General features: G+C 44.7%; 2 protein-coding genes across 3 annotated transcripts; one reads left to right on the top strand and one right to left on the bottom strand.

The window, feature by feature from the left end:
- Positions 1-20,051: 20,051 nt before the first annotated feature.
- On the bottom strand, positions 20,052-20,815 carry LOC139409619 (insoluble matrix shell protein 4-like). The gene is made up of 2 exons (XM_071155039.1): positions 20,791-20,815; positions 20,052-20,698 (listed from the first exon to the last, which is right to left on the bottom strand). The coding sequence occupies exons 1-2, from the start codon at positions 20,813-20,815 to the stop codon at positions 20,052-20,054; spliced, it is 672 nt and encodes a 223-aa protein (XP_071011140.1).
- An 11,565-nt stretch (positions 20,816-32,380) lies between these two features.
- Positions 32,381-109,570, top strand: LOC139408251 (muscle, skeletal, receptor tyrosine kinase). 2 transcript variants are annotated; one of them, XM_071151927.1, is made up of 17 exons: positions 32,381-33,011; positions 47,225-47,351; positions 48,953-49,104; positions 57,005-57,132; positions 57,828-57,969; positions 58,745-58,869; positions 61,657-61,820; positions 72,804-73,067; positions 73,536-73,717; positions 74,700-74,723; positions 76,448-76,536; positions 83,172-83,331; positions 84,878-85,055; positions 93,720-93,914; positions 104,467-104,615; positions 105,402-105,598; positions 107,552-109,570. In XM_071151927.1, exons 1-17 carry the CDS (start codon positions 32,933-32,935, stop codon positions 108,149-108,151), a joined length of 2,955 nt encoding a protein of 984 aa, XP_071008028.1. In that variant the 5' UTR covers positions 32,381-32,932; the 3' UTR covers positions 108,152-109,570. The 2 variants fall into 2 exon arrangements, with proteins under 2 accessions (XP_071008028.1, XP_071008029.1); XM_071151928.1 differs by lacking the exons at positions 32,381-33,011; positions 47,225-47,351; positions 48,953-49,104; ... (2 more) ...; positions 58,745-58,869; positions 61,657-61,820 and adding an exon at positions 62,437-62,622.
- Positions 109,571-131,716: the final 22,146 nt, after the last annotated feature.

The following is a 131,716-nucleotide window of genomic DNA, read 5'->3' on the forward strand; positions in this document are numbered from 1 at the left end:
ATCTCCTCCCCGCTGATCCTCAACACTGGGGCCCCACAAGGTTGCGTTCTGAGCCCTCTCCTGTACTCCCTGTTCACCCACGACTGCGTGGCCACGCACGCCTCCAACTCAATCATCAAGTTTGCGGACGACACAACAGTGGTAGGCTTGATTACCAACAACGATGAGACGGCCTACAGGGAGGAGGTGAGGGCCCTCGGAGTGTGGTGTCAGGAAAACAACCTCACACTCAACGTCAACAAAACTAAGGAGATGATTGTGGACTTCAGGAAACAGCAGAGGGAACACCCCCCTATCCACATCGATGGAACAGTAGTGGAGAGGGTAGCAAGTTTTAAGTTCCTCGGCATACACATCACAGACAAACTGAATTGGTCCACTCACACAGACAGCATCGTGAAGAAGGCGCAGCAGCGCCTCTTCAACCTCAGGAGGCTGAAGAAATTCGGCTTGTCACCAAAAGCACTCACAAACTTCTACAGATGCACAATCGAGAGCATCCTGGCGGGCTGTATCACCGCCTGGTATGGCAACTGCACCGCCCTCAACCGTAAGGCTCTCCAGAGGGTAGTGAGGTCTGCACAACGCATCACCGGGGGCAAACTACCTGCCCTCCAGGACACCTACACCACCCGATGTCACAGGAAGGCCATAAAGATCATCAAGGACATCAACCACCCGAGCCACTGCCTGTTCACCCCGCTATCATCCAGAAGGCGAGGTCAGTACAGGTGCATCAAAGCTGGGACCGAGAGACTGAAAAACAGCTTCTATCTCAAGGCCATCAGACTGTTAAACAGCCACCACTAACACTGAGTGGCTGCTGCCAACACACTGACACTGACTCAACTCCAGCCACTTTAATAATGGGAATTGATGGGAAATGATGTAAATATATCACTAGCCACTTTAAACAATGCTACCTTATATAAATGTTACTTACCCTACATTATTCATCTCATATGCATACGTATACACTGTACTCTATATCATCGACGGTATCCTTATGTAATACATGTATCACTAGCCACTTTATACTATACTATGCCACTTTGTTTACATACTCATCTCATTTGTACATACTGTACCCGATACCATCTACTGTATCTTGCCTATGCTGCTCTGTACCATCACTCATTCATATATCCTTATGTACATATTCTTTTTCCCCTTACACTGTGTATAAGACAGTAGTTTTGGAATTGTTAGTTAGATTACTTGTTATTACTGCATTGTCGGAACTAGAAGCACAAGCATTTCGCTACACTCGCATTAACATCTGCTAACCATGTGTATGTGACAAATAAAATTTGATTTGATTTGATTTGATTTGATTTTGATTTGGATATAGGGAAGGTAATCAGGCAGGAAGAACCAAAGAGAGTGATGGATATAGGGCAGGTAATCAGACAGAAGGAACCAAAGAGAGTGATGGATATAGGGAAGGTAATCAGGCAGGAAGAACCAAAGAGAGTGATGGATATAGGGAAGGTAATCAGGCAGGAAGAACCAAAGAGAGTGATGGATATAGGGCAGGTAATCAGACAGAAGGAACCAAAGAGAGTGATGGATTTAGGGAAGGTAATAAGGCAGGAAGAACCAAAGAGAGTGATGGATATAGGGAAGGTAATCAGGCAGGGAGAACCAAAGAGAGTAATGGATATAGGCAAGGTAATCAGGCAGGAAGAACCAAAGAGAGTGATGGATATAGGGAAGGTAATCAGGCAGGAAGAACCAAAGAGAGTGATGGATTTAGGGAAGGTTATCAGGCAGGAAGAACCAAAGAGAGTGATGGATTTAGGGAAGGTAATCAGGCAGGAAGAACCAAAGAGAGTGATGGATATAGGGAAGGTAATCAGACAGAAGGTACCAAAGAGAGTGATGGATATAGGGAAGGTAATCAGGCAGGAAGAACCAAAGAGAGTGATGGATATAGGGAAGGTAATCAGGCAGGAAGAACCAAAGAGAGTGATGGATATAGGGCAGGTAATCAGGCAGGAAGAACCAAAGAGAGTGATGGATATAGGGAAGGTAATCAGGCAGGAAGAACCAAAGAGAGTGATGGATTTAGGGAAGGTAATAAGGCAGGAAGAACCAAAGAGAGTGATGGATATAGGGAAGGTAATCAGGCAGGAAGAACCAAAGAGAGTGATGGATATAGGGTAGGTAATCAGGCAGGAAGAACCAAAGAGAGTGATGGATATAGGGAAGGTAATCAGGCAGGAAGAACCAAAGAGAGTGATGGATATAGGGCAGGTAATCAGACAGACGGAACCAAAGAGAGTGATGGATTTAGGGAAGGTAATCAGGCAGAAGGAACCAAAGAGAGTGATGGATATAGGGAAGGTAATCAGGCAGGAAGAACCAAAGAGAGTGATGGATATAGGGCAGGTAATCAGACAGAAGGAACCAAAGAGAGTGATGGATATAGGGAAGGTAATCAGGCAGGAAGAACCAAAGAGAGTGATGGATATAGGGAAGGTAATCAGGCAGGAAGAACCAAAGAGAGTGATGGATATAGGGCAGGTAATCAGACAGAAGGAACCAAAGAGAGTGATGGATTTAGGGAAGGTAATAAGGCAGGAAGAACCAAAGAGAGTGATGGATATAGGGAAGGTAATCAGGCAGGGAGAACCAAAGAGAGTAATGGATATAGGGAAGGTAATCAGGCAGGAAGAACCAAAGAGAGTGATGGATATAGGGAAGGTAATCAGGCAGGAAGAACCAAAGAGAGTGATGGATTTAGGGAAGGTAATCAGGCAGGAAGAACCAAAGAGAGTGATGGATTTAGGGAAGGTAATCAGGCAGGAAGAACCAAAGAGAGTGATGGATATAGGGAAGGTAATCAGACAGAAGGTACCAAAGAGAGTGATGGATATAGGGCAGGTAATCAGACAGAAGGAACCAAAGAGAGTGATGGATATAGGGAAGGTAATAAGGCAGGAAGAACCAAAGAGAGTGATGGATATAGGGAAGGTAATCAGGCAGGAAGAACCAAAGAGAATGATGGATATAGGGAAGGTAATCAGGCAGGAAGAACCAAAGAGAGTGATGGAATTAGGGAAGGTAATCAGGCAGGAAGAACCAAAGAGAGTGATGGATATAGGGTAGGTAATCAGGCAGGAAGAACCAAAGAGAGTGATGGATATAGTGAAGGTAATCAGGCAGGAAGAACCAAAGAGAGTGATGGATATAGGGCAGGTAATCAGACAGACGGAACCAAAGAGAGTGATGGATTTAGGGAAGGTAATCAGGCAGAAGGAACCAAAGAGAGTGATGGATATAGGGAAGGTAATCAGGCAGGAAGAACCAAAGAGAGTGATGGATATAGGGCAGGTAATCAGACAGAAGGAACCAAAGAGAGTGATGGATATAGGGAAGGTAATCAGGCAGGAAGAACCAAAGAGAGTGATGGATATAGGGAAGGTAATCAGGCAGGAAGAACCAAAGAGAGTGATGGATATAGGGCAGGTAATCAGACAGAAGGAACCAAAGAGAGTGATGGATTTAGGGAAGGTAATAAGGCAGGAAGAACCAAAGAGAGTGATGGATATAGGGAAGGTAATCAGGCAGGGAGAACCAAAGAGAGTAATGGATATAGGGAAGGTAATCAGGCAGGAAGAACCAAAGAGAGTGATGGATATAGGGAAGGTAATCAGGCAGAAAGAACCAAAGAGAGTGATGGATTTAGGGAAGGTAATCAGGCAGGAAGAACCAAAGAGAGTGATGGATTTAGGGAAGGTAATCAGGCAGGAAGAACCAAAGAGAGTGATGGATATAGGGAAGGTAATCAGACAGAAGGTACCAAAGAGAGTGATGGATATAGGGCAGGTAATCAGACAGAAGGAACCAAAGAGAGTGATGGATATAGGGAAGGTAATAAGGCAGGAAGAACCAAAGAGAGTGATGGATATAGGGAAGGTAATCAGGCAGGAAGAACCAAAGAGAATGATGGATTTAGGGAAGGTAATCAGGGAGAAGGAACCAAAGAGAGTGATGGATATAGGGAAGGTAATCAGGCAGGAAGAACCAAAGAGAGTGATGGATATAGGGAAGGTAATCAGGCAGGAAGAACCAAAGAGAGTGATGGATATAGGGAAAGTAATCAGGCAGGAAGAACCAAAGAGAGTGATGGATATAGGGAAAGTAATCAGGCAGGAAGAACCAAAGAGAGTGATGGATTTAGGGAAGGTAATCAGGCAGGAAGAACCAAAGAGAGTGATGGATATAGGGAAGGTAATAGGCAGGAAGAACCAAAGAGAGTGATGGATATAGGGAAGGTAATCAGGCAGGAAGAACCAAAGAGAGTGATGGATATAGGGCAGGTAATCAGACAGAAGGAACCAAAGAGAGTGATGGATATAGGGAAGGTAATCAGGCAGAAGGAACCAAAGAGAGTGATGGATATAGGGAAGGTAATCAGGCAGGAAGAACCAAAGAGAATGATGGATATAGGGAAGGTAATCAGGCAGGAAGAACCAAAGAGAGTGATGGATATAGGGAAGGTAATCAGGCAGGAAGAACCAAAGAGAGTGATGGATATAGGGAAGGTAATCAGGCAGAAGGAACCAAAGAGAGTGATGGATATAGGGAAGGTAATCAGGCAGGAAGAACCAAAGAGAGTGATGGATATAGGGCAGGTAATCAGACAGAAGGAACCAAAGAGAGTGATGGATATAGGGAAGGTAATCAGGCAGGAAGAACCAAAGAGAGTGATGGATATAGGGAAGGTAATCAGGCAGGAAGAACCAAAGAGAGTGATGGATATAGGGCAGGTAATCAGACAGAAGGAACCAAAGAGAGTGATGGATTTAGGGAAGGTAATAAGGCAGGAAGAACCAAAGAGAGTGATGGATATAGGGAAGGTAATCAGGCAGGGAGAACCAAAGAGAGTAATGGATATAGGGTAGGTAATCAGGCAGGAAGAACCAAAGAGAGTGATGGATATAGGGAAGGTAATCAGGCAGAAAGAACCAAAGAGAGTGATGGATTTAGGGAAGGTAATCAGGCAGGAAGAACCAAAGAGAGTGATGGATTTAGGGAAGGTAATCAGGCAGGAAGAACCAAAGAGAGTGATGGATATAGGGAAGGTAATCAGACAGAAGGTACCAAAGAGAGTGATGGATATAGGGCAGGTAATCAGACAGAAGGAACCAAAGAGAGTGATGGATATAGGGAAGGTAATAAGGCAGGAAGAACCAAAGAGAGTGATGGATATAGGGAAGGTAATCAGGCAGGAAGAACCAAAGAGAATGATGGATTTAGGGAAGGTAATCAGGCAGAAGGAACCAAAGAGAGTGATGGATATAGGGAAGGTAATCAGGCAGGAAGAACCAAAGAGAGTGATGGATATAGGGAAGGTAATCAGGCAGGAAGAACCAAAGAGAGTGATGGATATAGGGAAAGTAATCAGGCAGGAAGAACCAAAGAGAGTGATGGATATAGGGAAAGTAATCAGGCAGGAAGAACCAAAGAGAGTGATGGATTTAGGGAAGGTAATCAGGCAGGAAGAACCAAAGAGAGTGATGGATATAGGGAAGGTAATAGGCAGGAAGAACCAAAGAGAGTGATGGATATAGGGAAGGTAATCAGGCAGGAAGAACCAAAGAGAGTGATGGATATAGGGCAGGTAATCAGACAGAAGGAACCAAAGAGAGTGATGGATATAGGGAAGGTAATCAGGCAGAAGGAACCAAAGAGAGTGATGGATATAGGGAAGGTAATCAGGCAGGAAGAACCAAAGAGAATGATGGATATAGGGAAGGTAATCAGGCAGGAAGAACCAAAGAGAGTGATGGATATAGGGAAGGTAATCAGGCAGGAAGAACCAAAGAGAGTGATGGATATAGGGAAAGTAATCAGGCAGGAAGAACCAAAGAGAGTGATGGATATAGGGAAAGTAATCAGGCAGGAAGAACCAAAGAGAGTGATGGATTTAGGGAAGGTAATCAGGCAGGAAGAACCAAAGAGAGTGATTGATATAGGGCAGGTAATCAGACAGAAGGAACCAAAGAGAGTGATGGATTTAGGGAAGGTAATCAGGCAGGAAGAACCAAAGAGAGTGATGGATTTAGGGAAGGTAATCAGGCAGGAAGAACCAAAGAGAGTGATGGATTTAGGGAAGGTAATCAGGCAGGAAGAACCAAAGAGAGTGATGGATATAGGGAAGGTAATCAGACAGAAGGAACCAAAGAGAGTGATGGATATAGGGAAGGTAATCAGACAGAAGGAACCAAAGAGAGTGATGGATATAGGGAAGGTAATAAGGCAGGAAGAACCAAAGAGAGTGATGGATATAGGGAAGGTAATCAGGCAGGAAGAACCAAAGAGATTGATGGATATAGGGAAGGTAATCAGGCAGGAAGAACCAAAGAGAGTGATGGATATAGGGCAGGTAATCAGACAGAAGGAACCAAAGAGAGTGATGGATATAGGGAAGGTAATCAGGCAGAATGAACCAAAGAGAGTGATGGATATAGGGAAGGTAATCAGGCAGGAAGAACCAAAGAGAATGATGGATATAGGGAAGGTAATCAGGCAGGAAGAACCAAAGAGAGTGATGGACATAGGGCAGGTAATCAGACAGAAGGAACCAAAGAGAGTGATGGATATAGGGAAGGTAATAAGGCAGGAAGAACCAAAGAGAGTGATGGATATAGTGAAGGTAATAAGGCAGGAAGAACCAAAGAGAGTGATGGATATAGGGAAGGTAATCAGGCAGGAAGAACCAAAGAGAGTGATGGATATAGGGAAGGTAATCAGGCAGGAAGAACCAAAGAGAGTGATGGATATAGGGAAGGTAATCAGGCAGGAAGAACCAAAGAGAGTGATGGATATAGGGAAGGTAATCAGGCAGGAAGAACCAAAGAGAGTGATGGATATAGGGCAGGTAATCAGACAGAAGGAACCAAAGAGAGTGATGGATTTAGGGAAGGTAATCAGGCAGAAGGAACCAAAGAGAGTGATGGATATAGGGAAGGTAATCAGGCAGGAAGAACCAAAGAGAGTGATGGATTTAGGGAAGGTAATCAGGCAGGAAGAACCAAAGAGAGTGATGGATATAGGGAAGGTAATCAGGCAGGAAGAACCAAAGAGAGTGATGGATATAGGGAAGGTAATCAGGCAGGAAGAACCAAAGAGAGTGATGGATATAGGGAAGGTAATCAGGCAGGAAGAACCAAAGAGAGTGATGGATATAGGGCAGGTAATCAGACAGAAGGAACCAAAGAGAGTGATGGATTTAGGGAAGGTAATCAGGCAGAAGGAACCAAAGAGAGTGATGGATATAGGGAAGGTAATCAGGCAGGAAGAACCAAAGAGAGTGATGGATATAGGGAAGGTAATCAGGCAGGAAGAACCAAAGAGAGTGATGGATATAGGGCAGGTAATCAGGCAGGAAGAACCAAAGAGAGTGATGGATATAGGGCAGGTAATAAGACAGAAGGAACCAAAGAGAGTGATGGATTTAGGGAAGGTAATAAGGCAGGAAGATCCAAAGAGAGTGATGGATATAGGAAAGGTAATCAGGCAGGAAGAACCAAAGAGAGTAATGGATATAGGGAAGGTAATCAGACAGAAGGAACCAAAGAGTGTGATGGATATAGGGAAGGTAATCAGGCAGGAAGAACCAAAGAGAGTGATGGATATAGGGAAGGTAATCAGGCAGGAAGAACCAAAGAGAGTGATGGATATAGGGCAGGTAATAAGACAGAAGGAACCAAAGAGAGTGATGGATTTAGGGAAGGTAATAAGGCAGGAAGATCCAAAGAGAGTGATGGATATAGGAAAGGTAATCAGGCAGGAAGAACCAAAGAGAGTAATGGATATAGGGAAGGTAATCAGGCAGGAAGAACCAAAGAGAGTGATGGATATAGGGAAGGTAATCAGGCAGGAAGAACCAAAGAGAGTGATGGATATAGGGAAGGTAATCAGGCAGGAAGAACCAAAGAGAGTGATGGATTTAGGGAAGGTAATAAGGCAGGAAGATCCAAAGAGAGTGATGGATATAGGAAAGGTAATCAGGCAGGAAGAACCAAAGAGAGTAATGGATATAGGGAAGGTAATCAGGCAGGAAGAACCAAAGAGAGTGATGGATATAGGGAAGGTAATCAGGCAGGAAGAACCAAAGAGAGTGATGGATATAGGGAAGGTAATCAGGCAGGAAGAACCAAAGAGAGTGATGGATATAGGGAAGGTAATCAGGCAGGAAGAACCAAAGAGAGTGATGGATATAGGGAAGGTAATCAGGCAGGAAGAACCAAAGAGAGTGATGGATATAGGGAAGGTAATCAGGCAGGAAGAACCAAAGAGAGTGATGGATATAGGGAGGTAATCAGACAGAAGGAACCAAAGAGAGTGATGGATATAGGGAAGGTAATCAGGCAGGAAGAACCAAAGAGAGTGATGGATATAGGGAAGGTAATCAGGCAGGAAGAACCAAAGAGAGTGATGGATATAGGGAAGGTAATCAGGCAGGAAGAACCAAAGAGATTGATGGATATAGGGAAGGTAATCAGGCAGGAAGAACCAAAGAGAGTGATGGATATAGGGCAGGTAATCAGGCAGGAAGAACCAAAGAGAGTGATGGATATAGGGAAGGTAATCAGGCAGGAAGAACCAAAGAGAGTGATGGAATTAGGGAAGGTAATCAGGCAGGAAGAACCAAAGAGAGTGATGGATATAGGGAAGGTAATCAGGCAGGAAGAACCAAAGAGAGTGATGGATATAGGGAAGGTAATCAGGCAGGAAGAACCAAAGAGAGTGATGGATATAGGGAAGGTAATCAGGCAGGAAGAACCAAAGAGAGTGATGGATATAGGGAAGGTAATCAGGCAGGAAGAACCAAAGAGAGTGATGGATATAGGGCAGGTAATCAGGCAGGAAGAACCAAAGAGAGTGATGGATATAGGGAAGGTAATCAGGCAGGAAGAACCAAAGAGAGTGATGGAATTAGGGAAGGTAATCAGGCAGGAAGAACCAAAGAGAGTGATGGATATAGGGTAGGTAATCAGGCAGGAAGAACCAAAGAGAGTGATGGATATAGGGAAGGTAATCAGGCAGGAAGAACCAAAGAGAGTGATGGATATAGGGCAGGTAATCAGACAGACGGAACCAAAGAGAGTGATGGATTTAGGGAAGGTAATCAGGCAGAAGGAACCAAAGAGAGTGATGGATATAGGGAAGGTAATCAGGCAGGAAGAACCAAAGAGAGTGATGGATATAGGGCAGGTAATCAGACAGAAGGAACCAAAGAGAGTGATGGATATAGGGAAGGTAATCAGGCAGGAAGAACCAAAGAGAGTGATGGATATAGGGAAGGTAATCAGGCAGGAAGAACCAAAGAGAGTGATGGATATAGGGCAGGTAATCAGACAGAAGGAACCAAAGAGAGTGATGGATTTAGGGAAGGTAATAAGGCAGGAAGAACCAAAGAGAGTGATGGATATAGGGAAGGTAATCAGGCAGGGAGAACCAAAGAGAGTAATGGATATAGGGAAGGTAATCAGACAGGAAGAACCAAAGAGAGTGATGGATATAGGGAAGGTAATCAGGCAGGAAAAACCAAAGAGAGTGATGGATTTAGGGAAGGTAATCAGGCAGGAAGAACCAAAGAGAGTGATGGATTTAGGGAAGGTAATCAGGCAGGAAGAACCAAAGAGAGTGATGGATATAGGGAAGGTAATCAGACAGAAGGTACCAAAGAGAGTGATGGATATAGGGCAGGTAATCAGACAGAAGGAACCAAAGAGAGTGATGGATATAGGGAAGGTAATAAGGCAGGAAGAACCAAAGAGAGTGATGGATATAGGGAAGGTAATCAGGCAGGAAGAACCAAAGAGAATGATGGATATAGGGAAGGTAATCAGGCAGGAAGAACCAAAGAGAGTGATGGAATTAGGGAAGGTAATCAGGCAGGAAGAACCAAAGAGAGTGATGGATATAGGGTAGGTAATCAGGCAGGAAGAACCAAAGAGAGTGATGGATATAGGGAAGGTAATCAGGCAGGAAGAACCAAAGAGAGTGATGGATATAGGGAAGGTAATCAGGCAGGAAGAACCAAAGAGAGTGATGGATATAGGGCAGGTAATCAGACAGAAGGAACCAAAGAGAGTGATGGATATAGGGAAGGTAATAAGGCAGGAAGAACCAAAGAGAGTGATGGATATAGGGAAGGTAATCAGGCAGGAAGAACCAAAGAGAGTGATGGATATAGGGAAGGTAATCAGGCAGGAAGAACCAAAGAGATTGATGGATATAGGGAAGGTAATCAGGCAGGAAGAACCAAAGAGAGTGATGGATATAGGGCAGGTAATCAGGCAGGAAGAACCAAAGAGAGTGATGGATATAGGGAAGGTAATCAGGCAGGAAGAACCAAAGAGAGTGATGGAATTAGGGAAGGTAATCAGGCAGGAAGAACCAAAGAGAGTGATGGATATAGGGAAGGTAATCAGGCAGGAAGAACCAAAGAGAGTGATGGATATAGGGAAGGTAATCAGGCAGGAAGAACCAAAGAGAGTGATGGATATAGGGAAGGTAATCAGGCAGGAAGAACCAAAGAGAGTGATGGATATAGGGAAGGTAATCAGGCAGGAAGAACCAAAGAGAGTGATGGATATAGGGCAGGTAATCAGGCAGGAAGAACCAAAGAGAGTGATGGATATAGGGAAGGTAATCAGGCAGGAAGAACCAAAGAGAGTGATGGAATTAGGGAAGGTAATCAGGCAGGAAGAACCAAAGAGAGTGATGGATATAGGGTAGGTAATCAGGCAGGAAGAACCAAAGAGAGTGATGGATATAGGGAAGGTAATCAGGCAGGAAGAACCAAAGAGAGTGATGGATATAGGGCAGGTAATCAGACAGACGGAACCAAAGAGAGTGATGGATTTAGGGAAGGTAATCAGGCAGAAGGAACCAAAGAGAGTGATGGATATAGGGAAGGTAATCAGGCAGGAAGAACCAAAGAGAGTGATGGATATAGGGCAGGTAATCAGACAGAAGGAACCAAAGAGAGTGATGGATATAGGGAAGGTAATCAGGCAGGAAGAACCAAAGAGAGTGATGGATATAGGGAAGGTAATCAGGCAGGAAGAACCAAAGAGAGTGATGGATATAGGGCAGGTAATCAGACAGAAGGAACCAAAGAGAGTGATGGATTTAGGGAAGGTAATAAGGCAGGAAGAACCAAAGAGAGTGATGGATATAGGGAAGGTAATCAGGCAGGGAGAACCAAAGAGAGTAATGGATATAGGGAAGGTAATCAGGCAGGAAGAACCAAAGAGAGTGATGGATATAGGGAAGGTAATCAGGCAGGAAAAACCAAAGAGAGTGATGGATTTAGGGAAGGTAATCAGGCAGGAAGAACCAAAGAGAGTGATGGATTTAGGGAAGGTAATCAGGCAGGAAGAACCAAAGAGAGTGATGGATATAGGGAAGGTAATCAGACAGAAGGTACCAAAGAGAGTGATGGATATAGGGCAGGTAATCAGACAGAAGGAACCAAAGAGAGTGATGGATATAGGGAAGGTAATAAGGCAGGAAGAACCAAAGAGAGTGATGGATATAGGGAAGGTAATCAGGCAGGAAGAACCAAAGAGAATGATGGATATAGGGAAGGTAATCAGGCAGGAAGAACCAAAGAGAGTGATGGAATTAGGGAAGGTAATCAGGCAGGAAGAACCAAAGAGAGTGATGGATATAGGGTAGGTAATCAGGCAGGAAGAACCAAAGAGAGTGATGGATATAGGGAAGGTAATCAGGCAGGAAGAACCAAAGAGAGTGATGGATATAGGGCAGGTAATCAGACAGACGGAACCAAAGAGAGTGATGGATTTAGGGAAGGTAATCAGGCAGAAGGAACCAAAGAGAGTGATGGATATAGGGAAGGTAATCAGGCAGGAAGAACCAAAGAGAGTGATGGATATAGGGCAGGTAATCAGACAGAAGGAACCAAAGAGAGTGATGGATATAGGGAAGGTAATCAGGCAGGAAGAACCAAAGAGAGTGATGGATATAGGGAAGGTAATCAGGCAGGAAGAACCAAAGAGAGTGATGGATATAGGGCAGGTAATCAGACAGAAGGAACCAAAGAGAGTGATGGATTTAGGGAAGGTAATAAGGCAGGAAGAACCAAAGAGAGTGATGGATATAGGGAAGGTAATCAGGCAGGGAGAACCAAAGAGAGTAATGGATATAGGGAAGGTAATCAGGCAGGAAGAACCAAAGAGAGTGATGGATATAGGGAAGGTAATCAGGCAGGAAGAACCAAAGAGAGTGATGGATTTAGGGAAGGTAATCAGGCAGGAAGAACCAAAGAGAGTGATGGATTTAGGGAAGGTAATCAGGCAGGAAGAACCAAAGAGAGTGATGGATATAGGGAAGGTAATCAGACAGAAGGTACCAAAGAGAGTGATGGATATAGGGCAGGTAATCAGACAGAAGGAACCAAAGAGAGTGATGGATATAGGGAAGGTAATAAGGCAGGAAGAACCAAAGAGAGTGATGGATATAGGGAAGGTAATCAGGCAGGAAGAACCAAAGAGAATGATGGATATAGGGAAGGTAATCAGGCAGGAAGAACCAAAGAGAGTGATGGATATAGGGCAGGTAATCAGACAGAAGGAACCAAAGAGAGTGATGGATTTAGGGAAGGTAATCAGGCAGAAGGAACCAAAGAGAGTGATGGATATAGGGAAGGTAATCAGGCAGGAAGAACCAAAGAGAGTGATGGATATAGGGAAGGTAATCAGGCAGGAAGAACCAAAGAGAGTGATGGATATAGGGAAGGTAATCAGGCAGGAAGAACCAAAGAGAGTGATGGATATAGGGAAAGTAATCAGGCAGGAAGAACCAAAGAGAGTGATGGATTTAGGGAAGGTAATCAGGCAGGAAGAACCAAAGAGAGTGATGGATATAGGGAAGGTAATCAGGCAGGAAGAACCAAAGAGAGTGATGGATATAGGGAAGGTAATCAGGCAGGAAGAACCAAAGAGAGTGATGGATATAGGGCAGGTAATCAGACAGAAGGAACCAAAGAGAGTGATGGATATAGGGAAGGTAATCAGGCAGGAAGAACCAAAGAGAGTGATGGATATAGGGAAGGTAATCAGGCAGTAAGAACCAAAGAGAGTGATGGATATAGGGCAGGTGATCAGACAGAAGGAACCAAAGAGAGTGATGGATTTAGGGAAGGTAATAAGGCAGGAAGAACCAAAGAGAGTGATGGATATAGGGAAGGTAATCAGGCAGGAAGAACCAAAGAGAGTGATTGATATAGGGCAGGTAATCAGACAGAAGGAACCAAAGAGAGTGATGGATTTAGGGAAGGTAATCAGGCAGGAAGAACCAAAGAGAGTGATGGATTTAGGGAAGGTAATCAGGCAGGAAGAACCAAAGAGAGTGATGGATTTAGGGAAGGTAATCAGGCAGGAAGAACCAAAGAGAGTGATGGATATAGGGAAGGTAATCAGACAGAAGGAACAAAAGAGAGTGATGGATATAGGGCAGGTAATCAGACAGAAGGAACCAAAGAGAGTGATGGATATAGGGAAGGTAATAAGGCAGGAAGAACCAAAGAGAGTGATGGATATAGGGAAGGTAATCAGGCAGGAAGAACCAAAGAGATTGATGGATATAGGGAAGGTAATCAGGCAGGAAGAACCAAAGAGAGTGATGGATATAGGGCAGGTAATCAGACAGAAGGAACCAAAGAGAGTGATGGATATAGGGAAGGTAATCAGGCAGAAGGAACCAAAGAGAGTGATGGATATAGGGAAGGTAATCAGGCAGGAAGAACCAAAGAGAATGATGGATATAGGGAAGGTAATCAGGCAGGAAGAACCAAAGAGAGTGATGGACATAGGGCAGTTAATCAGACAGAAGGAACCAAAGAGAGTGATGGATATAGGGAAGGTAATAAGGCAGGAAGAACCAAAGAGAGTGATGGATATAGTGAAGGTAATAAGGCAGGAAGAACCAAAGAGAGTGATGGATATAGGGAAGGTAATCAGGCAGGAAGAACCAAAGAGAGTGATGGATATAGGGAAGGTAATCAGGCAGGAAGAACCAAAGAGAGTGATGGATATAGGGAAGGTAATCAGGCAGGAAGAACCAAAGAGAGTGATGGATATAGGGAAGGTAATCAGGCAGGAAGAACCAAAGAGAGTGATGGATATAGGGCAGGTAATCAGACAGAAGGAACCAAAGAGAGTGATGGATTTAGGGAAGGTAATCAGGCAGAAGGAACCAAAGAGAGTGATGGATATAGGGAAGGTAATCAGGCAGGAAGAACCAAAGAGAGTGATGGATTTAGGGAAGGTAATCAGGCAGGAAGAACCAAAGAGAGTGATGGATATAGGGAAGGTAATCAGGCAGGAAGAACCAAAGAGAGTGATGGATATAGGGAAGGTAATCAGGCAGGAAGAACCAAAGAGAGTGATGAATATAGGGCAGGTAATCAGACAGAAGGAACCAAAGAGAGTGATGCATTTAGGGAAGGTAATCAGGCAGAAGGAACCAAAGAGAGTGATGGATATAGGGAAGGTAATCAGGCAGGAAGAACCAAAGAGAGTGATGGATATAGGGCAGGTAATCAGACAGAAGGGACCAAAGAGAGTGATGGATATAGGGAAGGTAATCAGGCAGGAAGAACCAAAGAGAGTGATGGATATAGGGAAGGTAATCAGGCAGGAAGAACCAAAGAGAGTGATGGATATAGGGCAGGTAATCAGACAGAAGGAACCAAAGAGAGTGATGGATTTAGGGAAGGTAATAAGGCAGGAAGAACCAAAGAGAGTGATGGATTTAGGGAAGGTAATCAGGCAGGAAGAACCAAAGAGATTGATGGATATAGGGAAGGTAATCAGGCAGGAAGAACCAAAGAGAGTGATGGATATAGGGAAGGTAATCAGACAGAAGGAACAAAAGAGAGTGATGGATATAGGGCAGGTAATCAGACAGAAGGAACCAAAGAGAGTGATGGATATAGGGAAGGTAATAAGGCAGGAAGAACCAAAGAGAGTGATGGATATAGGGAAGGTAATCAGGCAGGAAGAACCAAAGAGAATGATGGATATAGGGAAGGTAATCAGGCAGGAAGAACCAAAGAGAGTGATGGATATAGGGAAGGTAATCAGGCAGGAAGAACCAAAGAGAGTGATGGATATAGGGAAGGTAATCAGGCAGGAAGAACCAAAGAGAGTGATGGATATAGGGCAGGTAATCAGACAGAAGGAACCAAAGAGAGTGATGGATTTAGGGAATGTAATCAGGCAGAAGGAACCAAAGAGAGTGATGGATATAGGGAAGGTAATCAGGCAGGAAGAACCAAAGAGAGTGATGGATATAGGGCAGGTAATCAGACAGAAGGAACCAAAGAGAGTGATGGATATAGGGAAGGTAATCAGGCAGAAGGAACCAAAGAGAGTGATGGATATAGGGAAGGTAATCAGGCAGGAAGAACCAAAGAGAATGATGGATATAGGGAAGGTAATCAGGCAGGAAGAACCAAAGAGAGTGATGGATATAGGGCAGGTAATCAGACAGAAGGAACCAAAGAGAGTGATGGATATAGGGAAGGTAATCAGGCAGGAAGAACCAAAGAGAGTGATGGATATAGGGAAGGTAATCAGGCAGGAAGAACCAAAGAGAATGATGGATATAGGGAAGGTAATCAGGCAGGAAGAACCAAAGAGAGTGATGGATATAGGGCAGGTAATCAGACAGAAGGAACCAAAGAGAGTGATGGATATAGGGAAGGTAATCAGGCAGAAGGAACCAAAGAGAGTGATGGATATAGGGAAGGTAATCAGGCAGGAAGAACCAAAGAGAATGATGGATATAGGGAAGGTAATCAGGCAGGAAGAACCAAAGAGAGTGATGGATATAGGGCAGGTAATCAGACAGAAGGAACCAAAGAGAGTGATGGATATAGGGCAGGTAATCAGACAGAAGGAACCAAAGAGAGTGATGGATATAGGGAAGGTAATAAGGCAGGAAGAACCAAAGAGAGTGATGGATATAGGGAAGGTAATCAGGCAGGAAGAACCAAAGAGATTGATGGATATAGGGAAGGTAATCAGGCAGGAAGAACCAAAGAGAGTGATGGATATAGGGCAGGTAATCAGACAGAAGGAACCAAAGAGAGTGATGGATATAGGGAAGGTAATCAGGCAGAAGGAACCAAAGAGAGTGATGGATATAGGGAAGGTAATCAGGCAGGAAGAACCAAAGAGAATGATGGATATAGGGAAGGTAATCAGGCAGGAAGAACCAAAGAGAGTGATGGACATAGGGCAGGTAATCAGACAGAAGGAACCAAAGAGAGTGATGGATATAGGGAAGGTAATAAGGCAGGAAGAACCAAAGAGAGTGATGGATATAGTGAAGGTAATAAGGCAGGAAGAACCAAAGAGAGTGATGGATATAGGGAAGGTAATCAGGCAGGAAGAACCAAAGAGAGTGATGGATATAGGGAAGGTAATCAGGCAGGAAGAACCAAAGAGAGTGATGGATATAGGGAAGGTAATCAGGCAGGAAGAACCAAAGAGAGTGATGGATATAGGGAAGGTAATCAGGCAGGAAGAACCAAAGAGAGTGATGGATATAGGGCAGGTAATCAGACAGAAGGAACCAAAGAGAGTGATGGATTTAGGGAAGGTAATCAGGCAGAAGGAACCAAAGAGAGTGATGGATATAGGGAAGGTAATCAGGCAGGAAGAACCAAAGAGAGTGATGGATTTAGGGAAGGTAATCAGGCAGGAAGAACCAAAGAGAGTGATGGATATAGGGAAGGTAATCAGGCAGGAAGAACCAAAGAGAGTGATGGATATAGGGAAGGTAATCAGGCAGGAAGAACCAAAGAGAGTGATGAATATAGGGCAGGTAATCAGACAGAAGGAACCAAAGAGAGTGATGCATTTAGGGAAGGTAATCAGGCAGAAGGAACCAAAGAGAGTGATGGATATAGGGAAGGTAATCAGGCAGGAAGAACCAAAGAGAGTGATGGATATAGGGCAGGTAATCAGACAGAAGGGACCAAAGAGAGTGATGGATATAGGGAAGGTAATCAGGCAGGAAGAACCAAAGAGAGTGATGGATATAGGGAAGGTAATCAGGCAGGAAGAACCAAAGAGAGTGATGGATATAGGGAAGGTAATCAGGCAGGAAGAACCAAAGAGAGTGATGGATATAGGGAAGGTAATCAGGCAGGAAGAACCAAAGAGAGTGATGGATATAGGGCAGGTAATCAGACAGAAGGAACCAAAGAGAGTGATGGATTTAGGGAAGGTAATCAGGCAGAAGGAACCAAAGAGAGTGATGGATATAGGGAAGGTAATCAGGCAGGAAGAACCAAAGAGAGTGATGGATTTAGGGAAGGTAATCAGGCAGGAAGAACCAAAGAGAGTGATGGATATAGGGAAGGTAATCAGGCAGGAAGAACCAAAGAGAGTGATGGATATAGGGAAGGTAATCAGGCAGGAAGAACCAAAGAGAGTGATGGATATAGGGCAGGTAATCAGACAGAAGGAACCAAAGAGAGTGATGGATTTAGGGAAGGTAATAAGGCAGGAAGAACCAAAGAGAGTGATGGATTTAGGGAAGGTAATCAGGCAGGAAGAACCAAAGAGATTGATGGATATAGGGAAGGTAATCAGGCAGGAAGAACCAAAGAGAGTGATGGATATAGGGAAGGTAATCAGACAGAAGGAACAAAAGAGAGTGATGGATATAGGGCAGGTAATCAGACAGAAGGAACCAAAGAGAGTGATGGATATAGGGAAGGTAATAAGGCAGGAAGAACCAAAGAGAGTGATGGATATAGGGAAGGTAATCAGGCAGGAAGAACCAAAGAGAAAGATGGATATAGGGAAGGTAATCAGGCAGGAAGAACCAAAGAGAGTGATGGATATAGGGAAGGTAATCAGGCAGGAAGAACCAAAGAGAGTGATGGATATAGGGAAGGTAATCAGGCAGGAAGAACCAAAGAGAGTGATGGATATAGGGCAGGTAATCAGACAGAAGGAACCAAAGAGAGTGATGGATTTAGGGAATGTAATCAGGCAGAAGGAACCAAAGAGAGTGATGGATATAGGGAAGGTAATCAGGCAGGAAGAACCAAAGAGAGTGATGGATATAGGGCAGGTAATCAGACAGAAGGAACCAAAGAGAGTGATGGATATAGGGAAGGTAATCAGGCAGAAGGAACCAAAGAGAGTGATGGATATAGGGAAGGTAATCAGGCAGGAAGAACCAAAGAGAATGATGGATATAGGGAAGGTAATCAGGCAGGAAGAACCAAAGAGAGTGATGGATATAGGGCAGGTAATCAGACAGAAGGAACCAAAGAGAGTGATGGATATAGGGAAGGTAATCAGGCAGGAAGAACCAAAGAGAGTGATGGATATAGGGAAGGTAATCAGGCAGGAAGAACCAAAGAGAATGATGGATATAGGGAAGGTAATCAGGCAGGAAGAACCAAAGAGAGTGATGGATATAGGGCAGGTAATCAGACAGAAGGAACCAAAGAGAGTGATGGATATAGGGAAGGTAATAAGGCAGGAAGAACCAAAGAGAGTGATGGATATAGGGAAGGTAATCAGGCAGGAAGAACCAAAGAGAGTGATGGATATAGGGAAGGTAATCAGGCAGGAAGAACCAAAGAGAGTGATGGATATAAGGAAGGTAATCAGGCAGGAAGAACCAAAGAGAGTGATGGATATAGGGAAGGTAATCAGGCAGGAAGAACCAAAGAGAGTGATGGATATAGGGAAGGTAATCAGACAGGGGTGTACGTGAGAGTGATGGATATAGGGAAGATAATCAGACAGGGGTGTACGTGAGAGTGATGGATATAGGGAAGATAATCAGAAAGGGGTGTACGTGAGAGTGATGGATATAAGGAAGGTAAACAGACAGGGGTGTACGTGAGAGTGATGGATATAGGGAAGATAATCAGACAGGGGTGTACGTGAGAGTGATGGATATAGGGAAGGTAATCAGACAGGGGTGTACGTGAGAGTGATGGATATAGGGAAGGTAATCAGACAGGGGTGTACGTGAGAGTGATGGATGTAGGGAAGGTAATCAGACAGGGGTGTACGTGAGAGTGATGGATATAGGGAAGGTAATCAGACAGGGGTGTACGTGACAGCCATGATATGTTTCAGTCTTCTGCATGTGTTCTCTTGTTTTTCTTCCTCTCCACCATTCCACTTTAACTTTTCATATTTATTTCCCATGGAGCTTCACATGTGGATGGAATACAGTTGTATTCGTCACATCCTGATCTGTTTCACCTGTCTTGTACTTGTCTCCACCCCCCACCTGGTGTTTCCCATTTTCCTCCATTATCCCCTGTGTATTTATATCTGTGTTTTCTGTTTGTCTGTTGCCAATTTGTCTTGTCAAGTCTTACCAGCATATTTTCCTGTTTTCCAGTATCTCTAGTTTCTGTTTTCTAGTTCTGATTATTCTGCCTGCCCTGAGCCTGCCTGCCGTTCTGTCCCTGATTGATGCTGCCTTGGATAACAGACCTCTGCCTGGCCTTGACCTGCCGTTTGCCTGCCCCCTGTTGTGTAATAAACATCTACAATTCGAACGGTCTGCTTCCTGTCTGCATCTGGGTCTTATCCTGACTTGTGATAGTATTAAGTCCCTTTAGAGCTATCTATGCCACTTTAGTTGCGATACAAATGTTGGGCTATATGTTTTGATTTTTAATACATTCTACGGCTGCATGATGCAACTCTAACGATGATTTTGAAAAAAGTTGCATGCTTTGTTTTTTGCGCAGGATGTACACACTTTATCAGTCTCTCTCATTCACAATTTGACAAGCACTTGATAATGCCTCCAAATTGTCCTGGTGACATCCCCTTTGTGTGTTTGTAATGTCCACTAAAAAAATCCAGGCCTTTTGCAGCCAGTGGCCATTGTGATGAATATAAGAATTATAATTTCCTTCTCCCTGAGTGCTGCTGTTGTTCCCTTCTCCCTGAGTGCTGTTGTTGTTCCCTTCACCCTGAGTGCTGCTGTTGTTCCCTTCTCCCTGAGTGCTACTGTTGTTCCCTTCGCCCTGCTGTTGTTCCCTTCTCCCTGAGTGCTACTGTTGTTCCCTTCGCCCTGCTGTTGTTCCCTTCTCCCTGAGTGCTGCTGTTGTTCCCTTCTCCCTGAGTGTTGCTGTTTTTCCCTTCTCCCTGAGTGTTGCTGTTGTTCCCTTCTCCCTGAGTGTTGCTGTTGTTCCCTTCTCCCTGAGTGTTGCTTTTGTTCCCTTCTCCCTGAGTGTTGCTGTTGTTCCCTTCTCCCTGAGTGCTGCTGTTGTTCCCTTCTCCCTGAGTGCTGCTGTTGTTCCCTTCGCCCTGAGTGCTACTGTTGTTCCCTTCTCCCTGAGTGCTACTGTTGTTCCCTTCGCCCTGAGTGCTACTGTTGTTCCCTTCTCCCTGAGTGCTGCTGTTGTTCCCTTCTCCCTGAGTGCTGCTGTTGTTCCCTTCTCCCTGAGAGCTGCTGTTGTTCCCTTCGCCCTGAGTGCTACTGTTGTTCCCTTCTCCCTGAGTGCTGCTGTTGTTCCCTTCTCCCTGAGTGCTGCTGTTGTTCCCTTCTTCCTGAGTGCTGCTGTTGTTCCCTTCTCCCTGAGTGCTGCTGTTGTTCCCTTCTCCCTGAGTGCTGCTGTTGTTCCCTTCGCCCTGAGTGCTGCTGTTGTTCCCTTCTCTCACTCACATGGCTCTCCATCACGTGATCTTGTCTTTCTCACACTCTACAAGTAAAGACAGACACATCTGGGATGCAACTGCTCACATTCATATCCAATTCCGTGGCGCATATTGAAGATATTGGAAGAATTTACCTATCGTCAGCCAACAAGATGACTAGGTTTAACGAACAGCAAAAGCACAAGACTATGTCAATCTATTATCCCCCATAGTCCAAAAGTTGACCTTATTCTATTCTGTTCGAATAATGAATATTCAAACATAGTCTGGGGCAGTTGTGGGATGCGATACATCCCAAATTAATACAACCACTAGCGTTAAAAAAACTGTTTTAAGCAATGAGCAACAGATTAGAACATTTATCTAAAAATGCTGATAAACTATTCAACTATTTCTTCACATTATAAGTGCAGCAATGCAGTAGGCTATAAGTGCAAATGTTCCATTAGCAGAAAAACACCATTATCAAAGGTGACCGCAATTGCGATTATGCAGGTAATGCTTTTATTAAAATGATGCATTTTTAAGGGGAAATTGATTTCCCCAAACTTGAAACTCACATGCAGCTTATGTATGCCAGTTAGACTCTACACCCGTTGTAAAGCAGGTTAATCTGCTTAATTTTAAGAAGTTATTTCAGCACTTAAGTTCTGATACAAACCTCATCAAAACATGTAGGCCTATAGGCTGGGCTACATGTGTGACTATGATTTTTTTTTATCACAAAGAAAAGGCATTGTTTCTTATGCTGGGCATCATTCACAAGTGATAATACAGTATATCATTCACAATTTATAGGCTAATATTGTCACCCATCAGACTATTCTTGATTTAATCTTGTCTTTACATATACAAAATAATATATGTGTGAAATTTGTTTGATTTAGAATGGACCATTATCATGCACCTGTATCAAAACAGGAGAAAGTCATCTATAAACTTAAATAGCAAACGGAGGACACTTTTCCCTGATGTTTATTTTCATGCCAGCCAGGTACGCTATTCTCCTGTTGTAAAGAGAAGCAACATGCTTAATATTAGGAAAGTTGAGAAATAAATATAGAAGGCATATATAAAGCTGACGGGATCCTCCTCTTTTTAAGAGAGGCCATCACTGTTTCATCACACAATTGCATAGCCTATGGAAATGTTGCGCAACATGAGCTCATGGGTTCTCATGAAGTGTTTGATTAGATTTTCCATTACATTTGCATTGATGTCAGAGTGATTAGCGAGAGAATAGAGTGCTGAGTACCAGGCAGTTAGCATGTTTGGTAGGATACTAATGACCATCAGCAGCATCAAAGCTTGGAGAAGCCTAATTACGGTGACTAAACGGTCATGTGGCATTGGACTGCAGTCCTGACTCGTGACCGCCGGTGTGGCAGTAATACAGTCACCATAACAGCCCTACTCTGTTCACAACGTTGACATCAGCAAACTGCTCACCCACACAACGCAATACACGCACTCTGCCATCTGCTCCGTACAGTTGAAACAGGGATTCATCCGTGAACGAGAATGGTGCCGCTGGAGATGGCTACGTTTTTACGATCCTGTAACCAATTGTGCTATTGTGTATGTTTTTTTGCGTAATTTGTAAGTTATTTTGTACATAATGTTTCTGCCACCGTGTCTCATGACCGAAAAGAGATTCTAGATATCAGGACAGTGATTACTCACCACATACTGGAGGAATACTTTTTCTTCAACGAGTCGGATGGGATTTACTTCCAACGTCCGACAAGGCCCTCACCCCTGTCATTTGCAGCAGAAAGAGATGGAGGTATCGTGGACGAAGATCCGGGTGCCTTGTTAGGATCCGTCGCCGAGAGTGTAATCTACCTTCACCATCGGTCCTATTAGTCGTTGGCTCTGAACGAACTTTATTTGACTCTTTGCAAACTGGAATCCATATATCCTGTGGCTGCATTCATTGTAGCTGGGGATTTTAACAAGGCTAATCTGAAAACAAGACTCCCTAAATTGTATCAGCATATCGATTGCGCAACCAGGGCTGGAAAAAACCTTGGATCATTGCTATTCTAACTTCCGCGACGCATATAAGGCCCTGCCCCGCTCTCCTTTCGGAAAAGCTGACCACGACTCCATTTTGTAGATCCCTGCCTACAGACAGAAACTAAAACAAGAAGCTCCTGCGCTGAGGTCTGTTCAACGCTGGTCCGACCAATCTGATTCCACACTCCAAGACTGCTTCCATCACGTGGACTGGGATATGTTTCGTATTGCATCAAACAACAACATTGACGAATACGCTGATTCGGTGAGCGAGTTCATTAGAACGTGCGTTGAAGATGTCGTTCCCATAGCAATGATTAAAACATTCCCAAACCAGAAACCGTGGATTGATGGCAGCATTCGCGTGAAACTGAAAGCGCGAACCACTGCTTTTAATCAGAGCAAGGTGACCGGAAATATGACCGAATACAAACAGTGTAGCTATTCCCTCCGCAAGGCAATCAAACAAGCTAAGCGTCAGTATAGAGACAAAGTAGAATCTCAATTCAACGGCTCAGACACAAGAGGTATATGGCAGGGTCTACAGTCAATCACAGACTACAGGAAGAAATCCAGCCCAGTCACGGACCAGGATGTCTTGCTCCCTGGCAGACTAAATAACTTTTTGCCCGCTTTGAGGACAATACAGTGCCACTGACACAGCCTGCAACCAAAACATGCGGACTCTCCTTCACTGCAGCCGACGTGAGGAAAACATTTAAACGTGTTAACCCTCGCAAGGCTGCAGGCCCAGACGGCATCCCTAGCCGCGCCCTCAGAGCATGCGCAGACCAGCTGGCTGGTGTGTTTACGGACATATTCAATCAATCCCTATCCCAGTCTGTTGTTCCCACATGCTTCAAGAGGGCCACCATTGTTCCTGTTCCCAAGAAAGCTAAGGTAACTGAGCTAAACGACTACCGCCCCGTAGCACTCACTTCCGTCATCATGAAGTGCTTTGAGAGACTAGTCAAGGACCATATCACCTCCACCCTACCTGACACCCTAGACCCACTCCAGGAAAATAACCTCACACTCAACGTCAACAAAACTAAGGAGATGATTGTGGACTTCAGAAAACAGCAGAGGAAACACCCCCCTATCCACATCGATGGAACAGTAGTGGAGAGGGTAGTAAGTTTTAAGTTCCTCGGCGTACACATCACAGACAAACTGAATTGGTCCACCCACACAGACAGCATCGTGAAGAAAGCGCAGCAGCGCCTCTTCAACCTCAGGTTTGCTGAAGAAATTTGGCTTGTCACCAAAAGCACTCACAAACTTCTACAGATGCACAATCGAGAGCATCCTGTCGGGCTGTATCACCGCCTGGTACGGCAACTGCTCCGCCCACAACCGTAAGGCTCTCCAGAGGGTAGTGAGGTCTGCACAACGCATCACCGGGGGCAAGCTACCTGCCCTTCAGGACACCTACACCACCCGATGTCACAGGAAGGCCATAAAGATCATCAAGGACAACAACCACCCGAGCCACTGCCTGTTCACCCCGCTATCATCCAGAAGGCGAGGTCAGTACAGGTGCATCAAAGCTGGGACCGAGAGACTGAAAAACAGCTTCTATCTCAAGGCCATCAGACTGTTAAACAGCCACCACTAACATTGAGCTGCTGCTGCCAACACACTGACTCAACTCCAGCCACTTTAATAATAGGAATTGATGGGAAATGATGTAAAATATATCACTAGCCACTTTAAACAATGCTACCTAATATAATGTTTACATACCCTACATTATTCATCTCATATGTATACGTACATACTGTACTCTATATCATCTACTGCATCTTTATGTAATACATGTATCACTAGCCACTTTAACTATGCCACTTTGTTTACATACTCATCTCATATGTATATACTGTACTCAATACCATCTACTGAATCTTGACTATGCCGCTCTGTACCATCACTCATTCATATATCTTTATGTACATATTCTTTATCCCCTTACACTTGTGTCTATAAGGTAGTAGTTTTGGAATTGTTAGCTAGATTACTTGTTGGTTATTACTGCACTGTCGGAACTAGAAGCACAAGCATTTCGCTACACTCGCATTAACATCTGCTAACCATGTGTATGTGACAAATAAAATTTGATTTGATTTGATTTGATTTAGTCAACTTATAATCAATCTATTGTAAAACTGACTAACTACGAGAACGTATATCCTACCAATGGGACATTAAAAACTGTAATATCTTATGTTTCACAGAGTCGTGGCTGAACAACGACATGATTAACACACAGCTGGTGGGTTTTAAACTTTTTCTGCAGGATAGAACAGCGGCCTCTCGTTAGACAAGGGGTGGAGGTCTATGTATATTTGTAAACAACAGCTGGTTTTCGAAATCTAAGGAAGTCTCGAGGTTTTGCCTGTCTGAGGTAGAGTATCTCATGATAAGATGTAGACCACATTATTTACCAAGAGTTTCATCTTTTCGTAAATGTCTACATACCACCACAAACCGATGCTGATACTTAGACCGCACTCAATGAGCTGTAAACGGCCATAAGTAAACAGGAAAACATTCATCAAAAGGTGACGCTCATAAGCAAATAAGAAAACGCCCACCCAGAGGCAGAGCTCTTAGTAGCCTGGAATTTTAATGCAAGGAAACTCAAATCCTTTTTACCTCATTTCTACCAGCATGTTAAATGTGACCAGAGGGGGAAAAACTATAGACCACCTTTACTCCAAACACAGAGACGCATATAAAGCTCTTCCTCGCCCTCCAGTTGGCAAATCTAACCATAATTATATCCTCCTGATTCCTGCTTAAAAACAAAAATTAAAGCAGGAACACCAGTGACTCGGTCAATAAGAAATTGGTCAGATGAAGCAGATGCTAAGCTACAGGACTGTTTTGCTAGCACAGACTGGAATATGTTCCGGGATTCTTCCAATGGCATTGAGGAGTACACCACATCAGTGACTTCATCAATAACTGCATCGATGACGGCGTCCCCACAGTGACCGCATATGTACATACCTCAACCAGAAGCAGTGGATTACAGGCAACATTCGCACTAAGCTAAATGGTAGAGCTGCCGCTTTCACTGAGCAGGACATAGCCCGGAATCCCTCTATGCCCTGTGACGAACCATCAAACAGGCAAAGCTTCAGTACAGGAATAAGATTGAATCGTACTACATCGGCTCTGTCGTTCGTCGGATGTGGCAGGGCGTGGAAACTACTACAGACTACAAAGGGAAGCACAGCTGAAAGCTACAAGAGAGCCTACAAGACAAGCTAAATTACTTCTATGCTCACCTCAAGGTAAGTAACACTGAAGCATGCATGAGAGCATCAGCTGTTACGGACAACTGTGTGATCACACTTTCTATATCCAATGTGAGTAAGACCTTTAAACAGGTCATCATTCACATGGCTGCAGGGCCAGACGAATCACCAGGACGTGTACTCCATGCATGCGCTAACCAACTGGGTTCCCGAGTGGTACAGTGGTCTAAGGCACTGCATTTCAGTGCAAGAGGTATCTCTACAGTTCCTGGTTCAAATCCAGGCTGAATCACATCCGGCTGTGATTGAGAGTCCCATAGGGCGGCTCACAATTGGCTGGGGTAGGCCGTCATTGTAAATAATAATCTGTTCTTTAACTGACTTGCCTAGTTAAATTAAAACATTTTTAAAAAGTGTCTTCATTTTCAACCTGACCCTGACTGAGTCTGTAATACCAACATGTTTCAAGCAGACCACCATAGTCGCTGTGCTCAAGAACACTAAGGCAACCTGCCTAAATGGCTACCGACCCGTAGCACTCACGTCTGTAGCCATAAAGTGCTTTGAAAGGCTGGTCATGGCTTACATCAACACCATTATCCCAGAAACCCTAGACCCACTCCAATTTGCATACCGCCCCAACAGATCCACAGATGATGCAATCTCTATTGCACTCCACACAGATGGTAAGGGTAGGTAACAACACATCCGCCACACTGATCCTCAACACAGGGGCCACTCAGGGGTGAGTGCTCAGTCCCCTCCTATACTCTCTGTTCACTCATGACTGCACGACCAGGCACGACTCCAACATCATCAAGTTTGCCGATGACACAGCAGTGGTAGGCCTGATCACCAACAGCGATGAGATAGCCTATAGGGAGGAGGTCAAAACCTGGCTGTGTGGTGCTAGGACATCAACCTCTCCCTCAACCTGATCTATAGTCACTTTAATAACTCTACCTACATGTACATATTACCTCAATTACCTTGTCTAACTGGTGCCCCCGCACATTGACTCTGTACCGGTACACCCTGTATATACAGTTGAAGTTGGAAGTTTACATACACCTTAGGCAAATACATTTAAACTCAGTAATTTAAAATTCGTTACATTTAATCCTAGTAAAAATTCAATGTCTTAGGTCAGTTAGGATCACCAATGTATTTTAAGAATGTGAAATGTCAGAATAATAGTAGAGAATTTTATTATTATTTATTATTAAAATTATTTATTTCAGCTTTTATTTCTTTCATCACATTCCCAGTGGGTCAAAAGTTTACATACACTCAAATTAGTATTTGGTAGCATTGCCTTTAAATTGTTTAACTTGGGTCAAATGTTTCGGGTAGCCTTCCACAAGCTTTCCACAATAAGTTGGGTGAATTTAGGCCCATTCCTCCTGACAGAGCTGGTATAACTGAGTCAGGTTTGTAGGCCTCCTGGATCGCACGCGCTTTTTCAGTTCTGCACACACATTTTCTATAGGATTGAGGTCAGGGCTTTGTGATGGACACTCCAATGCCTTGACTTTGTTGTCCTTAAGCCATTTGCCACAATTTTGGAAGTATACTTGGGGTCATTGTCCATTTGGAAGACCCATTTGTGACCAAGATTTAAGTTTCTGACTGATGTCTTGAGATGTTGCTTCAATATATCCACGTAATTTTCCCGCCTCATGATGTCATCCATTTTGTTAAGTGCATCAGTTCCTCATGCAGCAAAGCACCCCCACAACATGATGCTGCCACCCCCTTGCTTCACAGTTGGGATGGTGTTCTTCGGCTTGCAAGCCTCCCTCTTTTTCCTCCAAACATAACGATAGTCATTATGGCCAAACAGTTGTATTTTTGTTTCATCAGACCAGAGGACATTTCTCTAAAAAGTATGATTGTTGTTGCATGTGCAATTGCAAACCGTAGTCAGACTTTTTATGCGATTTTGGAGCAGTGGCTTCTTCTTCTTCTTTAACACTAGAGGGCAGTGCAGGGTGTAGTTACCTTCCCTAACACTAGAGGGCTGTGCAGGGTGTAGTTACCTTCCCTAACACTAGAAGGCAGTGCAGGGTGTTGTTACCTTCTATAACACTAGAGGGCAGTGCAGGGTGTAGTTACCTTCTATAACACTAGAGGGCAGTGCAGGGTGTAGTTACCTTCTATAACACTAGAGGGCAGTGCAGGGTGTAGGTACCTTCTATAACACTAGAGGGCAGTGCAGGGTGTAGTTACCTTCTGTAACACTAGGAGGGCAGTGCAGGGTGTAGTTACCTTCCCTAACACTAGAGGGCAGTGCAGGGTGTAGTTACCTTCTATAACACTAGAGGGCAGTGCAGGGTGTAGTTACCTTCTATAACACTAGAGGGCAGTGCAGGGTGTAGTTACCTTCTATAACACTAGAGGGCTGTGCAGGGTGAAGTTACCTTCTATAACACTAGAGGGCAGTGCAGGGTGTAGTTACCTTCTATAACACTAGAGGGCAGTGCAGGGTGTAGTTACCTTCCATAACACTAGAGGGCAGTGCAGGGTGTAGTTACCTTCCATAACACTAGAGGGCAGTGCAGGGTGTAGTTACCTTCTATAACACTAGAGGGCAGTGCAGAATTTCTGTACATTTATCAATCCAGCTAGCCAGCTAACTAGCGATTAGCATTATTGGCTAACACAAATTATTTTAGCAAGAAAATAAACTAACAGACAACAAAATACACAAACTAAGTGTAATTATAGAGCGCTTCTGGAAAGCAGCGTGTCACCAACACTTGATGTATATGACCAAATAGAGTGAATGACATGAAAGTGCTCATGACTCTCTGGTCGAGACACTGTTCTCTCCTTGAGTACCAGGGGGCAGGGCTTGGTGTGGTTAGTCGCATGCAGCAGCAGGAGGAGAGACTCAAGTAACAAATGTAGTAAACTATAAAAATTGACATTATACCAGCCAGAGTTGTGTATTACATTTAACAAATCAAACAGTGAGATACCGTCATAAAATGCGAAGCGGTACTTGCATCAATACCGGTATATAGTCAAACCCGATATACCGCCCAGCCCTAGATCTCACACACTACCAGAGCACTATACGTATAGAAGACTGGCCAGTGCTGGACTGTGTGGCTGTAGCAGGCTGTATATTGCTGGACTGTGTGGCTGTAGCAGGGTGTATATTGCTGGGATGCGTGGCTGTAACAGGGTGTATATTGCTGGGATGCGTGGCTGTAGCAGGCTGTATACTGTTGGGATGCGTTGCTGTAACAGGGTGTATATTGCTGGGATGCGTGGCTGTAGCAGGGTGTATACTGCTGGGATGCGTGGCTGTAGCAGGGTGTATATTGCTGGGATGCGTGGCTGTAGCAGGGTGTATACTGCTGGGATGCGTGGCTATAGCAGGGTATATACTGCTGGGATGCGTGGCTGTAACAGGCTGTATACTGCTGGGATGCGTGGCTGTAACAGGCTGTATAGTGCTGGGATGCGTGGCTGTAGCAGGGTGTATACTGCTGGGATGCGTGGCTGTAGCAGGGTGTATATTGCTGGGATGCGTGGCTGTAGCAGGGTGTATATTGCTGGGATGCGTGGCTGTAACAGGCTGTATACTGCTGGGCTGTAGCAAGGTGTATACTGCTGGGATGCGTGGCTGTAGCAGGGTGTATATTGCTGGGATGCGTGGCTGTAACAGGCTGTATACTGCTGGCCTGTAGCAGGGTGTATACTGCTGGGATGCGTGGCTGTAGCAGGGTGTATACTGCTGGGATGCGTGGCTGTAGCAGGGTGTATATTGCTGGGATGCGTGGCTGTAGCAGGGTGTATATTGCTGGGATGCGTGGCTATAGCAGGGTATATACTGCTGGGATGCGTGGCTGTAACAGGCTGTATACTGCTGGGATGCGTGGCTGTAACAGGCTGTATAATGCTGGGATGCGTGGCTGTAGCAGGGTGTATACTGCTGGGATGCGTGGCTGTAGCAGGGTGTATATTGCTGGGATGCGTGGCTGTAGCAGGGTGTATATTGCTGGGATGCGTGGCTGTAACAGGCTGTATACTGCTGGCCTGTAGCAGGGTGTATACTGCTGGGATGCGTGGCTGTAGCAGGGTGTATATTGCTGGGATGCGTGGCTGTAGCAGGGTGTATATTGCTGGGATGCGTGGCTGTAGCAGGGTGTATATTGCTGGGATGCGTGGCTGTAGCAGGCTGTATAGTGCTGGGCTGTTGCAGGGTGTATAATGCTGGGATGTAGCAGGGCTGGGCTGTAGCAGGGCTGGGCTGTAGCAGGGCGTATTGTGCTGGGCTGTATCAGGGCGTATAGTGCTGGGCTGTATCAGGGCGTATAGTGCTGGGCTGTAGCAGGGCGTATAGTGCTGGGCTGTGTGGATGAGAATCTTTCTGAAATGTAATTTCCTCCCAGCTTAAAATAAATCAGAGCCGTGCCAGAAGGCAACAGGTGGACAGACACACAAAGGCTGGACAGGTGTGTGCCTCAGTCACATTATTTGTGTGTGTGTGTGTGTGTGTGTGTGTGTGTATTTATGTGTGTGTGTGTGTGTGTGTGTGTGTGTGTGTGTGTGTGTGTGTGTGTGTGTGTGTGTGTGTGTGTATATCTGTGTGTGTGTGTGGGTTTTTGTGCTTGCTTGTTTTTATTTGGGGTCTGTACTTTAATGACATGCTCAGGCGACTGCTCAGTATTGCTTAAACCTCCCACTTTGGGCTGTATGTGTCAATGTGTAGTTCAAACATGCAGAATCTATGAGAATCATTTATGTTTTACCACAATTAGCCCTAAAATCCCTAGTTTGAAAGCACCTGTTTTTCTGGAAGCTGTGCCATTTCCTTCCACGTGAGCCAGCCCTCTAGCAGTTCGAGTTCCAACCAATGAGCTTCAACCCCTCGCCATTTGAGTGACAGCTAGCAAGATGCGCACACACAGCGAGCGCAGTGACATAGTATGCAATTTCAGGGACCCCTTTTGTCTCATGAGCGCTACTTTCAAAACTATTGGCTAAAAAGTATACAAAAGTACTGGAGAATCTCTTTAAAAACAACACTACATACACCATCAAAAGTACTTGAGAATCTCTTTAAAAACAACACTACACAGACCATCAAAAGTACTGGAGAATCTCTTTAAAAACAACACTACACAGACCATCAAAAGTACTGGAGAATCTCTTTAAAAACAACACTACACAGACCATCAAAAGTACTGGAGAATCTATTTAAAAACAACACTACATACACCATCAAAAGTACTGGATAATCTCTTTAAAAACAACACTACATAGACCATCAAAAGTACTGGAGAATCTATTTAAAAACAATTACATAGACCATCAAAAGTACCAGAGAATCTCTTTAAAAACAACACTACATAGACCAACTACATAGAATACCCTACATAGACCACCTACATAGACCACCTACATAGACCAACTACATAGACCACCCGACATAGACCACCTACATAGACCACCTACATAGGCCACCTACATAGACCACCTTCGTAGACCACCTACATAGACCAACCTACATAGACCACCTACATGGACCACCGACATAGACCACCTTTGTAGACCATCTTCATAGACCACCTACATAGACCACCCTACATAGACAACCTACATGGACCACCTACATAGACCACCTACATAGACCACCTACATAGACCACCCTACATAGACCACCTACATAGACTACCTTCGTAGACCACCTTTGTAGACTACCTTCGTAGACCACCTTTGTAGACAGCCTACGTAGACCTCCTACATAGACCACCTACATAGACCACCTACATGGACCGCCTACATAGACCACCTTCATAGACCACCCTACAAAGACCACCTACATAGACGACCCTACTTAGACCACCTACGTAAACCACCTACATAGACAACCCTATGTAGACCACCTACATAGACCACCTACGTAGACTACCTACATAGACCACCCTAAATTGACCACCCACATAGACCACCCTACGTAGACCACCTACATAGACCACCTCTTGGCATGTTACAACACTCAGTATCAGTCATAATGACTTGGATTGCTAGGAACTAATGGAGCTGAATGCCTGAATGAGCCATTGCCTGCCGTTGTGCCCTTGAGCAAGGCACTTAACCCCCACAACCCCAGGCGCCCAGCCCGCAGCACCTCTCCCAAACCTCTGTGTGTGTCTTTCAGAGGGGTTGGTTAAAAGCAGAAGCCACATTTCGGTTGGACCTTGTGTGTAACTGACCAATAAAGTGATCTTCATGTCTCAATCCTAACTATGTTTGTGTCTCAAATGGCACCCTATTCCCTTCAAAGTTCACTTATTCTGACCATATTGGGAATAGGGTGCCATTTGAGACTACAGAGTAGGAGTGTAATACCCAGCAGCTGCTGCTGTCCATCTCCTCACAGGGTAAATAACAGACCCATCTAACTAACGCAGCGTAGCACTGTCAGCTAGCAGGCAGACACTGAACAACAGACCAGACCTATCTAACTAACGCAGCGTAGCGCTGTCAGCTAGCAGGCAGACACTGAACAACAGACCAGACCTATCTAACTCACGCAGCGTAGTCAGCTAGCAGACAGACACTGAACAACAGACCAGACCTATCTAACTCACGCAGCGTAGTCAGCTAGCAGGCAGACACTGAACAACAGACCAAACCTATCTAACTCACGCAGCGCAGTCAGCTAGCAGACAGAGACATTAGGACTGAACAACAGACCAGACCCATCTAACTAATGCCGCGCAGCGCTGTCAGCTAGCATGGCAGGGACAGAGACTCAGCCTGATAATACCAGACAGTCAGGGGATACTACGACCTGAACAACAGACACACTTCTTATCAGGAGAAACTACAGCCTGAACAACAGACAGGCACATTAGGACTTCTTCTAAACCACACATGGGACTGTAAATACTTGATCCGGTCCAGACGAAACAGAACTGAATCAGAATGAAGCTCATCAAGCACATTCCACTGCTACAGATCCTGTTCCTTTCACAGATTGTGGCGAGTGTCGGACTGCAGAGAGGTTTGTACCTATAAACTGGCCTGCAATGCCATGTAACGCTGTAATGCGGTATGCCTCAGTATCTGAAACTAATCAGCACTGTCTGCTTGTTGTCAGGGATATCTCAAGAAAGAAAGAAAGACAGACAGACAGACAGACAGACAGACAGACAGACAGGGGCTAATTACTGTGAATAGTGGAGGAGATGGACTCAGTTAATTGGGGAATGGACTTGTGGATTAAGTTATAACCTCTGTCAGATGTTGAGTCTGTCAGTCATACAGGAAATTAATAATAGTACAGATAGACATTGGTAGAAGAACTGTGTGACTAATATTTTGGAGATTAACATTTACTCATATAGCACATTGACAAACATCTTTTGTATCTTAATTCAGTGCTTTATCTTGACAAATTTTCTCAGTCCTTTTGTTATTGTGCTTCAAAGTAACCCCGAGTCCCCTTCCTCTTAACATTTGATATATATCATAGCTACCTTATCATAGCTACCTTATCATAGCTACCTCATCATAGCTACCTTATCATAGCTACCTCATCATAGACACGTTATCATAGCTACCTTATCATAGCTACCTTATCATAGCTGCCTCATCATAGCTACCTCACCATAGCTACCTTATCATAGCTACCTCATCATAGCTACCTTATCATAGCTACCTCATCATAGCTACGTTATCATGGCTACCTTATCATAGCTACCTTATCATAGCTAACTCATCATAGCTACCTCACCTTAGCTACCTCACCATAGCTACCTCACCATAGCTACCTCATCATAGCTACCTTATCATAGCTACCTCATCATAGCTACCTCATCACAGCTACCTTATCATAGCTACCTCATCATAGCTACCTCACCATAGCTACCTCATCATAGCTACCTCGTCATAGCTACGTTATCATAGCTACCTTATCATAGCTACCTCATCACAGCTACCTCATCATAGCTACCTTATCATAGCTACCTTGTATTTATGGTAACAGTATTCTATGAATATCTGAGCGAAGTTGATAAATGGTTCACCTAATACGGATGAAAATACCCTCAAATTAAAGCTGATAGGCCTCCCGAGTGGCGTAGTGGTCCAAGGCACTGCATCGCAGTGCTAGCTGTGCCACTAGAGATTCTGGGTTCGAGTCCAGGCTCTCTCGCAGCCGGCCGCAACCGGGAGACCCATGGGGTGGCGCACAATTGGCCCAGCATCGTCCAGGGTAGGGAAGGGTTTGGCCGGCAGGGATGTCTTAGTCCCATCACGAACTAGCGACTCCTGTGGCGGGCCGGGAGCAATGCACGCTAACGCTGTCGCCAGGTGTAAGGTGTTTCCTCCGACACATTGGTGCGGCTGGCTTCCGGGGTTAAGCAGGCACTGTGTCAAGAAGCAGTGCGACTTGGCTGGGTCATGTTTCAAAGGACGCACGGCTCTCGAGCCTCGCCTCTCCCAAGTCCATACGGGAGTTGCAGCGAAGGGACAAGACTGTAACTTCCAATTGGCTCCCATAAAATTATCTTTGCCAAAATCCTGAAGCATCTCTTTAACCTTACATTTATATTGATATTTAATCGTTTAGCATACGGTCTTATTCAGAGCCACTTCGTTAGTGCATTAATCTTAAAACAGCTAGGTGCGACAACTATATATCACAGTCATAGTAAATACACTTTTCCTCAATAAAGTAGCTTTCAACAAGGTTAGAGCTAATGTGTTGGGAGATGTTATGTGATAGGATAGTCTAGTTTGTTCTCCCGCCAATAGAACGGAGGGTAGGGGTGGTTTATTTACTCGCTCGTTGGCCTCTCCTGCGCCGTCTCTTCCTCTTTCTACCCCCGGGAATTAGGGACTGTTCCGGAATGAGCAGTACATCCACAGATGCTGACTCATTGGAATAGAAATCTTCATCCAAATAGAGGTTAGTGATCACTGTTCTGATATCCAGAAACTATTTCCGGTCATAGGAAATGATGGTGGAAATGTAACGTACAAAAAAGTTCTGAGAAATATTTAAAAAATATATAATTGGGTCAGGAACCCATAAAATGGCAGCCAACCATCTCTGCAGTGTCATCTACTGTACGTATAGTGGCTGGTCACTAAGATAAGATAGTGTAGAGGCTGTAGTCACTGTAGTAGCTGGTCACTAAGATAAGATAGTTCAGAGACTATAGTTACTGTAGTGGCTGGTCACTAAGATAAGATAAGATAATGTAGAGGCTGTAGTCACTGTAGTAGCTGGTCACTAAGATAAGATAGTTCAGAGACTATAGTTACTGTAGTGGCTGGTCACTAAGATAAGATAAGATAATGTAGAGGCTGTAGTCACTGTAGTAGCTGGTCACTAAGATAAGATAGTTTAGAGGCTGTAGTCACTGTAGTAGCTGGTCACTAAGATAAGATAGTTCAGAGACTATAGTTACTGTAGTGGCTGGTCACTAAGATAAGATAAGATAATGTAGAGGCTGTAGTCACTGTAGTAGCTGGTCACTAAGATAAGATAGTTTAGAGGCTGTAGTTACTGTAGTAGCTGGTCACTAAGATAAGATAGTGTAGAGGCTGTAGTTACTGTAGTAGCTAGCTGGTCACTAAGATAAGATAGTGTAGAGGCTGTAGTCACTGTAGTAGCTGGTCACTAAGATAAGATAGTGTAGAGGCTGTAGTTACTGTAGTAGCTGGTCACTAAGATAAGATAGTTTAGAGGCTGTAGTTACTGTAGTAGCTGGTCACTAAGATAAGATAGTGTAGAGGCTGTAGTTACTGTAGTAGCTAGCTGGTCACTAAGATAAGATAGTTTAGAGGCTGTTGTCACTGTAGTAGCTGGTCACTTAGATAAGATAGTGTAGAGGCTGTAGTTACTGTAGTGGCTGGTCACTAAGATAAGATAAAATAAGATCGTTTAGAGGCTGTTGTCACTGTAGTAGCTGGTCACTAAGGTAAGATAGTGTAGAGGCTGTAGTCACTGTAGTAGCTGGTGTCTAGGAGTTGAGAGAGCTGAGAGAATCTTGGCATCTGCAGGAACAGGTGACATATCCGCTGAAACACCCAGCGGAAGCTGCCTGGTTGGGTTTCACAGTCAGAGGGCCACTACACAGTAACCACTGACGCCAGCACAGGCACACACACGCATGCAAGCACACACACACCGGCCAATGTGCTTGAATGCCAACTCAATGTACATACAGCCAGGTTATCAGTTCTGTGTTCCCTGGGGAGTCATGGTACATACAGCCAGGCTATCAGTTCTGTGTTCCCTGGAGAGTCATGGTACATACAGCTAGGTTATTAGTTCTGTGTTCCCTGGAGACTCATGGTATATACAGCCAGGCTATCAGATCTGTGTTCCCTGGAGACTCATGGTACATACGGTCAGGTTATTAGTTCTGTGTTCCCTGGAGACTCATGGTATATACAGCCAAGCTTTCAGATCTGTGTTCCCTGGAGACTCATGGTACATACAGCCAGGTTATTAGTTCTGTGTTCCCTGGAGACTCATGGTACATACAGCCAGGCTATTTGTTCTGTGTTCCCTGGAGACTCATGGTACATACAGCCAGGCTATCAGATCTGTGTTCCCTGGAGACTCATGGTACATACAGCCAGGCTATCAGTTCTGTGTTCCCTGGAGACTCATGGTACATACAGCCAGGCTATCAGTTCTGTGTTCCCTGGAGACTCATGGTACATACAGCCAGGCTATCAGTTCTGTGTTCCCTGGAGACTCATGGTACATACAGTCAGGTTATCAGTTCGGTGTTCCCTGGAGACTCATGGTACATACAGCCAGGCTATCCGTTCTATGTTCCCTGGAGACTCATGGTACATACAGTCAGGTTATCAGTTCTGTGTTCCCTGGAGACTCATGGTACATACAGTCAGGTTATCAGTTCTGTGTTCCCTGGAGACTCATGGTACATACAGCCAGGCTATCCGTTCTATGTTCCCTGGAGACTCATGGTACATACAGCCAGGTTATTAGTTCTGTGTTCCCTCGAGACTCATGGTACATACAGCCAGGCTATCAGTTCTGTGTTCCCTGGATACTCATGGTACATACAGCCAGGCTATTAGTTCTGTGTTCCCTGGAGACCCATGGTACATACAGCCAGGCTACCGTACTGATGTAGAACTGATGTAGCAGTATGTAGCATGTTGTACAGTACTGATGTAGAGCTGATGTAGTTGTAGCAGTATGTAGCATGTTGTACAGTACTGATGTAGAGCTGATGTAGCTGTAGCATGTTGTACACTACTGATGTAGAGCTGATGTAGCTGTAGCATGTTGTATAGTACTGATGTAGAGCTGATGTAGCAGTATGTAGCATGTTGTACAGTACTGATGTAGCTGTAGCAGTATGTAGCATGTTGTACAGTACTGATGTAGCTGTAGCAGTATGTAGCATGTTGAACAGTACTGATGAAGAGCTGATGTAGCTGTAGCAGTATGTAGCATGTTGTACAGTACTGATGTAGAGCTGATGTAGTTGTAGCATGTTGAACAGTGCTGATGTAGAGCTGATATAGTTGTAGCATATTGAACAGTACTGATGTAGAGCTGATGTAGTTGTAGCAGTATGTAGCATGTTGTACAGTACTGATGTAGAGCTGATGTAGTTGTAGCATGTTGTAAAGGTTCTGTTGCTTACTTGTTAATGGCGGTGTAATGCGCCGGATGATGTCAAGCCATAGCTCTCTGATTCATAGCAGCTGGTGGGTCCTTTGTTCAGGCTCTGTTGGCAGTCACATTGTTCCATTGGGTCATGCTCTCTGGCACTGAGACTATCAGATAGTCACATTCTTCTGTCTGTCTGTCTGTCTGTCTGTCTGTCTGTCTGTCTGTCTCTCTGTCTCTCTCTATGCGAGGTTATTGGGAGCATTCCTGACTGAGGTATCCCTCTCTGTCTCTCTCTATGCGAGGTTATTGGGAGCATTCCTGACTGAGGTATCCCTCTCTGTCTCTCTCTATGCGAGGTTATAGGGAGCATTCCTGACTGAGGTATCCCTCTCTGTGTCTCTCTCTGTCTCTCTCTATGCGAGGTTATTGGGAGCATTCCTGACTGAGGTATCCCTCTCTGTGTCTCTCTCTGTCTCTCTCTATGCGAGGTTATTGGGAGCATTCCTGACTGAGGTATCCCTCTGTGGGCTCTTCAGCACGTTATGTAACAATGTCATCATGTAAAAACGAGTGTCATTTTCCAGCCCTAACGCCAGGTTTGGCAACGTATCTGTCTTAACATCAGCTCCCTTGTGCTGAGGTGGGAGGGGTGGCAATATTTGAGGTGTGTCTTTAAATACAAGTGCAAAAGTGTCCATTTCATGCAGAGATAACGGGGAATATCGAATCACATTGTATTGTTTATAAGATGTTAATGGTCACATGGTTAGCAGATGTTAATGGTCACATGGTTAGCAGATGTTAATACGAGTGTAACGAAATGCTTGTGCTTCTAGTTCCGACCGTGCAGTAATATCTAACAAGTAATCTAACAATTTCACAACAACTACCTTGTACACACAAGTGTAAAGGAATGAATAAGAATATGTACATATAAATATATGGATGAGCGATGGCCGAACGGCATAGGCAAGATGCAGTAGATGGTATAGAGTGCAATATATAAAAAGCCTCAATTTCAGTCCTTCACAGCGTAGTGTTTTACCAATTGTCTTCTTGGTGACTATGGTCCCAGCTGCCTTGAGATCATTGACAAGATCCTCCCGTGTAGTTCTGGGCTGATTCTTCACCGTTCTCATGATCATTGCAACTCCACGAGGTGAGATCTTGCATGGAGCCCCAGGCCGAGGGAGATTGACAGGTCTTTTGTGTTTCTTCCATTTGCGAATAATCGCACCAACTGTTGTCACCTTCTCACCAAGCTGCTTCGCGATGGTCTTGTAGCCCATTCCAGCCTTGTGTAGGTCTACACTCTTGTCCCTGACATCCTTGGAGAGCTCTTGGGTCTTGGCCATGGTGGAGAGCTTGGAATCTGATTCATTGATTGCTTCTTTGGACAGGTGTCTTTTATACAGGTAACAAACTGAGATTAGGGGCACTCCCTTTAAAAGTGTGCTCCTAATCTCAGCTCGTTACCTGAATAAAAGATACATGGGAGCCAGAATTCTGAGGTTGTATAGACGCTGTTGCGCCTTCTTCACCACGCTGTCTGTGTGGGTGGACCATTTCAGTTTGTCCGTGATGTGTACGCCGAGGAACTAAAACTTTCCACTTTCTCCACTACTGTCCCGTCGATGTGGATAGGGGGGTGCTCCCTCTGCTGTTTCCTGAAGTCCACGATCAGCTCCTTTGTTTTGTTGACGTTGAGTGTGAGGGCCTTCACCTCCTCCCTGTAGGCCATCTTGTTGTGTCGTCTGCAAACTTGACGATTGAGTGTGCATGGCCACGCAGTCATGGGTGAACAGGGAATGCAGGAGAGGGCTGAGATCACACCCTTGTGGGGCTCCAGTGTGGAGGATCAGCGGGGTGGAGATGTTGTATCCTACCCTCACCACCTGGGGGCAGCCCGTCAGCAAGTCCAGGACCCTGTTGCACAGGGCGGGGTCGAAACCCAGGGTCTTGAGCTTGGAGGGTACTGTGATGTTAAATGCTGAGCTGTAAACGATGAACAGCATTCTGACATAGGTATTCCTCTTGTCCAGATGGGTTACGGCAGGGTGCAGTGTGGTTGTGATTGTGTCGTCTGTGGACCAAATGGGGGGGTAAGCAAATTGGAGTGGGTCTAGGGTGTCAGGTAGGGTGGAGGTGATATGATCCTTGACTAGTCTCTCAAAGCACTTCATGATGACGGAAGTGAGTGCTACGGGGCGATAGTCATTTAGCTCAGTTACCTTAGCTTTCTTGGGAACAGGAACAATGGTGGCCCTCTTGAACCTTGTGGGAACAGCAGACTGGGATAGGGATTGATTGACTATGTCTGTAAACTCACCAGCCAGCTGGTTTGCGCATGCTCTGAGGACGCGGCTAGGGATGCCAGCCTTGCGAGGGTTAACACGTTTAAATGTTTTACTCATGTTGGCTGTGGTGAAGGAGAGCCCACAGGTTTTGATAGCGGGCCGTGTCAGTGGCACTTTATTGTCCTTAATCGAGCAAAGAAGTTGTTTAGTTTGTTTGGGAGCAAGACATCGGTGTCCGCAACGGGGCTGGTTTTATTTTTGTAGTCCGTGATTGACTGTAGACCCTGCCACATACGTCTCGTGTCTGAGCCGTTGAAATGCGACTCTACTTTGCCTCTATACTGACGCTTAGCTTGTTTGATTGCCTTTCGGAGGGAATAGCTACACTGTTTGTATTCGGTCATGTTTCTGGTCGCCTTGCCATGATTAAAAGCAGTGGTTCACACTTTCAGTTTTGCACGAATGCTGCCATCAATCCATGGTTTCTGGTTAGGGAAGGATTTAATAGTCACCGTGGGTACCACAACACCGATGCACTTGTTAATAAACTTGCTCACCGAATCATCGAATCATCGTATACATCAATGTTATAGTCCGACGTTATCCGGAACATTTCCCAGTCCATGTGATCGAAGCAATCTTGAAGTGTGGAATCAGATTGGTCAGACCAGCGTTGGGCAGACCTGAGCATGGGCATTTCCTGTTTTAGTTTCTGTCTATAGGCTGCGAGCAACAAAATGGAGTCGTGGTCAGATTTGCCGAAAGGGAGGGCTTTGTATGCGTCGCGGATATTAGAGTAGCAGTGATCTAGAGTGTTGCCAGCCCGGGTCGCACATTCGATATGCTGATTCAAATTTAGGGAGCCTTGTTTTCAGATTAGCCTTGTTAAAATCCTCAACTACAATAAATGCAGCCTCAGGATATGCGGTTTCCAGTTTACATAGAGTCCAATGAAGTTCTTTCAGGGCCGTTGAGGTGTCTGCTTGGGGGGGGGGGGGGGATATACACGACTGTGATTTATAATCGAAGAGAATTCTCTTGGTAGATAATGCGGTCGGCATTTGATCGTAAGGAATTCTATGTCAGGGGAACAAGAGGACTTGAGTTCCTGTATGTTGTAATGATCAAACCATGACTCGTTAATCATAAGGCATACACCCCCACCCTTCTTCTTACCAGAGAGATGTTTGTTTCTGTTGGTGCGAGTGAGCCATCTTTCCGTGAAACAAAGAATGTTACAATCTTTGATGTCTCTCTGGAAGGCGACCCTTGATCAAATTTCATCTACCTTGTTGTCATGAGACTGGACATTGGCCAGCAGTATACTCGGAAGCGGTGGGCGGTGTGCCCGTCTACGGAGCCTGACCAGAAGACCTCTCCGTCTGCCCCTTCTGCAGCGCCATTGTTTTGGGTCGTCTACTGGGATCCGATCCATTGTCCTGGGTGGAGGTCCAAACAAAGGATCCGCTTCGGGAAAGTCGTATTCCTGGTCATAATGTTGGTAAGTTGACGTTGCTCTTATATCCAATAGTTCCTCCCGGCTGTATGTAATAAGACTTAAGATTTTCTGGGGTAACAATGTAAGAAATAATATGTAAAAAAACAAAATACTGCGCAGTTTCCTGAGAACGCGAAGCGAGGCGTCCATCTCTGTCTGCGGCAAACAAGAGGTCTTAGTGATAACGCATTTGATAATGGCATGGATTGTGAGAGTGGAAGCACACCCTATCCACCTATGACCACAGTGGCCATTGAAGAGAGATGTGCCTTTTGTGCTGGTGAATTTCATATTTAGAAACCTAAAAAACGATTGGTTTCACCCCCATTTAATTTAGTTTGATTAAAAACCTAGCATAGCCTCCCCTCCCTTAATCAAGGCTGGTTCAGCAGAACCACATAGGTGGATCTTTTATCCATTAGCCAACTTTCTGTTGAATAAAGGGCTTTTAAATGGTCTACTGAGAGTGAGTTGAAATATTTTGGTGATTTTTGCCTAATGCTTTTTCATAATTCACATATCTGCATACCTAAATTCACTTGTTCAAGTAGGCTACCCATTCCCATTTTCATTGAGCGCCACTTGTCCGATTACAATACTATTCAGTCCTTCCTATAATGCTATACCAACGCAGATTTAGAGAATCTGCCTCAAACATTGGAAATTATACAATTGACAGGAGTCTAATATTTTGTATAGACGTGCGAATGTTATGCGTCAAGACATTTCGTCCTATGTGTGCGCACAGTGCCATGGAATGAGAGAAGCGATTTGTGATATCATGCTTCTGACCCCATCCTATTTAGAAATATTGTTGTTGTTTCTATTTCACATCAAGTCCACCATAGGCTTCCCTTACCCAGACTACTAAGGCTGGATCCCCATAAGCTTTCCTTACCCAGGCTACTAAGGCTGGATCACCATAGGCTTCCCTTACCCAGGCTACTAAGGCTGGATCCCCATAAGCGTTCCTTACCCAGGCTACTAAGGCTTGATCCCCATAGGCTTCCCTTACCCAGGCTACTAAGGCTGGACACCCATAGGCTTCCCTTACCCAGGCTACTAAGGCTGGATCCCCATAGGCTTCCCTTACCCAGGCTACTAAGGCTGGATCCCCATAGGCTTCCCTTACCCAGGCTACTAAGGCTGGATCACCATAGGCTTCCCTTACCCAGGCTACTAAGGCTGGATCACCATAGGCTTCCCTTACCCAGGCTACTAAGGCTGGATCACCATAGGCTACCTGTACCCAGGCTACTAAGGCTGGATACCCATAGGCTACCCTTACCCATAGGCTACCCTTACCCAGGCTACTAAGGCTGGATACCCATAGGCTACCCTTACCCTAGGCTACCAAGGCTGGATCAACATAGGCTACCTTTACCCTAGGCTACTAAGGCTGGATCCCCATAGGCTTCCCTTACCCAGGCTACTAAGGCTGGATCCCCATAGGCTACCCTTACCCTAGGCTACAGAGCTTGGATCACCATATGCTACCAAGGCTGGATAAACATAGGCTACCTTTACCCTAGGCTACTAAGGCTGGATCCCCATAGGCTTCCCTTACCCAGGCTACTAAGGCTGGATCCCCATAGGCTACCCTTACCCTAGGCTACAGAGCTTGGATCACCATATGCTACCAAGGCTGGATCCCCATAGGCTTCCCTTACCCAGGCTACTAAGGCTGGATCCCCATAGGCTACCTGTACCCTAGGCTACAGAGCTTGGATCACCATATGCTACCAAGGCTGGATCCCCATAGGCTACCTTTACCCTAGGCTACCAAGGCTGGATCCCCATAGGCTTCCCTTACCCAGGCTACTAAGGCTGGATCCCCATAGGCTACCCTTACCCTAGGCTACAGAGCTTGGATCACCATATGCTACCAAGGCTGGATCCCCATAGGCTACCTTTACCCTAGGCTACTAAGGCTGGATCAACAGCAATGCGTCCTGTCTTTTTTATCATGTCTTTGCAAAGCAGCCTAATCCATAAAAAGTGATTGAATGGTCTATTCATCAGAGTACCTTTAAATGAAGATTTCCTGCACATCCTAAAACATACACAAATATGCCTACCTGCACAATACATTTAGTTTGTTCAAGTATACATCCCCATCCTGCAATCCAGTTACCAAAGAAAGACACTTCCTCCAAAGGTATTTAAATGATTCAGTCCAATAATGCAGCACCAATTGTAGGTCTAGGCTATACTTTGCTTATTGAGAACCGTCTGTCTTGGCAAAATGTGAACCGTCTGTGTTGGCAAAATGTGAACCGTCTGTGTTGGCCAAATGTGAATCGTCTGTGTTGGCCAAATGTGAACCGTCTGTGTTGGCCAAATGGGAACCGTCTGTGTTGGCCCAATGTGAACCGTCTGTGTTGGCCAAATGGGAACCGTCTGTGTTGGCCAAATGTGAACCGTCTGTGTTGGCCAAATGGGAACCGTCTGTGTTGGCCCAATGTGAACCGTCTGTGTTGGCCAAATGGGAACCGTCTGTGTTGGCCAAATGTGAACTGTCTGTGTTGGCCAAATGTGAACCGTCTGTGTTGGCCACATTTTAACCATCTGTGCTGGCCAAATGTGATCCGTCTGTGTTGGCCAAATGGGAATGCGTCAATGCAAGGGTAACCGATGTGAAATGACAAGCTGGTTAGCAGCGTGAGCTAATAACGTTTCAATCGGTGACGTCACTCGCTCTGATACTTTAAAGTAGTTGTGTCCCTTTCTCTGCCGCAGCTTTGTGGAGAGAAAGGTAACAATGTTTAGTGGGTGACTGTTGTCGATGTGTTCAGACGGTCCCTGGATCGAACCAAGGTTGAGGCAAGGAGAGGGACAGAAGCAACACTGTTACAAATGTTTGGGAAACATTTGGTTAGAACATTCAGCTGTGACTGTGGCTGTGTGGCTTTGTGGCATCATTGTACAGAGGAGATACACTGCATTCGGAAAGTATTCAGACTACTTGATATTTTACACATTTTGATGGTTACAGCCTTATTCTAAAATTGATTAAATCGTTTTTTCCCTCATCAATCTACACACAACACCCCATAATGACATCACAACACCCCGTTATGACATCACAACACCCCATAATGACAAAGGTAAAACTTTTTTATACGTTTTTGCTAATATATTAAAAACGAATATATTAAAAACTAAAATCTAATATATAAAAAAAATCACATTTAAATAAGTGTTTCCTCAGTACTTTGTTGAAGCACCTTTGGCAGCGATTACAGCCTCAAGTCTTCTTGGGTATGACACTACAAGCTTGGCACACCTGTATTTGGGGAGTTTCTCCCATTCTTCTATGCAGAACCTCTCAAGCTCTGTCAGATTGGATGGGGAGTGTTGCTGCACAGCTATGTTCAGGTCTCTCCAGAGATGTTTGATCGGGATCAAGTCTGGGCTCTTGCTGGGCCATTCAGAGACTTGTCCCGAAGCTCCTCCTTTGTTGTCTTGGCTTTGTACTTAGGTTCTTTGTCCTGTTGGAAGGTGAACCTTCACCCCAGTCTGCGGTCTTGAGCGCTCTGGAGCAGGTTTTCATCAAGGATCTTGCTTTGTTTCGTTCATCTTTCCCTCGATCCTGATTAGTCTCCCAGTCCCTGCCTCTGAAAAACATCCCCACAGCATGATGCTACCACCATACTTCACCATGGGGATGGTGCGAAGTTTCCTCCAGACATGACGCTTGGCATTCAGGCCAACAAGTTCAATATTTGTTTCATCAGACCAGAGGACCTTGTTTCTCATACATAGGGCGAGAGTTTTTCGGTGCCTTTTTAATTTCACCTTTATTTAACCAGGTAGGCCAGTTGAGAACAAGTTCTCATTTACAACTGCGACCTGGCCAAGATCAAACAAAGCACTGCGAGAAAAACAAGAACACAGAGTTACACATAAACAAACATACATAACACAATAGCAAACTCTATGTAACACTGGAGTGATGATGTGCAGATGATGTGCAAGTAGAGATACTGGGGTGCAAAAGAGCAAGAGGCTAAATAAAAATATGGGGATGACGTAGTTGTGTGTGCTATTTATAGATGGGCTGTGTACAGGTACAGTGATCGGTAAGCTGCTCTGATAGCTGATGCTTAGTTAGAGAGGGAAATATAAGTGTCAAACTTCAGTGATGTTTGCAATTTGTTCCAGTAATTGGCAGCAGAGATCTGGAAGGAAAGGCGGCCAAAGGAGGTGTTGGCTTTGGGGATGAACAGTGAAGTATACCTGCTGGAGCGCATGCTACGGGTGGGTGCTGCTATGGTGACCAGTGAGCTGAGACAAGGTGGGGCTTTACCTAGCGAAGACTTATAGATGACCTGGAGCCAATGGGTTTGGCAACGAATATGTAGTGAGGGCCAGCCAACGAGAGCATACAGGTCGCAGTGGTGGGTAGTGTATGGGGCTTTGGTGACAAAACGGATGGCATTGTGATAGACTACATCCAGTTTGCTGAGTAGAGTGTTAGAGGCTATTTTGTAAATGACATCGCTAAGTCAAGGATCGGTAGGATAGTCAGTTTTACGAGGGTATGTTTGGCAGCATGAGTGAAGGATGCTTTGTTTCCAAATACGAAGCCGATTCTAGATTTAATTTTGTATTGGAGATGCTTAATGTGAATCTGGAAGGTGAGTTTACAGTCTAACCAGACACCTAGGTATTTGTAGTTGTCCACATTCTTCTAAGTCAGAACCGTCCGGTTCGGCGGGCGGGTGCAGGCAACAATTGGTTGAAGAGCATGAATTTAGTTTTATTTGCATTTAAAAGCAGTTGGAGGCCACGGAAGGCCTCCAACTGTATGGCATGTATGGCATTGAAGCTAGTTTAAAGGTTAGTTAACACAGTGTGCAAAGAAGGGTCAGATGTATACAGAATGCGTAGAGGGTGATCAGAGACTCACCAGCAGCAAGAGCAAAATCATTGATATATACAGAGAAAAGAGTCAGCCCGAGAATTGAATTCTGAGGCACCCCCATAAAGACTGCCAGAGGTCCGGACAACAGGCCCTCCCATTTGACACACTGAATTTTATCTGAGAAGTAGTTGGTGAACCAGGTGAGACAATCATTTGAGAAACCAAGGCTGTTGAGTCTGCCGATAAGAATGTGGGGATTGACAGAGTCGAAAGCCTTGGCCAGGTCGAAGAAGACGGCTGCACAGTACTGTCTTTTATCAATGGCGGCTATGATATCGTTTAGGACCTTGAGCATGGCTGAGGTGCACCCATGACCAGCTCGGAAAAAACAGATTGCATAGTGGAGAAGGTACGGTGGGATTCGAAATGATCGGTGATCTGTTTGTTAACTTGGCTTTCGAAGATTTTAGAAAGGCAGGGTAGGATAGATATACAGTAGGTCTCTAACAGTTTGGGTCTAGAGTGTCTCCCCCTTTGGAGAGGGGGATGACTGCAGCAGCTTTCAAATCTTTGGTGATCTCAGACTATATGAAAGAGAGGTTGAACAGGCTAGTAATAGGGGTTGCAACAATTTCAGCGGATAATTTTAGAAAGAGAGGGTCCAGATTGTCAATCCCAGCTGAGTTGCTGCAGGGGGTGCAGAGCTGTTGTTTGGGTAGCCAGGTGGAAAGCATGGCCATACAGAGGGTACAGAGGAGAGGGTGGAGAGAGTAGGGTACAGAGGAGATATCTAGCTGCCATCATTGCAGTCATTGTAGGCTCTTCTGCCCAAGACTCCTAAACAGTAGAAGTGATATACAAATGAAATGGAATTGAACCACTCTGCTGGAGACAGAGTAATGTCATGTCATGTAATGTAACCTTATGCCATGTGTTCCGTCCCCAGCTCCTCGCATCACAACCCTGCTGGAGACCTTGGACATCCTCTTGGATCACAACGCCACGTTCATCTGTGAAGTTGACTCCCGACCAACAGCTGATGTCACGTGGACACGGAACAACCACCCAATCCCGTGAGAGCATTTAACAAAATTGGAAACATTAGACAACCTTGTCTGGTACATTTGAGTAATTTAAACATACTTTAAATTGTATGATCGGTCATTACAGATGCTTTTGGTGAGTTTTATGAAGTTTAATTCATTCAGGTCACAGCTTTATGTGTCTGTTTTATCCAAATACTATGACTATGATTAAAAACCTCTTACTTCTACCCCCTCCTTTTTTGAAAATTCTGTTAAAAATCGCGCAACTTTTCAGCGTCCTGCTACTCATGCCAGGAATATAGTATATGCATATGATTAGTATGTGTGGATAGAAAACACTCTGAAGTTTATAAAACTGGTTAAATCACAGCTGTGACTATAACAGATCGTGTGTTTCATTGAAAAACGCAAGAAAAACTGCTCTCTGAAAGCTAAAAATAATTTCCATAAGTCACTTCCACCAGTTATTAAAAGAGAACAGAATTTAATGGCAATCTGCCTGCAATTCATACAAATTCCGCACGATGGCGCCATTGTCCTAATTTTCAATTGAATTTATTGTTGGAAAATCCTTCTGTCTGACCTCCATTTTCCCAGTCTTCACCCGGATGCAGTTGAGGGAGATATCAGATGGCATTGTTTTTGCAAGTGAAGACCTATTGAAAAGACATCGCCCTGTAATCATTTTGATAGATTATAAACGTTTACTAATACCTAAAGTTGGATTACAAAAGGATTTCGAAGTGTTTTGTGAAAGTTTATCGTCGACTTTTTTAATTTTAAAAAATTACGCAGCGTTTAAAAACGATGATTTTTTCTGAATGACACAGATCCCATACAAAGCTATTTTGGGTATATATGGACCGATTTAAACGAAAAAAAGACCCAATAGTGATGTTTATGGGGCATATAGGAGTGCCAAGAAAGAAGCTCGTCAAAGGTAATGAATGTTTTATATTTTATTTCTGCGTTTTGGGTAGCGCCGGCTACCGCAAAATCTGTTGTTTACGTGTCGTGCTGGCATTTTGGGGGGTGCATGCTATCAGATAATAGCTTCTGATGCTTTCGCCGAAAAGCATTTTAAAAATCTGACTTGCTGGCTAGGTTCACAACGAGTGTAGCTTTAATTCAATACCCTGCTTGTGAATTTTGATCAAAGATTGAGTTGTAACGAGTACATTTAGCATTTAGCGTAGCGCATTTGCATTTCCAGGGGCATACTTGGGACGTCTGCGTGTCAAGTATTCTCAAGAAGTTAATGTATATTATTTCCCTAATGCTCTCCAGATACTATGATTCTGTTTCCTGTTTCATCCAGATACTAAGATTCTGTATCCTGTTTCATCCAGATACTATGATTCTGTTTCCTGTTTCATCCAGATACTATGATTCTGTTTCCTGTTTCATCCAGATACTAAGATTATGTATCCTGCTTCATCCAGATACTATGATTCTGTTTCCTGTTTCATCCAGATACTATGATTCTGTTTCCTGTTTCATTCAGATACTATGATTCTATTTCCTGTTTCATCCAGATACTATGATTCTGTTTCCTGTTTCATCCAGATACTATGATTATGTTTCCTGTTTCATTCAGATACTATGATTCTATGTCCTGTTTCATCCAGATACTATGACTCCCGCTACACGATCAGGGAGAATGGCCAGATGCTATTGATCCCCAACGTCAAAGAGTCGGATAACGGGGAGTACTGCTGTGTTGCTAACAACGGCATCGGAGAGCCGGCCAAGAGCTGCGGAGCCCTGCAGCTTAAAATGAGTATGGGAAAGGGGAAAGGGGGATACCTAGTCAGTTGTAAAGGGAAAGGGGAAAGGGGGATACCTAGTCAGTTGTAAAGGGAAAGGGGGATACCTAGTCAGTTGTAAAGGGGAAAGGGGGATACCTAGTCAGTTGTACAGGGAAAGGGGAAAGGGGGATACCTAGTCAGTTGTACAGGGAAAGGGGAAAGGGGGATACCTAGTCAGTTATAAAGGGAAAGGGGAAAGGGGGATAACTAGTCAGTTGTACAGGGAAAGGGGAAAGGGGGATACCCAGTCAGTCGGAAAGGGGAAAGGGGGATACCTAGTCAGTTGTAATGGGAAAGGAGGATACCTAGTCAGTTGTACAGGGGAAAGGGGGATATCCAGTCAGTCGGAAAGGGGAAAGGGGGATACCTAGTCAGTTGTAATGGGAAAGGGGGATATCTAGTCAGTTGTAAAGGGGGATATCTAGTCAATTGTAAAGGGAAAGGTGGATATCTAGTCAGTTGTAAAGGGTATATCTAGTCAATTTTAAAGGGAAAGGTGGATATCTAGTCAGTTGTAAAGAGAAAGGGGGATATCTAGTCAGTTGTAAAGAGAAAGGGGGATATCTAGTCAGTTGTAAAGGGAAAGGGGAAAGGGGATATCTAGTCAGTTGTAAAGGGAAAGGGGGATATCTAGTCAGTTGTAATGGGAAAGGGGGATATCTAGTCAGTTGTAAAGGGGATATCTAGTCAGTTGTAAAGGGAAAGGGGGATATCTAGTCAGTTGGAAAGAGAAAGGGGGATATCTAGTCAGTTGTAAAGGGAAAGGGGATATCTAGTCAGTTGGAAAGGGGATATCTAGTCAGTTGTAAATGAGAAAGGGGGATATCTAGTCAGTTGGAAAGAGAAAGGGGGATATCTAGTCAGTTGTAAAGGGAAAGGGGGATATCTAGTCAGTTGTAAAGGGAAAGGGGATATCTAGTCAGTTGGAAAGGGGATATCTAGTCAGTTGTAAAGGGGAAAGGGGATATCTAGTCAGTTGGAAAGGGGATATCTAGTCAGTTGTAAAGGAGAAAGGGGGATATCTAGTCAGTTGTAAAGGGGAAAGGGGGATATCTAGTCAGTTGTAAAGGGGAAAGGGGGATATCTAGTCAGTTGTAAAGGGAAAGGGGAAAGGGGAATATCCAGTCAGTTGGAAAGGGAAAGGGGAAAGGGGGATATCTAGTCAGTTGTAAGGGGGATATCTAGTCAGTTGGAAAGGGGGATACCTAGTCAGTTGGAAAGGGGAAAGGGGGATATCTAGTCAGTTGTAAGGGGGGATATCTAGTCAGTTGGAAAGGGGGATACCTAGTCAGTTGGAAAGGGGAAAGGGGGATATCTAGTCAGTTGTAATGGGAAAGGGGGATATCTAGTCACTTGTAAAGAGGGGATACCTAGTCACTTGAAAAGGGGAAAGGGGAAAGGGGGATACCCAGTCAGTTGGAAAGGGGAAAGGGGGATACCTAGTCAGTTGTAATGGGAAAGGGGGATATCTAGTCAGTTGTAAAGGGGAATATCTAGTCAATTGTAAAGGGAAAGGTGGATATCTAGTCAGTTGTAAAGGGTATATCTAGTCAATTTTAAAGGGAAATGTGGATTTTATTTTATTTATTTTTTATTTCACCTTTATTTAACCAGGTAGGCTAGTTGAGAACAAGTTCTCATTTGCAACTGCGACCTGGCCAAGATAAGGCATAGCAGTGTGAACAGACAACACAGAGTTACACATGGAGTAAACAATTAACAAGTCAATAACACAGTAGAAAAAAGGGGAGTCTATATATACATTGTGTGCAAAAGGCATGAGAAGGTAGGCAAATAATTACAATTATGCAGATTAACACTGGAGTGATAAATGATCAGATGGTTATGTAAAGGTAGAGATATTGGTGTGCAAAAGAGCAGAAAAATAAATAAATAAAAACAGTATGGGGATGAGGTAGGTGAAAATGGGTGGGCTATTTACCAATAGACTATGTACAGCTGCAGCGATCGGTTAGCTGCTCAGATAGCAGATGTTTGAAGTTGGTGAGGGAGATAAAAGTCTCCAACTTCAGCGATTTTTGCAATTCGTTCCAATCACAGGCAGCAGAGAACTGGAACGAAAGGCGGCCAAATGAGGTGTTGGCTTTAGGGATGATCAGTGAGATACACCTGCTGGAGCGCGTGCTACGGATGGGTGTTGCCATCGTAACCAGTGAACTGAGATAAGGCGGAGCTTTACCTAGCATGGACTTGTAGATGAGCTGGAGCCAGTGGGTCTGGCGACGAATATGTAGCGAGGGCCAGCCGATTAGAGCATACAAGTCGCAGTGGTGGGTGGTATAAGGTGCTTTAGTGACAAAACGGATGGCACTGTGATAAACTGCATCCAGTTTGCTGAGTAGAGTGTTGGAAGCAATTTTGTAGATGACATCGCCGAAGTCGAGGATCGGTAGGATAGTCAGTTTTACTAGGGTAAGTTTGGCGGCGTGAGTGAAGGAGGCTTTGTTGCGGAATAGAAAGCCGACTCTTGATTTGATTTTCGATTGGAGATGTTTGATATGGGTCTGGAAGGAGAGTTTAGAGTCTAGCCAGACACCTAGGTACTTATAGATGTCCACATATTCAAGGTCGGAACCATCCAGGGTGGTGATGCTGGTCAGGCGTGCGGGTGCAGGCAGCGAACGGTTGAAAAGCATGCATTTGGTTTTACTAGCGTTTAAGAGCAGTTGGAGGCCACGGAAGGAGTGCTGTATGGCATTGAAGCTCGTTTGGAGGTTAGATAGCACAGTGTCCAAGGACGGGCCGGAAGTATATAGAATGGTGTCGTCTGCGTAGAGGTGGATCAGGGAATCGCCCGCAGCATGAGAAACATCATTGATATATACAGAGAAAAGAGTCGGCCCGAGAATTGAACCCTGTGGCACCCCCATAGAGACTGCCAGAGGACCGGACAGCATGCCCTCCGATTTGACACACTGAACTCTGTCTGCAAAGTAATTGGTGAACCAGGCAAGGCAGTCATCCGAAAAACCGAGGCTACTGAGTCTGCCAATAAGAATACGGTGATTGACAGAGTCGAAAGCCTTGGCAAGGTCTATGAAGACGGCTGCACAGTACTGTCTTTTATCGATGGCGGTTATGATATCGTTTAGTACCTTGAGCGTGGCTGAGGTACACCCGTGACCAGCTCGGAAACCAGATTGCACAGCGGAGAAGGTACGGTGGGATTCAAGATGGTCAGTGATCTGTTTGTTGACTTGGCTTTCGAAGACCTTAGATAGGCAGGGCAGGATGGATATTGGTCTGTAACAGTTTGGGTCCAGGGTGTCGCCCCCTTTGAAGAGGGGGATGACTGCGGCAGCTTTCCAATCCTTGGGGATCTCAGACGATATGAAAGAGAGGTTGAACAGGCTGGTAATAGGGGTTGCGACAATGGCGGCGGATAGTTTCAGGAATAGAGGGTCCAGATTGTCAAGCCCAGCTGATTTGTACGGGTCCAGGTTTTGCAGCTCTTTCAGAACATCTGCTATCTGGATTTGGGTAAAGGAGAACCTGGAGAGGCTTGGGCGAGTAGCTGCGGGGGGGGGGGGGAGCTGTTGGACGAGGTTGGAGTAGCCAGGCGGAAGGCATGGCCAGCCGTTGAGAAATGCTTGTTGAAGTTTTCGATAATCATGGATTTATCGGTGGTGACCGTGTTACCTAGCCTCAGTGCAGTGGGCAGCTGGGAGGAGGTGCTCTTGTTCTCCATGGACTTCACAGTGTCCCAGAACTTTTTGGAGTTGGAGCTACAGGATGCAAACTTCTGCCTGAAGAAGTTGGCTTTAGCTTTCCTGACTGACTGTGTGTATTGGTTCCTGACTTCCCTGAACAGTTGCATATCGCGGGGACTGTTCGATGTTAGTGCAGTCCGCCACAGGATGTTTTTGTGCTGGTCGAGGGCAGTCAGGTCTGGAGTGAACCAGGGGCTATATCTGTTCTTAGTTCTGCATTTTTTGAACGGAGCATGCTTATCTAAAATGGTGAGGAAGTTACTTTTAAAGAAAGACCAGGCATCCTCAACTGACGGGATGAGGTCAATGTCCTTCCAGGATACCCGGGCCAGGTCGATTAGAAAGGCCTGCTCACAGAAGTGTTTTAGGGAGCGTTTGACAGTGATGAGGGGTGGTCGTTTGACTGCGGCTCCGTAGCGGATACAGGCAATGAGGCAGTGATCGCTGAGATCCTGGTTGAAGACAGCGGAGGTGTATTTGGAGGGCCAGTTGGTCAGGATGACGTCAATGAGGGTGCCCTTGTTTACAGAGTTAGGGTTGTACCTGGTGGGTTCCTTGATGATTTGAGTGAGATTGAGGGCATCTAGCTTAGATTGTAGGACTGCCGGGGTGTTAAGCATATCCCAGTTTAGGTCACCTAACAGAACAAACTCTGAAGCTAGATGGGGGGCGATCAATTCACAAATGGTGTCCAGGGCACAGCTGGGAGCTGAGGGGGGTCGGTAGCAGGCGGCAACAGTGAGAGACTTATTTCTGGAGAGAGTAATTTTCAAAATTAGTAGTTCGAACTGTTTGGGTATGGACCTGGAAAGTATGACATTACTTTGCAGGCTCTCTCTGCAGTAGACTGCAACTCCTCCTCCTTTGGCAGTTCTATCTTGACGGAAGATGTTATAGTTGGGTATGGAAATCTCCGAATTTTTGGTGGCCTTCCTGAGCCAGGATTCAGACACGGCAAGGACATCAGGGTTAGCAGAGTGTGCTAGAGCAGTGAGTAAGACAAACTTAGGGAGGAGGCTTCTGATGTTGACATGCATGAAACCAAGGCTTTTTCGATCACAGAAGTCAACAAATGAGGGTGCCTGGGGACATGCAGGGCCTGGGTTTACCTCCACATCACTAGTCAGTTGTAAAGAGAATGGGGGATATCTAGTCAGTTGTAAAGAGAAAGGGGGATATCTAGTCAGTTGTAAAGGGAAAGGGGAAAGGGGATATCTAGTCAGTTGTAAAGGGAAAGGGGGATATCTAGTCAGTTGTAAAGGGAAAGGGGGATATCTAGTCAGTTGTAATGGGAAAGGGGGATATCTAGTCAGTTGAAAATGGGATATCTAGTCAGTTGTAAAGGGAAAGGGGGATATCTAGTCAGTTGGAAAGAGAAAGGGGGATATCTAGTCAGTTGTAAAGGGAAAGGGGGATATCTAGTCAGTTGGAAAGGGGATATCTAGTCAGTTGTAAAGGAGAAAGGGGGATATCTAGTCAGTTGGAAAGAGAAAGGGGGATATCTAGTCAGTTGTAAAGGGAAAGGGGGATATCTAGTCAGTTGGAAAGGGAAAGGGGATATCTAGTCAGTTGGAAAGGGGATATCTAGTCAGTTGTAAAGGAGAAAGGGGGATATCTAGTCAGTTGTAAAGGGGAAAGGGGGATATCTAGTCAGTTGTAAAGGGAAAGGGGAAAGGGGAATATCTAGTCAGTTGTAAAGGGAAAGGGGAAAGGGGAATATCTAGTCAGTTGTAAAGGGAAAGGGGAAAGGGGGATATCTAGTCAGTTGTAAGGGGGGATATCTAGTCAGTTGGAAAGGGGATACCTAGTCAGTTGGAAAGGGGAAAGGGGGATATCTAGTCAGTTGTAAGGGGGGATATCTAGTCAGTTGGAAAGGGGGATACCTAGTCAGTTGGAAAGGGGAAAGGGGGATATCTAGTCAGTTGTAATGGGAAAGGGGGATATCTAGTCACTTGTAAAGAGGGGATACCTAGTCACTTGAAAAGGGGAAAGGGGAAAGGGGGATACCCAGTCAGTCGGAAAGGGGAAAGGGGATACCTAGTCAGTTGTAATGGGAAAGGGGAAAGGGGGATACCTAGTCAGTTGCAAAGGGAAAGGGGAAAGGGGGAGATCTAGTCAGTTGTACAGGGAAAGGGGAAAGGGGGATACCCAGTCAGTCGGAAAGGGGAAAGGGGATATCTAGTCAGTTGTAATGGGAAAGGGGATACCTAGTCAGTTGTAATGGGAAAGGGGGATACCTAGTCAGTTGTACAGGGGAAAGGGGAAAGGGGGATACCCAGTCAGTTGGAAAGGGGAAAGGGGGATACCTAGTCAGTTGTAATGGGAAAGGGGGATATCTAGTCAGTTGTAAAGGGGAATATCTAGTCAATTGTAAAGGGAAAGGTGGATATCTAGTCAGTTGTAAAGGGTATATCTAGTCAATTTTAAAGGGAAATGTGGATATCTAGTCAGTTGTAAAGAGAATGGGGGATATCTAGTCAGTTGTAAAGAGAAAGGGGGATATCTAGTCAGTTGTAAAGAGAAAGGGGGATATCTAGTCAGTTGTAAAGGGAAAGGGGAAAGGGGATATCTAGTCAGTTGTAAAGTGAAAGGGGGATATCTAGTCAGTTGTAAAGGGAAAGGGGGATATCTAGTCAGTTGTAATGGGAAAGGGGAAAGGGGATATCTAGTCAGTTGTAAAGGGGAAAGGGGAAAGGGGGATATCTAGTCAGTTGTAAAGGGGAAAGGGGAAAGGGGATATCTAGTCAGTTGTAAAGAGAAAGGGGGATATCTAGTCCGTTGTAAAGAGAAAGGGGGATATCTAGTCAGTTGTAAAGGGAAAGGGGAAAGGGGATATCTAGTCAGTTGTAAAGTGAAAGGGGGATACCTAGTCAGTTGTAAAGGGGAAAAGGGAAAGGGGGATATCTAGTCAGTTGGAAAGGGGGATACCTAGTCAGTTGTAAAGGGAAAGGGAAAAGGGGATATCTAGTCACTTGTAATGGGAAAGGGGGATATCTAGTCAGTTGTAAAGGGGAAAAGGGAAAGGGGGATATCTAGTCAGTTGGAAAGGGGGATACCTAGTCAGTTGTAAAGGGAAAGGGGAAAGGGGATATCTAGTCAGTTGTAAAGGGAAAGGGGGATACCTAGTCAGTTGTAAAGGGAAAGGGGGATACCTAGTCAGTTGGAAAGGGAAATGGGGATATCTTGTCAGTTGAACAACTGAAAGCATTCAACTGAAATGTGTCTACAGCATTTAACCCAACCCCTATAAATCAGAGAGGTATGTGGGGTTATGCCCCGTGTTCTAAGGGATCCGTACCGTGTTCAGGGCTGTGCCCCCAATGGCACTCTATTGCCTGAAATGTACACTATGTTTTACCAGGGCACATCGGGTCAAAAGTAGTACTCTGGTTAATACCTAACCCCTTGTAGTTGATGTTTGTGCCTCTGTGGAAATCTAATGAGCTTTTATTAAAAAATCCAAAATGAGAATCCATCTAAATTAGAGAAACGTTTTTTTGCATGGGCTGCGTCTCAATCCACCAGATCTTCCAATGGCGACCTTCCTCATCTGTGATGGAAGGTGTCAGAGCTAGAGCGGTGTTTGTCAGACCATGAGACATCCCAAACAATCGGTCTTCTCACGAAACGTCTGTAGCGTCCGAATGGTTTGGCCTACAAAACTAATGTGACCACTGTGTGGAAAGATGAGACTCTCATGTATACACGTTTGAAGGTACCCGGTACCAGTTCTAAAACATGGAAGAACTTTAGTGCCCACATGTTTATTCTTAGACTCTTACAAGTAGTCCTCTAAATAAGGAATAGGGTGTCATTTGAAACTCAACTGTTTCTTTGTTCCATACAGTGTTCTAGAAGATATTATTCTAGATGTCTCAGAATAGCCTGTACAGGATCTCTGAAGTCTAAACCAGGGAGTCTCAGATATTTCAACTGATCACTTTGATAGGCGAGAATCTTATTGTCCTTTGTCAATCACACTGGTGTGAACTCTACATAGTGTCAAGCTTGCTGATTTTACGCCAGTGAACTAAAGATGCCTTCAATGCTTCAGATTGTTCTCATTCAGGCAGTATTAGGGAGAAGGATAGTCTGCAAAGTTACCACATTGATTTAATCAGCAACTATGTTCTACTTCCAGAGCCTCAGATAAAAAGACACCCCACCAACATGACGCTACTGATTGAGTCCAAGGCCGTGTTGCCCTGTGTGACGCTGGGAAACCCCAAACCAGACATCTCCTGGATCAAAGATGATGCCCTTATGACGGTACCTCTTATTTTCAATCAGCACTGACGGTTTGTTGTGAGGACGGTATTCTATATCAAATCAAATCAAATCAACTTTATTTATGTAGCCCTTCGTACATCAGCTGATATCTCAAAGTGCTGTACAGAAACCCAGCCTAAAACCCCAAACAGCAAGCAATGCAGGTGTAGAAGCACGGTGGCTAGGAAAAACTCCCTAGAAAGGCCAAAATCTAGGAAGAAACCTAGAGAGGAACCAGGCTATGTGGGGTGGCCAGTCCTCTTCTGGCTGTGCCGGGTGGAGATTATAACAGAACATGGCCAAGATGTTCAAATGTTCATAAATGACCAGCATGGTCGAATAATAATAAGGCAGAACAGTTGAAACTGGAGCAGCAGCACGGGCAGGTGGACTGGGGACAGCAAGGAGTCATCATGTCAGGTAGTCCTGGGGCATGGTCCTAGGGTTCAGAGAGAAAGAAAGAGAGAAGGAGAGAATTAGATGAGCACACTACTCAAACATCGACTGTAGAATACTCTGCAGGAATTTCACATATTGATAATTGTGACAGACCACTAGGAGGTTCTAGACTACGCCACCCATTGAATTGATACAGGAATCAAGTGGACCACACAAACAGAAGCCATCAACTGAACAAAGATAACAGCATTGTTCTTAGACACTCAACTCACTTTCAGAATCAATACTCCCAACAGGTGAGTGATCGGATCACGATTCTGGATTATGGCACTCTGAAGATCCATAACATCAAGAAGGAAGACGCGGGGCAGTACCGCTGTGTGGCCAAGAACAGCTTCGGGATCGCCTTCTCCAAACCAGTCACCATAGAAGTACAGGGTAAGTCCTAGAGTCTTCTCCAAACCAGTCACCATAGAAGTACAGGGTAAGTCCTAGAGTCTTCTCCAAACCAGTCACCATAGAAGTACAGGGTAAGTCCTAGAGTCTTCTCCAAACCAGTCACCATAGAAGTACAGGGTAAGTCCTAGAGTCTTCTCCAAACCAGTCACCATAGAAGTACAGGGTAAGTCCTAGAGTCTTCTCCAAACCCGTTACCATAGAAGTACAGGGTAAGTCCTAGAGCCTTCTCCAAACCAGTCACCATAGAAGTACAGGGTAAGTCCTAGAGTCTTCTCCAAACCAGTCACCATAGAAGTACAGGGTAAGTCCTAGAGCCTTCTCCAAACCAGTCACCATAGAAGTACAGGGTAAGTCCTAGAGCCTTCTCCAAACCAGTCACCATAGAAGTACAGGGTGGGTCCTAGAGCCTTCTCCAAACCAGTCACCATAGAAGTACAGGGTAAGTCCTAGAGTCTTCTCCAAACCAGTCACCATAGAAGTACAGGGTAAGTCCTAGAGTCTTCTCCAAACCAGTCACCATAGAAGTACAGGGTAAGTCCTAGAGTCTTCTCCAAACCATTCACCATAGAAGTACAGGGTAAGTCCTAGAGTCTTCTCCAAACCAGTCACCATAGAAGTACAGGGTAAGTCCTAGTAAGGCTGGAACCACAACAGATGACTCTGAAATACTTAATAGCAGGCTAAAGTTAAAGCAGGTTAATTCAACATATAACTCATAATGTTTCTAACTGTTATGTTTTGATGTTTTCTCCAGCCCCAGCCCGGATCCTCAGGGTCCCTAAGGATAAGAGAGTGACCTTCGGTAGCGAGGTCTCTCTGGAGTGTAACGCCACTGGAAACCCTATCCCCGCCATCACATGGTTGGAGAACGGGAATACAGTGAGTACTGCTCTCCGTGGTTGGAGAACAGGGTTACCGTGAGTACTGCTCTCCGTGGTTGGAGAATGGGAATACCGTGAGTACTGCTCTAATGTTGGAGAATGGGAATAGCGTGAGTACTGCTCTAATGTTGGAGAATGGGAATAGCGTGAGTACTGCTCTAATGTTGGAGAATGGGAATACCGTGATTACTGCTCTAATGTTGGAGAATGGGAATACCGTGAGTACTGCTCTAATGTTGGAGAATGGGAATACCGTGAGTACTGCTCTAATGTTGGAGAATGGGAATACCGTGAGTACTGCTCTAATGTTGGAGAATGGGAATACCGTGAGTACTGCTCTAATGTTGGAGAATGGGAATACCGTGAGTACTGCTCTAATGTTGGAGAATTGGAATACCGTGAGTACTGCTCTAATGTTGGAGAATGGGAATACCGTGAGTACTGCTCTCCGGACATACTGCTCTTTCCACTTCTCATATGCTTCCTCTTCTTCCTCTTCCGGGGGGTTGTGGATCCATAGACTTTTTTAGGATCTAAAGGAAAAACTTATCCTAGATCAGCACTCCTACTCTGAGACGCTTTAGGAATACGGGCCAGATCTGATCAGGCACAGCCTTGGCCACCTCAAAGCTGGGGTACTCGGTAGAGTTCAGTGTAAATGTCAAACAGCACATTACTCCCATAAATGATCAGTCCTCTCTGTTACTCCAAAGCATTGTTCATTTTAAAGTGTTCTCTTTGACATCATAAAGGCCCCGTCCACACCGAGGGATACTGCAGGATTTTGGCAATGAGGTCCTTTATCTACGTCCCCAGAGTCAGATTAACTTGTGCATACCAATTTTATGTCTCTTTGGAGCACCGGAGATACTGTCGATTTGTCAGATATCCCCAGTCAGCATTAAAGTATTGACAGAACAATGTTAATTGGGAATGATAAGAGCAATGGCTAGGGCTTTGGCTAGGGCTTTGGCTAGGTCTTTGGCTAGGGCTTTGGCTTGGTCTTTGACTAGGTCTTTGTCTAGGTCCTTGACTAGGTCTTTGGCTAGGTCTTTGGCTAGGTCTTTGGCTAGGTCTTTGGCTAGGTCTTTGGCTCGGTCCTTGGCTCGGTCCTTGGCTCGGTCTGGAAAGTATTTAGTTAGAGTGATGTAGCTGTAAATGACTCTAGGAGGACATGGTGTAGTGATTTAGATGACTCTGTGGGACACCAGGCTTTTTTGGCTGCTATAAACAGTCTTTAATTTCTTGTAGCCAGATGAACCTCGAGGTCTAAAAGCAGCTGTGTGTGCGAAGGGTCAAATATAGACATTTGAACTCAGCACTTTAACTGATTGATATCACAGAGAGGGTACTGTATTTTTATCCATACCCTAGGAAGCAGAACCATTGTTTTATCCATACCATAGAAAGCAGAAAAATGGTTTTATCCACACCCTAGAAAGCAGAACCATTGTTTTATCCATACCACAGAAAGCAGAAACATTGTTTTATCCATACCATAGAAAGCAGAACCATTGTTTTATCCATACCATAGAAAGCAGAAACATTGTTTTATCCATACCCTAGAAAGCAGAACCATTGTTTTATCCATACCCTAGAAAGCAGAACCATTGTTTTATCCATACCATAGAAAGCAGAAACATTGTTTTATCCATACCCTAGAAAGCAGAACCATTGTTTTATCCATACCCTAGAAAGCAGAACCATTATTTTATCCATACCATAGAAAGCAGAACCATTGTTTTATCCATACCCTAGGAAGCAGAACCATTGTTTTATCCATACCATAGAAAGCAGAAACATTGTTTTATCCATACCCTAGAAAGCAGAAACATTGTTTTATCCATACCCTAGAAAGCAGAACCATTATTTTATCCATACCATAGAAAGCAGAACCATTGTTTTATCCATACCCTAGAAAGCAGAACCATTGTTTCATCCATACCATAGAAACACACACACTTGCACAACACAGGTTTGTGGCACCTGACTGCCTTGTTCACTAACTACTTCTCAAATATAATTCAATTCTCAGGCTGACTATTTTCTCTGTATACATCAATGATGTCGCTCTTGCTGCTGGTGAGTCTCTGATCCACCTCTATGCAGACGACACCATTCTGTATACTTCGTACCCTTCTTTGGACACTGTAAACTAACCTCCAAACAAGCTTCAATGCCATACAACACTCCTTCTGTGGCCTCCAACTGCTTTTATATGCTATTAAAACTAAATCCATGCTCTTCAATTGATTGCTGCCCGCACCCGCCCGCCCGACTAGCATCACTACTCTGGACGGTTCTATCTCTACTTGCACATCATCATCTGCACATCTATCACTCCAGTGTTAATGCTAAATTGTAATTGTTTCGCCTCTGTGGCCTATTTATTGCCTTACCTCCCTAATGCTACTACATTTGCACACATTGTATATAGACTTTACTACTGTATTATAGACTGTATGTTAGTTTATTCCAACTCTGTTGTTCGTGTTGCACTGCTTTGCTGTATCTTGGCCAGGTCGCAATTGTAAATGAGAACTTGTTCTCAACTGGCCGACCTGGTTAAATAAAGGTGAAATAAAATAATAAAATAAAAAATAATATAGCGGAGGACAGGCTCATGGGAATAGGTGGGAAGGTATCATCAACATCAACATTTGATGCCATTCCATGTGCTCCGTTCCAGACATTATGAGCCATCCTCCTCTCAGCTGCCTCCACTGACACACACACACACACACACACTCCTCTAAAGTGTATCTATCTTGTGTTGTTCCATCAGGTTCCGGGTGGCTCTGTGGAGGAGACGTTAGCAGGAGAGGTGATTCTGTCTGTGCTACACATCACGGTGACTAAACCTGCTCGCTACACATGTCTAGCCTCCAACAGACACAGCGCTGGGGCCAAGTCTGCCAAATCTTCAGCCGGAGTCACTGTCCAAGGTAGGCCCCCATCACATCCCTTGAATGTCACCCTATTGCCTGTCAGCCTCTCTATCTACTACTTTAGACCAAAGTGCTAAGGGGTAGCATTAGCAACAGCACATATCTACCTATCCTGTGTTTTAGAACAATGTGCTGTTTACCCAGTGTGCTGGTTTGAACTCTGCTGTTTTGCTAGCTGCTCTCAGTCTGTGGTGTGTGTGTGTGTGTGTGTGTGTGTGTGTGTGTGTGTGTGTGCGCGTGTGTGTGTGTGTGTGGTCTCTCTGAGTATATTCAGCTGTGTCTCCTAGTCAGCTCAGGTTTTTCTCCTCTCTCACTCCCCATTGTATCACTGTTTTACCTCATAGACCCCAAACCGAACTCTAACCTCAATCAGCAACTTACAGGCTTGTAATAGACCAGACAATGTTACCAAGCCATAGAAAACCCAGTTTAATCTGAAGAAAAGTTGCAGAAAATGCATTTGCTATGATTTTAAATAAAATACTTTGTTTTGGCTCTTCAGACCCTCAGGCCCTCTGCATGGGGTCAACAATGTGAGGCTGTAACCACACACACACCTGGCAATGGGTTGCCCATCCCCTTTTCACACCCACTGCCACACACACACACACATACATACAGGACTCCCTGGTCTCCTCACTGCTAAGATCTGGCCACAGCAGCAGCATGTTCTCCCTGTTCAGTAAAAAACAATGGGTAGCTGTCTCCTCTCCTTACAGATCAATAACCTGTGTTTATCTGATTCTCCTGGGTCCTGCTCTGCTGCTGGTCAATGGATCCTGTCCCTTCCCTGTAGAGTGGAGGTAAGACTGGCCTCTCCTATAGGGTGTTTGTTGTGTAAATACAGGTTGTATAGGATACAGGTTGTATAGGACACAGGTTGTATAGGACACAGGTTGTATAGGACACAGGTTGTATAGGACACAGATTGTATAGGACACAGGTTGTATAGGATACCGGTTGTATAGGATACAGGTTGTATAGGATACAGGTTGTATATGGTACAGGTTGTATAGGATACAGGTTGTATAGGATACAATAAAGGTTGTATAGGATACAGGTTGTATAGGACACAGGTTGTATAGGATACAGTTTGTATAGGATACAGGTTGTATAGGGTATAGGATACAGGTTGTATAGGGTACAGGTTGTATAGGGTACAGGTTGTATAGGGTACAGGTTGTATAGGGTACAGGTTGTATAGGGTATAGGATACAGGTTGTATAGGATACCGGTTGTATAGGATACAGGTTGTATAGGATACAGGTTGTATAGGATACAGGTTGAATAGGGTATAGGATACAGGTTGTATAGGATACCGGTTGTATAGGATACAGGTTGTATAGGATACAGGTTGTATAGGGTACAGGTTGTATAGGGTACAGGTTGTATAGGGTACAGGTTGTATAGGGTACAGGTTGTATAGGGTACAGGTTGTATAGGATACAGGTTGTATATGGTACAGGTTGTATAGGGTACAGGTTGTATAGGATACAGGTTGTATATGGTACAGGTTGTATAGGATACAGGTTGTATAGGGTACAGGTTGTATAGGATACAATACAGGTTGTATAGGATACAGGTTGTATAGGACACAGGTTGTATAGGATACAATACAGGTTGTATAGGATACAGGTTGTATAGGGTATAGGATACAGGTTGTATAGGATACAGGTTGTATAGGGTACAGGTTGTATAGGATACAATGCAAGTTGTATAGGATACAGGTTGTATAGGATACAGGTTGTATAGGATACAGGTTGTATAGGACACCGGTTGTATAGGGTACAGGTTGTATAGGGTACAGGTTGTATAGGGTATAGGATACAGGTTGTATAGGATACCGGTTGTATAGGATACAGGTTGTATAGGATACAGGTTGTATAGGGTACAGGTTGTATAGGATACAGGTTGTATAGGGTACAGGTTGTATAGGGTATAGGATACAGGTTGTATAGGATACCGGTTGTATAGGATACAGGTTGTATAGGATACAGGTTGTATAGGATACAATACAGGTTGTATAGGATACAGGTTGTATAGGACACAGGTTGTATAGGATACAATACAGGTTGTATAGGATACAGGTTGTATAGGACACAGGTTGTATAGGATACAGGTTGTATAGGATACAGGTTGTATAGGATACAGGTTGTATAGGATACAGGTTGTATAGGGTACAGGTTGTATAGGGTACAGGTTGTATAGGGTACAGGTTGTATAGGGTATAGGATACAGGTTGTATAGGATACCGGTTGTATAGGATACAGGTTGTATAGGATACAGGTTGTATAGGGTACAGGTTGTATAGGATACAGGTTGTATAGGGTACAGGTTGTATAGGGTATAGGATACAGGTTGTATAGGATACCGGTTGTATAGGATACAGGTTGTATAGGATACAGGTTGTATAGGATACAATACAGGTTGTATAGGATACAGGTTGTATAGGACACAGGTTGTATAGGATACAATACAGGTTGTATAGGATACAGGTTGTATAGGACACAGGTTGTATAGGATACAGGTTGTATAGGATACAGGTTGTATAGGATACAGGTTGTATAGGATACAGGTTGTATAGGGTACAGGTTGTATAGGGTACAGGTTGTATAGGGTACAGGTTGTATAGGGTATAGGATACAGGTTGTATAGGATACCGGTTGTATAGGATACAGGTTGTATTGGATACAGGTTGTATAGGATACAGGTTGTATAGGATACAGGTTGTATAGGGTACAGGTTGTATAGGATACAGGTTGAATAGGGTATAGGATACAGGTTGTATAGGATACCGGTTGTATAGGATACAGGTTGTATAGGATACAGGTTGTATAGGGTACAGGTTGTATAGGGTACAGGTTGTATAGGGTACAGGTTGTATAGGGTACAGGTTGTATAGGGTACAGGTTGTATAGGATACAGGTTGTATATGGTACAGGTTGTATAGGGTACAGGTTGTATAGGATACAGGTTGTATATGGTACAGGTTGTATAGGATACAGGTTGTATAGGGTACAGGTTGTATAGGATACAGGTTGTATAGGACACAGGTTGTATAGGATACAATACAGGTTGTATAGGATACAGGTTGTATAGGGTATAGGATACAGGTTGTATAGGATACAGGTTGTATAGGGTACAGGTTGTATAGGATACAATGCAAGTTGTATAGGATACAGGTTGTATAGGATACAGGTTGTATAGGATACAGGTTGTATAGGACACCGGTTGTATAGGACACAGGTTGTATAGGATACAATACAAGTTGTATAGGATACAGGTTGTATAGGATACAGGTTGTATAGGATACCGGTTGTATAGGATACAGGTTGTATAGGATACAGGTTGTATAGGGTATAGGATACAGGTTGTATAGGATACAGGTTGTATAGGACACAGGTTGTATAGGACACAGGTTGTATAGGACACAGGTTGTATAGGATACAGGTTGTATAGGACACAGGTTGTATAGGACACAGGTTGTATAGGATACAGGTTGTATATGGTACAGGTTGTATAGGACACAGGTTGTATAGGACACAGGTTGTATAGGATACAGGTTGTATAGGATACAGGTTGTATAGGATACAGGTTGTATAGGACACAGGTTGTATAGGATACAGGTTGTATAGGACACAGGTTGTATAGGATACAGGTTGTATATGGTACAGGTTGTATATGGTACAGGTTGTATATGGTACAGGTTGTATAGGATACAGGTTGTATAGGACACAGGTTGTATAGGACACAGGTTGTATAGGATACAATACAAGTTGTATAGGATACAGGTTGTATAGGATACAGGTTGTATAGGATACCGGTTGTATAGGATACAGGTTGTATAGGGTACAGGTTGTATAGGACACAGGTTGTATAGGACACAGGTTGTATAGGATACAGGTTGTATAGGACACAGGTTGTATATGGTACAGGTTTTATATGGTACAGGTTGTATATGGTACAGGTTTTATATGGTACAGGTTGTATATGGTACAGGTTGTATATGGTACAGGTTTTATATGGTACAGGTTTTATATGGTACAGGTTGTATATGGTACAGGTTTTATATGGTACAGGTTGTATAGGGTACAGGTTGTATAGGGTACAGGTTGTATAGGATACCGGTTGTATAGGATACAGGTTGTATAGGATACAGGTTGTATAGGGTACAGGTTGTATAGGGTACAGGTTGTATAGGATACAGGTTGTATAGGGTACAGGTTGTATAGGGTACAGGTTGTATAGGATACAGGTTGTATATGATACAGGTTGTATAGGATACAGGTTGTATATGGTACAGGTTGTATATGGTACAGGTTGTATAGGACACAGGTTGTATAGGACACAGGTTGTATAGGACACAGGTTGTATAGGATACAGGTTGTATAGGACACAGGTTGTATAGGATACAGGTTGTATAGGACACAGGTTGTATAGGACACAGGTTGTATAGGATACAGGTTGTATAGGGTACAGGTTGTATAGGATACAGGTTGTATATGATACAGGTTGTATAGGACACAGGTTGTATAGGACACAGGTTGTATAGGATACAGGTTGTATATGGTACAGGTTGTATATGGTACAGGTTTTATATGGTACAGGTTGTATAGGGTACAGGTTGTATAGGATACAGGTTGTATAGGATACAGGTTGTATATGGTACAGGTTGTATAGGATACAGGTTGTATAGGATACAGGTTGTATAGGATACAGGTTGTATAGGATACAGGTTGTATAGGATACAGGTTGTATATGGTACAGGTTGTATATGGTACAGGTTGTATAGGATACAGGTTGTATATGGTACAGGTTGTATAGGATACAGGTTGTATAGGATACAGGTTGTATATGGTACAGGTTGTATATGGTACAGGTTGTATAGGATACAGGTTGTATATGGTACAGGTTGTATAGGATACAGGTTGTATAGGGTACAGGTTGTATATGGTACAGGTTTTATATGGTACAGGTTGTATAGGGTACAGGTTGTATAGGATACAGGTTGTATAGGATACAGGTTGTATATGGTACAGGTTGTATAGGATACAGGTTGTATAGGATACAGGTTGTATATGGTACAGGTTGTATATGATACAGGTTGTATATGGTACAGGTTGTATAGGATACAGGTTGTATAGGATACAGGTTGTATATGGTACAGGTTGTATATGGTACAGGTTGTATAGGATACAGGTTGTATAGGATACAGGTTGTATATGGTACAGGTTGTATAGGATACAGGTTGTATATGGTACAGGTTTTATATGGTACAGGTTGTATATGGTACAGGTTTTATATGGTACAGGTTGTATAGGATACAGGTTGTATATGGTACAGGTTGTATATGGTACAGGTTGTATAGGATACAGGTTGTATAGGATACAGGTTGTATATGATACAGGTTGTATAGGATACAGGTTGTATATGGTACAGGTTTTATAGGATACAGGTTGTATAGGACACAGGTTGTATATGGTACAGGTTGTATAGGGTACAGGTTGTATAGGACACAGGTTGTATATGGTACAGGTTGTATAGGATACAGGTTGTATATGGTACAGGTTTTATAGGATACAGGTTGTATATGGTACAGGTTGTATAGGATACAGGTTGTATAGGGTACAGGTTGTATATGGTACAGGTTTTATAGGATACAGGTTGTATATGGTACAGGTTGTATAGGACACAGGTTGTATAGGGTACAGGTTGTATAGGATACAGGTTGTATAGGATACAGGTTGTATAGGGTACAGGTTGTATATGGTACAGGTTGTATAGGATACAGGTTGTATAGGATACAGGTTGTATAGGGTACAGGTTGTATAGGATACAGGTTGTATAGGATACAGGTTGTATAGGGTACAGGTTGTATATGGTACAGGTTGTATAGGATACAGGTTGTATAGGATACAGGTTGTATAGGGTACAGGTTGTATAGGATACAGGTTGTATAGGATACAGGTTGTATAGGATACAGGTTGTATAGGGTACAGGTTGTATAGGATACAGGTTGTATATGGTACAGGTTGTATAGGATACAGGTTGTATAGGGTATAGGATACAGGTTGTATAGGATACAGGTTGTATAGGATACAGGTTGTATAGGATACAGGTTGTATAGGGTACAGGTTGTATAGGATACAGGTTGTATAGGATACAGGTTGTATAGGATACAGGTTGTATAGGGTATAGGATACAGGTTGTATAGGATACAGGTTGTATATGGTACAGGTTGTATAGGGTACAGGTTGTATAGGGTACAGGTTGTATAGGATACAGGTTGTATATGGTACAGGTTGTATAGGATACAGGTTGTATAGGGTACAGGTTGTATAGGATACAGGTTGTATATGGTACAGGTTGTATAGGATACAGGTTGTATAGGGTACAGGTTGTATAGGGTACAGGTTGTATAGGATACAGGTTGTATAGGGTACAGGTTGTATAGGATACAGGTTGTATATGGTACAGGTTGTATAGGATACAGGTTGTATAGGGTACAGGTTGTATAGGGTACAGGTTGTATAGGATACAGGTTGTATAGGGTACAGGTTGTGTAGGATACAGGTTGTATATGGTACAGGTTGTATAGGGTACAGGTTGTATAGGATACAGGTTGTATAGGGTACAGGTTGTATAGGGTACAGGTTGTATAGGATACAGGTTGTATATGGTACAGGTTGTATAGGATACAGGTTGTATAGGATACAGGTTGTATAGGGTATAGGTTGTATAGGATACAGGTTGTATAGGATACAGGTTGTATATGGTATAGGATACAGGTTGTATAGGATACAGGTTGTATAGGATACAGGTTGTATATGGTATAGGATACAGGTTGTATATGGTACAGGTTTTATATGGTACAGGTTGTATATGGTACAGGTTTTATATGGTACAGGTTGTATAGGATACAGGTTGTATATGGTACAGGTTGTATATGGTACAGGTTGTATAGGATACAGGTTGTATAGGATACAGGTTGTATATGATACAGGTTGTATAGGATACAGGTTGTATATGGTACAGGTTTTATAGGATACAGGTTGTATAGGACACAGGTTGTATATGGTACAGGTTGTATAGGGTACAGGTTGTATAGGACACAGGTTGTATATGGTACAGGTTGTATAGGATACAGGTTGTATATGGTACAGGTTTTATAGGATACAGGTTGTATATGGTACAGGTTGTATAGGATACAGGTTGTATAGGGTACAGGTTGTATATGGTACAGGTTTTATAGGATACAGGTTGTATATGGTACAGGTTGTATAGGACACAGGTTGTATAGGGTACAGGTTGTATAGGATACAGGTTGTATAGGATACAGGTTGTATAGGGTACAGGTTGTATATGGTACAGGTTGTATAGGATACAGGTTGTATAGGATACAGGTTGTATAGGGTACAGGTTGTATAGGATACAGGTTGTATAGGATACAGGTTGTATAGGGTACAGGTTGTATATGGTACAGGTTGTATAGGATACAGGTTGTATAGGATACAGGTTGTATAGGGTACAGGTTGTATAGGATACAGGTTGTATAGGATACAGGTTGTATAGGATACAGGTTGTATAGGGTACAGGTTGTATAGGATACAGGTTGTATATGGTACAGGTTGTATAGGATACAGGTTGTATAGGGTATAGGATACAGGTTGTATAGGATACAGGTTGTATAGGATACAGGTTGTATAGGATACAGGTTGTATAGGGTACAGGTTGTATAGGATACAGGTTGTATAGGATACAGGTTGTATAGGATACAGGTTGTATAGGGTATAGGATACAGGTTGTATAGGATACAGGTTGTATATGGTACAGGTTGTATAGGGTACAGGTTGTATAGGGTACAGGTTGTATAGGATACAGGTTGTATATGGTACAGGTTGTATAGGATACAGGTTGTATAGGGTACAGGTTGTATAGGATACAGGTTGTATATGGTACAGGTTGTATAGGATACAGGTTGTATAGGGTACAGGTTGTATAGGGTACAGGTTGTATAGGATACAGGTTGTATAGGGTACAGGTTGTATAGGATACAGGTTGTATATGGTACAGGTTGTATAGGATACAGGTTGTATAGGGTACAGGTTGTATAGGGTACAGGTTGTATAGGATACAGGTTGTATAGGGTACAGGTTGTATAGGATACAGGTTGTATAGGATACAGGTTGTATAGGATACCGGTTGTATAGGATACAGGTTGTATAGGATACAGGTTGTATAGGATACAGGTTGTATAGGATACAGGTTGTATAGGATACAGGTTGTATAGGATACAGGTTGTATAGGATACAGGTTGTATAGGATACAGGTTGTATATGGTACAGGTTTTATATGGTACAGGTTGTATAGGATACAGGTTGTATAGGGTATAGGACACAGGTTGTATAGGATACAGGTTGTATATGGTACAGGTTGTATAGGATACAGGTTGTATAGGGTACAGGTTGTATAGGATACCGGTTGTATAGGACACAGGTTGTATAGGATACAGGTTGTATAGGATACAGGTTGTATAGGGTACAGGTTGTATAGGATACAGGTTGTATAGGATACAGGTTGTATAGGATACAGGTTGTATAGGGTACAGGTTGTATAGGATACAGGTTGTATATGGTACAGGTTGTATAGGATACAGGTTGTATAGGGTATAGGATACAGGTTGTATAGGATACAGGTTGTATAGGATACAGGTTGTATAGGATACAGGTTGTATAGGGTACAGGTTGTATAGGATACAGGTTGTATAGGATACAGGTTGTATAGGATACAGGTTGTATAGGGTATAGGATACAGGTTGTATAGGATACAGGTTGTATATGGTACAGGTTGTATAGGGTACAGGTTGTATAGGGTACAGGTTGTATAGGATACAGGTTGTATATGGTACAGGTTGTATAGGATACAGGTTGTATAGGGTACAGGTTGTATAGGATACAGGTTGTATATGGTACAGGTTGTATAGGATACAGGTTGTATAGGGTACAGGTTGTATAGGGTACAGGTTGTATAGGATACAGGTTGTATAGGGTACAGGTTGTATAGGATACAGGTTGTATATGGTACAGGTTGTATAGGATACAGGTTGTATAGGGTACAGGTTGTATAGGGTACAGGTTGTATAGGATACAGGTTGTATAGGGTACAGGTTGTATAGGATACAGGTTGTATAGGATACAGGTTGTATAGGATACCGGTTGTATAGGATACAGGTTGTATAGGATACAGGTTGTATAGGATACAGGTTGTATAGGATACAGGTTGTATAGGATACAGGTTGTATAGGATACAGGTTGTATAGGATACAGGTTGTATAGGATACAGGTTGTATATGGTACAGGTTTTATATGGTACAGGTTGTATAGGATACAGGTTGTATAGGGTATAGGACACAGGTTGTATAGGATACAGGTTGTATATGGTACAGGTTGTATAGGATACAGGTTGTATAGGGTACAGGTTGTATAGGATACCGGTTGTATAGGACACAGGTTGTATAGGATACAGGTTGTATATGGTACAGGTTGTATAGGATACAGGTTGTATAGGGTACAGGTTGTATAGGATACAGGTTGTATAGGGTACAGGTTGTATAGGATACCGGTTGTATAGGATACAGGTTGTATAGGATACAGGTTGTATAGGATACAGGTTGTATAGGATACAGGTTGTATAGGACACAGGTTGTATAGGATACAGGTTGTATAGGGTACAGGTTGTATAGGATACAGGTTGTATATGATACAGGTTGTATAGGACACAGGTTGTATAGGATACCGGTTGTATAGGATACAGGTTGTATAGGATACAGGTTGTATAGGATACAGGTTGTATAGGATACAGGTTGTATAGGATACAGGTTGTATATGGTACAGGTTGTATAGGATACAGGTTGTATATGGTACAGGTTGTATAGGATACAGGTTGTATAGGGTACAGGTTGTATAGGATACAGGTTGTATAGGGTACAGGTTGTATAGGATACAGGTTGTATAGGGTACAGGTTGTATAGGATACAGGTTGTATATGGTACAGGTTGTATAGGATACAGGTTGTATAGGGTACAGGTTGTATAGGGTACAGGTTGTATAGGGTACAGGTTGTATAGGATACAGGTTGTATAGGATACAGGTTGTATATGGTACAGGTTGTATAGGATACAGGTTGTATAGGGTACAGGTTGTATAGGGTACAGGTTGTATAGGGTACAGGTTGTATAGGATACAGGTTGTATAGGACACAGGTTGTATAGGATACAGGTTGTATAGGGTACAGGTTGTATAGGATACAGGTTGTATATGATACAGGTTGTATAGGACACAGGTTGTATAGGATACCGGTTGTATAGGATACAGGTTGTATAGGATACAGGTTGTATAGGATACAGGTTGTATAGGATACAGGTTGTATAGGATACAGGTTGTATATGGTACAGGTTGTATAGGATACAGGTTGTATATGGTACAGGTTGTATAGGATACAGGTTGTATAGGGTACAGGTTGTATAGGATACAGGTTGTATAGGGTACAGGTTGTATAGGATACAGGTTGTATAGGGTACAGGTTGTATAGGATACAGGTTGTATATGGTACAGGTTGTATAGGATACAGGTTGTATAGGGTACAGGTTGTATAGGGTACAGGTTGTATATGGTACAGGTTGTATATGGTACAGGTTGTATAGGGTACAGGTTGTATAGGGTACAGGTTTTATATGGTGTTCATTGTACTGATACAAATATTTTTCTAATATACATTTCAAATAATATTTTCAAAAACCTGGTTTAAATGCATGAGTGTATTTGAGTGATTGAATTTTAGGATTTCAAATATTTAACCACTTGTCTTTTGAAATGAATAATATCAAAACAATTAGTAACAAATGTCTTTGTTGAAATACCCTAAATAGTATTTGAACCCTGGTCTGATGTGATACAGTATATAATATGTTGTCTCTTTGTTCCAGGCTGTATAAAGGCAGTGGGGGTTATTGTGGTGCATACCGTGGTAATGTGTGTCGGGACATGTTAAGGAGCGATGCCCTGGTCTTCTTTAACTCCTCCCTCAACGACCCCGAGGACACACAGGAGTTCATGGTTCAGAGCGCCTGGGCGGATCTCGACAGACTGGGCATGCTCTGTAGCCCTGCCGCCCACTCCCTGCTCTGTCATCTCTCCTTCCAGGACTGCATCCCTTCTGGCCTGGGACCTGTTCCTAAACCAATCTGCAGGTAATCCTTCTGGCCTGGGACCTGTTCCTAAACCAATCTGCAGGTAATCCTTCTGGCCTGGGACCTGCACCTAAACCAATCTGCAGGTAATCTGCAGGAACCCTACACGAAGTGTACACAAATGTGTGTCATAGACAGCACGCTCATTTAATAACATTGCAGTTGAACTGCATCCCAATGTAACTGCTTCATGATCTAGGAAAGTCATCCTTGTGTATAGCACATAGCCCACATTCTGCACACAGATGGCTGTCGGCTTTGGGATCGTCTGTAACATGTTGTCACGGTTGGATACAGTGTGTTGTCTTCCAATGTTTGATTACAGTGAATATTGGATGACGTTTCTCTAGCACAGTAAAGTAAAGAAATGGTACAGTCATGGGCCTACGTAAAAAACACACATATGTGTTTTGGGTTTGGGATCTTCTGGCCACAGCCAACAGCTGTTTCTCTACTGTGTTACTCCAGGGAGCACTGTCTGGCAGTGAAGGAGCTCTACTGTCGTAAGGAGTGGCCCCTGATGGTAGGGAACTCCCATAAAGGCCAGTACTCCTCTGGCTCCTCTGGCCTCTCTATCCCCATGCCTGACTGTATGGCTCTGCCCTCACATCACACAACACCAGGAGCCTGCACACCCATCCCCTTTGTCGGTAAGATATACTGAAACATGTTGTGTCCCAAATGGAACCCTAATCCATTTAGTGCAATACTTTATCCAGAGCCCTATGGGCCTAACCGTAGCCCTAACTTACTGTACCGTAGCCCTAACTTACTGTACCGTAGCCCTAACTTACTGTACCGTAGCCCCAACTTACTGTACCGTAACCCTAACTTACTGTACCTCTAACCTTAGCCCTAACTTACTGTACTGTAGCCCTAACTTACTGTAACGTAGCCCTAACTTACTGTACCTCTAACCGTAGCCCTAACTTACTGTACCGTAGCCCTAACTTACTGTACCTTAGCCCTAACTTACTGTACTTCTAACCTTAGCACTGACTTACTGTACCTCTAACCGTAGCCCTAACTTACTGTACCTCTAACCTTAGCCCTAACTTACTGTACCTTAGCTCTAAATTACTGTCCCTCTAACCTTAGCCCTAACTTATTGTACCTCTAACATACTGTACCTCTAACCTTAGCTCTAACTTACTGTACCGAAGCCCTAACTTACTGTACCTCTAACATTAGCCCTAACTTACTGTACTGTAGCCCTAACTTACTGTACCATAGCCCTAACTTACTGTACCGTAGCCCTAACCTTAGCTCTGTCCTCAGCTTCCTAATACGAATATACTCTCTAATACTAATCTACTCTCTAATACTAATATTTTCTCTAATATTAATCTACTCTAACACTAGGGGCGGCAGGGTAGCCTAGTGGTTAGAGCATTGGACTAGTAACCGAAAGGTTGCAAGTTCAAACCCCGAGCTGACAAGGTACAAATCTGTTGTTCTGCCCCTGAACAGGCAGTTAACCCACTGTTCCTAGGCCGTCATTGAAAATAAGAATTTGTTCTTAACTGACTTGCCTAGTTAAAAAAAAAATATATATATATATACTCTAATACTTTTCTATACTCTAATACTACTCTAATATTCATGATTTTTCTCAAACACTCTGTCTTTTAGATATAAAGAAAGATCAAGTCACGAGTAAGTTTAGTTTCATGTCTTTTATCTGAGTTCTAAGAATTATACTTTGTAAATAGAATACAGTGGGGCAAAAAAGTATTTAGTCAGACAATTGTGCAAGTTCTCCTACTTAAAAAGATGAGGAGAGGCCTGTAATTTCCATCATAGGTACACTTCAACTATGACAGACAAAATGAGAAAAAAAATCCATAAAATCACATTGTAGGATTTTTAATGAATTTATTTGCAAATTACGGTGGAAAATAAGTATTTGGTCAATAACAAAAGTTTATCTCAATACTTTGTTAGATACCCTTTGTTGGCAATGACATAGGTCAAACGTTTTCTGTAAGGCACAAGGTTTTCACAAACTGTTGCTGTTATTTTGGCCCATTCCTCCATGCAGATCTTCTCTAGAGCAGTGATGTTTTGGGGCTGTTGCTGGGCAACATGGACTTTCAACTCCCTCCAAAGATTTTCTATGGGGTTGAGATCTGGAGACTGGCTAGGCCACTCCAGGACCTTGAAATGCTTCTTACGAAGCCACTCCTTCGTTACCCGGGCGGTGTGTTTAGGATCATTGTCATGCTGAAAGACCCAGCCACGTTTCATCTTCAATGCCCTTGCTGATGGAAGGAGGTTTTCACTCAAAATCTCACAATACATGGCCCCATTCATTCTTTCCTTTACACGGATCAGTCGTCCTGGTCCCTTTGCAGAAAAACAGCCCCAAAGCATGATGTTTCCACCCCCATGCTTCACAGTAGGTATGGTGTTCTTTGGATGTAACTCAGCATTCTTTGTCCTCCAAACACAACGAGTTGAGTTTTTACCTAAAAGTTATATTTTGGTTTCATCTGACCATATGACATTCTCCCAATCTTCTTCTGGATCATCCAAATGCTCTCTAGCAAACTTCAGACGGGCCTGGACATGTACTGGCTTAAGCAGGGGGACACGTCTGGCACTGCATGATTTGAGTCCCTGGCGGCGTAGTGTGTTACTGATGGTAGGCTTTGTTACTTTGGTCCCAGCTCTCTGCAGGTCATTCACCAGGTCCCCTCGTGTGGTTCTGGGATTTTTGCTCACCGTTCTTGTGATCATTTTGACCCCACGGGGTGAGATCTTGCGTGGAGCCCCAGATCGAGGGAGATTATCAGTGGTCTTGTATGTCTTCCATTTCCTAATAATTGCTCCCACAGTTGATTTCTTGAAACCAAGCTGCTTACCTATTGCAGATTCAGTCTTCCCAGCCTGGTGCAGGTCTACAATTTTGTTTCTGGTGTCTTTTGACAGCTCTTTGGTCTTGGCCATAGTGGAGTTTGGAGTGTGACTATTTGAGGTTGTGGACAAGTGTCTTTTATACTGATAACAAGTTCAAACAGGTGCCATTAATACAGGTAACGAGTGGAGGACAGGGGAGCCTCTTAAAAAAGAAGTTACAGGTCTGTGAGAGCCAGAAATCTTGCTTGTTTGTAGGTGACCAAATACTTATTTTCCACCATCATTTGCAAATCAATTCATAAAAAATCCTACAATGTGATTTTCTGGATTTTTTTCTCTGATTTTGTCTGTCATAGTTGAAGTGTACCTATGATGACAATTACAGGCATTGGTGGCTGACTAAATACTTTTTTGCCCCACTGGTATGTAAAAAAAAAAGTGTTAATGTATTTTTTTTTAAACGTTATATACAATACTACATTTCTTACTTGCAGTCTAATAATGATGATTTGTCTGAACAGCAACGTGTTACAATGACAAAGGAAGGTTCTACCAAGGACCAGTCAACATCACCGGCTCTGGTATCCCCTGTCAGAAGTGGAACCAACAGGTAAATCACTTTAATGGTTAATAAATTAAATACAAATTCTTAGGGATAGCCCCCCCTTTTTTCAATTTTCAGCTAAAATGACACCAAAATATAACTGCCTATAGCCCAGGCCCTGAAGCAAGGATATGCATATTCATGGTACCATTTGAAAAGAAACACGTTGAAGTTTGTGGAAATGTGAATTGAATGTAGGAGAATATAACACAATAGTTCTGGTAGAAGAAAATACAAAGTAAAAAACAAAAGTCATTTTTCTATCACTATTTTTGAAATGCAACAGAATGGTCCGTGTTCTAGCCATCACTCTGGTTGTAATTCCGATGGTGTCCACAAGATGGCAGCAATGCATGTGCAAAGTTTCAGACGGATAACTTGAAGTATGAGCGAACTACATGACATTTAGTGTGAAGTCACCCAGGCACATTTGGGCAAATCATTTGCATTCATGTTTAATTTTTCTGCAAGATTATCGCCAAATCTGTATACTTGGACTTTGATTTAGCTTTTACGGTATTAGTAGCCATATTATAAGTTCAACATTTGCAAAACAACCAGTTTTTAAAACTTCATAACTCTGAATATTCTTATAATTATTGTCCAAAAGGAAAAGGCATGCTGTCGCACAAGGTTAGCAGCTACAGTACCGGATATTCCCGTAAAGCCCAGCTCATTGGCTATCTAGCTAGCTTTGTTTGACCCCAATTGGTGCTTATTTGACAAAGATACAGTCGATCAAATGAAGACCGGCTGCATCATCAGCGTGCCATGAAGGCGTCGCTCTCTGATCAAATTTGGTGTCCTATAGGATATAACCCCCCCCCTCACCTAATGATATAGGGAAGTCTGGTTACGTTCTAGGATCTCTGAGGAATACATACGGACGTCATTTGACCGGTTGAAACAACGTTTAGGGTTAGAGTTTCACAGATTCCTTTCTTTGCAAATTCAACGAGTGATGATACATCAGAGCAAGATTTCAGAATGTAAGTACACATTTCACCTTCAGAGGTGAATTTATCAATATGAATTATCGCGGTGAAAAAAAAGTGTTTTGATGCTCTCCTCAAACAATAGCATGGCATTTTTTCACAGTAATAGCTACTGTAAATTGGAAAGTGCAGTTAAATTAACAATAATTTAAGCTTTCAGTCGATATAAGACACTTATATGTACCGACATTTGTTGTTTCTCTAAAATCTGCAATCGTGATACAAGGAGCTGCATGATTTACAACTGTCCCGTTGACGGGACACCTATCCCTAAGTGTCCCGAGTTAACTGGTTGCCCTTTTCTTGTGGCAACGGGTCACAAATCTTGCTGCCGTAATGGCACACTGTGGTATTCTACCCAATATATATATGGGAGTTTATTGAAATTGAGGTTGTTTTCAATTTTTTATGGGTCTGTATAATCTGAGGGAAATATTTGATTCTAATATGCTCAGACATTTGGCAGGAGGTTAGGAAATTCAGCTCAGTTTGAAGATACATTTGTGGGCATTGTGTCTACTCTTGAGAGCCAGGTCGGCCTACTGCGGCCTTTCTCAATAGCAAGGCTATGCTCACTGAATCTGTACATAGTCAAAGCTGTCCTTACGTGTGGGCCAGTCACAGTGTACTCTCTGTTTAGGGCAAAATAGCATTCTAGTTTGCTCAGTTTTTTTGTTAATTCTTTCCAATGTGTCAAATAATTATATTTTTGTTTTCTCATGATTTGGTTGGGTCTAATTTTCTTGATGTCCTTGGGATCTGTGGGGCCTGTTTGTGTTTGTGAACAGAGCCTCAGGAACAGCTTGCTTAGGGGACTCTTCTCTAGGTTAATCTCTCTGTTGGTGATGGCTTTGTTATGGAAGGTTTGGAATCGATTCCTTTTAGGTCGTTTTAGAATTTAATGGCTCTTTTCTGGATTTTGATAATTAGCGGGTATCGGCCAAATCCTGCTTTGCATGCATTATTTTCTTTAACCTTTATTTATCTAGGCAAGTCTTTTAACCTCTAGTGACACCCCATCCCGTGAACGGGACCGTTGTCATCATCTGACACTAATTTGCATAACGCAACGGACATAAATATCCCTAGAAAATATTCCTATTCATGAAATCACAAATTAAATATATTGAGACAAAGCTTAGCCTTTTGTTAATCACCCTGTCATCTCAGATTTTCAAAATATGCTTTACAGCCAAAGCTAGACAAGCATTTGTGTAAGTTTATCGATAGCCTAGCATAGCATTTTGTCCAGCTAGTAGCAGGTAACTTGGTCACGGAAATCAGAAAAGCAATCAAATTAAATAATTTACCTTTGATGAGCTTCAGATGTTTTCACTCAGGAGACTCCCAGTTAGATAGCAAATGTTCATTTTTTCAAAAAATATTATTTTTGTAGGCGAAATAGCTCCTGTTTGTTCTTCACCTTTGGCTGAGAAATCGCCCGGAAATTGCAGTCAAGAAAACAGCTAAAAATATTCAAATTTAGCTCCATAATATCGACAGAAACATGGCAAACGTTGTTTATAATCAATCCTCAGGGTGTTTTTTAAATATCTATTTGATAATATATCCATCGGGACAATTCGTTTTTCAGTAGGACCGATTGGAGTAATGGCTACCTCTGTATTTTACGTGAGAATCTCTCTGGCAGCATCAGGTGATCACTTGCGCAATGTAGCCGCTTATGGGTATTCTTCAATATAAATGCGTAAAACTATGTCACAATGCTGTAGCCCCCTCGGGAATATGGAGAAAGAGTAATCTGGTTGATAGCCCATTCACTGCTCAATAGGGACTAATTGGATATATATATATATCTATATATATATATATCTAGGCAAGACAAAACACACATGACGACAAGAAAGACAACACTACATAAAAAGAGACCTAGGACAAAAACATAGCATGGCAGCAACACATGACAACACAACATGGTAGCAGCACAACATGGCAGCAGCACAACATGGTAGCAGCACAACATGGTAGCAGCACAAAACATGGTAGCAGCACAACATGGTAGCAGCACAAAACATGGTACAAACATTATTGGGCACAGACAACAGCACAAAGGGCAAGAAGGTAGAGACAATAAAGCAGCCACAACTGCCAGGAAGATGATTGAGCCCAGACCTCACAACCATAAAAGGGCAATGGGTTCAATAACTGTTTCAAGTATTTTTAAGATCCTGATTGGTATGTCGAATTTTGTGTTCCTTTTGATTGCATAGAAGACGCTTCTTGCCTTGACTCTCAGATCGTTCACAGCCTTATGGAAATTACCTGTGGCGCTGATGTTTAGGCCGAGTTCTGTATAGTTTGTGTGCTCTAGGGCAACAGTGTCTAGATGGAATTTGTATTTGTGGTCCTGGTGACTGGACTTTTTTGGAACACCATTATTTTGGTCTTACTGAGATTTACTGTCAGGGCCCAGGTCAGACAGAATCTGTGCAGAAGATCTAGGTGCTGCTGTAGGCCCTCCTTGGTTGGTGACAGAAGCACCAGATCATCAGCAAACAGTAGACATTCGATTTCAGATTCTAGTCGGATGCTGCAGACTGTTCTAGTGATCTCATCAATGTGTTGATGTATACAGTTGAAGTACACCTTAGCCAAATACATTTAAACTCAGTTTTTCACAATTCCTGACATTTAATCCTAGTAAAAATTCCCTGTTTTAGGTTAGTTAGGATCAACACTTTATTTTAAGAATGTGAAATGTCAGAATAAGAGTAGAGTGATTTATTTCTGCTTTTATTTCTTTCATCACATTCCCAGTAGGTCAGAAGTTTACATAAACTCAATTAGTACTTGGTAGCATTGCCTTTAAATTGTTTAACTCGGGTCAAACGTTTCAGGTAGCCTTCCACAAGCTTCCCACAATAAGTTGGTTGAATTTTGGCCCATTCCTCCTGACAGAACTAGTGTGACTGAGTCAGGTTTGTAGGCCTCCTTGCTCGCACACACTTTTTCAGTTTGTCCCACATATTTTCTATGGGATTGAGGTCAGTGCTTTGTGATGGCCACTCCAATACCTTGACTTTGTTGTCCTTAAGCCATTTTGCCACAACTTTGGAAGAATGCTTGGGGTCATTGTCCATTTGGAAGACCCATTTGCGATCAAGCTTTAACTTCCTGACTGATGTCTTGAGATGTTGCTCCAAAATATCCATATAATTTTCCGCCTCATGATGCCATCTATGTGCCATCTATGTGAAGTGCACCAGTCCCTTCTGCAGCAAAGCACCCCCACAACATGATGCTGCCACCCCCGTGCTTCACATTTGGGATGGTGTTCTTCGGCTTGCAAGCATCCCCCTTTTTCCTCCAAACATAGCGATGTGCATATGTGTGACTTTCATGTTGATGCCCTCTTTGCGGGAGTGGGCGGCATGGGGTGGGCAGGAGTGGGCTAGCTGATCTGAGGGGGCCTAAATGGGGTGTGGGCATGGTTGTCCTGGGGGGGGGTGTTGATTGGGTTGGGGTGTGGATGTGGCTGGTGGGGCTGTGGTCTGGATGTAGGTCCTCTCGTCAAAACACACATGACGACAAGAAAGACAACACACATAAAGGACCCACTGTCCTCTCGTCGTGGGTCCTCTATGTGTAGGTCCGGGCGGGTGTCTGTGGCTCCCTTTAGAGTCCGGGCGAAGGTGGGCACTGCTGATTGTATAGGTGGACCTGGTCATAAAGGCTGTTCAAGTCCAGGGTGTAGTGGTGGGCCAGGTAGACATTTGATTTTGAGTCACGGGAAATACTTGCATTTAACTTATCATTCAGTCCTTATAAATTTAAATACACTGCTCAAAAAAATAAAGGGAACACTAAAATAACACATCCTAGATCCGAATGAATGAAATATTCTCATTAAATACTTTTTTCTTTACATAGTTGAATGTGCTGACAACAAAATCACACAAAAATTATCAATGGAAATCAAATTTATCAACCCATGGAGGTCTGGATTTGGAGTCACACTCAAAATTAAAGTGGAAAACCACACTACAGGCTGATCCAACTTTGATGTAATGTCCTTAAAACAAGTCAAAATGAGGCCCAGTAGTGTGTGTGGTCTCCACCTGCCTGTATGACCTCCCTACAACGCCTGGGCATGCTCCTGATGAGGTTGTGGATGGTCTCCTGAGGGATCTCCTCCCAGACCTGGACTAAAGCATCCGCCAACTCCTGGACAGTCTGTGGTGTAATGTGGCGGTGGTGGATGGAGCGAGACATGATGTCCCAGATGTGCTCAATTGGATTCAGGTCTGGGGAACGGGCGGGCCAGTCCATAGCATCAATGCCTTCCTCTTGCTGATACACTCCAGCCACATGAGGTCTAGCATTGTCTTGCATTAGGAGGAACCCAGGGCCAACCGCACCAGCATATGGTCTCACAAGGGGTCTGAGGATCTCATCTCGGTACCAAATGGCAGTCAGGCTACCTCTGGCGAGCACATGGAGGGCTGTGCGGCCCCCCAAAGAAATGCCACCCCACACCATGACTGACCCACCGCCAAACCGGTCATGCTGGAGGATGTTGCAGGCAGCAGAACGTTCTCCACGGCGTCTCCAGACTCTGTCACATCTGTCACGTGCTCAGTGTGAACCTGCTTTCATCTGTGAAGAGCACAGGGCGCCAGTGGCGAATTTGCCAATCTTGGTGTTCTCTGGCAAATGCCAAACGTCCTGCACGGTGTTGGGCTGTAAGCACAACCCCCACCTGTGGACTTCGGGCCCTCATACCACCCTCATGGAGTCTGACCATTTGAGCAGACACATGCACATTTGTGGCCTGCTGGAGGTCATTTTGCAGGGCTCTGGCAGTGCTCCTCCTGCTCCTCCTTGCACAAAGGCGGAGGTAGCGGTCCTGCTGCTGGGTTGTTGCCCTCCTACGGCCTCCTCCACGTCTCCTGATGTACTGGCCTGTCTCCTGGTAGCGCCTCCATGCTCTGGACAGTACGCTGATAGACACAGCAAACCTTCTTGCCACAGCTCGCATTGATGTGCCATCCTGGATGAGCTGCACTACCTGAGCCACTTGTGTGGGTTGTAGACTCCGTCTCATGCTACCACTAGAGTGAAAGCACCGCCAGCATTCAAAAGTGACCAAAACATCAGCCAGGAAGCATAGGAACTGAGAAGTGGTCTGTGGTTACCACCTGCAGAACCACTCCTTTATTGGGGGTGTCTTGCTAATTGCCTATAATTTCCACCTGTTGTCTATTCCATTTGCACAACAGCATGTGAAATGTATTGTCTATCAGTGTTGCTTCCTAAGTGGACAGTTTGATTTCACAGAACTGTGATTGACTTGGAGTTACATTGTGTTGTTTAAGTGTTCCCTTAATTTTTTTGAGCAGTGTATATTATTGTAATATTATTTTTTTCTTGGCTTTAAAAGTAGCTTCAGACTTAACATGACATCACTCAGTTCCAGATTGGATGGTGTTTTCAGGTTTCTGTTGTTTGTTTGCCAGAGTATATCTTGGACATAATAAACTTTGGTAGTAGGAATCCTTCCCGGTGATTTTGTCCAAAATCAGGTTGTAGGTTGAGAGTTTTGATTTGGCGTGAAGGTTATGTTGAAAAATGCGAGAGATCATCTGCTCATGTCTCTCTCTCTGTCTCTGTCTCTCTCTGTCTCAGGGTCCCCACCTGCACCGTCTCAGTGTGGATGTATTATCAGAGCTGAGGAACGCACAGAGCTCGTGCCGGAACCCCGGAGGAGAAAATGAGAAGCCCTGGTGTTATACAACCAACCCCAACATCCGCTGGGAATACTGCAACATTCCCAAATGTGGAGAAGGTACATCCTTTGAAAACAAAGGTGCTATTTAGACCCTCAAAGGGTTCTTCGGTTGTCCCCATAGGAGAACCCTTTTGGTTCCAGGTAAAACCCTATTGGGTTCCATGACGGTTCTACATGGAACCCAAAATAGTTATACCTGGAACCAAAAATGGTTCTGCCTCTAATTAAAAAAGGGTTCTCCTATGGGGACAACTGAAGAACAATTTTTGGAACCATTTTTTCTAAGAGTGTAGGGATACTGCAGCTTTCCCAATTATGACTTCCAAAAGACTTGGAGACCTGATCAGGAAGAATATGGGCCCTACCTACAGTGCATGGCTAGGGCCAAGGTGGTTTTCCTGTTCAGGTCTTGAGAAAAAGGGCAATTATTGAGCTACTAATTGAGGTAAGATCCATCTTGTGATGACAGTCTTGACTCTCTGCCCCCTCAGTGGGATTGAAGACTGTTGACTCTCTGTCCCCCCAGTGGTAGTGATGACTGTTGACTCTCTGTCCCCTCAATAGTAGTGAAGACTGTTGACTCTCTGTCCCCTCAATAGTAGTGAAGACTGTTGACTCTGTCCCCCAGTGGTAGTGAAGACTGTTGACTCTCTGTCACCCCAGTGGTAGTGAAGACTGTTGACTCTCTGTCCCCCCAGTGGTAATGATGACTGTTGACTCTCTGTCCCCCCAGTGGTAGTGATGACTGTTGACTCTCTGTCCCCCCAGTGGTAGTGATGACTGTTGACTCTGTCCCCTCAATACTAGTGAAGACTGTTGACTCTCTGTCCCCCCAGTGGTAGTGAAGACTGTTGACTCTCTGTCCCCTCAATACTAGTGAAGACTGTTGACTCTCTGTCCCCCCAGTGGTAGTGAAGACTGTTGACTCTCTGTTCCCTCAATACTAGTGAAGACTGTTGACTCTCTGTCCCCCCAGTAGTAGTGAAGTCTGTTGACTCTCTGTCCTCCCAGTGGTAGTGAAGACTGTTGACTCTCTGTCCCCTAAATAGTAGTGAAGACTGTTGACTCTCTGTCCCCTCAATACTAATGAACACTGTTGACTCTCTGTCCCCTCAATACTAGTGAAGACTGACTCTCTGTCCCCTCAATACTAATGACCACTGTTGACTCTCTGTCCCCTCAATACTAGTGAAGACTGTTGACTCTCTGTCCCCTTAATACTAGTGAAGACTGTTGACTCTCTGTCCCCCCAGTGGTAGTGAAGACTGTTGACTCTCTGTTCCCTCAATACTAGTGAAGACTGTTGACCCTCTGTCCCCCCAGTGCTAGTGAAGACTGTTGACTCTCTGTCCCCTCAGTGGTAGTGAAGACTGTTGACTCTCTGTCCCCCCAGTAGTAGTGAAGTCTGTTGACTCTCTGTCCCCCCAGTGGTAGTGAAGACTGTTGACTCTCTGTCCCCTAAATAGTAGTGAAGACTGTTGACTCTCTGTCCCCTCATTACTAATGACCACTGTTGACTCTCTGTCCCCTCAATACTACTGAAGACTGTTGACTCTCTGTCCCCTCAATACTAGTGAAGACTGTTAACTCTTTGTCCCCCCAGTGGTAGTGAAGACGGAGTCATCGTTCCCTCGCCAGAATCCTCCCCTCCTCCCTCCCTCCGTCTCGCCGGCCTACTCTATGATCATCATCATCTGTCTACTAGCAGCCTTCGCAGCCATAGCGTTCCTCATCATCATCATGTGCAAGAGGAGGAGGAAGACATGGAAGAACCACAAGACGTACGCTGGGTTATGTCAGCCAATATAGCAGAAGACATTCTGCAGACATTTCTTCAACAGTTAGTAATACACTTAGTAACACGCTTAGTAACACAGTTAGTAATACGCTTAGTAACACGCTTAGTAACACAGTTAGTAATACACTTAGTAACACGCTTAGTAACACAGTTAGTAATACACTTAGTAACACAGTTAGTAATACGCTTAGTAACATGCTTAGTAACACAGTTAGTAATACGCTAAGTAACACAGTTAGTAATACGCTTAGTAACACAGCTAGTAATACGCTTAGTAACACAGCTAGTAATACGCTTAGTAACACAGTAAGTAACACGCTTAGTAACACGGTTAGTAACACGCTTAGTAACACAGTTAGTAACACGCTTAGTAACACGCTTAGTAACACAGTTAGTAACACAATTAGTAATACGCTTAGTAACACAGTTGGTAATACGCTTAGTAATACGCTTAGTAACACAGTTAGTAACACACTTAGTAACAGTTAGTAACACAGTTAGTAATACGCTTAGTAACACAGTTAGTAATACGCTTAGTAACACAGTTAGTAATACACTTAGTAACAGTTCGTAATACACTTAGTAACACGCTTAGTAACACGCTTAGTAACACGCTTAGTAACACGCTTAGTAACACAGTTAGTAACACAGTTAGTAACACAGTTAGTAACACACTTAGTAACACGCTTAGTAACACAGTCAGTAACACGCTTAGTAACACGCTTAGTAACACAGTTAGTAATACGCTTAGTAACACAGTTAGTAACACAGTAAGTAACACGCTTAGTAACACAGTTAGTAATACGCTTAGTGACACAGTTAGTAACACAGTAAGTAACACAGTTAGTAACACAGTTAATAATACACTTAGTAACACAGTTAGTAATACGCTTAGTGAAACAGTTAGTAACACGCTTAGTAACACAGTTAGTAATACACTTAGTAACATAGTAACGCGCTTAGTAACACGCTTAGTAACACGCTTAGTAATACAGTTAGTAACATGGCTAGTAACACGGCTAGTAACAGTTAGTAACACGGCTAGTAACAGTTAGTAACACGGCTAGTAACACGCTTAGTAACGCGCTTAGTAACACGCTTAGTAATACATTTAGTAACATGGCTAGTAACATGGTTAGTAACCCGTTTAGAAATACAGTTAGCAACATGTTTAGTAACATGGTTAGTTATAGTTAGTAACGTGGTTAGTTACATAGTTAGTAACGTGGTTAGTTACATAGTTAGTAACGTGGTTAGTTATATAGTTAGTAACGTGGTTAGTTATATAGTTAGTAACGTGGTTAGTAATATAGTTAGTAACGTGGTTAGTTATATAGTTAATAACGTGGTTAGTTATATAGTTAGTAACGTGGTTAGTTATATAGTTAGTAACATGGTTAGTTATACAGTGCCTTTAGAAAGTATTCATTCCCCTTGACTTATTCCACATTTTGTTGTTACAGCCCGAATTCTGACTTGATTTAATTTAATTGATTACTCCGATTTATTTTCTCACCCATCTGCACAAAATACCTCATAAGGACAAAGTGAAAACATGTTTTTGGACATTTTTTTAATTTATTGAAAATGAAAGACTAAAAAAGTATTCCCATAAGTATTCACACCCCTGAGTCAATACTTTGTAGAAGCACCTTTGACATTGATTACAGCTTTGAGTCCTTCTGGGTAAGTCTCTAAGAGCTTTCCACACCTGGATTGCGCAACATTTGGCCTTTATTCTTTAAAAAAATATTCAAGCTCTGTCAAATTGGTTGTTAATCATTACTAGACAACCATTTTCAAGTCTTGCCATATATTTTCAAGTAGATTTAAGTCAGGAACATTCACTGTCTTCTTGGTAAGCAACTCCACTGTTCATGTGGCAATGTGTTTTAGGTTATTATCCTGCTGAAAGGTGAACTCATCTACCAGTGTCTGGTGGAAAGCAGACTGAACCAGGTTTTCCTCTGGGATTTTGCCTGTGCTTAGCTCCATTCTGTTTTTTTTTTATCCTAAAAAAACTCCCAGATTACAATAATACCCATAACATGATGCAGCCACCACCATGCTTGAAGATACTCAGTAATGTGTTGAATTGGATTTGCCCCAAACAAAAGTGAATTGCTTTGCCACATTTTTTGCAGTATTACTTTACTGCAAACAGGATGCATGTTTTGGAATATTTGGATTCTGCACAGGCTTCCTTCTTTTCACTCTGTCAGTATTGTGGAGTAACTACAATGTTGTTGATCCATTTTCATTTTTCTATCAAAGCTACTAAACTTTTGAAGTCACTATTGGCTTTATGGTGAAATTCCTAAGCGGTTTCCTTCCTCTCCGTGACGGACTATCTTTGTAGTGACTGGGTGTATTGATTCACCATCCAAAGTGTAATTAATATATTCACCATGCTCAAAGGGATATTCAATGTCTATGTTTTTATTTTTTACCCATCTCCCAATATGTTCCCTTCTTTGGCATTGGAAAACCTCCCAGGTCTTTGTGGTTTGATCTGTGTTTGAAATGCACATCCAGGACAACAACAACCACAGCAGACATCCAGGACAATAACTATCACAAAGACAACCAGGACAATAACTATCACAACAGACATCCAGGACAACAACTATCACAACAAACATCCAGGACAATAACTATCACAACAAACATCCAGGACAATAACTATCACAACAGACAACCAGGACAATAACTATCACAACAGACATCCAGGACAACAACTATCACAACAAACATCCAGGACAATAACTATCATAACAAACATCCAGGACAATAACTATCACAACAGACAACCAGGACAATAACTATGACAAAGACAACCAGGACAATAACTATCACAACAGACATCCAGGACAATAACTATCACAAAGACAACCAGGACAACAACTATCACAAAGACAACCAGGACAATAACTATCACAAAGACAACCAGGACAATAACTATCACAACAGACATCCAGGACAACAACTATCACAACAAACATCCAGGACAACAACTATCACAACAAACATCCAGGACAATAACTATCACAAAGACAACCAGGACAATAACTATGACAAAGACAACCAGGACAATAACTATCACAACAGACATCCAGGACAATAACTATCACAACAGACATCCAGGACAATAACTATCACAAAGACAACCAGGACAACAACTATCACAAAGACAACCAGGACAATAACTATCACAAAGACAACCAGGACAATAACTATCACAAAGACAACCAGGACAATAACTATCACAACAGACATCCAGGACAATAACTATCACAACAAACATCCAGGACAATAACTATCACAACAGACATCCAGGACAATAACTATCACAACATACATCCAGGACAATAACTATCACAAAGACAACCAGGACAATAACTACCACAAAGACAACAACAATCAAAACAGACATCCAGGACAACTGTATACGTTTGAGTGCATGTGTGGCACTATATAAATGTGTGTATGTGTGTGTGTCTGCGTGTGTGCACATGTGTGCGTTTGAATGCGAGTGTGTGTATATGCATACAAGCACCTGCACGGCATCAACCTCAGACAAACAGGCATTGGATGTTACAGCGTTGACCCTCAGCGTTATTCAAGCATACTTTTGTTTTGTTTATTTTTATTTATTATATGACTTGTTAAGAACATTTTTACTTCTGAACTTAATTAGACTTGCCGTAACAACGGGGTTGAATACTTATTGATTCAAGGCATTTCGGCTTATATGTTTTGATTAATCTGTAAACATTTCTATAAACATAATTCCACTTTGATATTTAGTTTAATAAATTATAAAATAAGGAAATTCTAAAAGACAGGGGACAAAATGATTAGCACCACCGTTTCCAATCCTCCAGAATCCTCCCCAAGCTAACAATTGGCTCATTCATCCCCCTACCTCGCCCCTGTAACTATTCTCCAGGTCGTTGCTGTAAATGAGAATGTGTTCTCAGTCAACTTACCTGGTAAAATAAGGGTTCAATCAAATTAATAAACATTTTAAAGTTATTGCATTCATCTTCAGATAGCTAGGTGTAACAACCACATATTGCAGGCATAGTTAGTACATTTTTCCTCAATAACATAGCTATCAGTAGAGTCCGAGCTAGAAAGGGGGGAGTCGAGGTGAGGAGGAGGATTCTTTAATATACTGTTTGAAGAGGTACAGTTTCCGATGTTTATGGAAGACGGGCAGGGACTCTGCTGTCCTAGCTTCAGGGGGCAGGGACTCTGCTGTCCTAGCTTCAGGGGGCAGGGACTCTGCTGTCCGAGCTTCAGGGGGCAGGGACTCTGCTGTCCGAGCTTCAGGGGGCAGGGACTCTGCTGTCCGAGCTTCCGGGGGCAGGGACTCTGCTGTCCGAGCTTCAGGGGGCAGGGACTCTGCTGTCCGAGCTTCCGGGGGCAGGGACTCTGCTGTCCTAGCTTCAGGGGGCAGGGACTCTGCTGTCCGAGCTTCAGGGGGCAGGGACTCTGCTGTCCTAGCTTCAGGGGGCAGGGACTCTGCTGTCCTAGCTTCAGGGGGCAGGGACTCTGCTGTCCGAGCTTCAGGGGGCAGGGACTCTGCTGTCCTAGCTTCAGGGGGCAGGGACTCTGCTGTCCTAGCTTCAGGGGGCAGGGACTCTGCTGTCCTAGCTTCAGGGGGCAGGGACTCTGCTGTCCTAGCTTCAGGGGGCAGGGACTCTGCTGTCCTAGCTTCAGGGGGCAGGGACTCTGCTGTCCTAGCCTCAGGGGGCAGGGACTCTGCTGTCCGAGCTTCAGGGGGCAGGGACTCTGCTGTCCTAGCTTCAGGGGGCAGGGACTCTGCTGTCCTAGCTTCAGGGGGCAGGGACTCTGCTGTCCTAGCTTCAGGGGGCAGGGACTCTGCTGTCCTAGCTTCAGGGGGCAGGGACTCTGCTGTCCTAGCTTCAGGGGGCAGGGACTCTGCTGTCCTAGCTTCAGGGGGCAGGGACTCTGCTGTCCTAGCTTCAGGGGGCAGGGACTCTGCTGTCCTAGCTTCAGGGGGCAGGGACTCTGCTGTCCTAGCTTCAGGGGGCAGGGACTCTGCTGTCCTAGCTTCAGGGGGCAGGGACTCTGCTGTCCGAGCTTCAGGGGGCAGGGACTCTGCTGTCCTAGCTTCAGGGGGCAGGGACTCTGCTGTCCTAGCTTCAGGGGGCAGGGACTCTGCTGTCCTAGCTTCAGGGGGCAGGGACTCTGCTGTCCTAGCTTCAGGGGGCAGGGACTCTGCTGTCCTAGCTTCAGGGGGCAGGGACTCTGCTGTCCTAGCTTCAGGGGGCAGGGACTCTGCTGTCCTAGCTTCAGGGGGCAGGGACTCTGCTGTCCTAGCTTCAGGGGGCAGGGACTCTGCTGTCCGAGCTTCAGGGGGCAGGGACTCTGCTGTCCTAGCTTCAGGGGGCAGGGACTCTGCTGTCCTAGCTTCAGGGGGCAGGGACTCTGCTGTCCGAGCTTCAGGGGGCAGGGACTCTGCTGTCCGAGCTTCAGGGGGCAGGGACTCTGCTGTCCGAGCTTCAGGGGGCAGGGACTCTGCTGTCCGAGCTTCAGGGGGCAGGGACTCTGCTGTCCTAGCTTCAGGGTGCAGGGACTCTGCAATCCTAGCTTCAGGGGGCAGGGACTCTGCTGTCCTAGCTTCAGGGGGCAGGGACTCTGCAATCCTAGCTTCAGGGGGCAGGGACTCTGCTGTCCTAGCTTCAGGGGGCAGGGACTCTGCTGTCCGAGCTTCAGGGGGCAGGGACTCTGCTGTCCTAGCTTCAGGGTGCAGGGACTCTGCAATCCTAGCTTCAGGGGGCAGGGACTCTGCTGTCCGAGCTTCAGGGGGCAGGGACTCTGCAATCCTAGCTTCCGGGGGCAGGGACTCTGCTGTCCGAGCTTCAGGGGGCAGGGACTCTGCTGTCCTAGCTTCAGGGGGCAGGGACTCTGCTGTCCTAGCTTCAGGGGGCAGGGACTCTGCTGTCCTAGCTTCAGGGGGCAGGGACTCTGCTGTCCTAGCTTCAGGGGGCAGGGACTCTGCTGTCCTAGCCTCAGGGGGCAGGGACTCTGCTGTCCTAGCTTCAGGGGGCAGGGACTCTGCTGTCCGAGCTTCAGGGGGCAGGGACTCTGCTGTCCTAGCTTCAGGGTGCAGGGACTCTGCAATCCTAGCTTCAGGGGGCAGGGACTCTGCTGTCCTAGCTTCAGGGGGCAGGGACTCTGCAATCCTAGCTTCAGGGGGCAGGGACTCTGCTGTCCTAGCTTCAGGGGGCAGGGACTCTGCTGTCCGAGCTTCAGGGGGCAGGGACTCTGCTGTCCTAGCTTCAGGGTGCAGGGACTCTGCAATCCTAGCTTCAGGGGGCAGGGACTCTGCTGTCCTAGCTTCAGGGGGCAGGGACTCTGCTGTCCTAGCTTCAGGGGGCAGGGACTCTGCAATCCTAGCTTCAGGGGGCAGGGACTCTGCTGTCCGAGCTTCAGGGGGCAGGGACTCTGCTGTCCTAGCTTCAGGGTGCAGGGACTCTGCAATCCTAGCTTCAGGGGGCAGGGACTCTGCTGTCCGAGCTTCAGGGGGCAGGGACTCTGCTGTCCGAGCTTCAGGGGGCAGGGACTCTGCTGTCCTAGCTTCAGGGGGCAGGGACTCTGCTGTCCGAGCTTCAGGGGGCAGGGACTCTGCTGTCCTAGCTTCAGGGGGCAGGGACTCTGCTGTCCTAGCTTCAGGGGGCAGGGACTCTGCTGTCCGAGCTTCAGGGGGCAGGGACTCTGCTGTCCTAGCTTCAGGGGGCAGGGACTCTGCTGTCCGAGCCTCAGGGGGCAGGGACTCTGCTGTCCTAGCTTCAGGGGGCAGGGACTCTGCTGTCCTAGCTTCCGGGGGCAGGGACTCTGCTGTCCTAGCTTCAGGGGGCAGGGACTCTGCTGTCCGAGCTTCAGGGGGCAGGGACTCTGCTGTCCTAGCTTCAGGGTGCAGGGACTCTGCAATCCTAGCTTCAGGGGGCAGGGACTCTGCTGTCCTAGCTTCAGGGGGCAGGGACTCTGCAATCCTAGCTTCAGGGGGCAGGGACTCTGCTGTCCTAGCTTCAGGGGGCAGGGACTCTGCTGTCCGAGCTTCAGGGGGCAGGGACTCTGCTGTCCTAGCTTCAGGGTGCAGGGACTCTGCAATCCTAGCTTCAGGGGGCAGGGACTCTGCTGTCCTAGCTTCAGGGGGCAGGGACTCTGCTGTCCTAGCTTCAGGGGGCAGGGACTCTGCAATCCTAGCTTCAGGGGGCAGGGACTCTGCTGTCCTAGCTTCAGGGGGCAGGGACTCTGCAATCCTAGCTTCAGGGGGCAGGGACTCTGCTGTCCTAGCTTCAGGGGGCAGGGACTCTGCAATCCTAGCTTCAGGGGGCAGGGACTCTGCTGTCCGAGCTTCAGGGGGCAGGGACTCTGCTGTCCTAGCTTCAGGGGGCAGGGACTCTGCTGTCCGAGCTTCAGGGGGCAGGGACTCTGCTGTCCTAGCTTCAGGGGGCAGGGACTCTGCTGTCCTAGCTTCAGGGGGCAGGGACTCTGCTGTCCGAGCTTCAGGGGGCAGGGACTCTGCTGTCCGAGCTTCCGGGGGCAGGGACTCTGCTGTCCGAGCTTCAGGGTGCAGGGACTCTGCAATCCTAGCTTCAGGGGGCAGGGACTCTGCTGTCCTAGCTTCAGGGGGCAGGGACTCTGCTGTCCTAGCTTCAGGGGGCAGGGACTCTGCTGTCCTAGCTTCAGGGGGCAGGGACTCTGCTGTCTGAGGTTCAGGGGGCAGGGACTCTGCTGTCTGAGGTTCAGGGGGCAGGGACTCTGCTGTCCGAGGTTCAGGGACTCTGCTGTCCGAATTTCAGGGGGCAGGGACTCTGCTGTCCGAATTTCAATGGGCAGGGACTCTGCTGTCCGAGCATAAGGGGGCTTTTTCTAAAATGTTTTATGAGATTAGAGAACACATTGGGAGGGGTCTTAGACCATTCCTCCCTACAGAATCTGATTAGAGAACACAGTGGGAGGGGTCTGAGACCATTCCCCCATACATAATCTGATTAGAGAACACAGTGGGAGGGATCTTAGACCATTGCTCCATACAGAATCCACTTGCTGCCAAGTTTCAGCCTCCTGGCAGAGGCAACCAGGTTTTGGGGCTAAAATGTCCTGGTGCTTAGTAAATTTGCCATCTTAGTCTCTGGACCCCATTGAAAACATGTGGTTTGAATTGAAGAGGGCAGTCCACAAGAGCAGGAGAGGGTGTATTGAAAACAGGGGTAACAATAATTTTGACCTCCCATCTTTTTTATATTTTATTTTATTACTTGATAAACAAAATCATAATTTCCCCATGATTTGAGCATGCAATATCGCTCAGTATTTTGTATGTTTAATTTAGACAGCCCCCCCCCCCCATCTTTTTTCAAGGGTGCCAATAATTCTGGACCTGACTGTATATGGTGTTGTCAAACATAGGAGACCATTGATCAGAGTTGACACTGGGTGCATCCCAAACGGTACCCTGTTCCCTATATGGTGCATTATTGTTGACCAGAGCCCTGTGGGTATCCCTGTGGGTAGCCCTGGTCTAAATTATTGCACTAAAAAGAGAACAAAGTGTCATTTGGGAAGCAGTCACTATAATAACCTATCTCTCTCTCTCCATCTCTCTCAGAGCCATGGAGACCCCCACCCTGACTGCCTTACCCTCTGAGAGTCTGCTGCTGGATCGCCTCCACCCCAACCCCATGTACCAGCGCCTGCCCCTACTGCTTAACTCCAAGCTGCTGGCTCTAGAGTATCCCAGGAACAACATTGAGTATGTCAGGGACATCGGAGAGGGGGCCTTCGGACGGGTCTTCCAGGCCAGGTGAGACTCTCATTAGATTATATTGTATTACACGTACCAAGCAATTCTCTGACTCTCTGTTGACTCCCAGTTAACTCTGTTGACTACCTCAAATCAAATTGTAATTGGTCACATGTTTAGCAGATGTTATTGAGGGTGTAGCGAAATGCTTGTGTTTCTAGCTCCATCAGTGCAGAAATATCTAACAATTCACAACAATACACACAATACACAAACTTAAAAGAATGGAATTAAATAATATATCAATATTTGGAGGAGAAATGTTGGAGTGGCATAGACTAAAATACAGTAGAATAGAATACAGTATATACATAGATGAGTAAGGCAGTATGTAAACATTATTAAAGTGACTAGTGTTCCATTATTAAATTGGCCAGTGATTCTATGTATGTAGGGCAGCAGCCTCTAAAGAATAGGGCTGCGTAACTGGGTGGAAGCCAGCTAGTGGTGGCTGTTTAACAGTCGGATGGTCTTGAGATAGAAGCTGTTTTTCAGTCTCTCGGTCCCAGCTTTGATGCACCTGTACTGACCTCGCCTTCTGGATGATAGCGGGGTGAACAGGGCAGTGGCAGGGCAGGGTAGGGCAGGGTGGTTGGTGTCCTTGATCTTTTTGGTCTTCCTGTGACTTCGGGGGCTGTAGGTGTCCTGGAGGGCAGGAAGTTTGCCCCCAGTGATGTGTTGGTCAGACCGCACCACCCTCAGGAGAACCCTGCGGTTGCGGGCGGTGCAGTTGCCGTACCAGGCGGTGATACAGCCCGAGAGAATGCTCTCAATTGTGCATCTGTAAACGTTTGTGAGGGTTTTAGGTGCCAAGCTGTTCTGCCTTCTTTAGTACAATGTCTGTGTGGGTGGACCATTTAAGATCGTCGGTGATGTACGCCGAAGAGCTTGGAGCTTTTCACCTGCTCCATTGCAGTCGATGTGGATAGGGGCGTGCTCCCTCTGCTGTTTCCTGAAGTCCATGATCAGCCCTCACCTCCTTCCTGTAGGTTGTTCCGTCATTGTTGATAATCAGGCCTACTACTGTTGTTACTTCTGCAAACTTGATGATTGAGTTTGAGGCGTGCATGGCCACGCAGTCATGGGTGAACAGGGAGTACAGGAGGGGGCTGACCACACATCCTTGTAGGGCCCCTGTGTTGAGGATCAGCGAAGTGGTTTCCTACCATCAACACCTGGCCAACACCTGGCCCATCAAGAAGTCCTGTTGCACAGGGTGGGGTTCAGACCCAGGGCCCCGAGTTTATTGATGAGCTATAGTCAATGAACAGCATTCTTATATCGGTATTCCTCTTGTCCAGATGGGATAGGTCAGTGTGCAGTGCATTGTCTGTGGATCTATTGGGGCGGTAAGCAAATTGAAGTGGGTCTAGGGTGTTTGGTAAGGTAGAGGTGATATAATCCTTATGTAGTCTCTCAAAACACTGTATGATTACAGAAGTGAGTGCTACTGGGGCGATTTATTTATTTAGTTCAGTTATATTTGCTTTCTCGGGTACAGGAACAATGGTGGACATCTTGAAGCAAGTGGGGACAGCAGACTGGGATAGGGAGAGATTGAATATGTCTGTAAACACTCCAGCCAGCTGGTCTGCGTATGCTGTGAGGACGCGGCTAGGGATGCCATCTGGGCCGGCAGCCTTGCGAGGGTTAACACGCTTAAAATGTCTTACGTCGGCCACGGAGAAGGAGATCCTACAGTCCTTGGTAGCAGGCTACGTCTGTGGCACTCCTCAAAGCGGGCGAAGAAGATGTTTAGCTTGTCCGGAAGCAAGACCTCAGTGTCTGCGACGTGTCTGGTTTTGTCTGTAGACCCTGCCACATACGTCTCGTGTCTGAGCCGTTCAAATGCGACTCCACTTGTCTCTATTCTGACGTTTTGCCTGTTTGATTGCCTTACGGAGGGAATAACTACACTGTTTGTATTCTGCCATATTCCCAGTCACCTTGCCATGGTTAAATGTGGTGGTTCACGCTTTCATTTATTCCACGAATAAACCTTGGTATGACCATCTTAAAACAATTCCATATGTTATCTTACTAGAACCTCTTTACCCCGGCGTAGACAGGACTTAGACTCGAGTTAAGTCTTATTAAAACATTCAGTGAAAGTGTAGTGGTAGGAAAAAAACATCAAAATGAACTACAATTTCCATTCTCAGAGCGTTAATAAAACCTCCAGGAAAACGCTCAGGAAGCAGAGTAAAATGTTCTTCGAACCTCCTTGCAACCTAAAAATACGTTCACTTCCATTATCAGAAAAAACGTTCAGTTTTACCAGTAACGAAATGTATGGCTTTATTCCCAGAACCAATGGAAAACCCAAAACTTTAGTTCCGAAAACATTCCAAGGAACCAAATAGCTGGGTAGATTACAAGAGTACCAAGATCCTCCAACAACACCTAGATCTAAAGGCTAAACAAGAACCATGGTTTCTCCCAGGTTGTTCTATCATGAGTCTGCATTGTTACGTTTATACAGGTTGTTATATCATGAGTCTGCATTTTTACATTTATACAGGTTGTTATTTTATTTTACCTTTATTTAACTAGGCAAGTCAGTTAAGAACAAATTCTTATTTTCAATGACGGCCTAGGAACTGCCTAGGTTAACTGCCAGGGGCAGAACGACAGATTTGTACCTTGTCAGCTCGGGGGTTTGAACTTGCAACCTTGCGGTTACTAGTCCAACGCTCTAACCATTAGGCTACCCTGCCGCCCCTTATATCAGAGTCTATAATTAACCAGTCTGATGTGGTGGTGGAGGAGGATGATGTGGTGGTGGTGGAGGAAGAGGATGTGGTGGTGGTGGAGGAGGAAGAGGAAGAAAAGGATGTGGTGGTGGAGGAGGAAAATAATGTGGTGGTGGATGATGTGGTGGTAGAGGATGATGTGGTGGTGGAAGAGGATGTGGTGGAGGAGGAAGAGGATGTGGTGGAGGAGGAAGAGGATGTGGTGGTGGATGAGGAAGAGGATGTGGTGGTGGAGGTGGAAGAGGATGTGGTGAAGGAGGAAGAGGATGTGGTGGAGGAGGAAGAGGATGTGGTGGTGGTGGAGGAGGATGATGTGGTGGTGGTGGAGGAAGAGAATGTGGTGGAGGAGGAGGAAGATGATGTGGTGGAGGAGGAAGAAGAGGATGTGGTGGAGGAGGAGGAAGAAGAGGATGTGGTGGAGGAGGAAGAGGATGTGGTGGTGGTGGAGGAAGAGGATGTGGTGGAGGAGGAAGAAGAGGATGTGGTGGTAGAGGATGATGTGGGGGTGGTGGTGGAGGAAGAGGATGTGGTGGTGGTGGAGGAGGATGATGTGGTGTTGGTGGAGGAAGAGGATGTGGTGGAGGATGAAGAAGAGGATGTGGTGGTAGAGGATGATGTGGGGGTGGTGGTGGAGGAAGAGGATGTGGTGGGTTTCAGGGCAGCAGAATGTGGCCTTCATCGACCTGGCCAAGGCTTTCGACTCTGTCAATCACCACATTCTTATCGGCAGACTCAACAGCCTTGGTTTCTCAAATGACTGCCTTGCCTGGTTCACCAACTACTTCTCAGATAAAGTTCAGTGTGTCAAATCGGATGGCCTGTTTTCCGGACCTCTGGCAGTCTCTATGGGGGTACCACAGGGTTCAATTCTCGGGCCGACTCTTTTCTCTGTATATATCAACGATGTCGCTCTTGCTGCTGGTGATTTCTTGATCCACCTCTACGCAGACGACACCATTCTGTATACCTCTGGCCCTTCTTTGGACACTGAGTTAACAAACCTTCGAACGAGCTTCGATGCCATACAACACTCCTTCCGTGGCCTCCAATTGCTCTTAAATGCAAGTAAAACTAAATGCATGCTTTTCAACCAATCGCTACGCACACCCGCCTGCCCGACTAGCATCTTTACTTTGGACGGTTCTGACTTAGAATATGTGGACAACTACAAATACCTAGGTGTCTGGCTAGACTGTAAACTCTCCTTCCAGACTCATATTAAACATCTCCAATCCAAAATTAAATCTAGGATTGGCTTCCTATTTCGCAACAGAGCCACCTTCACTCACGCTGCCAAACATACCCACGTAAACTCACTATCCTACCGATCCTTGACTTCGGCGATGTCATTTACAAAATAGCCTCCAACACTCTACTCAGCAAATTGGATGCAGTTTATCACAGTGCCATCCATTTTGTCAACAAAGCCCCATATACCACCCACAACTACAACCTGTATGCTCTCATCAGCTGGCCCTCGCTACATATTTGTCGCCAAACGCACTAGCTCCAGGTCATCTATAAGTCTTTGGTAGGTAAAGCTCCGCCTTATCTCAGCTCACTGGTCACCATAACAACACTCCCATAGCACGCGCTCCAGCAGGCATATCTCACACTTGTCATCCCCAAAGCCAACACCTCATTTGGCCTCCTTTCCTTCCAGTTCTCTGCTGCCAATGACTGGAACGAATTGTAAAAATCGCTGAAGTTGGAGACTTATATCTCCCTCAATAACTTTAAGCATCAGCTATCTGAACATCTTACCGATCGCTGCAGCTGTACACAGCCCATCTGTAAATAGTCCATCCCACTACCTACCTCATCCCCATATTGTTTTTATTTTCTTTGCTGCTCTTTTGCTCACCAGTATCTCTACTTGCACATCATCATCTGCACATCTATCACTCCAGTGTTAATGCTAAATTGTAATTACTTCACTACTATGGCCTATTTATTGCCTTACCTCCTTACTCCATTTGCACACACTGTATACAGATTTTTTCTATTGTGGTATTGACTGTACGTTTGTTTATTCCATGTGTAACTCTGTGTTGTTGTTTGTGTCTCACTGCATTGCTCTATCTTGGCCAGGTCGCATATTTGTTAATAAGAACTTGTTCTCAACTGGCCTACCTGGTTAAATAAAGGTGAAATACCTTGTTGACAGTGTTGTTAAGAAGGTAGAAACTAGGGCCTGTAGGACGTGCCTTGTTGACAGTCCTGTTAAGAAGGTAAAAACTACGGCCTGTAGGACCTGCCTTCTTGACAGTATTGTTAAGAAGGTAAAAACTAGGACCTGTAGAACCTGCCTTGTTGACAGTCCTGTTAAGAAGGTAAAAACTAGGGCCTGTAGGAGGTGGAGCAGTGCCTTATGGACATACTTCTCCCCATCTTAGCTGCTGTTGTACCAACATGTTTTCACCATGACAGTTTACAATGCAGGCTAACTCTGGTTTCAGGGCAGCAGAATGTGGCCTTTGGAGGTTCCAAAGCAGTATACCCAGCTAGCTCATTTGGTAATCTTAGTTTTTGGTTTCCCATTGGTTCAGGGAATGAAGCCATAGCTTCCATGACTAGTAAAACGTAAACATGTTTTAAAACGTTCTGAGAATGGAGGTGAACATTTAGCTTGTTCTGGGAACTTTAATTGTTAGATTGCAGGGCGGTTCTGAGAACGTTTTACTATGGTTCCCTGGAAATGATAAGTTAATTAAAGGTATGTTTCAATAACACTTTTAACAACACTTCTTTAGTTTGGTTTAACTATTTCAAACCCCAAGCAGAGATTGGACACAGGGAAATGAATTTGTTTAGGCATTAATCATGCAAACACATTTTGTTATTGTGGCAAAGCATCAGTAAGATTCAAACCAGTTTGTAGAACCCTTTCCTTTCCACAGAGGGTTCTACATGGTCCCAAATGGTTCTACATGGAACCAAAAAGGGTTCTCCAATGAGGACAACTGAAGAACCATTTTGGAACCCTTTTTTCTAAGAGTGTTCTTTAGAGGTTCTAGATCAGTAGAATGAGTTCTTTAGAGGTTCCAGAGCACCTTTAGCTGTGAGGATTTACAGTCTTAGAAAAAATGGTTCCAAAAGGGTTCTTTGACTGTCCCCATAGAATAACCGTTTTTGGTTCCAGATAGAATACCTATTTTGAGATCCATGGAGAACACTCTGTGGAAAGGGTTCTACATGGAACCCAAAATTGTTATACATGGAACAAAAAGGGGTTTTCAAAGGGTTCTCCTACGGGGACAGCCGAATAACCCCTTTTGGTTCTAGATAGCTCCATTTTATCCCAAGAGGGTAGCTACTTATCTCAGGTAATCCCCTGGGCAGCATAAAGCATTCCTCCTGTACATGGAGACTCCTGGGAACAACAGCTAGCCAACGACTAGCATAGTGTAGCGTGGGACAGAATTATAAATACATATATAAACCCCCTCACACCCTCATGATGACACCTCCTTCCAAAACCACTTTACAATCCCCATACCCCCCCCCTTCTCTCCTCTCCCCTCCTAACCCAGCCCAAAATAGAGCAGACAGGGACTGGGACTGGATATCAGCTGCATCAGATCATGGGTCTGATGTGACGCTTCCCTCCCTTTAGCCTCCTCAGTGGGTCAGCAGAGACTGTCAGCAGAGACTGTCAGCAGAGACTGTCAGCAGAGACTGTCAGCAGAGACTGTCAGCAGAGACAGTCAGCAGAGACAGTCAGCAGAGACAGTCAGCAGAGACAGTCAGCAGAGACTGTCAGCAGAGACTGTCAGCAGAGACTGTCAGCAGAGACTGTCAGCAGAGACTGTCAGCAGAGACAGTCAGCAGAGACAGTCAGCAGAGACAGTCAGCAGAGACAGTCAGCAGAGACAGTCAGCAGAGACAGTCAGCAGAGACAGTCAGCAGAGACAGTCAGCAGAGACTGTCAGCAGAGACTGTCAGCAGAGACTGTCAGCAGAGACAGACTGGTAAAGCAGATATTCATAACCCCTTCAAAAAGATCTTGTGTCCCAAATGACAACCTATTTCTATAGGACACTACTTTTGACCAGAGTCCTATGGGTGCCATTTGGGATACAGCCAGAGAGAGCTCTGTTGACTGTATCCAGGAACACTCAGGAGACAACAGAGGAAGTGGTGCTGAAATTAAATTGATTTATTTGGTCTAGCTCCCTGAATGGCTGCCATTACGGGTCAACTGGATACATGCACACATACTATAAAGTCATTCCCATAATGGATCCATCATGGCCGGCTGATTCGTCTGACTCCCATGTTAAACCATGCTACTGGATCCCAGGTCAGCACCTCAGACCCCCAGAGGATCCATCATGGCCGGCTGATTCGGCTGACTCCCATGTTAAACCATGCTACTGGATCCCAGGTCAGCACCTCAGACCCCCAGAGGATCCATCATGGCAGGCTGATTCGTCTGACTCCCATGTTAAACCATGCTACTGGATCCCAGGTCAGCACGCCAGACCCCTAGAGGATCCATCATGGCAACCTGGAACCACAGTTAAACGGATCAAAATCAAATCAAATCAAATGTATTTATATAGCCCTTCGTACATCAGCTGATATCTCAAAGTGCTGTACAGAAACCCAGCCTAAAACAGCAAGCAATGCAGGTGTAGAAGCACGGTGGCTAGGAAAAACTACCTAGAAAAGCCAAAATCTAGGAAGAAACCATGCTATGTGGTGTGGCCAGTCCTCTTCTGGCTGTGCCGGGTGGAGATTATAATAGAACATGGCCAAGATGTTCAAATGTTCATAAATGACCAGCATGGTCAAATAATAATAATCACAGGCAGAACAGTTGAAACTGGAGCAGCAGCACGGCCAGGTGGACTGGGGACAGCAAGGAGTCATCATGTCAGGTAGTCCTGAGGCATGGTCCTAGGGCTCAGGTCCTCTGAGAGAGAGAGAGAGAAAGAGAGAATTAGAGAGAGCATACTTAAATTCACACAGGACACCGGATAGGACAGGAGAAGTACTCCAGATATAACAAACTAACCCTAGCCCCTGACACAAACTACTGCAGCATAAATACTGGAGGCTGAGACAGGAGGGGTCAGGAGACACTGTGGCCCCATCCGATGACACCCCCGGACAGGAAGGATATAACCCCACCCACTTTGCCAAAGCACAGCCCCCACACCACTAGAGGGATATCTTCAACCACCAACTTACCATCCTGAGACAAGGCTGAGTATAGCCCACAAAGACCACAAAGACGGCATACTCTTTGTGGGCTATACTCAGCCTTGTCTCAGGATGGTAAGTTGGTGGTTGAAGATATCCCTCTAGTGGTGTGGGGGCTGTGCTTTGGCAAAGTGGGTGGGGTTATATCCTTCCTGTCCGGGGGTGTCATCGGATGGGGCCACAGTGTCTCCTGACCCCTCCTGTCTCAGCCTCCAGTATTTATGCTGCAGTAGTTTGTGTCAGGGGCTAGGGTTAGTTTGTTATATCTGGAGTACTTCTCCTGTCCTATCCGGTGTCCTGTGTGAATTTAAGTATGCTCTCTCTAATTCTCTCTTTCTCTCTCTCTCTCTCAGAGCACCTGAGCCCTAGGACCATGCCTCAGGACTACCTGACATGATGACTCCTTGCTGTCCCCAGTCCACCTGGCCGTGCTGCTGCTCCAGTTTCAACTGTTCTGCCTGTGATTATTATTATTTGACCATGCTGGTCATTTATGAACATTTGAACATCTTGGCCATGTTCTATTATAATCTCCACCCGGCACAGCCAGAAGAGGACTGGCCACACCACATAGCATGGTTTCTTCCTAGATTTTGGCTTTTCTAGGTAGTTTTTCCTAGCCACCGTGCTTCTACACCTGCATTGCTTGCTGTTTTAGGCTGGGTTTCTGTACAGCACTTTGAGATATCAGCTGATGTACGAAGGTAAAATATATAGTGAAAACAATAGTGGTCCTAAAACGGAACCTTGAGGAACACCGAAATTTACAGTTGATTTGTCAGAGGACAAACCATTCAGAGACAAACTGATATCTTTCCGACAGATAAGATCTAAACCAGGCCAGAACTTGTCCGTGTAGACCAATTTGGGTTTCCAACCTCTCCAAAAGAATGTGGTGATCGATGGTATCAAAAGCAGCACTAAGGTCCAGGAGCACGCGGACAGATGCAGAGCCTCAGTCTGATGCCGTTAAAAGGTAATTTACCACCTTGACAAGTGCAGTCTCAGTGCTATGGTGGGGTCTAAAACCAGACTGAAGCATTTCGTATATATTGTTTGTCTTCAGGAAGGCAGTGAGTTGCTGCGCAACAGCCTTTTCAAAAATTTTTTAGAGGAATTGAAGATTCGATATAGACCGATAGTTTTTTATATTTTCTGGGTCAAGGTTTGGCTTTTTCAAGAGAGGCTTTATTACTGCCACTTTTAGTGAGTTTGGTACACATCCGGTGGATAGAGAGCCGTTTATTATGTTCAACATAGGAGGGCCAAGCACAGGAAGCAGCTCTTTCAGTAGGCAGCTTGAAGGTTTAGAGGCCATGATTATTTTCATCATTGTGTCAAGAGATATAGTACTAAAACACTTGAGTGTCTCTCTTGAGCCTAGGACTTGGCAGAGTTGTGCAGACTCAGGACAACTGAGCTTTGAAGGAATACGCAGATTTAAAGAGGAGTCCGTAATTTGCTTTCTAATAATCATGATCTTTTCCTCAAAGAAGTTCATGAATGTATTACTGCTGAAGTGAAAGCCATCCTCTCTTGGGGAATGCTGCTTTTTAGTTAGATTTGCGACAGTATCAAAAAGGAATTTCGGATTGTTCTTATTTTCCTCAATTAAGTTGGAAAAATAGGATGATCGAGCAACAGTAAGTGCTCTTCGATACTGCACGGTACTGTCTTTCCAAGCTAGTCGGTAGACTTCCAGTTTGGTGTGGCGCCATTTCCGTTCCAATTTTCTGGAAGCTTGCTTCAGAGCTCGGGTATTTTCTGTATACCAGGGAGCTAGTTTATTATGAGAAATGCTTTTAGTTTTTAGTGGTGCAACTGCATCTAGGGTATTGCGCAAGGTTAAATTGAGTTCCTCAGTTAGGTGGTTAACTGATTTTTGTCCTCTGGCGTCCTTGGGTAGACGGAGGGAGTCTGGAAGGACATCAAGGAATTTTTGTGTTGGATGATAGGATGGATGATAGGTCAGCACGTAGGTGGTTCAGTATGCCAGACCCATCACGAGTCCTTCACCACATAGCAGTGATGGATTAGGTTCAGGAGTCCTTCACCACATAGCAGTGATGGATTAGGTTCAGGAGTCCTTCACCACATAGCAGTGATAAATTAGGTTCAGGAGTCCTTCACCATATAGCCGTGATGGACTAGGTTCAGGAGTCCTTCACCACGTAGCAGTGATAAATTAGGTTCAGGAGTCCTTCACCACGTAGCCGTGATGGATTAGGTTCAGGAGTCCTTCACCACATAGCCGTGATGGATTAGGTTCAGGAGTCCTTCACCACATAGCAGTGATAAATTAGGTTCAGGAGTCCTTCACCACATAGCCGTGATGGACTAGGTTCAGGAGTCCTTCACCACATAGCCGTGATGGATTAGGTTCAGGAGTCCTTCACCACATAGCAGTGATAAATTAGGTTCAGGAGTCCTTCACCATATAGCCGTGATGGACTAGGTTCAGGAGTCCTTCACCACGTAGCCGTGATGGATTAGGTTCAGGAGTCCTTCACCACATAGCAGTGATGGATTAGGTTCAGGGTCTATATGAGGTGATTACTTTGTATATCTGTTATTATTGTGTTGTTCTTCAGAGCCCCAGGTCTCCAGCCCATTAAGCCCTTCACCATGGTAGCAGTGAAGATGCTTAAGGAAGAAGCATCTGCTGACATGCAGAACGACTTTCAGAGAGAAGCCGCTCTCATGGCTGAGTTTGACCACCCCAACATCGTCAGGCTGCTAGGTGAGTTAGTTTGACCACCCCAACATAGTCAGGCTGCTCGGTGAGTTAGTTTGACCACCCCAACATAGTCAGGCTTCTAGGTGAGTTAGTTAGTTTAACCATCCCAACATTGTCAGGATACTAGGTGAGTTAGTTTGACCACCCCAACATTGTCAGGATACTAGGTGAGTTAGTTTGACCACCCCAACATAGTCAGGCTACTAGGTGAGTTAGTTTGACCATCCCAACAAAGTCAGGCTACTAGGTGAGTTAGTTAGTTTGACCACCCCAACAAAGTCAGGCTACTAGGTGAGTTAGTTAGTTTGACCACCCCAACATAGTCAGGCTACTAGGTGAGTTAGTTAGTTTGACCACCCCAACATAGTCAGGATACTAGGTGAGTTAGTTAGTTTGACCACCCCAACATAGTCAGGCTACTAGGTGAGTTAGTTAGTTTGACCACCCCAACATAGTCAGGATACTAGGTGAGTTAGTTAGTTTGACCACCCCAACATAGTCAGGATACTAGGTGAGTTAGTTAGTTTGACCATCCCAACATGGTTAGGATACTAGGTGAGTTAGGTTGGGGGTGACCCTTTGTGTGCGCTGTAGGATAGGGACAAGTCATGCATGTCATCCCGGTCCCCAGAAACCAGTGTCACCAGATTAATTCCATAGTTGCAGTGACACTGTAGTTATTATGGTAACACACTATGTTTACATCAGAAAGGACAGAGGTCACAATGTATTTGGTTTGTATGCTATGAGGCAACACTGGCGTATGTGTGTTCGTGTCCTCTCCTCCAGGTGTGTGTGCGGTGGGGAAGCCCATGTGTCTGATGTTTGAGTACATGTCTTACGGAGACCTGAACGAGTACCTGCGCCGCCGTAGTCCCACCCAGCAACACAGCCTGAGCCAGGCCAGCCTATCAGGACGCAGCTTCTCCTCCGAACTGGAGTTGGGGCCACTGTGCTGCGAAGAACAGCTGTTCATATCCAAGCAGGTGCAAAAAAACGTTAATAAACACCGTACCAGTCAAAAGTTTGGACACACCTACTCATTTAAGGGTTTTTCACTATTTTTACAATTTTCTACATTGTAATAGTGAAGACATCACAACTATGAAATAACATATGAAATCATGTAGTAACCAAAAAAGTTTTAAACAAATCAAAATATATTTTAGATTTTGGATTCTAAGTAGCCATCCTTTGCCTTGATGACAGCTTTGCAAACTCTTGGCATTCTCTCAACCAGCTTAACCTGGAATGCTATTCCAACAGTCTTGAAGGAGTTCCCACATATGCTGAGCACTTGTTGGCTGCTTTTACTTCACTCTGCAGTTTAACTCATCCTAAACCAGCTCAATTGTTTTGAGGTCGGGTGATTGTGGAGGCCAGGTCATCTGATGGTTAAGTCTGCCTTGAATTCTAAATAAAAAACTGACAGTGTCACTAGCAAAGTGCCATCACACCTCCTCCTCCATGCTTCATAGTTGGAACCACACATGCTGAGATCATCTGTTCACCTACTCTGCGTCTCACAAAGACACGGTGGTTGGAACCAAAAATATCAAATTTACAGTCATCAGACCAAAGGATAGATTTCCACCAGTCTAATGTCCATTGTTCGTGTTTCTTGCCCTAATCAAGTCTCATCTTCTCATTGGTGTCCTTTAGTAGTGGTTTCTTTGCAGCAATTCAACCATGAAGTTCTGATTCACACAGTCTCTTCTGAACTGTTGATGTTGAGATGTGTCTGTTACTTGAACTTGAATTTGGGCTGCAATCTGAGGTGTAGTTAACTCTAATGAACTTATCCTCTGCTGCAGAGGTAACTCTGGGTCTTCCTTTCCTGTGACAGTCCTCATGACAGCCAGTTTCATCATAGCGCTTGATTGTTTTTGCGACTGCACTTCAAACTTCATGTGATAATGATGGATTGTCGTTTCTCTTTGCTTATTTGAGCTGTTCTTGCCATAATATGGACTTGGTCTTTAACCAAATTGGGCTATCTTCTGTATACCACCTCTACCTTGTCACAACACACCTGATTGGCTCAAACGCATTAAGAAGGAAAGATATTCCACAAATTAACTTTTAACAAGGCACACCGGTTAATTGAAATGCATTCCAGGTGACTACCTCATGAAGTTGGTTGAGAGAATGCCAAGAGTGTGCAAAGCTGTCATCAAGGCAAAGGGTGGCTACTTTGAAAAATCTCAAATATAAAATGTATTGTAAAAATGTATCACTTTTTCGGGTTACCACATGTGTTATTTCATAGTGCTGATGTCTTCACTGTTATTCTACAATGTAGAAAATAGAAAAAATAGAAAAAGAAAAGAAAAACCCTTGAATGAGTAGGTGTGTCCAAACTTTTGACTGGTACTGAAAGTATTACATTTTTTTTTTAAATTCAACATTACAATACAGACAGTAGAAATGTTAATATTGTTAGCATTTCCCATAGAAAACATGACACACTTAGCTGCCATGCTAACAGAGAGTATTAGGCTAATTGCAGGGAACTGTTAGCATTTCCCATAGAAAACACGACACACTTAGCTGCCATGCTAACAGAGAGTATTCGGCTAATTGTAGGGAACTTTTAGCATTTCCCATAGAAAACATGATACACTTAGCTGCCATGCTAACAGAGAGTATTAGGCTAATTGTAGGGAACTATTAGCATTTCCCATAGAAAACATGACACACTTAGCTGCCATGCTAACAGAGAGTATTAGGCTAATTGTAGGGAACTGTTAGCATTTTCCGTATAAAAACATGTGAAACTTAGCTGCGATGCTTATACTAGATTACCAACAAAAACAGTTATTACGAAAACAAGAAACATCAAGCCATCAAGCCAACACTAGCTGGGCATGAACAGTTGTATATTTTCATGACGGCTAATGCTACCAAGCTAACTATTGGTTTCCCATTCTCTTCGCCAGGTTGCGGCGGGCATGGCATACCTATCGGAACGGAAGTTCGTCCACCGCGACCTGGCCACCCGGAACTGCCTCGTAGGAGAAGAGATGGTGGTTAAGATCGCCGACTTCGGTTTATCCAGAAACATCTACTCTGCTGACTACTACAAGGCCAATGAGAACGATGCTATCCCCATCCGCTGGATGCCCCCGGAGTCCATCTTCTACAACCGTTACACCACGGAGTCGGACGTGTGGGCCTACGGGGTCCTTCTCTGGGAGATCTTCTCCCACGGCATGCAGCCTTACTACGGCATGGCCCATGAAGAGGTCATCTACTACGTTAGAGACGGCCACATCTTGGCCTGCCCTGAGAACTGTCCTGTAGAACTGTTCAATCTGATGAGACTGTGTTGGAGCGGACACCCCACAGACAGACCCAGCTTCAGTAGTATCCATCGTATCCTGGAACGGATTCACGAGCAGACGCTGAGACCGGCCATGCCGACGCCAGAGTTAAGGCCCACTCTATCCACCCTGCCAACCTTGCCTGCCTTGCCTAACCTATCTCCCTTTTCCCCCCACCCTGCCCTGTGCCCTGTGCCCGGGGCCGTAGCCAATTGATTGATACGGCAAGCTGCCAGGCATTTACTCAAATGTACAGTCATTAGTGATTTTAATAGATCCTGTCCCTCCCCAGAGCTAAAATCTCTGGATCCTGTCTCGTCTCAGACTCAAATAATGTTGGTCAGGACAGGGAGCATCATTGTTCATATCCACTGATTCATGGTGAAGAAGACCAGCGATAGTAGAAATGAATGTTGTTGGTCAGGACAGGGGCAGCAGACTGATGAAATGACATGAACTAAGTATAGTGCCAAGACAACTGGATATTTAGGAGAGGCTGATATCGGAGAGGAAGTCGTGATTACGAGCTGTTAATCCTCCACTGCTTTCCCTCAAACTGACATCTGCTTCACTGGTTCACTTCTGTTTCAAACTGATTCACTGCTTCAAACGGGTTCACTTCTGTTTCAAACTGATTCACTGCTTCAAACTGGTTCACTTCAGTTTCAAATGGATTCACTGCTTCAAACGGGTTCACTTCTGTTTCAAACTGATTCACTGCTTCAAACTGGTTCACTTCTGTTTCAAACGGATTCATTGCTTCACCTCTCCCATGCCCGGAAACAATATTTTAGAAACAATCACCTGATAAAGTCCAAGAAACAGAGCTGCAGCTGAACAGAGACCGTGTTAATCCACATGTAACTCATTGCCCATACTCTATATAAACGTGAATGTTTCTACTGTGAAGTAAGCCATGGGAATATGCATCCATTCAGCTGCCACATCTGTGAGCTCAAAGCTGACTTGAAGGGTATCATTAGAGGCAGATTACAGACGTTAGAGAGCTAATGTACAGATAGTACAGTCAATTCATTCAGTACTTCACGAGTACAGTCAATTCATTCAGTACTTCACTAGTACAGTCAATTCATTCAGTACTTCACTAGTACAGTCAATTCATTCAGTACATAACTAGTACAGTCAATTCATTCAGTACATCATTTAAACATACTGACAATATGCCATCAAATAGGCTCAGCATATTCCACCAGCGATATATATATATATATATATATATATATATATTGTAGGTTTAGCTTATTTTTAGACAAATAGCTATTCCACTTTTGGGCATTCTCATTATGTTGTACTATTGATCCTTTTTTAATCTTGTATACTTTATCGACACATTTAGATAGAATGATTCTTATAGACTTGAGCACAGCTTTCTGTGTTGACTGGGTAGTGGTCATTCTAGGTTAACAACGGTCAGTTTGAAATGCATTGCAACAAATGTCTTCTAATAAGCTGTTTGAATTCTTATGTGAATTTCTGGAGATTTGTTGGGTGTTGTGTTGGTTGTGGTGTTGAGTTGGATATTGGTTTGTGAAGAGTGTCAATTATTATTTTAAGTTACATTAAACGTGTGTGATCATCAGCACAACATTGATTTATATGATCAATTAACGAAAATGTTTTAAACCCCTTGTGACCTTTTTAAAATGTGTGGTTCGATAACGATTGTTTCAATAGAACCGTTTTTGCTCATCTCACATAAACAATGACCCATAAGCCCATGTAGTGTAGACACATCAACCCTTTACTAGCAGTATAAAGAACCCTTATTTCTGAGACTGTGTCCCAAATGGCACGTTATTCCCTACGTAGTGCACTGAATAGGGAATGGGATATAATTTGATTCCCTACATAGTGCACTGAATAGGGAATGAGGTGTAATTTGATTCCCTACACAGTGCACTGAATAGGGAATGGGGTATAATTTAATTCCCTACATAGTGCACTGAATAGGGAATGAGGTGTAATTTGATTCCCTACACAGTGCACTGAATAGGGAATGGGGTATAATTTGATTCCCTACATAGTGCACTGAATAGGGAATGAGGTGTAATTTGATTCCCTATATAGTGCACTGAATAGGTGTTACGGTACGTGAATGAGGACCCAAAAGCGAATCAACTTAAACAGAGCTTCTTTAATTACCAAACATAGGTAGGCTCAGATGGACCGGCAGATTCCGACAGGACAGGACAAGGTTACAGCAAACATGACGACAGTCTGGTTCAGGCATGAATGACACAAACAAACAAGAATCCGACAAGGACAGGAGCAGAAACAGAGAGAGATATTGGGACCTAATCAGAGGGAAAAAGGGAACAGGTGGGGAACGGGGTGAATGGGTAGTTAGAGGAGACAAGGGACAGCTGGGGGAAAGCGGGGGAGAAAAGGTAACCTAACACGACCAGCAGAGGGAGACAGGGTGAAGGGAAAGGACAGAGACAAGACAACATGACAGTACATGACAGTACCCCCCCACTCACCGAGCGCCTCCTGGCGCACTCGAGGAGGAAACCTGGCGGCAACGGAGGAAATCATCAATCAGCGCACGGTCCAGCACGTCCCGAGAGGGAACCCAACTCCTCTCCTCAGGACCGTACCCCTCCCAGTCAACTAGGTACTGATGACCACGGCCCCGAGGACGCATGTCCAAGATTTTACGGACCCTGTAGATAGGTGCGCCCTCGACAAGGATGGGGGGGGGGGGGGGGGAAGACGAGCGGGGGCGCGAAGAACGGGCTTAACACAGGAGACATGGAAGACCGGGTGGACGCGACGAAGATATCGCGGAAGAAGAAGTCGCACTGCGACAGGATTAATGACCTGAGAGATACGGAATGGACCAATGAACCGCGGGGTCAACTTGCGAGAAGCCGTCTTAAGGGGAAGGTTCTGAGTGGAGAGCCAAACTCTCTGACCGCGACAATATCTAGGGCTCTTAGTTCTACGCTTATTAGCAGCTCTCACAGTCTGCGCCCTATAACGGCAAAGTGCAGACCTGACCCTCTTCCAGGTGCGCTCGCAACGTTGGACAAAAGCCTGAGCGGAGGGGACGCTGGACTCGGCGAACTGAGATGAGAACAACGGAGGCTGGTACCCGAGGCTACTCTGAAAAGGAGATAGCCCGGTCGCAGATGAAGGAAGCGAGTTGTGGGCGTATTCTGCCCAGGGGAGCTGTTCTGACCAAGACGCAGGGTTGCGAAAAGAAAGACTGCGTAAGATGCGACCAATAGTCTGATTGGCCCGTTCTGCTTGACCGTTAGACTGGGGGTGAAAGCCGGAAGAGAGACTGACGGAAGCCCCAATCAAACGGCAAAACTCCCTCCAAAATTGAGACGTGAATTGCGGACCTCTGTCCGAAACGACGTCTGACGGAAGGCCATGAATTCTGAAAACATTCTCGATGATGATTTGTGCCGTCTCTTTAGCAGAAGGAAGCTTAGCAAGGGGAATGAAATGAGCCGCCTTAGAGAACCTATCGACAACCGTAAGAATAACAGTCTTCCCCGCTGACGAAGGCAGTCCGGTGACAAAATCTAAGGCGATGTGAGACCACGGTCGAGAGGGAATAGGAAGCGGCCTGAGACGGCCGGCAGGAGGAGAGTTACCGGACTTAGTCTGCGCGCAGACCGAACAAGCAGCCACGAAACGACGCGTGTCATGCTCCCGGGTGGGCCACCAGAAACGCTGGCGAATGGAAGCAAGCGTACCCCGAACGCCAGGGTGGCCGGCTAACTTTGCAGAGTGAGCCCACTGAAGAACGGCCAGACGAGTAGGAACGGGAACGAAAAGAAGGTTCCTAGGACAAGCGCGCGGCGACGGAGTTTGAGTGAGTGCTTGCTTTACCTGCCTCTCAATTCCCCAGACAGTCAACCCGACAACACGCCCCTCAGGGAGAATCCCCTCGGGGTCAGTGGAGGCTACTGAAGAACTGAAGAGACGAGACAAAGCATCAGGCTTGGTGTTCTTAGAGCCCGGACGATAAGAAATCACGAACTCGAAACGAGCGAAAAACAGTTTGGCAGAACGGATGTACTCAAGGTTCCTATGGTCAGTCCAAACGACAAAAGGAACGGTCGCCCCCTCCAACCACTGTCGCCATTCGCCTAGGGCTAACCGGATGGCGAGCAGTTCGCGGTTACCCACATCATAGTTACGTTCCGACGGCGACAGGCGATGAGAAAAATACGTGCATGGGTGGACCTTGTCGTCAGAGAGGGAGCGCTGAGAAAGGATGGCTCCCACTCCCACCTCTGACGCGTCAACCTCGACAACGAACTGTCTAGAGACGTCAGGTGTAACAAGGATAGGAGCGGATGTAAAACGATTCTTGAGGAGATCAAAAGCTCCCTGGGCGGAAACGGACCACTTAAAGCAGGTCTTGACAGAAGTAAGGGCTGTGAGAGGAGCTGCCACCTGACCGAAATTACGGATGAAACGACGATAGAAGTTCGCGAAGCCGAGAAAGCGCTGCAGCTCGACGCGTGACTTAGGGACGGGCCAATCAATGACAGCTTGGACCTTAGCGGGATCCATCTTAATGCCTTCAGCGGAAATAACAGAACCGAGAAATGTGACGGAGGAGGCATGAAAAGTGCACTTCTCAGCCTTCACAAAAAGACAATTCTCTAAAAGGCGCTGGAGGACACGTCGAACGTGCTGAACATGAATCTGGAGTGACGGTGAAAAAATCAGGATATCGTCAAGGTAAACGAAAACAAAGATGTTCAGCATGTCTCTCAGGACATCATTGACTAATGCCTGAAAGACAGCTGGAGCGTTAGCGAGGCCGAAAGGAAGAACCCGGTATTCAAAGTGCCCTAACGGAGTGTTAAACGCCGTCTTCCACTCGTCCCCCTCCCTGATGCGCACGAGATGGTAAGCGTTACGAAGGTCCAACTTAGTGAAAAACCTGGCTCCCTGCAGGATCTCGAAGGCTGAAGACATAAGAGGAAGCGGATAACGATTCTTCACTGTTATGTCATTCAGCCCTCGATAATCTATGCAGGGGCGCAGAGACCCGTCCTTCTTCTTGACAAAAAAAAAACCCCGCTCCGGCGGGAGAGGAGGAGGGGACTATGGTACCGGCGTCAAGAGCTACAGACAAATAATCTTCGAGAGCCTTACGTTCGGGAGCCGACAGAGAGTATAGTCTACCCCGGGGGGGGGTGGTTCCCGGAAGGAGATCAATACTACAATCATACGACCGGTGTGGAGGAAGAGAGGTGGCCCTGGACCGACTGAACACCGTGCGCAGATCGTGATATTCCTCCGGCACCCCTGTCAAATCACCAGGCTCCTCATGTGAAGAAGAGACAGAGGAAACAGGAGGGATAGCAGACATTAAACATTTCACATGACAAGAGACGTTCCAGGAGAGGATAGAATTACTAGACCAATTAATGGAAGGATTATGACAAACTAGCCAGGGATGGCCCAAAACAACAGGTGTAAAAGGTGAACGAAAAATTAAAAAAGAAATGGTTTCACTATGATTACCAGAAACAGTGAGGGTTAAAGGTAGCGTCTCACGCTGAATCCTGGGGAGAGGACTACCATCCAGGGCGAACAAGGCCGTGGGCTCCTTTAACTGTCTGAGAGGAATGTCATGTTCCCGAGCCCAGGTCTCGTCCATAAAACAGCCCTCCGCCCCAGAGTCTATTAAGGCACTGCAGGAAGCTGACGAACCGGTCCAGCGTAGATGGACCGACAAGGTAGTGCAGGATCTTGAAGGAGAGACAGGAGTAGTAGCGCTCACCAGTAGCCCTCCGCTTACTGACGAGCTCTGGCCTTTTACTGGACATGAAGTGACAAAATGACCAGCGGAACCGCAATAGAGACAGAGGCGGTTGGTGATTCTCCGTTCCCTCTCCTCAGTCGAGATGCGGATACCTCCCAGCTGCATGGACTCATCACCCGAGCCGGCAGAGGAAGATGGTAGTGATGCGGAGAGGGAGGCGACGGAGAGCGCGAGCTCCTTTCCACGAGCTCGGTGACGAAGATCAACCCGTCGCTCAATGCGAATAGCGAGTTCAATCAAGGAATCCACGCTGGAAGGAACCTCCCGGGAGAGAATCTCATCCTTTACCTCAGCGCGGAAACCCTCCAGAAGACGAGCGAGCAAGGCCGGCTCGTTCCAGCCACTGGAGACAGCAAGAGTGCGAAACTCAATAGAGTAGTCTGTTATGGATCGATTGCCTTGACATAGGGAAGACAGGGCCCTGGAAGCCTCCTCCCCAAAAACAGATCGATCAAAAACCCGTATCATCTCCTCCTTAAAGTCTTGATACTGGTTAGTACACTCAGCCCTTGCCTCCCAGATTGCCGTGCCCCACTCACGAGCCCGTCCAATAAGGAGAGATATGACGTAGGCGACACGAGCAGTGCTCCTGGAGTAAGTGTTGGGCTGGAGAGAAAACACAATATCACACTGGGTGAGGAACGAGCGGCATTCAGTGGGCTCCCCAGAGTAACACGGCGGGTTATTGATTCTGGGCTCCGGAGATTCGAAAGCCCTGGAAGTGGCCGGTGGATCGAGGCGGAGATGGTGAACCTGTTCTGTGAGGTTGGAGACTTGGGTGGCCAGGGTCTCAACGGCATGTCGAGCAGCAGACAATTCCTGCTTGTGTCTGCCTAGCATCGCTCCCTGGATCTCGACGGCTGAGTGGAGAGGATCCGAAGTCGCTGGGTCCATTCTTGGTCGGATTCTTCTGTTACGGTACGTGAATGAGGACCCAAAAGCGAATCAACTTAAACAGAGCTTCTTTAATTACCAAACATAGGTAGGCTCAGATGGACCGGCAGATTCCGACAGGACAGGACAAGGTTACAGCAAACATGACGACAGTCTGGTTCAGGCATGAATGACACAAACAAACAAGAATCCGACAAGGACAGGAGCAGAAACAGAGAGAGATATTGGGACCTAATCAGAGGGAAAAAGGGAACAGGTGGGGAACGGGGTGAATGGGTAGTTAGAGGAGACAAGGGACAGCTGGGGGAAAGCGGGGGAGAAAAGGTAACCTAACACGACCAGCAGAGGGAGACAGGGTGAAGGGAAAGGACAGAGACAAGACAACATGACAGTACATGACAATAGGGATGAGGTGTAATTTGATTCCCTACATAGTGCACTGAATAGGGAATGAGGTGTAATTTGATTCCCTACATAGTGCACTGAATAGGGAATGAGGTGTAATTTGATTCCCTACATAGTGCACTGAATAGGGAATGAGGTGTAATTTGATTCCCTACATAGTGCACTGAATAGGGATGAGGTGTAATTTGATTCCCTACATAGTGCACTGAATAGGGAATGAGGTGTAATTTGATTCCCTACATAGTGCACTGAATAGGGAATGAGGTGTAATTTGATTTCCTACATAGTGCACTGAATAGGGAATGAGGTGTAATTTGATTCCCTACATAGTGCACTGAATAGGGAATGAGGTGTAATTTGATTCCCTAGTAAATCATAATTGTTGTATCGGTCAACATGTTTGTTACAGGTCTTGTATGATAGATGGCACTGTTTCACCACAATCACCCTCCGTTCAATAAACCTTTGGTCCATAAAGAAAGTCTAGGGCACATAATTGTTCCAGCATGTGCTCTTTCTCTGAAGTGAACATAGACAACGTGGACACAATAGAACTCTTTACCAAACCAACACACAGGATTCACCACCTCCACCAGACAAACCAACATAAATGTTCCTCTAATGATTTTAACAGTTTGCAAATAAACTGGATTCAGAAAGTGAAGAAAAAGGCAACATGCTCAACCATGAGGAATCATTTACTGGAGTTTCTAGCTCTCCGTCGGTTCCCACTGTTCCCACCGCTCTCTGTCGGTTCCCACCGTTCCCACCGCTTGTTAGCTAGCTGAACTTCCAAGTGTCTTGACTAGTTAGTGGACTAACGGTACCACTGGTGTAGTTAGCAACCTCTTGGCTAAACCTCCATCCGGTTTGTTTGGCAGTGCTGTTTCTTCAGCACGTTACCCCACCATTCAAACACCTTTAACCTCGAGTTACTTGGTTTACACACCACGTCTGCACTTGGTTTCTCATGCTACGGCTCGACTAGCTGGCTATCATCACTCAGGCTAATTATCTAGCATCCCTGTTGGCTCTACTTTAATAATACCGCCACCCTGGTAAATAAAGCTTTCTGGTTCTGCTTCCCTGGCTCCTGGGGTACACTCCATTCTGGATTTACAGCACCTCAACAAGCATCTGAGAGTCTACACATTTCAAATGCCAAAGCATTGCATGCTGTCAGATTGGAACACGTGGTTCACCACAGTAAAGCTTAAGAAGTTTATCCTGCAGGAGATATCTAATGTTTCCCTTCAGGGGCATAGCCTACGAATATCTCACCTTACCATTCGGTCTGCCCCTTGACCCACGGACATTCACCAACTGTGCCGAAGCCCCCCTAGCCCCCCTACAGGAGAGAGGCTTAAGAGTCCTGACGTACATCGATGACTGGTTGATCTGGACATTTTGGCTCAGGCAACGGAGCACACAGCCCAGCTGTTGTCGCACCTGCTTGCTCTAGGCTTCAGGATAAGTTGTGCCAAAGGCTTGCTCTTACCAACCCAGCAGAAAATGATTAGGGGATTGTCTCTGGACTCCGTAGCCTGTCGAGCAGCCCTCACCATAGAGAGAGCCACGGCTTTTCGCCACTTTCTCTGTGTTTTGCCTGGAAACATCAGTCACGTGTCTTCACAGGCAATCAGTGTGTTTTACAAGTGTCCCATAGTGAGGTGTCGAACCGGGTGGACTGAAAGAGAACTTTGGGTTATGGTGTGTAACCCCGGTTCTCTGAAGGAGTTCAGGGAGACATCCCACCAGATCTCTTGTAAGACTCATGTAAGAGGTAGTTCTTAGAATGAGGAAACCAGAGCAGTGCAGGGTGTTATATAGACAAGAGGGGTATACACCCACAAACTCTGATTGGCCTGTTAAAACATTTCCTTTCCTTGTTGATTAACTTTGAAAAAAATCTACCAGTCAAGTTTGGACACCAACTGATTCAAGTTGTTCCTTTTTCTTTTTACTATTCTCTACATTGTAGAATAATAGCGAAGACATCAAAACTATGAAATAACACATATGGAATCATGTAGTAACCGAAACAAGTGTTAAACAAATTAATATATATTTGATATTCTTCAAAGTAGCCATCCTTTGCCTTGATGACAGCTTTGTTACACACGCTTGGCATTCTCTCAACCAGCTTCATGAGGTCATCACCTGGAATGCATTTCAATTAACAGGTGTGCCTTGTGAAAAGTTAATTTGTGGAATACCTTTCCTTCTTAATGCGTTTGAGCCAATCAGTTGTGTTGTGACAAGGTAGGGGTGGTATACAGAAGATAGCTCTATTTGGTAAAAGACCAAGTCCATATTATGGCAAAAACAGCTCAAATAAGCAAAGAGAAACGATAGTCCATCATTACTTTAAGACATGAAGGTCAGTCAATCGGGAACATTTCAAGAACTTTGATAGTTTCTTCAAGTGCAGTCGTAAAAACCATCAAGCGCTATGATGAAACTGGCACTCATGAGGACCGCCACAGGAAAGGAAGACCCTGAATTACCTCTGCTGTTGAGGATAAGTTCATTAGAGTTACCAGCCTCAAATTTCAGCCCAAATAAATGCTTCACAGAGTTCAAGTAACAGACACATTTCCACATCAACTGTTCAGAGGTCGAATTGCTGCAAAGAAACCACAACTTAAGGACACCAATAAGAAGAGACTTGCTTGGGCCAAGAAACGCAAGCGATGGAAATTTGTCCTTTGGTCTGAGTCCAAATTTGAGATTTATTTGTTCCAACCACAATGCTTTCGGAAAGTATTCCGATCCCTTGCCTTTTTTAACGTTACAGACTTATTCTAAAATTGTTTTTCCCCTTCATCAATCAACGTATATACCCCATAATGACAAAGCAAAAAAACTTTTTAAAATATTTTAGCAAATGTAAAAATAAAAATAAATGAAATATCACATTTACATAAATATTCAGACCCTTTACTCAGTACTTTGTTGAAGCACCTTTGGTGTCGATTATAGCCTCAAGTCTTCTTGGGTATTAAGCTACAAGCTTGGCAAACCTGTATTTGGAGAGTTACTCCCATTCTTCTCTTCAGATCCTGTCAAGCTCTGTCAGGTTGAATGGGGAGCGTATCTGCACAGCTATTTTCAGGTCTCTCCAGAGATGTTCGATCAGGTTCAAGTCCAGGCTCTGGCTGGGCCACTCAAGAACATTCAGAGACTTGTCCCGAAGCCACTCCTGCGTCGTCTTGGCTGTGTGCTTAGGGTTGTTGCCCCAGTCTGAAATCCTGCGTGCTCTGGAGAAGATTTCCTCAAGGATCTCTGTGTACTTTGCTCCATTCATCTTTCCCTCAATCCTGACTAGTTTCACAATCCCTGCAGCTGAAAAACATCCCCACATTATGATGCTTCCACCACCATGCTTCACTGTATTTGTATTTTGTATGTATTATGGATCCCCATTATTTCCTGCCAAAGCAGCAGTTGCTCTTCCTGGGGTCCAGAAAATTAAGGCAGTTTATACTATTTTAAAACATTACAATACATTCACATGTTTCACAAAACACTGTGTGCCCTCAGGCCTCTACTCCACCACTACCACATACCTACAGTACTAAATCCATGTGTATGTATAGTGCGTATGTTATTGTGTGTGTGTGTGTGTGTGCCAAGGTTTGTGTTGCTTCACAGTCCCTGCTGTTCCATAAGGTGTTTTTTAATCAGTTTTTTTAAATCTAATTTTAATGCTTGCATGAGTTACTTGATGTGGAATAGAGTTCCATGTAGTCATGGCTCTATGTAGTACTGTGTGCCTCCCATAGTCTGCTCTGGACTTGGGGACTGTGAAGAGACCTCTTGTGGAAAGTCTTGTGGGGTATGTATGGGTGTCTGAGCTGTGTGCCAGTAGTTTAGACAGACAGCTCGGTGCATTCAACACGTCAATACCTCTCATAAATAAAAGTAGTGATTAGGTCAATCTCTTCCACTTTCAGCCAGGAGAGACATGCATATTATTAATATTAGCTCTCTGTGTACATCCAAGGGCCAGCCATTATGCCCTGTTCTGAATCAATTGCAATTTGTCCTTTTTTGTGGCACCTGACCACATGACTGAACAGTAGTCCAGGTGCGACAAAACTAGGGCCTGTAGGACCTGCCTTGTTGATAGTGTTGATAAGAAGGCAGAGCATAGCTTTATTATAGAGAGACAGACTTATCCCCATCTTAGCTACTACTGCATCATGACAGTTTACAATCTAGGGTTACTCCAAGCAGCTTAGTCATACCAACTTGCTCAATTTCCACATTATTTATTACAAGATTTAGTTGAGGTTTAGTGAGTGTTTTGTTCCAAATACAATGATTTTAGTTTTGGAAATATTTAGGGCTAACTTATTCCTCGCCACCCACTCTGAAACTATATGCATTTCTTTGTTGAGTGTTGCAGTCATTTTAGTCGCTGTAAGAGCTGACATGTATAGTGTTGAGTCTGCATACAGACACTCTGGCTTTACTCAAAGTCAGTGGCATGTCGTTAGTAAAAATTGAAAAAGCAAGGGACCTAGACAGCTGCCCTGGGGATTTCCTGATTCTAACTAGATTATGTTTGAGAGGCTTCCATTAACTTCTTATGGTATGGGGGACGCTTGCGTTCCACTTGGCCAAAAGCCAGGGAAAATGCAGCGCGGTAAATTCAAATAAAATGATATAAAAAAAAAATAAAAAAATAAAAAAAATCTAACTTTCATTAAATCACACATGTAAGATACTAAATTAAAGCTACACTCGTTGTGAATCCAGCCAACATGTCAGATTTTAAAAAGGATTTTCGGCGAAAGCACAAGAAGCTATTATCTGATGATAGCACAACAGTAAACAAAGAGGGTAGCATATTTCAACCCTGCAGGCGCTACACAAAACGCAGAAATAAAATATAGAACATGCCTTACCTTTGACGAGCTTCTTCTGTTGGCACTCCAATATGTCCCATAAACATCACAATTGGTCCATTTGTTCGATTAATTCCGTCCATATATATCCAAAATGTCAATTTATTTGATGCGTTTGATCCAGAAAAAAACAGCTTCCATATTGCGCAACGTCACTACAAAATATTTCAAAAGTTGCCTGTAAACTTTGCCAAAACATTTCAAACTACTTTTGTAATACAACTTTAGGTATTTTTCAACCGTTAATAACGTTGAAGACAGGTCTATCTGTGTTCAATACAGGAAGACAACAAACCAAGCTACTTTTCAAGTCTTGCGCAACTCTCAACAGTGTTACGCAGTTCCTAGATGGCCTTACTTCTTCATTGCACAAATGAATAACCTCAACCAAATTCCAAAGACTGGTGACATCCAGTGGAACCGGTAGGAACTGAAAACAAGTTCCTAAGAAATATTGTTTCCCAATGAGACCTCAGTGAACAGAATAATTCTGAACGGTTTTGCCTGCTACATAAGTTATGTTATACTCACAGACATGATTCAAACAAACTTCAAAGTGTTTCCTATCCAAATCTACTAATAATATGCGTATCTTATATTCTTGGCATGAGTAGCAGGAAGTTGAAATTGGGCACGCTATTTAACCAAAAGTGAAAATGCTGCCCCTTATACCTTAAGAAGTTAGAAGTTGAAGAACACCTTCTATGTTCTGTTAGACATGTAACTCTTTATCAGCATTATAGCAGGGGGTGTAAAGCCATAACACATATGTTTTTCCAGCAGCAGACTATGATCAATAATGCCAAAAGCTGTACGGAAGTCAAACAAGACAGACCCCACAATCATTTTGTCATCAATTTCTCTCAGCCAATCATCAGTAATTTGTGAAAGTGCTGTGCTTGTTGAGTGTCCTTCCCTATAAGCATGCTGAAATTTTGTTGTCTATTTGTTTACTGTAAAATATCATTGTATCTGGTCAAACACTATTTTTTCCAGAGTTTTACTAAGGGTTGGTAACAGGCTGATTGGTCGGCTATTTGAGCCAGTAAAGGTGGCTTTACTCTTCTTGGGTAGTGGAATGACTTTAGCTTCCCTCCAGGCCTGAGGGCACACACTCTCTAGTAGGCTTAAATAATTAAACATTATCAAGCATTTCACACATATTATCCAGATACTGACTGTTAGCACTTGGTGGTCTATAGCAGCTTCCCACAAAAATGGTCTTTAGGTGAGGCAGATGTTTCTCACCATAGAGCTGCCTATGATGACAGCTGGTGATGTTGAATGGGCCGGTCTCTCAGGCAGCCTCACGGTCTGGTGAGGGTGGGAGCTCCGAGGATCTGAACCGAGGTAGAAGCCACCGGAGAGGGAGACAGAGCTGAGGACGAAGACACAGGTACCTCCGGATCCAATCTTCATTGGGAAGCCACCAAGGAAGAAGGCACCGGAACCTCTGGATCCAGGGAGGCAAAGCTGTTTCTGGTCTGTGCCAGTTCCGGGCTCAACATCTCCATGGAGACCCCATTGCCAGGGGACGCCTTCTCCGACATCCGCTGCGAGTGACGTATCTCCATGGCTGGTCGAGATCAGCTCCATTCTCCAGGAAAGGGGGAAACCCCTTCGGGGATGGAACCCTGCCGAGGACCGGCCAGTCGGCTGTGGAGAGCCAACACGGCGCCTAAACTTCCTCCAGACCAGAGCAGCGTCTGGCTACTGGGGAGGAAGAAAAAAAAAAGTTGGCGGGCGTCGGTTCTCCAGTAGCTTGTGAAGGTTTGCTACCTACTTGCTAAGACTAGCCACTTCACTCCTGTAGTCCTCCATAAGCAAGCAGTTGCAACATTGAAAATCAGCACGGTCCACATTGTCCTGGAAAAAAGCAAAGTAAACGTACCTCCTGCAACGTTGGAAATGTTCAATAGCGGCCTCATTTTGAGATCGCCGAGCCAGCTAGACTAGCTGGGCTTTCGCGTCTCTCCCCCTATACGGAATCTGGCAGGATCCTGGGACAGATAGCAGTTCTCACAGCAGTATGACCTGGTCAAAGATCAACACAGTTTTGAGTTTTGTCCCAATTCACCTTCATAACATAGCCTGGTGGAACCAGCCTGATGGCTGCGTTTACCATTCTATTTCACAACACGTCATGATATCTGAACGAAAGTGAAAGCAGCAATCAGGTTGGTTCCATCATGCTAATCATAACCACCATTGAGAAGGTGTGTGTGTGTATGTATGTATGTATGTGTGTGTAACCGACCAGTATATTTGATGAGAGTCAAACTGATCTATGATGCTAGGCCCATCCCTAACCTAACCTTACCTCTAGCCAGCACATGGAGACTTGCAAGATGGTGTGATGGAGTCCAGACCAGCAGACCAGGATCAGGTATCAGTCAATATGGAGAGTGAGAAACCCTTGGTATTCTGAACAATGATCAGACAATATGAGGAGGGAGAAACCCTGTGTATTCTGGACCATGATCAGTCAATATGAGGAGGGAGAAACCCTGTGTTTTCTGAACCAGGATCAGTCAATATGGGGAGGGAGAAACCCTGTGTATTCTGGACCAGGATCAGTCAATATGAGGGAGAAACCCTGTGTATTCTGGACCAGGATCAGGTATCAGTCAATATGGAGAGTGAGAAACCCTGTGTATTCTGGACCAGGATCAGTCAATATGAGGAGGGAGAAACCCTGTGTATTCTGGACCAGGATCAGTCAATATGAGGAGGGAGAAACCCTGTGTATTCTGGACCAGGATCAGTCAATATGAGGAGGGAGAAACCCTGTGTATTCTGGACCAGGATCAGTCAATATGAGGAGGGAGAAACCCTGTGTATTCTGGACCAGGATCAATCAATATGAGGGAGAACCCCCGTGTATTCTGAACCAGGATCAGTCAATATGTGGAGGGAGAACCCTGTGTATTCTGGACCAGGATCAGTCAATATGAGGAGGGAGAAACCCTGTGTATTCTGGACCAGGATCAGTCAATATGAGGAGGGAGAAACCCTGTGTATTCTGGACCAGGATCAATCAATATGAGGGAGAACCCCCGTGTATTCTGAACCACGGTCAATATGAGTGAGAAACCCTCTGTATTCTGGACCAGGATCAGTCAATATGGGGAGGTAGAAACCCTGTGTATTCTGAACCACGGTCAATATGAGGGAGAAACCCTGTGTATTCTGGACCAGGATCAGCCAATATGAGGATGGAGAAACCCTGTGTATTCTGGACCAGGATCAATCAATATGAGGGAGAAACCCTGTGTATTCTGGACCAGGATCAGTAAATATGAGGAGGGAGAAACCCTGTGTATTCTGGACCAGGATCAATCAATATGAGGGAGAACCCCCATGTATTCTGAACCAGGATCAGTCAATATGTGGAGGGAGAACCCTGTGTATTCTGAACCAGGATCAGTCAATATTAGGAGGGAGAATCCCTGTGTATTCTGAACCAGGATCAGGTATCAGTCAATATGGAGAGTGAGAAACACTGTGTATTCTGGACCAGGATCAGTCAATATGAGGAGGGAGAAACCCTGTGTATTCTGAACCAGGATCAGTCAATATGGGGAGGGAGAAACACTGTGCTTTCTGAACCAGGATCAGTCAATATGGGGAGGGAGAAACCCTGTGTATTCTGGACCAGGATCAGTCAATATGGGGAGGGAGAAACCCTGTGTATTCTGGACCAAGATCAGGTATCAGTCAATATGGAGAGTGAGAAACCCTGTGTATTCTGGACCAGGATCAGTCAATATGAGGAGGGAGAAACCCTGTGTATTCTGGACCAGGATCAGTCAATATGAGGAGGGAGAAACCCTGTGTATTCTGGACCAGGATCAGTCAATATGAGGAGGGAGAAACCCTGTGTATTCTGGACCAGGATCAGTCAATATGAGGAGGGAGAAACCCTGTGTATTCTGGACCAGGATCAATCAATATGAGGGAGAACCCCCGTGTATTCTGAACCAGGATCAGTCAATATGTGGAGGGAGAACCCTGTGTATTCTGGACCAGGATCAGTCAATATGAGGAGGGAGAAACCCTGTGTATTCTGGACCAGGATCAGTCAATATGAGGAGGGAGAAACCCTGTGTATTCTGGACCAGGATCAATCAATATGAGGGAGAACCCCCGTGTATTCTGAACCACGGTCAATATGAGTGAGAAACCCTCTGTATTCTGGACCAGGATCAGTCAATATGGGGAGGTAGAAACCCTGTGTATTCTGAACCACGGTCAATATGAGGGAGAAACCCTGTGTATTCTGGACCAGGATCAGCCAATATGAGGATGGAGAAACCCTGTGTATTCTGGACCAGGATCAATCAATATGAGGGAGAAACCCTGTGTATTCTGGACCAGGATCAGTAAATATGAGGAGGGAGAAACCCTGTGTATTCTGGACCAGGATCAATCAATATGAGGGAGAACCCCCATGTATTCTGAACCAGGATCAGTCAATATGTGGAGGGAGAACCCTGTGTATTCTGAACCAGGATCAGTCAATATTAGGAGGGAGAATCCCTGTGTATTCTGAACCAGGATCAGGTATCAGTCAATATGGAGAGTGAGAAACACTGTGTATTCTGGACCAGGATCAGTCAATATGAGGAGGGAGAAACCCTGTGTATTCTGAACCAGGATCAGTCAATATGGGGAGGGAGAAACACTGTGCTTTCTGAACCAGGATCAGTCAATATGGGGAGGGAGAAACCCTGTGTATTCTGGACCAGGATCAGTCAATATGGGGAGGGAGAAACCCTGTGTATTCTGGACCAAGATCAGGTATCAGTCAATATGGAGAGTGAGAAACCCTGTGTATTCTGGACCAGGATCAGTCAATATGAGGAGGGAGAAACCCTGTGTATTCTGGACCAGGATCAGTCAATATGAGGAGGGAGAAACCCTGTGTATTCTGGACCAGGATCAGTCAATATGAGGAGGGAGAAACCCTGTGTATTCTGGACCAGGATCAGTCAATATGAGGAGGGAGAAACCCTGTGTATTCTGGACCAGGATCAATCAATATGAGGGAGAACCCCCGTGTATTCTGAACCAGGATCAGTCAATATGTGGAGGGAGAACCCTGTGTATTCTGGACCAGGATCAGTCAATATGAGGAGGGAGAAACCCTGTGTATTCTGGACCAGGATCAGTCAATATGAGGAGGGAGAAACCCTGTGTATTCTGGACCAGGATCAATCAATATGAGGGAGAACCCCCGTGTATTCTGAACCACGGTCAATATGAGTGAGAAACCCTCTGTATTCTGGACCAGGATCAGTCAATATGGGGAGGTAGAAACCCTGTGTATTCTGAACCACGGTCAATATGAGGGAGAAACCCTGTGTATTCTGGACCAGGATCAGCCAATATGAGGATGGAGAAACCCTGTGTATTCTGGACCAGGATCAATCAATATGAGGGAGAAACCCTGTGTATTCTGGACCAGGATCAGTAAATATGAGGAGGGAGAAACCCTGTGTATTCTGGACCAGGATCAATCAATATGAGGGAGAACCCCCATGTATTCTGAACCAGGATCAGTCAATATGTGGAGGGAGAACCCTGTGTATTCTGAACCAGGATCAGTCAATATTAGGAGGGAGAATCCCTGTGTATTCTGAACCAGGATCAGGTATCAGTCAATATGGAGAGTGAGAAACACTGTGTATTCTGGACCAGGATCAGTCAATATGAGGAGGGAGAAACCCTGTGTATTCTGAACCAGGATCAGTCAATATGGGGAGGGAGAAACACTGTGCTTTCTGAACCAGGATCAGTCAATATGGGGAGGGAGAAACCCTGTGTATTCTGGACCAGGATCAGTCAATATGGGGAGGGAGAAACCCTGTGTATTCTGGACCAAGATCAGTCAATATGGGGAGGGATAAACTCTGTGTATTCTGGACCAAGATCAGTCAATATGGGGAGGGAGAAACCCTGTGTATTCTGGACCAGGATCAGTCAATATGGTGAGGGAGAAACCCTGTGTTTTCTCAACCAGGATCAGTCAATATGGGGAGGGAGAAACCCTGTGTATTCTGGACCAGGATCAGGTATCAGTCAATATGAGGAGGGAGAAACCCTGTGTATTCTGAACCAGGATCAGTCAATATGAGGAGGGAGAAACCCTGTGTATTCTGGACCAGGATCAGTCAATATGGAGAGTGAGAAACCCTGTGTTTTCTGGACCAGGATCAGTCAATATGGAGAGTGAGAAACCCTGTGTATTCTGAACCAGGATCAGTCAATATGAGGGAGAAACCCTGTGTATTCTGAACCAGGATCAGTCAATATGAGGGAGAAACCCTGTGTATTCTGAACCAGAATCAGGTGTCAGTATATGAGGAGGGAGAAACATGTTACTATGGTAACCCCATTACCAGCAGACCGGAAGCAGTATCCGTATCGGCTGGGAATGACAATGAAAGGTGCACATTGTTACATAACCAGAACACTTCTATGGTTTTATATAAAGGATTGTTTATTCTACATGGAGCTGTTACTACAATTGAACGTTATCAAAACACTTAGTTTAGAATATGTACATAAATTCAACAATTGCATTCTTCTCATATTACTCTGTAGACTACTGACCTAGTCAAAGCTTCCTCTGGCATCTCACCATACATCTGCCTGTAGTTATTGAACTGAATCTACAGGAGGTTTGTTCGTTGTGAATGAGTGGGGAGGAAACAGCTGCAGGCAAGGTTCTGACAGATGGGTGTGTCTTGGTGGTGGCAAGGACGTCAAACCACACCCAACTCACGTTTACTAAATACCTGTTAGTAAAGGTGTCAGCTAGAGATGACGTGCAGGAACATGCAGGGATTTGTAGTTTTTCACGATCTCTACTTTGATGCTAATTAGTGTTTTCAAATCTGAGAGTAAATAGAGCCAAATATAAATCGATAAAAGTCATCTTGTCCAAGAGAGATTTAGGGGTTAATAAAATGTCACGCCAGGGTAAGCCTACATGAAACACAAACCTTATTTTAAGTGTTTCTAACAATCCCCAATGGGAAGAATGAATGGTGGAAAATAGACTGGAACCATTTCCCTGTTTCACCGCTAGGTTGTATGGGTATTATCACACCTCCAATGTGGGGCTCTATACACAGCATATACAGTTGAATCATAAGTTTACATACACTCAGGTTGGAGTCAATAAAACATTTTTTTCAACCACGCCACAAATTTCTTCTTAACGAACTATAGTTTTGGTAAGTCGGTTAGGACATCTACTTTGTGCATGACACGTAATTTGTCCTATTGTTTCCAAACAGATTATTTAACTTATAATTCACTGTATCACAATTCCAGTGGATCAGAAGTTTACATACACTAAGTTGACTGTGCCTTTAAACAGCTTGGAAAATTCCAGAAAATGATGTCATGGCTTTAAAAGCTTCTGATAGGCATCAGAGTGTGGAGTGTCCACCACAAAGCCCTGATCTGGAGTGGAGTGTCCATCACAAAGCCCTGACCTGGAGTGGAGTGTCCATCACAAAGCCCTGACCTCAATCCTATAGAACATTTGTGGGCAGAGCTGAAAAAGTGTGTACAAGCAAGGAGGCCTTGCAAACCTGACTCGGTTATACCAGCTCTGTCAGGAGGAATTCACCCAATTTATTGTGGGAAGCTTGTGGAAGGCTACCCAAAACGTTTGACCCAAGTTAAACAATTTAAAGGCAATGCTACCAAATACTAATTGAGTGTATGTAAACTTCTGACCCACATTCTCTCTACTATTATTCTGACATTTCATGTTCTTAAAATAAAGTGATTTTTACTAGGATTAAATGTCAGGAATTGTGAAAAACTAAGTTTAGATGTATTTGGCTAAGGTGTATGTAAACTTAGTTTTAGTAACGTACTGAGCTGATGGAGGAATTTAGTAACGTACTGGAGGATGAAAGACGACACCTGGGCTGTTTTACGCGACAGATTTAAATGATTGACATGAACGAGGAGAGGGACACAAATCAGATGAAGGCTGCTGGGAAAAACTTCAAAGCCAAAAATAATGCAGCAGATGAGAGGCGGAAGATATTTCAGACCAGAGTCTCTCTCTCAGGACATATGTGATGATACCGAACAGTTAACCCTATGACGACAACAGACAACTAGTCCCACCAATACTTAGTAAGCATAAACAACTGGTTAACATCAATGACTACAATGCATGTCAAAACTACCCAGTGGTGTAAAGTACTTAAGTTAAAATACATTAAAGCACTACTTTAGTCAGTTTTTTGGGTATCTGTACTTTACTCTTTATATATTGGACAACTTTTATTTTTACTTCACTACATTCCTAAAGAAAAGACTTAAACAAGGTTTTACTCCATATAATGTTCTTGAATACTTAGCAGGAACCTGGTCCAATTCGGGCACTTATCGAGAGAACATCCCCTGGTCATCCCCACTGGCTCTGATCTGGAGGACTCACTAAACAGAGAACATCCCCTGGTCATCCCTACTGCCTCTGATCTGGAGGACTCACTAAACAGAGAACATCCCTGATTATCCCTACTGCCTCTGATCTGGAGGACTCACTAAACAGAGGACATCCCCTGGTCATCCCTACTGCCTCTGATCTGGAGGACTCACTAAACAGAGAACATCCCTGGTCATCCCTACTGGCTCTGATCTGGAGGACTCACTAAACAGAGAACATCCCTGGTCATCCCCACTGCATCTGATCTGGCAGACTCACTAAACAGAGAACATCCCCTGGTCATCCCTACTGCATCTGATCTGGAGGACTCACTAAACAGAGAACATCCCCTGGTCATCCCTACTGCCTCTGATCTGGAGGACTCACTAAACAGAGAACATCCCTGGTCATCCCTACTGCCTCTGATCTGGAGGACTCACTAAACAGAGAACATCCCTGGTCATCCCTACTGCATCTGATCTGGAGGACTCACTAAACAGAGAACATCCCCTGGTCATCCCCACTGCATCTGATCTGGAGGACTCACTAAACAGAGAACATCCCCTGGTCATCCCTACTGCATCTGATCTGGAGGACTCACTAAACAGAGAACATCCCTGGTCATCCCCACTGCATCTGATCTGGAGGACTCACTAAACAGAGAACATCCCTGGTCATCCCCACTGCATCTGATCTGGAGGACTCACTAAACAGAGAACATCCCCTGGTCATCCCCACTGCATCTGATCTGGAGGACTCACTAAACAGAGAACATCCCTGGTCATCCCTACTGCATCTGATCTGGCAGACTCACTAAACAGAGAACATCCCTGGTCATCCCCACTGCATCTGATCTGGTGGACTCACTAAACAGAGAACATCCCTGGTCATCCCTACTGGCTCTGATCTGGAGGACTCACTAAACAGAGAACATCCCTGGTCATCCCTACTGCCTCTGATCTGGAGGACTCACTAAACAGAGAACATCCCTGGTCATCCCTACTGCCTCTGATCTGGAGGACTCACTAAACAGAGAACATCCCCTGGTCATCACTACTGCCTCTGATCTGGAGAACTCACTAAACAGAGAACATCCCTGGTCATCCCCACTGCATCTGATCTGGCAGACTCACTAAACACAAATGTTTCATTTGTAAATTATGTCTGAGTGTTGGAGTGTGACACTGGCAAACTGTCAATGTAATAAAACCGTGCCATCTGGATTTCTTAATGTAAGGAATATTAAATAATTCATACTTTTACTTTTGATACTTAAGAACATTTAAACCCAAATACTTTGACTTTTTACTTTACTTTTTACTGGCTGACTTTTACTCAAGTTATTTTCTATTAAGATATCATTACTTTTACAACAGTATGAAATTACTTTTTCCACCACTGAAACTAACGCTACTAGTAATTTACTGTTCTCAGTCCCGTTACAGCATGTTGCATAACGTCATCACTCTACCAAGGTGTATCATAAGCTCTAATTCAATTACAAAATGGGAAGATAAGTTCTAATAATGAGTTGATTCTCTTTAGTTGAGCTGACACCCTGTTGTCGTGGAGAAACAGCAATGCCTGGATCTTGAACTAGCCGGGCCAATCAAACGCCCCCCAGAACCCGAGACGAAAACAGCTCATATTGATGTTTTGGCGCTGGAGGGAGAGAAAAATATTCCTCAGACTGAGATTCTGAGTTTACAAAAAAAGAGCTACTGCGAATTCAGAAACAGAAACGCCTTCAGGGAAACAAATGTGGAAAGAATGCTAATCTTGTTATTTATTAAAACAATGCTTTCCCAAGCAATGTGGTGCCCCCGCTCATGTTCTGGTGCTTCCAGTTCCCCCCTTTATGATAGAGAATAACAATGACTTAATAATACATTTTAATACAGATAGTCTTATTAAAAATTGCACGTCAGTCAAAATATAATATTGCTTTTTACATGTTACACTACACACACACACACACACGTTAGGCTGCAAAAATTGTTCTCAATCAAGGTTCTCCTCACCGCATTCACATCAACAGCATGTTGCACCTGGCCATCTTCTCCATTCTCCTCATCCTCCTCAGGTAGCTTGTCTCCTTGTCTCTTGCTAAAGTTATACAGAACTTCCACTGCAATTGTGATTGTCAGTGTAGTGTCCATCTTCATGCAGAGCACCACCTGTAGGGGAGGGAATCTTTTCTTCCATACTACAAAAACTCTCTCTATGAGATCTCTTGTCAGGATATGAGAGGTGGTGTGTTCTCTCTCTATGAGATCTCTTGTCAGGATATGAGAGGTGGTGTGTTCTCTCTCTATGAGATCTCTTGTCAGGATATGAGAGGTGGTGTGTTCTCTCTATGAGATCTCTTGTCAGGATATGATAGGTGGTGTGTTCTCTCTCTATGAGATCTCTTGTCAGGATATGAGAGGTGGTGTGTTCTCTCTCTATGAGATCTCTTGTCAGGATATGAGAGGTGGTGTGTTCTCTCTCTATGAGATCTCTTGTCAGGATATGAGAGGTGATGTGTTCTCTCTCTATGAGATCTCTTGTCAGGATATGAGAGGTGGTGTGTTCTCTCTCTATGAGATCTCTTGTCAGGATATGAGCGGTGGTGTGTTCTCTCTCTCTGAGATCTCTTGTCAGGATATGAGGTGGTGGATTGTCTCTCTTCAGGTGTCTGGGGGTTTAAAAGGGGAGTCATAAGGTTCCCATGACAATAATATCCATTGTTACGTAGTAGGGGGCCTTCATATGCTCCCCTTTCCAGCATTGCACACAGACGACTATTGTCAAAGTATCTGCTGTCATGGGTGGATCCTGGCCATCTAGCTAGGATGTTGGTGAGCTGACCTTTGACATCACAGACAGCCTGCAGGTTGACGGAGCAGTAGGATGTTGGTGAGCTGACCTTTGACATCACAGACAGCCTGCACGTTGATGGAGCAGTAATCTTTCTGATTACAGAATAGTTCTCCATTCCCACCACCAGGGTTCGGAATAGGAATGTGTGTCCAGTCTATTGCCCATAGTACACATGGGAATCTAGCTTTCCTGTAAAAATCCAGCTGCTGTTTCCTCTGTCGGACTGAACCTGATGTACTCATTCTTCAGGCCGGCAAAAGCACTGGACACTCTGGCTACAATCCTGTAGACGGTTGACTTGTGGAATCCAGAAAGGTCCACATCCATCCACCATCTGGAAACATCCAGTTACATAGAACCGTAGAGTCATCAGGAGCTGAAGTAGTAGGGGTACATCCTCGTTACAGTCGTTCCCACGCTTGGTCCAACCT

The sequence above is a fragment of the Oncorhynchus clarkii genome, chromosome 5 (assembly GCF_045791955.1).
Source record: "Oncorhynchus clarkii lewisi isolate Uvic-CL-2024 chromosome 5, UVic_Ocla_1.0, whole genome shotgun sequence".
NCBI classification, from domain to species: Eukaryota; Metazoa; Chordata; class Actinopteri; order Salmoniformes; family Salmonidae; genus Oncorhynchus; species Oncorhynchus clarkii.

What these genes read in the sequence shown, in the direction of transcription:
- LOC139409619 (XM_071155039.1), bottom strand. Translation starts at nt 20,815, where the DNA reads ATGCGCCACGGAATTGGATATGAAT. An exon ending in CCACGGAATTGGATATGAAT is followed by an intron (nt 20,699 to 20,790) that starts GTGAGCAGTTGC and finishes GAGTGAGAGAAG; the next exon opens with GGAACAACAGCAGCACTCAG.
- LOC139408251 (XM_071151927.1), top strand. Translation starts at nt 32,933, where the DNA reads ATGAAGCTCATCAAGCACATTCCACTGCTACAGATCCTGTTCCTTTCA. An exon ending in GTCAGAAGTGGAACCAACAG is followed by an intron (nt 76,537 to 83,171) that starts GTAAATCACTTT and finishes TCTCTGTCTCAG; the next exon opens with GGTCCCCACCTGCACCGTCT. An exon ending in AGCTGTTCATATCCAAGCAG is followed by an intron (nt 105,599 to 107,551) that starts GTGCAAAAAAAC and finishes TCTCTTCGCCAG; the next exon opens with GTTGCGGCGGGCATGGCATA.